This window comes from Triturus cristatus, chromosome 11 (genome assembly GCF_964204655.1).
Source record: "Triturus cristatus chromosome 11, aTriCri1.1, whole genome shotgun sequence".
Taxonomy (NCBI): Eukaryota; Metazoa; Chordata; class Amphibia; order Caudata; family Salamandridae; genus Triturus; species Triturus cristatus.
This window is the reverse complement of record NC_140594.1, coordinates 939,485,969-939,607,864: the sequence shown is the minus strand read 5'-3', so window position 1 is coordinate 939,607,864 and position 121,896 is coordinate 939,485,969. Positions and strand designations below refer to the sequence as shown.

The 121,896-nt window shown below is 44.6% G+C and overlaps 1 protein-coding gene and 1 pseudogene across 1 annotated transcript; both read right to left on the bottom strand.

Annotated features, from left to right (window-relative positions):
* Positions 1–4,655: 4,655 nt before the first annotated feature.
* Positions 4,656–85,127, bottom strand: PLPBP (pyridoxal phosphate binding protein). The gene is made up of 8 exons (XM_085634944.1): positions 84,970–85,127; positions 61,027–61,134; positions 56,791–56,826; positions 56,039–56,114; positions 51,568–51,702; positions 47,955–48,097; positions 44,398–44,496; positions 4,656–5,176 (listed from the first exon to the last, which is right to left on the bottom strand). The coding sequence occupies exons 1-8, from the start codon at positions 85,057–85,059 to the stop codon at positions 5,039–5,041; spliced, it is 825 nt and encodes a 274-aa protein (XP_085491070.1). The 5' UTR covers positions 85,060–85,127; the 3' UTR covers positions 4,656–5,038.
* Positions 85,128–88,958: 3,831 nt separating this feature from the next.
* LOC146785716 (homeobox protein Hox-B5a pseudogene) lies at positions 88,959–89,607 on the bottom strand (annotated as a pseudogene).
* Between the last annotated feature and the right edge of the window lie 32,289 nt (positions 89,608–121,896).

The following is a 121,896-nucleotide window of genomic DNA, read 5'->3' as shown; positions in this document are numbered from 1 at the left end:
TTTGATTCAGTTGATCAGGAAATACGGTGGGAAGTGTTAAATTATGGGATCCCCAATTAGCTCCATAATATACTGCAAGTGGAAGTAGACACAAAAAGGAGCATTGTCAGGAAAAATAGACATCAAAAATGGATTAAGGCAAGGTTATATATTTGATCCACTCCTATTTTTAATCTTTCTAGCGGATCTGTTTAAAGTTTTGAGAGCTGTGAATAATTTAGTCCTAAAATTAATGGTTCCCACCGCAAGTGATCCTTATATGCTGATGAACTTTTTATTAAGGATATGACAGAAATCAGCTTTCAGAGGAAGTAAGAAGCATTTGTTAAATGCTGTACAATGAAAAAATGTAGTATAAATATGTGGAAAAGGAAAACTAGGAGGCTACCTAAGGATGAGCTGCGGGCAATAATTAAAAATCATGCTAGAGAAAGGGCTATGCAATATTTGAAAGATTTGTAACAAACTACCCTATCGCATCTGGCGAAGTCAGTCACTGCACCAATTTAGAAAGGACCTCAAGACTTGGCTCTTTGAATGGCCTACAGAGCTGCTCACACCATTCCCCTCCACCGGCACCCCCAGTGCCTTGAGACCATCACAGGTGAGTGCGGCACTTTAAATCCCCTGATCGAATGATTGAAACTCCAAATTTAAATGTTACCTGGATAAAACAGAAGTTGAGGTACTTAACGGGTATAAATATCTAGGAGTGTAGTTTGAAAAGAAGTTACAATGAAAAGGCCACATTAAATCCCTACAGGTAAAGACACTCATGCCATTTACTGGACTTAGGAAATTCAATAAAGAATACGGAGGACACTCTTAAAGACCACCCTATTGGCCTACTCAGCAATGCTATACTCTTAATTTCAATAAGAGGGTAGCACTGCTTGGCCTCAGTGGTAAATTTGAATGGGATCTTGAAGAAGGCAGATGTGTAATAAAATTAAATTTAAAAAACGGGAAAAAAACCTGTTCCGTGTCGCCCTCTGCGATACTTCAAGCTGTAAGGATGGAAACCAAAATAACTCTGGAGCTAGCCTATGCAGAGGTGTTTAGATATTGGATTCGCTTGGAGCATAGCCTCACTGAAAAATGTTAATGCTCTGTCACAAAGAGCTTATGTACAGTGAATTAAGATGGGATCAAATTGATAGATTAATGGAAGTATGGAAGAGGACATCTATAAACACTGGAAAATAGTTTATCTGGGAGGAAACCCCAGGATGAGCTGCGGGCAATAATTAAAAATCAGGCTAGAGAAAGGGCTATGCAATATTTGTATAGTGATTCGTCCACTCAATATCTGTGGCAATCGCAAATGAATGGTGAAACGCTTTCTTATATGGATGCTCTGCCCAATGGATCTTTAAGGCTAGCCCTTTTAAAATTTAGAGTCGGTCTGAACCTTGCATTTAAAAACTCGGCAGCCAAGAAGATTCTCAGATAATAAGAAAAATGTACCTATGCATTGAAATTTAAATGTAATGCAGCAAATATTTTATTAGATTGTTTATGGTTTTTATCTACACGCAAAGTATTTTTAAGACCAATGTTTAGAAAATATGTCATTTCAAATCAAAGTCAAGCAGTTACATTTTTTAAATATTAATGAGGTTTTTAGATGTGAGGTGTACTTGGGAGATTTTGACACGCTGTGCAGGAAGACTTAAAAGTGTATTTATTGATTGATGTTTAGTGCTCTAATGTCAGGTTCATCTTGTAAATGGATTACTACCTCTTTTACTATTTCATCCTTTTAGATATTGTAAATCTGGTTCTGTTTTAATGTCATTTATAATCTTATTTTGTATGTGATTTCAATCTATTAAAAAGACCATGGTCTAAAAAAATATACTTTTGACTAATACTTTTGACTGAGCCTACTTTCAATACACATTTAGGCTGACCATATATCACTCGTGTGGACCTTCTTCCAGGAATGTTTTTTTTTAAATGATAAACTTTGTCTTGAGTTATGATAAGGGATTCTTTCCTTCGAGTTTGGATTTGGTTATTTACTCACATTTTCATGATTACCCTGAATCCCTTGTTCTTAATTGAAAGGTTTCCTATATTGAAATCCTCTCTTCTGGGTTTAGGTACAGGACCTGCTTAGTATACCATTTCCGCTGAGCGATAACTGAAAGGTCATTTTAAGAACTTGAGCTTTTATTGGCGTTTCTTGCACTAGCTTCTTTAGTATTATCTGCAATTACTCTATGCCCACAATCATCCTTCAAGACGGTGTGTAATGTTGACATGTGAGCTGAAGGGCCGTTTTCAAAAACTGCACTTCACTTTACTTAAGGGCTAACTCTCTACTAAGAGGCCACATATCTCTAACCCACAGGACAAGGTGTCTCACAATGTATCCTGAACGATCTCTTTCGAGGCCATCAATACGGTTCTCGACAGGTCACTCCTTTTCATTCTGTCCACAAATACCCGGGCTTGAAAGTTATGTGCTTAAGGCGTTCTTATCTTCCTTGGCTGAGTTTATAATTGGTGAACATCGAATCCACCAAGTGTGCCCCATCACAGTAGCTTGTGAGGTGTATACGGGTTGGATTCCTTCCCCTGGAACACCAAACCGAACAGAACAATTGAACCAGGCATTAGCCACGACTTCAGAATCCCTCGGTATTTTTTACCATTTACTTCGCTGAAATTACTCGTTACGAAAGCACTCACCCTGAGTAAGCCCCAGGCCGGAAGGCCTTGTAGGGGGCGAAACACGTGTTGGCTGTGCCACCTCTTTCTCTATCCTTCGTAATCACTCCTATACAGAGAGTGCGAATAAAAGATTACTCCCCTTTGGATCAAGTTGCATTGGATTGGAATTTTTTCCTCAAAAAACAAGACTAACAATCTTGCCCAGACAAACCTACAGGGTTGGATTCCTTCGCCTGTGTTGTTTGACACAGAGAGACTCTCTGATCTGTCACAGAATTGATTTTGAACATTAGAACAAAACATTGAAGGGCATCCCTTTAGTCCTCTAGCAATAATCAACTATTTTATATTGCTTGCAATGGTGGATATCAAGAGTTGCTGTCTAATGTGCATTCAGGAGGGGATGGCCTCATTTTCCTTGAAACATATTACGGGCAAGATTTTGTTATTTCTGTTGCTCATTGTATTCCACCTCAGATCTTCTGTAGATTTCACCTAAGACTGAGATCTATGGATGCAAGCACATTACAGTCCAATATCTTGCTTGGAACATTGCATGTTTTTTTTTGTTTTGTTTTTTTAAGCGACACCTTTAATTTGCCCTCTGGCTTTAGAAACAGCAGTCGGGTAAATGGCCATCCCCATGTTCATGGGGTGAATGGCCACCCCCATGTTCATGGAATAGCTGGCTTTCTCTCATGGTGCTCAAAATACAATCCAACCTTGTTACCTTACGCAGCCATCTATCACCAGCCTACATTTTATTTAAGGTGTGTTACACGGTTTTCAACACGCCATCGCATCCAACAAGTATATTTAAAAGAACTATACAACTGAATGGGCATCTAATTTTCAAACACAAAAATAGCTTTCTAGCCGGAAACCTCACTGTGAAGAGAAGCTAAAAATTCACAACCACATTTCGGAGGCAAGCTTTTTTCTGCTTCACTCAAAAAATTGGAATGGACCTAAAGGAGATCTGTGTGCTCCAGGGTTAAAAAAGGTGAGCGGAGCATCTTCAGGGGCAAACTCAGTTTGCTTGCCTGATCTCTGATTATGCATACTCGTTCACAATTCTAGCTCATATTTAAAACACATCATTTTCTGTGATCAATGTAAAGGTATACTAAACAGTAATTAAATGAATGATGTAAGGGGACAGAAGATTTGTGTGCACAAGGAGAATACACAATGTCTTGGAAATATCAGAGTTTGTCATGCCTAAAAGCAAAACATTTGATTAAAAACACAATGAATTATTCATATCAGAAGACTGGAGATTCCTCCAGAGATTTGTAGACACGGGATGTGAAATGAAATAATTTGATATGAAGGAGTCCAATTTTTAAATTTACAAAAGATGGGACGCATGGACAACTGTGAATTTACATATGGGATGCTTGAACAAGGAACATATACTTTCTGCCTCCCTGGACAAGTAGGGCTAAAAAAATAATAGATTCAACAATATATGTTAGATGAAAGTGAGTAAAGTCTTTAGTAAGCCAGACAACCCCCTTTTTTTGAGAACATAGGAATGCGATTATGACACCTGGGCAGGAGGCACTCCTGGTCTCCATTGAATATGAACAGCGCCCCGATTTTGCTGCTGCAGAAGATGGGTCCCTCAATGCTCAGCCACTGCTCACATTTCCAATTAAATGGTAAAAAAACCACAGCATGACAGCTAGCTCCGAATACCTCCTCCACTATGCTTTGCTTGGTACAGCCATTATTGCGCACCCATTCCATAAAAAGGTTTTCACCGGCAAAATATGTACCAGTCTAATTTAACCAGGCCATCCATCGACAGTAATTCCAAAACGAAATTAACACATTGTATTGACCTTCGCAGTGTGAGACTGTCTTCATAGTGAAGATACAAGGTGGCTAAGCCAGAGACATCAAGCAAAGTAAAGGCACTTGATACTCCAACCAGAACATGCGCACACGATTTCATAAATAGTTGTACAATATTTTTTTAATAACAGACATGTCACTTTATTGATTAGAAAGCTTGATTTTTTCACAATAATGATGTTCAAAAAGTACAATTGCCATCACAGAAAGGAGTAACGATCTTTGAAAGTTTTTCGAACCATAGAGACGTCAGAAATATTCTTAGGTTTCCCTACTTGCCCAAAGTTAATGATATGTGAAGGATTCTAAAACCCTTCAAGGAACTTTTTCAGGCAATAGCAAGTAGACCTGCAGCGCCTACAATGACCACAGCATTGCAGGGCAGCAGCTTTTAAAGTTCTGCAATTAGAGGGCTAAGTCTAGGCTCATAGCGTTGGCTTCTTTGTGTTAGAACGAGGTACTGATCCACACTGACTACACCATATTCTTAACACAACTTTCAGCGCTCCTCCACAGCCAGCCCAGCCATTTTGTCTTGTGCTTGCTCTACATGGCGGTCATTTTTGGGACTGTTTGGATAATCTCGTTCTCCAAAAATTGTGCTTCCAATTCGAACATTTGTGGATCCAACCTCAATCTGCAAATGTAGAGAGAAGCATTTCAGATTAAATTAAAATGGTCGATCAACAAGTGAGCAGTCACAGAAATAGATCGATGGCTACCACAAAAAGACACAAACATTAATTGACGAAACAAAAAGAGAAAAAACTATTTTAAAATATTAGAAACCTAGAGATAAGTTGAATGATCTTATTTACCTTTTGTATCCCAGTGCATGTTTAAATTATCTTTAAAATTTAGAGATGTTTGCCTGTAATCCCACTTATTTTCTGGTCTCCCTAAAACATTCTACAGTAAAAGACCTTGTCAATGTGATTATTCTCTTACTGGATCTACAGAGTTGACTTTCAAGTGTGTTTCCCTTTCCAGCATTCATAGCTGTGTGCGGTTAGCACTCATTTGTCCTCTGTATAATTCCTATTGGCAGCTACATAAACCATTGTTTGGTAACTAAAAAAGAAACAACATACTAATGGAATGCTGCGAAGGGGAATAAGTTAGATGAACACACCTGTACACGTTTTATCAATTTAAAACATCAACTTTTGAAAACAAAACAGATTAAGAAATGTAATTAACTAAGACTTAAGTATTCTGCAATTACAAAGATCAATGCAATTTCAGAGGGGTGTGATAAATGTATTTGTCCTCTGGATGACAGAACAAAATTGCATTCTATCAGACAGAAGCCTGTATTAAAGTTTATAATCTAAAAAACGTAAATGAAGCTGCCAATCTCTGCCAGATCACAAATACCTGCCATGCAGCAGGGCTACTTATGGAAATACCGCTAGCATCTGTAGCTTATGCTCAGTCCTTAATTTGTAAAAGTGCTGGTGCCTAAAGTTTAGAAGCCCGCAGCCAGCAAAATCGAGGGCTGGTGTGCCATATACAAATGCTGTATAGCCTTGATTCCACCCTATGCTTCTTAATCCACCAGGTATTCCCTCACTCTTTATCTCACTCATTCAGGTTTCTTTTCATTTCTGCTTTCTCCCTTTATCAATGTTTTTCCTTCACACTCTTCCTACTTTTTTTCTCCTTGTGTGTTTTTCTATCTCTTGCTGTCAGTGAAAGTCTGGGGAGGAAAAACAAGTGCTGGTTCCCAAAAATATGAGCCTGTGGGCCCACCTGCACTAAACAGTACACATTAAGCACTGGTTATGCTTCAATCTAAGCAAAACTACCAAACTGAGTTTCCACTGACCCTGGAATAACAAAGCCTAGTGTAGTTTTAATGACTGTCCAGGACAATCTATCGGTCCTGACACAGCAGGCAGCAAGCAAAAGGTGACACCCTAGGTGGTCACAACCCACCATATAACCCAACATGCAGAAGATCAAAAAATAGTATGCGCTAAATCGGGACCTGGGAACTTACTGGAATTTCACTCCATTAAACACTTAAGGATGATAGAGTTTGATTTTAGGTATAAAAGGAACAGCATTTCCAACTCCAGCAATATTTCTATGCTGCAGCATCAGACAATGATCACTTGAGGAGAAAGCAGCTGCACGTGCAAAGGGGCCCTGTATAATTAAAGTTTTGTCTCCTGTCAAACTCATACTGTGAGCCGATGTGGGAATTAAATACATGCTAACACCTCTGGTCTTACACCAATCCTTAAAAACCTTGCTGAGCCAACAGGGCTGGTTACATGTGGAAAACATGCCGTGCCATGAACCCTTTGTTTTCACACTCTCCCCTTTGAATGTTGCCTGTATGTGAATTACCAGTTATAAATCTGTGTGCATATACCCCCATCTTGCCCCTCTTAGTTCATCTGCTCCGCTTGTGCAGTTGTTCCTACCAAATTCTTGTCCATCCACTAGCTGAGTCAAAATCTACTTTATCCACATTTTGGAATACAAATGGAATTGTTCATGGATATGGCTACATCGAAATAGCCCATGCCTTTACAGTAGACTATTCGGACCCCGAAGCTTTCGTAACAAGACAGTTTTTGAAGGGATTAGCTACGCCAGTTGAACAAACCATTTTATTGCTTTCTTTTCAGGGTTGCTATTGAATATCAAATTCAAAAATAACTTTATTTGGTTTGAAAGACCATAAAAGATTCACACATCTACTTTCTGCAATACAATTTTCATATTGTATAGTTACAGAGGCATACAAAAAAAACAATGCAACAATCTATAATGTCAACCATAAAATTTCATGAATGAGGATGTTATTAAAAGGTTACAAAAGTTCTGTTCATCTATATTGACTCATAGATCTTTCTTATAGACATTGCAACTTTAATATAATTAGAGACTGCAGTGCAAATAGGCAAAGTAGACAAAAAATGCATAAAATTAAAACCATCTATATGGGTACATGGCCGGATTACCCTCAAAAGTGAGGCTAAGAATTTTCCCCTCAACTCTTTATGAAGGGGACAGAACAACATAAAGTGCAAAGTGCTCTGAGCTGCCAAATTGTCACACAGACAAGGCGTTAATCTATCAACCCATTCTGCTTGTTTGGGAAATTACACTAAAAAGTGCAAGGTGCTTAGACGAAATCCAGCAAAAAAAAAAAATTGTGTTTGAGAATTGGTGATAAAAGTTAGATACAATTGCTGTTCTGCGGGGAACAAACATAAGGGACCTGTCACTACCATTTGTAAGCGGTGCGTATTTGTCCCAGAATAATGTGCCTCTTCTATAACAACTTTCGCATTCGTATGGATGCGTGCAGGATTGTCAATGTAGTGCCCCAGGCCTATCTCGTGAAATTTATCCTTCACAAAGCGGAGCCAAGGGATCGAAAATGCGCTATCTAAGTTGGTATAGTCCTTAATGACTTCCCTAGAGAACAGCAAGTCCTCAAATTGCCAGATCTTTGCCCAAAGAAGCAAGGGCAATATCTATTTGATCTTCAAGATAGTCCAGCCCCAGCACATGATGACAAACACGTGTGTTGGCACTATTTGGGGTTGACACTAGCCTTTTAATAAATTCATTTTCCAAGACCTGCAAGTGTCGGCTTTTGTGGTAGCCCCAAACTCCTGCCTCATAAGATGCCACAGATAAGCATTTAGCTTTGTAAAGAGTAACCAATTAGGTCACCAGCTTGTGGCCTTACTTGCAGGCAAAGCGGAATAACCCCTCCACAACCTGTCTAGTATGTTGGACCCTTGCAGTAATAAGGGGGGTCTCAATTCATAGTGTTATCAAAAATGTTCCCTAGATATGTAAAGTTGGACACCTTATCAATAATCTTACCACTTAAAGCAAATGTTCTAGTTTTTGTTGCTTTGGGTCCACACACCATAACATATGATTTAATCAAATTAACTTTTAGATCCAGTGCTGCCATAAAATCTGTAAAAGAATTAAGTGATTTTTGGAGGCTATTGGCCGTTAAAACCATTAGTACGGCGTCATCCACATTAGATAACAGTGGGACCGGGTTGTCTCCAATTTTAGGAAAATCAAATTACTTCTCTAAACAAAATGCCTCTAAACCAATAGCATATAATAAAAAAAAAGAAACGGAGCTAAAATGCACCTCTGCCGAACACCTTCTGTGGAGACAATGGGCCCTGTCCTCCCCCACCCCGCCTCCCGCAACCGTAGTGGAAGTACGAAGCCAACGTAGAAGGGAGATGAGGGCTTCTTCAAAACCCATTTTCCCCATCAGTCCCCACAATTTCTCCCGATTAACGGTGTCAAAAGCACTGGACAAGTCCATGAAGGCCAGGTGGCTAGAACCCCTACTGGCCCTCATGTACTTGTCCATAATCGGAGACAAATTGAGGCACTGTTCTATTGCTATTGATTAAATGTATTCTGCTCTGTCCTGATATTTACCCCTCCACCATAACTCCTCTTCACTGTCGAAAGGCCAACACAATTCTTCTTTTGAGCTACTGTCTCTTGATGTGTTGTTGGAGCCATCATTTGAAAACCTATCAGCCATTTAAAGATTGTAACCATTACTGTAGCTGTTGAAATATTTTTTGTCACACTTTTACACTTTTGTGCACATAAGCACTGTGCTGTATCACCTTTTTTATAGCTCCTATAGTGGTTTATGACTAAAATTATGAAAGTACAAACAACAATTGCACCATCATTGAGGCTCGGCACTGCATGTTTGAAACTTTATTTTGCAAGTTCAGACTGTTTCAAAATTCAGTACTGCCTCTTCTAAGAGACGTACATTTTGATTTAAACAGCAACATTTCTCTTTTATTTTTCAAGAGTTAATTTCTATAGTCCAATGTCTATGTATCGTAAACCATACCTCAATTCAGTGCAAGCCACTGGTCAATCCAATCAGAATTTCCACCAGAGGCTGCACAGAGCAAATCTAACTCGATCTTGCCACTTCTCTGTACATTTTAAGTTCTTGCTTTTTATTCTCAGTCTCAACATGGCTAATGATAGAATGTAGTATAAAGGGGATTTCTGCGACAAGAAGGTCACTCAAAGCTTGGGATATATACTTTTCTGTGGATACAGATGTTAAATAGCAAGAGCAAAAAAAGAAAGAAAAAAAAAAAAAGAAGATCATGTTGTAGACTAGTTTAAGGTTCAGTTCCCACACAGAAAGTTGGAGGCAGGAGCCAGTATGTGATAGTTTTCCCTGTTGGGCTTTCAATTACAACCTAAGAGGATATAGAATGTGTAGGAAGCTGGTTCTGTATATACTATACCAAAATGAGGTATAGTGTGCACAGAGTCCAGTGGAACCCCAAAGGTAGGCAGAGGTAAAAGTAGATAGCATCTTACTGTCTATTTGTGGTAGTGTGGGCAAGAAGTAAGGCTTTATCAGAGGACAGTGTTAAGCATTTGTTGTACACACCCAATCAGCAAATGATGTCACATACTCAAAGACTGAACTCAGACCAATTTTGTTTGTATACAAATATTAAGTTATTTTATTTCTAGAACCAAACCAAGCCTGGCACAGGTAAGTGAAATACATGCTTTGCAAAATCTTATGCAGTGTTTTACAAAGGAATGCAAGTTCAAATGCAATTGATTGAAATACAGGTAAGTTTAAAATGTCAAAATTACTATCTGAAAGAGACACGTTAGTGATAGATTTCTTACCTTCGAATATCCCCAGGCGTCAGACTGGATCTGGAAAGTTTTCGTCAGCAGTACCCCTGCGCGTTGGCAGGCCTCATCGTACGGCTCCACATACGTCGCTGGTGTCGTATCCTCTGAGATGACGTCATCGGAGCCACTTGGACGCTCCCAGGCACGCTGACGTCCGTCTTTCTTTTTCCGCATAGCAGCGCAGATCCGAGAGAGAGCGGTACCCCTAGTTAAAAATGTTTTCACTTGGTTTCTGACAACTTGTTTTGTCAAGTTCTTGACTCCTGGTGCAGTAGGGATGCCCGGGTTTAAGTCCTGTAGGGCCTGCCGCCGAAACATGTTGGTAGTGGACCCGCATGACGTGTGTCTCTTCTGCTTGGGGTACACCCATGACCCGGAGGCGCGCCCCGATTGTCGGGCCATGGAGCCGAAAGCTTTGCGGGATCGTTCCCGCGAGTTGTTGGAGGTCCGGCAATCTGTTCCGTGCCGATCGAAGTCCCGATCCCGTGGGAGGTCGAGGTGACTGGTTGCGGAGCCATCAGCATCGCTAGTCGAAATCGGGGCCAGGTAAGTCTAGGCACCATAAAAAGTCGAAGAAGCGACGTCGCTCTTCCTCTACCCCTCACCGGTCGCGGGACGCGGTGGAGGGGGCGGGCGGTCACTCCCCCGCGGCTCCGTTGGAACTTCCGTTGTTGCCTGTGGCCTACCCACCCTTTCCGTGACCGCACGCAACGACCGCATGCAACTTTGGACGAGGTGCAGACCTTCATGTCGGCCTTAGCCATTTGTTTACCCCGCCGGGTCCCTCCGGAGCGCCTTCGGACCCGCGGATCTGTCGGAAGGGTTTACCTTCATGCCGCCGCCTTTGGCCTTGGCTACGCCGGCACCATACCCTGCGGCGCCGCTGGCTACCGCCTCAACGCCGGCCCTGGATCCAGCCTTGATGACGGGCCGCCGCTGACGCCGGACGGCACCGAACCGGGACTGGTATCTTACCCTCCCATTCCATTGCTTTGAGGAGAGTTTATCCCATCTTCATTGATTAAACGAAGTTTGCAGCGCCAGCGCTACACTTTTACCAGCGCTATACTCGCACTAGAATTACTACAAACAACTTATAGCATTTTATTGATCTCTTAGGATTTTAAAACATTTTCGAGCGTGATTTATTGATTGTGTGCTTTAAATGTAATACTGTGTTTTAGAAAACTTTTGCTCTGCCCATACTTGCAGTTTGCTCGCTACTCCCCGGTCCACCACAGCTTCTGTGCTGATTGTCGTGGAGGGAGCTTTGGAGCGTCATCACTTCCTGGTTCCTGGCTGTTCCATCCTGGTCAGCCATCTTGGAGAGGTCGGCGGACTAGTCTCCCCCTCGCCCTGACTATTTGAGGGCGGGAGTCTCACGCGCGCAATCATTGATTAAACGAAGTTTGCAGCGCCAGCGCTACACTTTTACCAGCGCTATACTCGCACTAGAATTACTACAAACAACTTATAGCATTTTATTGATCTCTTAGGATTTTAAAACATTTTCGAGCGTGATTTATTGATTGTGTGCTTTAAATGTAATACTGTGTTTTAGAAAACTTTTGCTCTGCCCATACTTGCAGTTTGCTCGCTACTCCCCGGTCCACCACAGCTTCTGTGCTGATTGTCGTGGAGGGAGCTTTGGAGCGTCATCACTTCCTGGTTCCTGGCTGTTCCATCCTGGTCAGCCATCTTGGAGAGGTCGGCGGACTAGTCTCCACCCTCACCTAATCTATAAGACCCCTCACAGACTAGCGCAGCGGTGACGCGCAGCGGTAGCGCCGAATACGCGCCAAAGAGTAGCCAGTCTGCGCCAGTCCGCGGCACGGAGGCGGACGGTGCCGGACGGTCTACGTATATACCCTCTATTTGTGCCAGTGGCACTATGTGTCGCTGTATACTCAGGTATTCCAGCCCCGAGCTACGCTCCTTCCGCCCCCCGTGTGGTCACTGCCATCATGTTTTCCCGGGAGGGCGGGCTTTGAAGACAGGGTGTAGTACTTGTGGCTGGCGCCTTCCTGCTCGGAATTCTTTTACACAGGTCAGCCCACCTATTCTGCATAAATGTTTACTACTGAATACTAGATCTCTACCCGGCCACGCTCTAGACATTTGGAATATGTTACAGGATTCTAAGATATCCTGTCTGTTCCTTACGGAAACTTGGCTGTCCGAATCTTCCTCACCCGATTTGGCAAATGCCGTACCTTCTGCCTATAACATTTATAGGAAAGATAGGTCATCTGGTAGAGGTGGTGGAGTGGCTATTATAGTTAATAAGAATATTGTATGCCATACTTTCTCAGTAGATAATATACAGGGCTGCGAAGCATTAGGCTTCACTCTCCAGCTCTCATCTTCCCAGGCCTGTACTGGTATCCTGGTCTATAGATCACCAGGTTCGGTGGGGCTGTTTTTGGAAGAACTACAGGCAGCCCTATCAATACCATGCCTTAGGTCCAATCATTGCTTTTTATTAGGTGACTTAAATATCCATATGGATAATAGCTCGGATCCGGACACTCTAAAACTGTTAGATATTACTTCCGTGTTTGGCCTATCTCCTTATGTGGCAGGACCGTCTCATAATAAAGGCCACACGCTCGACCAGATTTTTTCTACTTCTCCTATCTGTGTTGACCCTCCCATGCCAGTTTTGTGGTCAGATCATTTTCTCATCACTTTTTCCATCTCTGTCATGGTTCCATCACGGTCTAAACCAGTAGGGTCGCTAAAGCATCTCTCTAAATCTTTCCATCTTCTTACTACAGAGATGCTATCAAATGTTCTAACTAACTTCCCGTGTCCCACCTCTGACAATGTAGAGGAGTACAGCGATCTCTTCCATAATTGGTTCACAGACCGTCTAGAGAGCTTGGTTCCGGCCATGAAACAAAACTCTGCAGATAAGAGAACATCTGCCCCTTGGTTTACCCCTCATCTAAAAAAAGCACGACAAGATCTTAAGAAAGCAGAAAGAGCATGGAGGCGATCCTATGATCTTTCTGAGAGGCAAAAATTTAAGACGCTGACTCGAGCCTACCATAAATTAATTTGGGATGGTAAAAAATCCTATCTGGAATCTAGAATAAATGAAGCGGAGCATTCTTGCAAGGAAATTTTCAGGGTGGTTAAAGATTTCACCTCCCCCTCTGCTTATACTCCGATCCATGCTCACTCCGAAATTTGGTTGAAGGAATTAGCTGTCTATTTTGTACAGAAAATCACCTCTATTCAATCATCTCTCCAGGCCACTTTCCAGCAGCATACGACAAGTCTGGGGTGTCCCTTGCCAGATCATGGCCCCTTTCTGTCCAATTTTCCCCTATTAGATCATGAGAGCTCTCTTGCTATTCTGACAAGTCTCAAATCCGGATCTCCACAGGATCCTTGCCCTGCCAAGTGTCTAGCAAATATGGCACCTGTTCTTAATGATTTGATTAATCCCATTTTGAATCTGTCACTCTCTTCCGGGGTAGTTCCCAAAGCTTGGAAGAGTGCCATGATCTTGCCACTTATAAAAAAACCTGCGCTCGACCCTGCAGTCTATGCAAATTACAGACCCATCTCCTTACTCCCTGCTCTGGCGAAAGTGACTGAAAGGTTTGCTCACAGATCTATTTCCAATTTTATTGAGGAAAGGGGTCTGTTGCATAATACTCAATCTGGTTTCCGTGCAAATTTCAGCACGGAGACCGCGCTCCTTGAAGTCACAGATGCCATCAGGGAGGAGTTGGATGTTGGTAAAAAAGTGGTACTGATTATGCTGGACCTGTCGGCGGCGTTCGACACCGTTCCCCACGCACTTCTTCTCTCCAGACTCTGGGACTTTGGTCTGCGGGGAACGGTGTGGAATTGGCTTAAATCCTTCTTAGCCGACCGCCGGCAGACAATCTGGGCGCCACCCTTCTCTGCTGAAATGTCACCACTTGAAGTGGGGGTCCCTCAAGGTTCCATCTTGAGCCCCCTCCTGTTCAACATCTTTATGGCCCCCCTGGCGGTGACAGCGGAGGCTTTTGGCGCCCGGATTGTCAGCTATGCTGACGACACCCAGCTCCTCTTTGTAAGTAACAGGGATGGTCAGTTTGATAGTGTCCAGGTCAACGGATGTTTGAGTGCTGTCTTTGAGTGGTTTGGACGCCATGGGCTGAAGTGCAACGCAGACAAGTCGGAGCTGCTCTTCTTTGGCTGTACATCTGAACCCGATTGGAAAACCTGGTGGCCGAAAGATATGTCTCCTCCCACTAGCTCGTCTGTGAAAGCCAAAAATTTGGGAGTGGTGATTGACAACAAGCTATCTTTCGGACCACATATTTCTTCTCTTACTGGGAATTGTTTCGGCATCCTGCGGATGCTTCGCAAATTTCTCCCTCTAGTCTCTATCCAGCACAGAAAAATTATTGTCCAGGCACTGATCTGCTCCAGGCTGGATTATGCAAACATTCTGTTTCTGGGACTTCCCAAATATTTGGTCAGGCGTCTGCAAATCGCCCAGAATTCTGCAGCCCGAGCCATTTTTGGTCTTCCAAGGAAAGTCAGAGCCACGGATCTTCTTGCCACATTGCATTGGCTTCCAGTTGCAAAAAGGATTCTATTTAAAACTCTGACCACGACTTTCAAGGCCTTGCATGGCATAGGCCCCAAATATATCTCCAAACGACTGTCCTGGTATACCCCTCCCAGATCTCTTAGATCCTCGTCCTTATCAAAGATGAGTGTTCCCACTATCAAACGAGCAAGAGCAGGAGGACGATCTTTTCGTCACTTAGCCCCTCATGCCTGGAATGATCTTCCAATCTCTCTAAGACAGACTTCTAGTCTTCTGTCTTTCCGCAAGGCTCTTAAGACTTTGCTCTTCCCGTAATCTTGATGCTGTTTCTGTGTTTGTATGCCCTTTTGGTGTTATGTTTTTCCCCATCTTCGGTTGGGAGTCTTCGTTAAAGCGCCGGGATACTCCAGTGGAGTGGCCGTGCGCTATAGAAGTGTACAAATAACATAACATAACATAACATAACATAACATTTCCCAAGGCACCTCGTCCTTACCGGCCTCTTCAACAACCGGTGGACGAAGGGGAGTACACTGGGAGGGGTCTGAGGACCCTCTTGGCGCTCAGTGCCAGGATGAGTCTGAATGGGAAGGCGATGTGGACGGTCCAGTAGATCTGGAATTCTCTCCACACCCTGGCACTCTGTCCCCCTTCTTCCGCGGCCACGGAGGAGCTTGGGACTTTCAGTGGTCCTAGAGCTCCCTTCTGTACCCATCAGGACCAATCTCCTGAGTGAGGTGTTGCAGCCGCAGTCCTCCTCTGCGGAGCCGTTACTGTCCTTCAATGAAGCGCTTACTGATATCCTGTTGAGCACCTGGATCAAACCGAACACAGGAGTTCTTGTAGACAAGGGTGTGGCACGCCGCCATCGCCGGGCGATCCCAGCTTTCTCACCCAACACCCGACGCCTGAGAGGCTGGTTGGCCAGGCTTCTGCCTCGCCGAGTGCGTTCCCTTCGGCTCCTCCAGAAAAGGAATCTAGGAAACTGGAGCAATTCGGGAAACAGATGTTCACATCTGCCAGCTCTGCATTGCGGGCGGAGAATACAGCGTGCCTGCTAGGCCCTGTGGAATCAAGAGCGGTTCTTTCCCAAGCCATTACCGAAGGGAGAGATGCTGCAAAATTTACTGTTCGCTGTGAGCTGGACACGGCCGATTCTCTCGGTAGGGCACTTTCCACAACAGTGGCGCTCCGCCATTATGCTTGGCTCCGAACTACTGGCTTCTCTGGGGATGTCCAGACACCTTGTTGGACATGCCCTTTGATGGCACACGCCTCTTTGGTGATAAGGCGGATAGCACCCTGGAACTCTTTAAGGACTCTCGGGCTACGACCCAGTCCTTGGGTCTCGCCACCACGCGTACTCCCTCGGCGTCTGCTTTTCGGTGCTTTCGAGGTCAGGGTCGGGGCGCCCAGGGGCGTTCCTTTCAGACCCGCATGCCGGCGCAGCCACAGTCTCAGCGCAGCCACAGTCTCAGCGCAGCCACAGGATCCGCCGTGGTGGGTCCAGAGGACAGCGGACGGGTCAATCCACCACCTCCCCTGCCGCCACCACCTCTAAACCTTCCTAGTCCGGTGTTTCAGGCCCACCTGACGCCAGTGGGTGGCAGGATTCACCTTCCCCATTGGCGCTCCATAACCTCGGACAGGTGGATTCTGCAAATAGTCCGAAGGGGCTACTCCCTCCCCTTCGAGTCTACCTCTCCAGACAAGCCACCTCAGTACCACCGCATGTCGGGGGATCACTTGACACTTCTCCAGCAGGAAGTTGCGGCCCTCTTGCCCAAAGGGGCCGTCGAGCGCGTTCCGATGCCAGAAGTAGGTCGTGGTGGTTATTCCCACTACTTCGTGGTTCCAAAAAAGGACAAGGGCCTGCGGCCTATCTTAGACCTCCGGAATGTTAACCGCTTCCTCTGGAAGGAGAAGTTCAAGATGCTCACGCTCGCTCAGGTCTGGTCTGCCCTAGACCCGCAAGACTGGATGGCAGCGTTGGACTTGCAGGATGCTTATTTTCATATCCCCATCCTGCCGTCCCACCGGCGTTACCTTCGGTTCACAGTAGGCCACGAGCCCTTTCAGTTCACCGTGCTCCCTTTCGGCCTTACCAGCGCCCCTCGGGTGTTCACGAAAGTGATGGCGGTGGTCGCAGCTCATCTGCGCAGATCAAGGGGTTTCATTCTTCCCCTATCTCGATGACTCGCTGTTGAAGGCGGGCTCGCCCAAGGCACCACCTCCAGACTACGGCCGACCTCCTGCATTTGCGGGGGTTTTCCATCAACGTGCCGAAGTCGCACCTGATTCCCTCTCAGCAGCTCCTCTTCATCGGAGCGGTTCTGGATACGGCGCAGTTTTGGGTTTATCCTCCCGAACAGCGAGTCCGGGACATTCGGGCTATGATTTCGATCTTTCAGCCCTGGTCCTGGGTTTCGGTCAGGAAAACCCTGAGGCTGCTGGGCCTCATGGCCTCCTGTATCCTGCTAATCGATCATGCCAGATGGCATATGCGGGCTCTGCAGTGGGACCTGAAGTTCCAGTGGACGCAGCAACGGGGGAACCTGTCTGACTACGTCCAGATCTCGGAGGGCACTCTAGAGGACTTGCAGTGGTGGCTCACGAACCAGTGTTGGGTCCGCGGCAGATCCCTCTCCCTTCCCCAACCGGAGCACACAGTAGTGACGGACGCGTCCCTCCTGGGATGGGGCGACCACATGGGAGAGGCAACATCAGAGGCCTCTGGTCTTCGGCGGAGTCCAAACTCCACATCAATCATTTGGAACTCAGAGCGATCCTACTTGCACTCAAAGCATTCCTTCCCTCTGTCAAGGGGAGAGTAGTGCAGGTGTTCACAGACAACACCACCGCCATGTGGTACTGCAACAAACAGGGCGGGGTGGGGTCGTGGACAGGAGGCTCTACGTCTCTGGACGTGGCTGGAACATCAAGGCATTTCCTTGGTGGTTCAACACCTGGCAGGTACCCTGAACGCCAGGGCGGACGAACTCAGCTGCAGATGCATGTTGGATCACGAATCGCGTCTTCACTCAGAGGTGGTGCAAGGTCTCTTTCAGCAGTGGGGAGAACCTTGGTTAGATCTATTCGCCATCGAAGAGAACGCGCAATGTCAGCAGTTCTGCGCGTTGGCGTTTCCAAGGCGGTACTCGCTAGGCGACGCTTTTCGTCGCGAGTGGAGTTGCAGTCTGTTGTACGCCTTTCCGCCTATACCACTTCTGCCCAGAGTGTTGAAGAAGATCAGGCACGACCGGGCTCAAGTCATTCTTGTGGCACTGGACTGGGCTTGAAGAGTTTGGTATCCCGAGCTACTCAGTATGAGCGTGGATCCTCCGATCCGACTGCCTCTTCGGGAGGATCTCCGGTCGCAGCAACAGTGGACGGTCCTCCACTCGAACCTGTCCAGCCTCCACCTCCTTGCGTGGAGATTGAGCGGCGACAGCCGATTCCATTTGACTTGCCCCCCGAAATCTGTAATGTGATTCTGGCAGCCAGGCGTCCCTCCACTAAAACGGTTTATGCCTGTCGGTGGAAAATATTTGTGGCATGGTGCACAGCAAAATCTGTTGATCCTCTTGCTGCCCCACTTTCTGAAGTTCTATTGTTCCTTCTTTCTTTGGCCCAGCAGGGCTCTGCTCTGGGCATTATCAAGAGCTACCTTTCTGCTCTTTCGGCCTTTCTTAGGCTGCCTGATCAGCCCTCTCTTTTCAAGTCCCGAGTTGTCAATAGATTTCTCAAAGGCATTACTCACCTTTTCCCTTCAATTCCTTTAGTGATGCCTTAATTGGACTTGAACCTGGTTCTCACATACTTGTTGTGCGCTCCCTGTGAGCCTCTTCATAACTGTCCTTTGTGGTTATTAACTTTGAAAATTGTCTTCCTGGTGGCCATCACCTCCGCTCGGCGGGTGAGTGAGCTCCAGGCTCTATCCTGCAAACCTCCTTCACTGGTGATTCATCCGGACAAGGTTGTGCTTCGACCGCGTCCCTCCTTTCTACCAAAAGTAGTCTCTACCTTTCATCTCGGGCAAACTGTCACTCTGCCAACTTTCTTTCCGCCTCCGCACCCTTCAAGAGAAGATTAGAGGCTCCACCGTCTGGACCCAAAACGTGCCCTTTCGTTCTATCTCAACCGCACACAACAGTTCCAGGTGGATGACCAGCTCTTTGTTGGCTATGTGGACGCCAAGAAAGGTCAGGCTGTGCACAAGCGCATTATCTGCCGATGGGTTGTCTTGTGCATTAAAGCCTGTTACTCTCTGGCTAAAAAGGAACCTCCATTTGGGCTGCGCACCCATTCTACCAGGGCGACAGCAGCTACTACAGCATTGGGACGCGGTGTCCCCCTGCAAGACATCTGTCAGGCGGCCACTTGGGCCTCGTTGCATACTTTCACTAAGCACTGTTGCCTTGACAGTCAGGTCCGGAGAGACGGCTTCTTTGGCCATTCAGTTCTCCATGACTTTCTGTGTAATCTCACTTCGCAGACCCACCACCGGGGTTGGTATTGCTTGGGTATGTATTCTAAGGGAAGGAATCTATCACTAACATGTCTCTTTCAGATGCACAAGTTACTTACTTGTGTAACGCTATATCTGTAAGAGACATTAGTCAGTTATTATTATTATTATTATTTATTTTTTATAAAGCGCATAGTCACCCGGAGGTATCCCAGCGCTAAAAACCCTAATTCAACAAATCTGAGGCCCGGGAGCTAAGAGCAAAAGAGAGGAAGGGTGGGAAATCAAAACAGGGGGGGGGCATGTGATAGATTCCTTACCGCCCGCCCATCCTCCCCGTTCTGCGAACTGTTCTCTAGGGTTCAGGTCATCCCTTTTAGGGCCCTAGTTCTATTGCACCAGTAGTCGGTCTCTGGCATGGCTCTGCGCTTCTGGTGCAGAAAGGTTGTGTACAGAACGGACGTCAGCGCGCATGGGCATGTCTAAGTAGCTCCGATGACGTCATCTCGGCGGATACGATGCCAACGACGTACGCGGAGCCGTACGACGACGCCTGCCGACGTGCAGGTGTACTGCTGACGAAAACTTTCCGGATCCAGTCTGACGCCTGGGGATGTTCTAAGGTAAGGAATCTATCACTAATGTCTCTTACATATATATTGTTACAAAAGTAAGTAACTTGTACGTTAAGATTACTTTTCAGATGACCTTTTAAGGTACTTTTTCTACTAGTGTGATATGCCTAGATAACACAACAGGACATTTCCTAGAGGAAAGGTAAGTAAAATCAGTTTTGCACAGTTGTAGTTTTTCAGGTTTTCATGCAAATCAACTCCACACTTAGAACATTTGTCAAAGGAAAATAGTCAATGTACTCCAATGGAGAGACATGAAGTTATCGGTTAACAGGTAACTATTGTGTCTTTGGGGTTGAGTTTCTGGGGTTGGAACAAGGGTTCCCCCAGGGTCAAGGATGCACTATCAAAGTACCGTCAGCGGCACTAGGGCAGCCGAGTGCAGAGTGCTGAGGCCCAATGTTATCCAATGGGGGATAGGGGGGTCTTTGGTTGGTGGCTGTTCCCAAGCAGGCCACAGGGTTGTGGGAGCAAAGCTCCTGGTGTTACGCTCAGGACAAAGGGGGATCCGAGTTAGCACCCAAAGTACACCCGCAGCGGCGGCTGGGTGCAGTGCGCTGTTTTGGGGTCGGTTACCCTGTTGGTTTCAAAGGGGAATTCTCTGGTTTTGACAGCAGACTCGGGGATGAAGATCTTCTGGAGGTGACCACTGGTGGGAGAGGTAAGTTGGGATGCCTCAGGATGCTGGGACACTGTCGGTTGGGCCACCCAAGGCCATGGGACGTCGGGTACAGGGGTGTCTTCAGGTGTCGGGTTTTCTTACCAGCTCCCGTTGTGGTCAGGGGGGGGGGATCCTCCAGAAAGAGACTGCAGGCGTCACAGGAAGGGTCGAGGCAGGTCAGAGATCACCATATATCAGGTCAGGTTAACCAGGGAGACCTCCTCGTGATGTTGGGCCACTCACACTAGGGCTGGAGGCGTAGGGTGCAGATTTGCCCGGAGCCAAAGTCTGTGGTTGAACAAATCCGGTGTTCACAGGAGACAAAGTCTTTGGGGTGAAAGGCAAGGCAGGTACTTTGGGTTCTTGAGGCTGCTGGACACACCAGGATTTTGCTTCTGCAGGTTCAAGGTGGGGACAGGCCGGAAGGTCTGGGCCAAGTCAGTGGGCGACCTCCTCTTCATAGCTTTGACACAGCTTCTTTGGCCCATCTTCTTTTCTTCTTAGTCGGTTCTTGTCTGAGGAGGCAAAGGTCAGGGGTGCCCCTAAATACTAGATTTAGGGGCGTTATAGGTAAGTAAAGGTTGGGACCAATGGGTCCCTTCCTGGGGGTGGGGGGGGGGGGAGGGGGGTACACCCCCAATTATGAAACCTTTCAGTGGGAGGGAGGCATATGCCTCACTCTGATTGGCTGGGTCCCCCCATCTGCAAGACGGCGGGGACTGAGAGTTGTGCTTTACCTCGCCTCCCCCACCTGAGGTGTGAGGTTGGCAAAGGTGGTCACACCTTCCTTACTCAATTGGTTTTCCTGCCGATTCTCCCGCCCAAAGTGGGGGTCAGAACCGGTGGGGCCCAGGTGCTGGAAGCAGCAAAAGGTATGGGGAAGCTCACGAAGGCGCAAGCCTTTGAAGCTTCCCCTTCGAGGACCCTGCCCATCCTGGGGGAGGAGGCTTAGCACCTCATCCCAGGCTGTGCATTGTTTAAGACCCCCGAGAGCAGCAGGCTCTCAACCCATGTGTCCAGGAACAGGTCTGGTAGTGGCAGCTGGTGATCAGCCACTCAGCCTAGACACTAGTATTAGGTCGTTTTTCAGGGGGCATTTTTAAGCTGCAATCTGTGTGGATGTTTCATTAAATCACCCACTGTCATCAGTGTGGGTTTAATGTGCGGAGAAGTTTGATACCAAACTTCCAAGTTTTCAGTAAAGCGATTATGGTACTGTGGAGTTTGTAATGACAAACTCCCAGCACCATAAACTCTTAATGGCATTACTGCACTTACAATGTCTAATAATTGGCTTAAGACACTGTAGGGGTACAGGGCTCATGCACCTGTACCCTCACCACTGGTATAGTGCAACCAGCTAAAGGGGTGGCTGATCTATGCCAGGGAAGTGGGTTGTAGGCATGGCACACAGGGATGTATGCCATGTCGACTCTTCACTTTGTTCTGCACCAAAACACGGGGCCTGCGAAGGCAATGTGTGTGCGTAAAGGTACAGGGCCTCTAAGGGTGGCACAATAAGTGCTGCAGCCCTTAGAGGCCTTCGCTGGCCACAGTGCCCTTGGTACCTGTGAGAAGTTGGCCTGGTGTATGCTGTCCACTAGTTATAGTGGGCACCCTGTACCTGTCCAAACAACCCCTTATTGGTTATAGGTTAAAGACAACCTTTATTGAAAGCTATCCTAGTGGTACCATTGGAGAGCAGCCTTCAGGCTAAGTCTTGAAGAAATGTAAAGCAGCTTGTTTTACCAGTCTATAATCTCTTGAGTGCCTAAATGAAAGACAACCACACCAGGTATATATATAAAATATATGTATTTATTTCTAAACACACCCTCCTAGTCTCTTTATGAGACTAGAGGTCAAAACACATAAGTTACACTTCAAATATCACAGTAATAAGCACAACTACAAGTCAGGGCCTAGGAGTGAGCCAAACCATATACTAAAATAGTGGTATAAGAACCACGACTTAACTAGACACCAGGCCTAGAACCTGTATAATCGCTGGTACCCTAAGGAACCACCCAAGGTAGTGACACAGGGGACCCACGGGGGCCGTGTGCAGTGTGAGAACACAGCCGCGAGCTCCCGTTGGCTTATATGGGGAAAGGCGCGGTTACATTTTTAAAGATTAGGGACACTTAGAAACGAGTCAGGACCAAACCCTTTGGGACTGAGGAAGTTCTAGGGCCAACACCCATGGGAGCACCGGAGTACTTGTGTTACCTCACCCAGGGAAGCTGGGTGCATAGGTGTCAAATGGTGTCAGATCGTGTCGTGGATTTCAGGGGGAGCTGGCAAAGAAGTGCTGCTGCCGGGAAGATGCGAAGTGTCCGAAGAGATCCAAGCCTGGATCGAGGTCTAGAAGAACCTGAAAGCAGAGGGGACAGAGTCTGGGTCACTTGCCAGCGACCAGTAAGACGATAGGCGGATGCCCACCGATGTCAGGTGAAGAAGGTGAAGCTTGACTCTTCAGCCACGAGAACAAGGAGGCGTCGAGGACGACCAGGAGCTGGATTCAACCTGTCCCACGAAGGATGTCGAGTGCTGCAGCGCCGGTGCCCGGATTGGACACAACAAGCCTTGGCAACAGCAACCCATGCAGAAAGGAGAAAGATGCTTCAGTGCAGACCAGCAAGGTCTGAGGGACTCACCACTTGGTTGGGAGTCAGGGCAAGTCTGGAGCAACCAGGGAAGCCCAAGGAAAGTCAGGGACCACCAGTCGATGGACCAGGGATCGCGAAGGGACCTAGAGAAGAGACACAAAATGGCAGCCCACGGGTCACTCAGGGTGACTAGGCCGACAATCTTCGGTGGATTCGCTGCTCGAGGTGGGGGCTACAAGTGAGCCCAAGCACGACTTTAAGAGACGTCGAGAAGTCAATGCACTTGCAAAAGTGCACGGTGGCCAGGAGTTCCGGTTCCACACTAGTCATGAGAGCTGAGGGTCTCAGCTTTGCTGAGGACTCGGGTCGGCCTCTGAGATGTCTGGAAATCCTCTTCCTGGGCTGCAAATACTTCGAAGTCCGGCGGGCGCTTCGGAGGTGCAGTCCGGCAATATGCTTTGTTGGTGCCTGCCAAGCAGGGGAGTCACTCCTTTACCCCAAGGGAGATTTCTTCAATCCTCTAGTCTTTAGTAGAGCGTCGAAGTTCCAGGATTCAGCTTCAGAGTTTCGTCCAGGGATATCTAAATTTCTGGTTACAGAGGTTCCTTACTTATACCTAAGGAAGGGGTTGGACTAGCTCTAGGGACCCACCTATGGGAGGGTTTGGAAAGAGGGGTGGCTACACCCATTTGCTTTGTCCAGTTTCGCGCCAGAGCAGGGGCTGGATGCCCCTGAACCGGTTTGAGCTGGACTATGCACAGGGACACCAAATGTGCCCCCAGTGCAGGACTTCAAAGCACTCCGAGAGTGCTCCCACACAGCCCCAATATACATAAGCCTGTCTGGGAGGTGGTTACACCTCCCTGTGACAGGAAACCTCTTGTCCAGGCCTCCCCTGCCGGAGTTTCGGTCAGCAGCAGGAGGCCATACCCGTCTCTGTGGCTGCAGCATCCATTTTGAGATGCCAGGGCTCTATTAGATCTCTACCGGGTATACCAGTACTGTCATGTCTCTCCCTCTAGAAGGATGGGATCATATCCTCACATCAAGAACTGATGTGGGGGTATGATTCCAAGGGGTTTGACACCAAACACGACATGTTTCCGCGCAGCCAGTCCAAAGTTAGCATTAACAGTTTAAGATATAATGCCCTTAAGAGTATATGGTCAGGCTGCACCACTGACAACCCCGGAGAAGAGATTCCGAAGGCTGCAGAGGGGCTCAGCTCATGCATGGGCACCCTCTCACATATAACCGAGCACCCTACCTTCAGGATTGATAAGGCCTGCCATAGGGGTGACTGATAGGTTACTATGTGCAGTGATAGGTGAGGTATAGTGAACCTATACCTCAGTAAGGGGTGCATGCACCTCCTTAACCAGGCTGCAGTAGCAGACCGGTGATGTCATTTTGCAAGGCTTTCCAGTGGTAGCACAATACATGCTTCAGCCCCTGGTAGGTCTCTGGGGTACCTATGCCCTTGGTACATAGTATACCATATACTAGGGACTCACAAGGGTACCCCAGAATACAATCTGGAGTGTACTTAAAGTACATGCAATCAATTTAGAGAGGAAGCAGCTAGGCTGGGGCCCTGAATAGCAGGGTCCCAGCCTGACTAAAGTCGAAAAACAGTGAAACACCAGCAAAAAGTGGGGGTAAATATGTTAAGCAGATCCTACTCTCCTACCCCCCCCCCCCAAAAGCAGGGACATTAAACTAACCTTGACCAGTTGAATCTTCATGTTCTAAGTGGAAATATCTGGAGAGTCCATCTGCATTGGCATGGTTACTCCCAGGTCTATGTTCCCCTGTAAGGAAATGGACCACCTGAGAAGTTTGGGGTTTTCACCCTTTATCTGTTTTAGCCATAAGAGGGGATTATGGTCTGTCTGAACAATGAAGTGAGTACCAAACAAGTATGGCCTCAACTTCTTCAGAGCCCAAACTACAGCAAAGGCCTCCCTCTCAATGGCTGACCAACGTTTCTCTCTGGGGGTCAACCTTCTGCTTATGAAAGCTACTGGTTGATCCTGACCATCATTCAACTGTGACAGTACAGCCCCTACCCCCAACTCAGATGCATCTGTTTAGACAATGAATTGTTTGGAATAGTCAGGACTTAGCAGAATGGGAGCAGTGCACATGGCCTGCTTCAGGTCATCAAATGCCTTTTGACAGCTAACTGTCCACTGAACCTTTTTGGGCATTTTCTTAGAGGTTAAGTCATTCAGGGGTGTCACTATTGATCCATACCCCTTGACAAATCTTCTGTAGTACCCAGTCAGGCCTAAGAAGGCTCTCACCTGAATCTGGGTAGTGGGAGCAACCCAGTCCATTAAGGTCTGGATTTTGCTCTGCAATGGTTGAACCTGGCTTCCACCTACAAGGTGACTCATGTACACAACCTGACTCTGCCCTATCTGGATCCTCCCAGGTGGAGCTAAAGACAGCAATATCATCTAGATATGCTGTGCTATAGTCTTCCAGGCCTGTAAGGACTTGATTCACCAACCTTTGGAAAGTGGTAGGTGCATTCTTCAAACCAAAGGGCATTACCACAAATTGATAGTGCCCACTAGCGGTAGAAAATGCTGTCTTTGGCTTTGCATCATCAGCTACTCTGATCTGCCAGTAGCCAGCTGTCAGGTCAAATGTGCTTAGGAACTTGGCTGAGGCCAAAGTATCTATAAGCTCAACTGCCCTGGGGATGGGATGGACATCAGTCCTAGTGATTGCATTAAGATCCCTGTAATCCACACAAAACCTCATCTGTCTCTTGCCATCTTTGGTGTGAGGTTTAGGTACCAGGACTACTGGACTAGCCCAAGGGCTATCTGAGGGTTCAATGACTCCCAAATCCAACATCTTTTGGACTTCTGTCCTTATACAGTTCCAGACATGGTCAGGTTGCCTGTTGATCATCTTCTTCACAGGCAGACTTTCCCCGGTGTCCACTTCATGAGTGCACCAGGTGGTCTGACTTGGAGTCAGAGAAAACAGATGTCTGTACTGACTGAGAAGCTTTCTGCAGTCAGTTTGCTGCTGGACAGTGAGGCTGCCTGCCAAGGCTACAGCATCAACTGATCCATCATCAGGGTTCTGAGAAAGCAGGTCAGGGAGTGGGCCATTCTCTTCCTCCTGTCCTTCATCAGCAGCCATGAGCAAGCCCATGTCTGCCCTATCAACATATGGTTTAAGTCTGTTTACATTAAGTACCCTGTGGGGACTCCTAGGGGTTCCAAGGTCTACCAAGTAGGTGGCCTCCCCGTTCTGTTCAACAATTGTATGGGGGCCACTCCATTTGTCCTAGAGGTACAGCATTTTGGTCATGCCAGGCCTTTTGTAATTCCTGGCTAGCCTCAAGATTTTTTAGTTGCCTTTTTCATATACTCATCCATCCTGGAGCGGAGACCAAGTACATAGTCCACTATGTCCTGTTTAGGGGGTTTGAGAGGTAACTCTCATCCCTCCTTCACCAGACACAAAGGACCCCTAACAGGATGGCCAAACAAAAGTTCAAAAGGGCTGTAACCAACCGCCTTTTGTGGCACCTCCCTGTAGGCAAACAAAAAGCAGGGCAAAAGGATGTCCCATCTGCGCCTAAGTTTTTCTGGGAGACCTTTGATCATGCCCTTTAAGGTTTGGTTGAATCTTTCACCTAAACCATTGCATTGTGGGTGATAAGGTCTGGTGAATTTGTAATTCACTCCACACTCCTTCCACATAGCAGTTAAGTAACTTGACAAAGTTTGTAACTCTGTCAGATACTACCTCCTTAGGAAATTCCACTCTCGAGCATACACCCAAGAGGGCTCTTGCCACCACAGGTGCTGTAGTGGTTCTAAGAGGGAATGCCTCTGGGTACCTAGTGACATGGTCCACCAGGGTAAATCTGTACCCAGGTGCAGTTTGAGGATTGTGAGAAAGTGTCATCTTTCTGGCATGATATGCCCCTACTTTTTGTTGAATTGCTGAATGTACTTTGACTGAGTGTGCCCAGGAATCCTGCCAATCAGGTGCCCAGGGCCTAGTTTCTTCCCTAAAACCCAAATTGGCAAACCCTGGCCACATATCAGCCCCTGGTAAAAGGTACCCTAGGTACCCAGGGCATTGTGACCAAGGAAGGCCGCTAATGGCTGCAGCACTATTTGTGCCACCCTTAGAGGCCCTGTACCCTAACACACACACACTGCCCTTGCAGGCTGAGAGTCTGGGTACAAGACAAAACAAAGAGTGAACATGGCACACATCCCTGGGTGCCATGCCCACAACCTACACTGCCCTGGCATACATCGGCCACCCCTCAAGCTGGGTGCTTAATGCCAGTGGTGTGGGCACAGGAGCACGAGCCCTGTGCCCCTACAGTACCCAGGTCCATTCCTGGACACTAAGTGCAGTGCTGCTATTTAAGAGTATATGGTCCACAGCACCATAATGGCAACACTGAAGACTGAGAAGTTTGGTATCAAACTTCTCAGGACATTAAACCCGCACTGATGCTAGTGTGGGATTTAATGTACAAAGCACTGCAGAGGGCATCTTAGAGATGCCCCCTGAAACCTAACCTACAATCCACGTCTTGTCTGAGAGGATGTCTAGGCTCCCACACAGCAGACATGTTGCTGGACCCCTGGGTGGAGAGCCCCCCGCTCTCCTGGGCCTGCAACAATGCACATCCTGGGCGAGGTGCTAGGTCTCCTCCCCCAGGATGGGCAGGGGGAAGCTTCAAAGGCCTTTGTGAGCTTTTCCAGGCCACTTGCTGTACTCAGCAACTGGCCCCCACCGGTTCTGACCCCCACTCTGGCGGAAAGACTGGCCGGAAACTCCAAGTAAGGACAGGGGATGTGCCAGCCCTGCCAACCCCACCCCTCAGGTGGGGGAGACGAGGTGAAACACATCTCCGGGCTCTCGCCATCTTGAAGATGAGGAGCCCTACCCAATCAGGACTAGGCCACTGCCCCCCTCCCACAGGAGAGTGGCAGGATAGGGGGTGTACCCACCCCAGGACAGGGACCCAGTAGTTCCTGCCCTTTACCTACCTGTAACACCCCTAAATTTAGTATTTAGGGGCACCCTGAACCTTCCTTCCTCAATTTCCAGATTCTAAACTAGCAAAGAAGAACAAGAAGAAAGAAGACCTGCCATGTAGCTGCTAAGAAGAGGAAGACACCAACTGCTTTGGCCCCAGCCCTACCTGCCTGTCGACCATCGAACCTGCTCCTGCTAAAATCCCGGCACCTCCTGCAGCCAGCAACCTCACAAACCCCGGAGGACCAGGCTACCTTGTGACTGAGCACCTGGGACTCCCACGAGCGGTGGCTCTGCTCAAAACAAGTTTCTAACCCCTGGCATCAGCCAGGAACCACAAACCCTGCACCCACCAAGGCTGGCCTGTGCCGGAGTGGACAAAGACCCCGAGAACGTCCCCCCGGCGACCGGGACTACGAATCCAGCACCCAAGGACCCACCTCGATGCTCCTGACGCCTGCAGCCTCAGAACCAGGGACCCCCCCAACCGCGATCAACAGAAGGTAGGATTTCCCGACATCAAAAGGCACCCCTGCACCCGGCACCCTGCGGCCCCCTGTGCCCGACTCCTGGGTACCTACCTATCCTCCAACTACCCAACTTACCTCTCGAAGTGGTGGTGGCACCTGAAGAATCTTCGTCCCCGAGCTTGCAGCCTTTGTTCGTCCTTGAGCTTTCCCATTAAAATCCATTGAGCGCCCGAAGGCTCAAAAGCACCCTGCACCCAGCCGCCCAAGTGTCCCAGGCAGTGAACTTCTACTCCTACCTACTTCCCCATTTGCCCATAGCAAGTGACCAGGAGCCCAGCTCCCACAGCCGCGTGGCCTGCTAGTCAGCAGCCACCAACCAAGGCCCACCCCTGCCTCCCATAGGATAACATTGGGCCTAACTCACTCTGCACCCGGCTGCCCCTGTGCCGCTGAGGATGTAACAACTGTACTTAACTAACCCTGGGAGACCCCCGAGTCTGTGCCCAGGAGCTTAACTCTGCCAGTCGAGTACTTACCCAAAAGCCGATAACTCACTTTTCTTCCATAGGGTAACACTGACTGGCTTCTTCTGAAATTTCTTCAAAGTGTGGAGTTTCTAAACTTTAAAACATTCACCTAAAATCAACCGAGTAACGAAAACGGAAATACTCACCTGCTATTAGGAGAGATCCCAGTGCTGGATCTTGGTGCCCAGAACTGACCCTGAGAAGTACTTACAACCGTACTTACAACTAACTCAATTTTCTCCCATAGGAAACCATTGACTGTTTTTCTGTGAAATTTCTTGTCGATTTTTGCCAACTACAAATATTCTTTAAAAATCGTACCAACTGTGAAAACGCAATTACTTACCTGTTTTAGATAGATGCCCCAGTACCGAGCCTAGGAGCCCAGCACTGGATTACAAAAGTAACAAGAACATTATTTACCTGTAACTTGAATTTTCTCCCATAGGAATCCATTGACTGTTTTTCTATGACATTTCCAAGTGCCGATTTTGCAAACTTATAAATATTCCTTAAAAATCGCCTGTGTAACTTAAACGCAGTCTCTCAACTGCTTACAGGTGGTACACTAGTGCTGGATCTAGGATCCAACATTGACCTAGAAAAAGTAACCATAACCCCACTTACCTGCTAAGTCAATTTCCTTCCATAGGATAACATTGGTAATTTGATTAGCAAAAGTTTCTAAGTGTCAACTTTTAAAATAGCAAAATATTGCTTAAAAATCACAACAGTAACTAAAACGAATTTACTCACTTGTTTCCAAGAACTGACCCAGGACTGAATCTAGGATCCAGTCCTAGAGTTAGAAAAGTAATCAATTGCACATAACTTAAAATTCCCATTGAGCTCAATGTATTATTGTGTTTGAAATTGGGTTGCCTATTGCAACAAAACTGTAACTATTATCTGCAAAAGTCAATTGCCTATTGCAAAGTATTTAACTAAAGCATCTCATTCTGAGAAAGTATATTTTAATACCTATTGTTGGTTCTAAAATAAAACAACCATATATTTTTTATGTAAACCATTGGCCTAGAGTTCAGTTCTTGAGTGTGTGAGACCATTTTCTGACTGAGTGTGAACAACAAATGCTTTACACTGTCCTCTGATACTGCCTTACTGCTCGACCAAGCTACCACTTTAGAGAGTAAGGTTATATTTAACTTTAACCTCTTCCAAACCTCTGGGGACTGTGGACTCTGTACACACTGTACCTATTTGGGAACAGTATATACAGAGCCACTTTCTCACAAGGATCCATGGGACCAACAATGTCAATCCGAACCCTCTCAAAGGAAACCCCCGCCACAGGTAGTGGTATCAGGGGGCCCTTTGTGGTTCCCCCTGCATTGCCACTGGCTTGGCAGGTCACACAGGAGCAACAAAACTCCTTAATGTCTTCAGACATGTGGGGCCAGTGAACGTGAGGGACAATTCTGTTCCAGGGCTTGTTCTGGCCCAGGTGTCCTGCTAGAGGAATATCATGGGCTCGTGTCAATAGGAAGCCCCTAAATTTCAGAGGTATAACCAACCTCCTGGATGCACCAGGCTTAGAGTCTCTCTTCTCCGAGTAAAGGAGTTCATCATCCCAATATATGTTTCGGGTGCCACTAGCATTCCCAGCAGCCTCATCAGCAGCTTGCTTTCTGAGGGGTTCAAGAGAGGGGTAGGTTTTCTGCTCCTAGCTCAGATCTGACCTGGAAGGACCCCCTGTCCCCAAGAACTCAACCTGGTCAAGTTCAAGCTCCTCTGGGACAGTTCCTTCTTCAGGCTCAAGATCATCTCCCTCAGGAGGCTGATCTGTATTCTGAGTCAGGTGGGAAGGCACTGCCTTAACCCTACTGCTCCTCCTCTTGGGAGGCACCTGGTCCATTCTTCCAGAATCCAGGGCCTGTGACCTAGTCACAGCAAAGACATGAGCAGGGATCCCTAACATTTCTGCATGTGTCCTGAGCTCCACTTCAGCCCAAGCTGAAGTTTCCAAATCATTGCCAAGCAAGCACTGTACTGGTCGGTCTGCACTTACCACAACCTTCTTAAGGCCAGTTACCCCTCCCCAGGAGAAGTTAACAACTGCCAGAGAATGGTCTGTTCTGACATTGCTAGCATTGGTCACTTGGTACATTTCACCAAGTATAATCTGCCCAGGATCCACAAGATCTTTCGTCACCATTGTGACACTTGCTCCTGTGTCCCTGAATGCCAGAGCGTATTTTCAATTTATTAAAGGCTGTACTAGGGGGAACAGATGCCTTAGGGGCAATGGTGGCTGGAGTTGATTCTTTGGACTTGGTGCAGTCACTTGTCCAGTGAGTTTTCTGCTTACAGATTTTGCACCATGGTTTCTTATGGCCTTTTCCCTTGGTAGACTGTGAATCCCCACCTGAAGAAGACTTTTGGGGACCTTGTGAAGACTTCTGGTCTTTACCCTTCTCCCCACCGTAGTCAGAGTTTTTAAGATCTTGCTTCTTGGGTTCACCCCCTTGGTTCTATACCTTCTGCCTCACTATGGATCTGACCCACTGGTCTGCCTTCTTTCCCAATTCTTGGGGAGAGGTCAGATCTGAGCCCACCAGGTACTGGTGCAACAGCTGATTTTGACCGTTATTAAGGATCTGCTCCCTCATAATCAAATTGAAGAATCCTTGGAAGCCATACACTTTGCTGCCAAGTAACCAACCACCCAGAGCCTTAGTAGCACAATCTACAAAGTCTACCCAGTCTTGATTTTGTGCCTTTTGGGTATCCCTGAACTCCAACCTGTATTTTTCAGTGGTTAGGCCAAACCCTTTAATTAATGCACTTTTCAGACTGCTATAATCATCTGCCTCCTCCTCTCTAACAGTGAGGAGCTTATCTCTACCTTTGTCTGCAAACGAGAGCCATACGATTGCTGCTCACTGCTCCTGGCGGACCCTTTGAACTTTACAGGCCCTTTCCAGTGCAGTTATCCATTTGTGGATGTCATCACCACCCTGGTAGGGAGGGACAATCTTATTCAGGTTTCTATGGTCATGAGACCTCTCCCTACCTCTAGGGATGTTGCTGCCACCATGGGACTCTAGTCCCAACTTTTTTCTAGCGCTATAGAGCTCTAGGGCCTTCCTATCTAGGACTACCTGCTTTCTTCTGATTTCAAGCTGAGGTTCCCCATACTTAAGCAGTCTCTCCCTCCTCTCCTGAGAGGTTTCCATCCTATGAAAAGAGATAGAGGTCCCTATAGATGAACCAGAATGGTTGGACTCCACTGAGGGAGATCTAGACCTTCTAGGCCCACCACCAACTCTTCCGGGAGGGACAAAGAGGGGGCCGGTGTGGCCCTTCCCCGCATCTTCCAGGGGAGCTGGATTTTCCAGGTCAAGATCATTGTCATCTTCCTGGTCAGCATTAGAGGTCAGGACATGGGGAATTTCACCCCTAGGCCCTTCCTCATGTGCTGTCCCACCCACTCTGCCTACCCCTTCAGACTCTATAGGTCTTCTGAGATCATCCAGCCTGAGTACCTCTATGAGATTCTGGGTGGTTGGACTTTTGCCTGTCCTCAGTTTCCTAGCTGTGCATAATGCTCTCAATTCCATGAATGGGAGGTTATCATACTTGGAAACTAGAAGCCCATTGGCTTCTGACAGGGACCCACTGGTTCCTGGCCTTGAAGACATTACTAGTGAAGTGTGGTGTATTGCATTACCTACTCTAGTGTGGCCTACTAAACTCTCTTGAGTTGTAGAAAGGGTGTGCTAGCCCTTAACACACAACTCTAAGTTCAGTAGAACTTACTGTATTCTAAAGCTTGTATTATATGTACCTAGGGTACCTTTAGTGGTTTTCAGTTAGTCACTAAATTGACATTATCTGGTAAAACAATAGCAAGCTGGAATCCCACATGCTGCACACCAATGAGAGAAGTTTTCCTGGTATATGCTGTCCACTAGTTATAGTGGGCACCCTGTACCAGTCCAAACAACCCCTTATTGGTTATAGGTTAAAGATAACCTTTATTGAAAGCTATCCCAGTGGTAGCTATGGAGAGCAGCCTTCAGGCTAAGTCTTGAAGGAATGTAAAGCAGCTTGTTTTACCAGTCTATAATCTCGAGTGCATTAATGAAAGACAACCACACCAGGTGTATATATATAAAATATATGTATTTATTTCTAAACACACCCTCCTAGTCTCTTTATGAGACTAGAGGTAAAAACACATAAGTTACACTTCAAATATCACAGTAAAAAGCACAGATACATATCAGGCCCTAGGGGTGAGCAAAACAATATACTTAAATAGTGGTATAAGAACCATGACTTAACTAGACACCAGGCCTAGAACCTGTATAAATCGCTGAGACCCCAAGGAACCACCCAAGGTAGTGACACAGGGGACCCACGGGGGCCGTGTGCAGTGTGAGAACACAGCCGCAAGCTCCTGTTAGCTTCTATGGGGAAAGTCACGGTTAGATTTTTAAAGATTAGGGACACTTAGAAATGAGTCAGGACCAAACCCTTTGGGACTTAGGAGGTTCCGTGAGCATGGGAGTACTCGTGTTACCTCACCCAGGGAAGCCGGGTGCATAGGTGTCAAATGGTGTCAGGTCGCGTTGTCGATTTCAACGGGAGCTGGCAAAGAAGTGCAGCTGACGGGAAGATGCGAAGTGTACGAAGAGATCCAAGCCTGGATCGAGGTCCAGAAGAACCTCAAAGCAGAGGGGACAGAGCCTGGGTCACTTGCCAGTGACCAGGAAGGCGATAGGAGGATGCCCACCGATGTTGGGTGATTTCAGGTGAAGAAGGTGAAGCTTGACTCTTCAGCCACGAAGATCAGGAGGAGTCGAGGACGACCATGAGCTGGATTCGAGCTGTCCCACGAAGGATGTCGAGTGCTGCAGCGTCGGTGCCCGGATTGGACAAAACAAGCCTTGGCAACAGCAACCCACGCAGAAAGGAGAAAGATGCTTCAGTGCAGACCAGCAAGGTCTGAGGGACTCCCCACTTGGTTGGGAGTCAGGGCACGTCTGGAGCAACCAGGGAAGCCCAAGGAAATTCAAAGTTACCCCCTCAGGGACCCACCAGTCAACGGACCAGGGATCGCGAAAGGACCTTGAGAAGAAACACAAAATGGCAGCCCACTGGTCACTCGTGGTGACTAGGCAGACAATCTTCAGTGGATTCTCTGCTCGAGGTGGGGGCTACAAGTGAGCCCAAGCACGACTTCAAGAGACATCGAGAAGTCAATGCACTTGCAAAAGTGCGCGGTGACCAGGAGTTCCGGTTCCATGCTACTCACGAGGGCTGCGGGTCTCAGCTTTGCTGGGGACTTGGGTTGGCCTCTGAGATGTCTGGAAATCCTCTTCCTGGGCTGCAAATACTTCGGAGTCTGGCGGAAGCTTCGGAGATGCAGACTGGCAAAATGCTTCGTTTGTGCCTGCCAAGCAGGGGAGTCATTCCTTGACCCCAAGGTAGATTTCTTCAGTCCTCTAGTCTTTAGTAGAGCGTCGAAGGAGGATTCAGCTTCAGAGTTTTGTTCAGGGACATCTACAATTCTGGTTACAGAGGTTCCTTACTTATACCTAAGGAATGGGTTGGACTAGCTCTAGGGACCCACCTATGGGAGGGTTTGGAAAGAGGGATGGCTACACCCATTTCCTTTGTCCAGTTTCACGTCAGAGTAGGGGCTGGAAGCCCCTGAACCGGTTTGAGCTGGACTATGCACATGGACACCAAATGTGCCCCCAGTGCAGGACTTCATAGCACTCCGAGAGTGCTTCCACCCAGCCCCAATACACATAAGCCTGTCTGGGAGGTGGTTACACCTCCCTGTGACAGGAAACCTATTGTCCAGGCCTCCCCTGCCGGAGTTTCGGCCAGCAGCAAGAGGCCAGACCTGTGTCTGTGGCGCAGCATGCATTTTATGATGCCAGGGCTCTATTAGATTTCTACCGGGTATACCAGTACTGTCATGTCTCTCCCTCTAGAAGGGTGGGATCATATCAAGAACTGATGTGGGGGTATGATTCCAAGGTGTTTGACACCAAACACGACATGTTTCCGTGCAGCCAGTCCAAAGTTACCATTAACCGTTTAAGATATAATGCACTTTAAGAGTATATGGTCAGGCTGCACCACTGACAACCCCAGAGAAGAGATTCCGAAGGCTGCAGAGGGGCTCAGCTCATACCTGGGCACCCTCTCACATATAACCAAGCACCCTGCCTACAGGATTGATAAGACCTGCCATAGGGGTGACTGATAGGTTACTATGTGCAGTGATAGGTGAGGTATAGTGAACCTATATCTCAGTAAGGGGTGCATGCACCACCTTACCCAGGCTGCAGTAGCAGACCTGTGGTGTCATTTTGCATGGCTTTCCAGGGGTGGCACAATACATGCTTCAGCCCCTGGTAGGCCTCTGGGGTACCTATGCTCTGGGTACATAGCATACCATATTATACTAGGGACTCACAAGGTTACCTCAGAATCCAATCTGGAGTGTACCTAAAGTACATGCAATCAATTTAGAGAGGAAGCAGCTAAGCTGGGGCCCTGAATAGCAGGGTCCCAGCCAGACTAAAGACGAAAAACAGTGAAACACCAGCAAAAAGTGGGGGTAAACATGTGAAGCAGATTCTACTCTCCTACAGTACCATTTACATGGGGCTGACCTGTGACCAGAGTGCGCCAATAGGGTTTTGTTTTCAATGCAGTTTTAGGGAAATAACATAGCCCCTGGTATCTGTTTGGCAGGAGCCCAGGGCACACTCAAGTACATCAGCAGTTTAGCAAAAAGTGGGGGCAACCATGCAAAAAGAGGGCGTTTTCTTACAGAATGGATTATAGTTCTTAGAAGTGTGTCATGTACTGAAAATCAGGAAGAACCCATTTCAATAATAGGAATATCTAAAGTTCTAATGATCTGACCTTTACTTTAAAAAATAAATAAAGTGTCACAGACACTGTGCAACCTGTTCGTCCAGTATGGCTCTGTTTTAACACATGTGGGCAACAATGAATGAAGGACATATTTTGATAAGGGGTTCTGAAAGACATCAAATAAGCAATGACAGCTGAACTCAAGTTCCCTATGGTGTCACATAGAACATAGAGGTACAAAGCATCACTGTAAGTTACTCTTATCCATCCCCAATGTTATGTTCTGCACGACCAACCCAAATTACTTGCCCCCGCTTTCATCAGCTATGCAGGGTAGGAGTCAAGATGGACCCATACACATTCAATAGAACTGCATTTAGCACCCGCAAAGAGTTACTATAGCCATAAAAGTCATGGCTATTTATAAACAGGAGTACAGTATTCAATAAACGTTGTCAATCCTTGTAAAGAAACATACAAATAATGTTTTCTTTCATGAGCGAAAATAACAAAATCCAATTGTTTCTCCAAGCTTTTCACGGTTGGTTTATTCTGTACACTGACACTTCCAGCAAAGATCAGCCAACATGTGGTTGTTGTCTTTGGATGAAGGTACTGGGCCAGCACCAACTATTGGTGGAATTTTGCAGGATTTAGACATAGCCACAAATTTAAACATTTACAGCGGTCTAAGGACAAAATCTACCTTTGTACCCATGTTACCACCTGAGAATTTCATTGACTCATTCTATAAGGCTGTAAAAAAAAAATCATGTTAGAAGACAAACCGCACCACAAATATAGCAAATTTAGAGAACACCTCAATATAACTGAACGTACAGTGTTACAACAACTGCCAGGTGACACCGAGGTGACAATCAAAGAGGCGGACAAGGGGGGTAACATTGTTATAATGGAAATGGAGTACTACATTAAGGAAATTGATAATCAACTAGCAGACACCAATGCATACAATAGAGTACCACATAATTCACTTAAAGAGATAACATCACTTATTGAAAAGGAACTGAGTTATTGGCGGAACTCCTGCCAGTTTACGGAAATGGAATTTAAATATCTATTTAATCCATCACCTCGAGCCCCGTGTATCTATACTCTACCTAAGATACACAAGAATTGCACCTTTCCACCAAGTAGACCCTTCATTCATTGGATCACCTACGCATCATATATATAAGTATATTGACGTTTTTTTGCAGCCCATAGTACAAAACCTACCAGCATTCATTAAAGATACATAGGACCTATTGAACAAATTGGACGATCTAGTTTGGTCAGATGAATTTACATTTGTCACCCTTGATGTCAATGCTTTATATACTAGCATCCCGTTGGATAAGGGCATGGAGACTCTGACTTACTTTCTGTCTAAACGGGATGCCACATTATATGAGCACACTCAGATGATTTTGGATCTTACACGTCTCACTTTAGAAAACAACTGTTTTTTATACATCATGGTACTTGATTTAGGAAATCATCTGGAGTTGCTATGGGGTCCCAATTCTCACCCTCTTTTGCTAATATTTATATGGGATTTCTTTAACACCATATTTGGAGAGTCTGTCCGCCCAACACGACAGGATCAATTATTTATTGGGGGTGATTCATAGATGAAATCTTTATGATTTGGGTTGGAGATGACAAAACTCTTAATGAATTTGTATCACATCTCAATAACAATGTGTACAATTTGGGATTTACACATCAGGTCAGTAGGAAGGAGAGTGACGTTTTGAACATCACTTTGTATATAGAGGGTGAAAAGATCGCATCTAGACTTTACCGCAAACCTACTGCGTGTAACTCTGTACTACATGCATATAGTGCCCATCCTATTACACAAATCAGAGCAATCCCTTTTGGGGAGATGATGCGTTTGAGAAGGAATTGTAGCAATGACACGATCTTTGAGAAGGAATTAGATCGTCTGAGATCCGGATTTACAACTAGAGGATACGATAGAAAGACACTGGACAAGGCACAAAGCAAGATAAGGAAGAGATCACGCTCAAACCTCTTAAGAACCGGGACAAAAAGAAAGCGCCAAAGAAGTAAAGTGGCTCTCATCACGCAATACAATTCACATAGTCAGGATCTTTTTAAAATCTTACACAGGCATTGGCACCTTCTGAAATTAGACCACAGCTTAAACAAGTATATAGCTAATAAACCACAGATCACTTACAGTAGAGGTAGGACACTTAGCAATATACTATGCCAATCCTACATTCATCCAAAGAAGGCAGGACTAGCAACATTTTGGTTTCCCAATAGACCCATGGGATTCTATAGGTGCACCTCCTGCAATGTTTGCCTGTATGCAGCAGACAAAACAATGATCTTTTGCTAAAATACAGGACAGGTCTATCAAATAAGACATTTTATAAACTGCAACACCAAATATGTGGTGTACTATATGATCACAGAGTAACATCTAACTGGAATGATATGTGATGTGTTTGTTGTATTAGTTGGATTATTATGGGTATGTCAAGAATTCCTGTCAGGCGAGGGGAGGAAAACGGTAACCAGCGAAAACGGACTACATCTCCCAGGATGCTTAGCGGTTGAGAGGTTATGTAAACAGGAGAGCTGTTACATAACTCAAGGAAAACACGCCCTTATATAAACAGGAGAGCTGTTACATCACTCAAGGAAAACACGCCCTTATGTAAACAGGAGAGCTGTTACATAACTCAAGGAAAACACGCCCTTATGTAAACAGGAGAGCTGTTACATAACTCAAGGAAAACACGCCCTTATGTAAACAGGAGAGCTGTTACATAACTCAAGGAAAACACGCCCTTATGTAAACAGGAGAGCTGTTACATAACTCAAGGAAAACACGCCCTATAAAGGGAGGAACCGGGAGGTACAACGCGGTCGGATATTGTGTTTACACCGACGTACCTGCTTAGTGAAGAGCAGTGTTCCGGAGTGGTGCTCCAGTAAGGCAAGAACGGAGGTAGGTCGAGTCGATACTCCCTGGGCCGTGTCTTGCCCCATCGTCACCTGTGAAGGACCCGGAAGCTCTACCGGATATCCATTGAGCTTCGCTTTTTGACTCGGCTGAGTCAAAGCGCAGTGGCGCTTTTGCTGGTTGGAGTCGTAACTCCCAGCCCGACCAGAGATACAGGGACTGCCAGCTGTAACGCACACCAGGAGGTGTTTGCCGCGTTACAGACTCGGAAGTCCACGGGATCGATCGAGCGGCTGCTCTCGGTTCAGTCTTCTTTGCTTGTGATTGGGGTATCGGTGACACATCACCAGGAGGTGACTCCGCGTCCCGGTGCAGTCTGAGGAAGAGGTTGAGCGGCTGCTCCCTTCAGGTAGAGACCCCGGCTGGGTGTTTCCCACAGCCTACCGATTGGCATTATCGGCCATTTCATTTCTGCCCTCTATTGGCATACGCCGGGATCGGCGTATATGCAGAGGACGGTTAGGACCATCCGTGCTGTGGGCTGGTAACGTACTTAGCCTGGAGGATTCCAGTGACTATAACCTTTGTTTTTTCCTTGTATTATTTTTGCCTTCATTAAAATAACTAAACCTTCACAAGTGGTTGCGTTCTCATTATCGTGTCTGTTAAACGATCCTGAAACGTTCAGGGCGTTACAGGGTACAACAAGATAGTACCAGTATGTTAAAAAAGAGAAATAACAATGTTCGGTACCTAGTATACGATCATGCAATAGGTCTCCTGCTATGTGTAAACAAGAAATTGTAAGACCTCAGTGGAATAGCTTAATCAATCTTGAAACCTGAAACGGACATGTACCAACGAATGTTATATATGATATTTACCTTCTCCTCTATGAATTTCATCTCTTTTCTTGCTCTATTTTCCCACACAATTGGGTTAGTGGACTATACCAGGTCTCTATTTAACCAGAGACAATATAGGTCTACCACTTGACACTTGGCGTGTTTTTAGACCGTTTGTCAGAATACTGCGGTCTTGAATGGATACTTGAATATCTTTGGATTACACGAAACCGACAATGGAATGATGGTTTTGATTGCCTGCAGAATGTAGGCGGTTTTAAAATCAGATGGATATGTAGTAGCTTTGAAAAACGTTTCTTTGTCGAAATCGGTACTACTCACGTATAGTTGTAATCATGTGCACTAGGGAGAAAAAACAACTCTTTAGGACAAATTTGGATTACTCAGAGATGGGTTTAGCTTGATATTTGCGGCATTGTATACACTAAGACCACGATGTATGGGACTTTAACCTCTCCAACATGGCGGTAACTGGAATCACCTATCTCACCTATCAGTTGTTTTCAAATAGGACTGTTTTGAATCTTTACAATAGGATTTGATTTCCTGCTTTGGGGTCTTTTTGAGATATTTGGTAATTTTAATTTCCCGTACACCTTCATCAAGTAGTGGACACAAGCAGACTATGTGGATCGTTGTCGCTACGTTATGCAAGACTTAACCATTCCAATATGGCGCTGCCACTTGTTCCCCTTCATGGAGTTGTTGAGGAATTGGACTGTCTAGATACAATTGAGTCACATGACCAGGATGCTCTACATATGTAATAGAAAGATGGACGTTCAGGTTCATTTCCAGTACGTACTTGTGTTTCGGGATACTTTTGCGGTGATACCGGGTAAGTGAACTCACTTGAGGCTCGATTGAAGATTGCTAATGAGACGGAAGCTCTACACGACTTAGGGCACGAGCACTCTATACCTATCTTCATATTTTTTTGTTTGCAGCGAGGGAGCATACCATGGACTTCTGCTATACTTTTTAAATACTGTGGCTCATCGCAGCAGCGCATCCATGGTTTGAGAACCAACATTTATATTGGCTATTTATTTACTATGTATTCATTTTGAACACTGTGACGTAACGAAGTAGAGTTCACTTTATTGCCTGGCTCAACTTCGAACGCTTTGTTTTTTATATACTAACGTAGAACATTGGGGTATGCATGGTTATATTTCACGTGTTAATGTTCGCCTGATGATGGGCAACACTGCGTTACATTTCCCTTAATGATCCTGATTTTGAACAGGATCTATGGGGTGACTACGGGGCATCTGTGATCCTTCTCTGATATAAGACATAATCTGGACTTTGTAGATAACAGCCTGTTGCTTGATATACTTTTGCTTGGATTCGAACCTGGACTTGAATTTGGAATTGTGACTGATATGCTTTATTTTGAAGTAAGTGACCGCTAACATTAGCGTAATTGCGCGTTTGTACGGTTTCATCTCCAGTTTTAAAGTGGATTTCCTTTATTCTCATTGTTCCAGACACTTGGATTAGCAGAATAGTTCCAGCCGTTATACATGGGCTTTCATGGCTTTTTACTACAACACATGAAGATCACTAGGATCAGGAATACAGAACTCATGGGTGTATGGTTATACTATTAAAACTGCCACAACTGGGTGAAATCACCTTGATCACTACTTTTGGTGAAGGCTTGACTTTACAATCACTGAAACCTTTTTTAAATTTCTCTCTCAGTCTATGTATACTCTTATTTCCATGCAATTAAAGTCTATTTTCGATATATTAGAATGGCATAAATATCTAGGGAGTATCTTTATACATGTTTAGAATGTTAACATATGAACTAACAAGTATCTGCAATCTAGCCACCATTTGTGTATAAACATCAAGAAACATGTACTATATCTATATTCCAGCCTTGAAAAAGTGTTTAAAGACAAAACACGTGTTGGCTGATCTTTGCTGGAAGAGTCAGTGTACAGAATAAACTAACAGTGAAAAGCTTGGAGAAACAACTTGATTTTGTTTGTATTTTAGCTCATGAGAGAAAAACATATTTGTATGTTTCTTTACAAGGATTGACAACGTTTATTGAATACTGTACTCCTGTTTGTAAATATCCATGACTTTTATGGCTATATTAACTGTCTATGAGGGTGCTGAATGCAGTTCTATTGAATGTGTATTGGTTGGACTTTAGTTTCCTAATGTACAAGAGTCACCTTTGGTAGTAGGGTGCCAGAACTTCAATAGCACCTCTGTGTATACAATTCGTCTGTGAGTTGTTCTCACCAGCGAATTGATTCGTATAAAGTATTTTTACGAGGTGCAGTAATTCTCCAGTTAGGGTCCACTAATACCACGTATACATTTTGAAGATGGAGCCATACACAACATGGCATAACATGCTTCAGCCCCCTAGATCATGTCACATTTTGTGTTGTGCCATCCGCCCCAACCACCCTCTGGTTATCATGGTACCCTAAAAAAAAAAATGCCCGGTACCCTACCACACAGCGCTCATGAAAATGTCCAACGCCAACATTAAATAAACAATTTGCTTAGTGTCTTGCCACCCACCCTCACTGCCTTCTGCTTTTAAAACTCCCTCTTGACACAAACTTTTTAAAGAACCCAGTGTCCTTCCACCCACCCAAAACAGACTCTTGAATCTACGATTTTATATGGATTATCAAGACTAAAATTATCCAGAATAAGAATATTGAGGTACACCAAAATTGTGATACACAATATTGTGTTGGGCTTCCCTAAACAGTCTTAAACTTAACCATCCAAACTTAAGTCTGTCAAGGCTTATCTCCACCTCATCACATTACCCTCAAGTTGGCTGGGTTTCTATTATAAAGAAGGCAGTGTACAAGCTGCTGAAGCTTGTGCGCAAAGCAAATAGTTTGCTGCCCCATCATCTCGCTAACATCCTATAATGATTCACTCCATCTAGGAACCTAAGGTTTACTAGCCTTAGTTTCCCAGTCACATCAAAGCCGCCCTGCGACAGCTCTCTATCTCAGTCCCTTGCCACAGTAAAATTAGTGACTAGGAGGGGGTTGGTGCCGTCACTGTGTTAAGACCTATACCATTAGTTATGGCAGGTCCAGTCGAATGCCTTCTGCCACTGCGGCAGCTTGGTTGCCTGTCCAACAGGCTCTAAATGAGCTCTTAAGTATGACATACGTTGTAAGACTTTCATGTGCATTAGTAACGCTATATAAAATACAGTCCTGTTTTCTGCTTACATGATTATTGTTTGTGCATTTAAAAAGGAAGCAGTGTGCGGTGCAAGCATAGAGTCTAGAAACCAGGCTTAGTGCAGCTAATAAATGTATGCATGGATTACCATTTTTTACTGAATTCGTTATAACAAAACAGAGGAGGAAAATTTCCATTCACTGGTGCACACACTATTCATAAGCATGGCAGATGAAATATGGCTGCACAGAAAGAGGACCTCAAGTGTTTGGTCTCCTAAGGAGAAGGAAGAAAGGCGGCAGTGACATTTGCATACATTTTGAACAAGACTCAGGGTTCGAATATCCAGTTCAATACAGGTGCCGACTCCTAATTCCTGAAAGCACAATAAGGAGTATGGGGACATGATTTGGCATGGTCAGTAGAACTTGTACAGCTGTGCTGTTAGATTGATTCGATAGTGATGTGTAATGAAATATGACTGGGGATTACTTAGAAATTGCCTCATTTGTGCAAATACTGCCGAGCTGTTTTTAATACTTGCATTCATTCTAATAATACACGTGACTTTTAGATAAACGATGAATAACAAATAATCATTTTGTGTGAAATACTACCTATTGTGTGCACTTACTATTTCAGGGTGCAGGGCTCTGTGTATACCACCTGCAGACGAGAGATTCTGTGACCCGTTTGTCTTATGCCTAACCCACTTAACAGAGCATAACTCAGTAGGAGAGGCGTGAGCGACACCTGACAGTTCTTTCTCCTAAAAAGTTAGTTAGCTTTTGGGGCTTATGGAGTTTACCATGTGTAACCCAAATAATTTTGGGATAGTAAGAAGTTCTAGGTCAGTGGCATTTGTACCTGGACATTTTTTTAGCACCTGTTGTAGGACTGTATATAGGATTTTTCAAAGCACAAATATCACAACAGGAACGTGAATCATTTTTGACGCTTTAACCATATCAAAGTCTTGTACTAGGCACTCTGTTACACCGGATGGTGTGTCAATGTTTCATGCTCCTGGGATTTGTTGAAAATCTTTTGCCTGAGAGGTACTTTTCCCAGTTGTTGTTTTTTTAAACTATTAATTTGTAGCAAAAAATAGTGTAAAATGTCAGTGTTCATTGTAAGACTTGAACACTGTTCCTGGTGCTTAGAGGTAAACGTGGTATACCACAGAACAGGGTACAGCCTCTTGCTCAACTTGCTAAAACATAACCTGCTTTGGAAAGTGCAGTCGGTTACCTGAGGAACTATTGAAGCCAAAAGATTGTTAACTTTTGGAAACCATATGTGGAGGGAAGGCAAGAACGAAAAGCAAATGAAACGGTGTACTTACTGCATTCTCAAAATCACCGGACATGCCCATACTCAGCTCCACATTCGCTTGAGGTAGATTTAACCTTTTGCACACTTCCTCCCGCAAAGACAAGAGCATCTAAGGGGTGAAAGACAGAGCACAGAAGTTAAAGGATTGCAAGATTATCTCCACAGCCATTCTGACTGCACACACTCACACATTACACTACATTCAATGTATTCTGGATGGAGTAGACACTCTGTTTACCAAATCGAAGGAAAATGACCAAATTGCACTTTGACATAAATAAGGCGATACCTTCCATGCCTCACTCATCCCCACATGAACAAATACTCTTGGTAGCAATTACAATCTCATTTTTTGTCCTTCAAAGATCGACATGGACAGCAGTCAAGATGGATGTTGGATTTATCAGGCTGGCAAATCGGAGGATGAGCGACAGAGAACTTTGGGGATATCCAGGTCAGTCTTTTGTTACAGGTGGCATCGTACAGCGTTCGGAGACGGCGTGAGGGAGTTTTAAGCTTCACATGCAGGAGCTATAATAAATAGCCACCAATCAGCATGTTTGAGGGCTGAAATCCCAGGTCAAGTGATTTGATCTTCTGATCTGAAACCGCTTTGGTTCTAGCATCTGTTCCCTATAATCCCAAACTATTACTTAGCTTCAGCAATTTCCATGTTTACACCCGACCTGCACCAGGTCCATGCTCATAGGTTCCTTTTCAATCTGCTCTTCACTAGTCTATGATTTTCCAGAGTTCGGCAAAATTAGTATGCTGTCCCGATATTTGTTAAATATTCTTATAGTTGTCTTGTATTGAGCTCACATATCACTTGTCGGAAACTTCATTGCACTTGGTAACCGTTGGCAGATCGTCACTGGCTTAAAATCAACTGTTTTGCAACTCTGTTGCCATTTTTTAAGCCAGTCTAGGCAACAGTTAAGATTCATTCTAGATAGTATTTAGCTCATCCTACCTCATGAGGCTCTTCTAGTGGTGCTTAAAAAAGCGCGCATTGTCTGCTTTTTGTAGCAATGCTGGGTTACCTCAATAAATTGCTTGACATGTGTACTAAGGTAAAATTATTTCACGTGATAGTCATATTTAAGCCTTGCCTTAGAGACAACTAAAAAATACACAGTAGGCTTCGGGTAAGCACATTGTTCATGATTGTATGGCTTTATTATTTTTCTCCGTTACCTGCTCCTTATTTGATAGCTTTCCTTTCTTGTGTTTGTTCTTCCCAGGACATTGAAGTTTCACAGTGCTTTTACTGGTTGATTTTTATCCTTCCACAACGGATGTGGCTTGCATACAGAAAACAACGTTCATAATGTCAGAGCTCACTAGATCAGCGCAAAGAATTATTATCTCTTTGTGAAATGTCTGCCCTCCACTGTACACTTCAGCAGCATGAGTCTCAGGCATTGCAGATCCTACCGCACCAGTGCATGGTAGCCGCACATCGCTTGAAAACATGATGTCCAATCTGTGAGTAGTAGAGCCGCCCTGCATCTAACTCAATGGGAAGCTCATCTGCCATCTAAATCAATCACATGTTCGCATCACTCTACTCTACAATTGGTTGCAGACCCAATTAGTGCTCCATGTGACACTTTCACTCAGACCTGCCTTTTCGGGAAAAGTTTGCATGCAAATATTTGAGCCCATGCTTTCAATGACAGAAGCTGAACCTACAATTACCACTAACAAAATATACAATTGGTGTAACATAAATAGAATACCTGCTGGCCCACATCAATGAAGCAGGACACCCAGCCTATACACAAGACCTGGCATAGCTTAAAGATGTAGTTTTGTTTCCCAAAGTCTGAACCAGTTGGCCCTAAAAATATCACAATCGTTAGTAAAAGCAAGGCCCAGGTGTGGGCCAATGTATGCTTTCAGACATGAAGTCATCATTGCTCTGCTTTACCGCTATAATATTAACAGCAGTGAAACAAAAGACTGAGGTGACCTCTCATATTCAGACTACACAAATATTTATGCATCAGACTCATCACGTTCAGAGCTTTTACACCACTTAAACCTGCGCTAAGTGCCTGGAGTTACCATAACTGCAGATAGTGCCTTGTTGTGTGTGATGGCCTAATCAGTCCTGGATTTCAAGTAGGAATATAAGAATTCTTCTCTGTCTATGCCGCATTATTGTATTATCACCTTTCAATGATATGAACCAACTCGGTGACTGTGATCTTGTGTAACTAAGCAGACTAGACCTGTTGTTGAGTTTGGCATAGTGCATGGCCAAAACTATTCCAAGACGTCCGTCTGTGTCTCTAATGCAGAGCAGCTATCTTGAATTTATTTTTTAATAACTTTACAAAAAACATTCAAAGATGGTCACTGGGGCATGCAAATGCGTGGTCACGTACAGCTGTCATCTTGGAATTTTGTTTAATTAAAAATGAAAAAAAAAAATCTGAAATATCTGCCCATGTGTCTGTTATCCTGGAATGGCTATGGCAATACACTATGGTGAAACTAACAAGTATTGGCAAAGCCAATAGATCCTCGCCTGCATTGAAGGGGTTATACCTATTGGCTTTGCCAATGCTTGTTACACTATCTTGCAAATTTATTATAAATGCTATTAGCATTCGGAGATGTATTAGAATACTATATGGGCAGCCAGTTCATTTGGTTTAGAAATGAACGTTATCTGGTGGACTTTGAAATGCAGAAATCAGATATTTCTCATTCTTTAATACATTTTTCTTAAAACGTCTGCTAAGACATTGGTATACAAGGGCTGCTATTTAGAGACGTTTTGCTTGAACAAGATTAACACCAAGAACTGGGAGCTCTACAAAATTCAAAACATGCTTCAAAAATACAAACAACCATAAACATGGACTTCACTGATCACAAGTGTATGTAATCACACTGGCATAAACAAAAACATAATCAGTTAAGCAGCCATCTACAGGATGTAATTAGTGACTGGGGGATGCATTTAACTGAAGAAAAAAGCATGAGAGACTAGGAAGGTGGTAGAAATGTGTGGGGAAAGAATGGTTTTAGCTTACCGAAGCACAATGGATGGGATACAATGCTGCTAGGGTGTGGGCATCTGCTGGAGGGCATTGCATTGGCATTATGTTACAGAGTAGGAGTGAGCTCCACCCTATGAATATTTCATATACAACATTACCATTTTTTTGTAAGCTATGTTATGGATCCAATGGGTTAACGCACTTTTCCCTATATAGGGTGGCCCTTGGAAAGCAAAGAAGCCTACAGAACATCCACAACTGGAGAATGTATAGATGTTCAGACAGAGCCATGATCAAGCACTATTGGTGGCTTCAAGAGCGTCTACGTCAAACCAATTTTCAAGGCTTGACTTTGCAGACGTCTGCAATTTCAGTTGCATCTTCATCTCTTATGCAGGACACCCAGATAGGTTGCACTGTAAACAAAGAATCTCCAACTAGGACAAACAAGCAGGGTAACCTCTTACCCAACTGCCCAGCATAGCGCTCTGGGAAGCACTAGTAATAGGATGCTCCATAACATGCAACAAAACAATATGATACTGTATCCTACCTGAAAGTCTGGGTTTGGCCCCTGTTCCAAGTCATGTCCATAGCTCCCGATTGTCATTAACCCAACCATCTCCAGGGATGGGCACTTCTTGATGATATGATCCACTGTTGCCACTGTGTCTGCTGGCGGGAGGCCATGTTTACCTGAAAAATGAAAGGAAGGAAATACATTAATGGCATTATCTGGCACGGACAACTTTAAATAATGTCCCGTTGCTCTTCAGAAATTAAACAACATCACATAATATGTGGTATCGCTGAAATCTGTCATTTCATAATTACCAGATCAAATCAAGATCATAAAGGGAGTATGTCCAGGAGCGAATTCATATTGGTCCTTAACAACTTGAAATAATGCTTCAGTCAAAGTCCGAATAATGAGAGTTCAGAATATTCACGCATTAGATTTACAATCTTTCATTTTTGACATATAGCAGGAACATAGTAGAATAAGTTTTCTGCAACTCCAACAAGAAAAACATGAAGGAAGTCTCCTATCCTCTTCCCAACACACTCAAAATTAAACAACTCAAGTACCCAATGAAGCTCATTCTATCATGCTCCCAGAATATGCACTGCCAAAGACTGATAGCCCTGGACTGGACCGATCACTTCACCATAACTCACCATCCCCTGCACCATTTCATATACTATAAAGGATAAAGAGAGGAAGAGAAGAAGAATAACCTATTTGTCCATCAACGACATCCATCGGGTGGGGGAACTGCTAAACAATCAGCCAGAACACTTCCAGCCCACCACTGAGGTCAATACTTTCCTAAACATATGCAACTCTGCTTTAAGAACTCATGTCAATTACCATGCCCAACTGAAAACCCAAATCCACAAAGCCATAGCCATGAATACCCTGGTACACTGAAGACTTTGATGAAAATAAATGTACCAATACGAAAACAGGAAAAGAAATGGAGAAGATCAAAACTCCCGGGCGACCATAGGATCCTCAAAGCACTGTTCTAATCACTAATCCCTGACCATCACAGCTAAAGTCTCTTACTACAAGATCACCACCAGAGAACCAACCAACAGAAGTGAAACCCTCTTCAAGGCACTACAACACCCCACAAATCATCTCCCAGAACCCAGTCCCTGCTTCAGTCAATAAATGCAACACCATCAACACCTCTTCTTCACTGAGCACATTGACAAAATAAAATCCAACCACATTATTAATTGCCTTCAGCCATACCTCATCATCTCACCACCAAATGGATTGCATATTAATCTCTCTAATATCATGAACCCTCTCAAGGCAACCTGCTATTAAGACAATACCCTCCCTTCTTCAATCATCAAATTGCTCCAAGGAGAGCTCCCCAGTGACTCTCCTCCACATTGTACATTCCTCCCTAAGCAGAGATAATTTCCTGATGCCTTTAAGACAGGTCAGATACTTCACCTGCTTAAATAAAACATTCCCTAATCCAGCCGACCTTACCAACTTCTGTTGTACTACACACCTCCCCTTCATAAGGAAAACCATTGAAAAAGCAGATGCCATCTAGTTATAGAAGTACATCAGCAAGTGCTACAAATCATGCTTCAGACCACACAGCAGCACTGAGACAGATACCCCTCAAGTAGTCAAAGATGCTCTACTTCTCAATGGAAGAACAACCCTTGCTTCCTGGTCCTGCTTGACTTCTCTGCAGCCTTGAACACAGTCAACCATAAGGTTCTGATCAACAACCTGAAATCTGGATTCAAGTCAATCAGGGACCTTCAAAGATTTCCATCCTAGTAACATTCAACATTATTTTACGTTTGTAACCAGTCACCCCTTTTGTGATTGCCTTTCTTTAGTAATATTTCTTGGATGGACAAAATCGGCAAGACGTTTTTGTTATATAAAGATTTACATGTATATTTTCTTTACCCTTTTTTCCTTTGCCTAAAATGGGCAGACGTCTTAATGCTACTATTCATTTACAAGTGGTGTTTGCTATACAATCTTTAATGACAATAAATAGCTTAGTAACAGTTTTGAAAGATGCTGCATACCAACTCGGTATAGACTTGCTGCGCACACAACTAAGGAGTCGATTACGATGCCGTCCAGAAAGGCTCCGAACGGGTTTTCAGATTTGGCGAATCCGATTCGGAACCTATGTTTCCGACCGAATCGGACACCTTTCCGGACAACCGATTACAATGCAAGGAAACCGTTCAGGCTGTCCGAATGACATTCGAACACACAGAATCGTTCGGAGCCAATTCGTACAGCTCTATGGACACGGTTTCCGAACAAGCGATTAAAATGGCCGTTTCGGACAGCCGTTCTGATTCGGTCTGCCCAACACAAAACGGCTGTCGGAATCTGACTTCAGGGACCCGTAGCAGTCCCCCCTTCACCCTGAGGTCTGCGGTTGGGGCACGTGGGGGTACTCACAGGAGCCCCCTGTTAAACCATGCACAGTGTGGCAGGCACCATGGGGAGCCCGTCACAGGGTGCATGGTTTTCACTAATAACCTTTTTTTTCAACGGGAGCCTGTGTTCTCGTTCGGAAAACGGGCTCCTATTGAAGTCAATGGGAATCCGATCGAACAATGTACGGAAGCATCGTAATCAGTCAGTCGGACTCGCAGAACCCGATTCGTTCGGAAACTATTCAGAAACCGATTCGGTCAGAAGAGATTCCTAACGAGATCAGGATTTTTGTTGAAGCACTGTATTTTACGTTTCTCAAGAATAAAGCAGATTATAGATGTGCAGCTTGTGTGAGTGCAAATAAGGAACTTATATGTTGAAAGACATAATGTCCTAGCCTTAAATATTTTACCGTTCTTGCAATAGGTTTGTAAATGGTTGCTGAAGTGCCACAGTTTGCAGCTAAAATGAAATAGAACATCCAAAGGCAGGGAGAAAAAAAAACAGGGTTGTGCTGTTGGACATCACAGGGCTTGATGGGATGAAGTGAAAATACAATAGCAATCCCTCACAAGGTGAAGAAAGCAGGACAGGACCAGCACATCCCTGAGTTAAGCAAATGATCTTTGACCTTGCCCACTGGTTCAACTGTTTTAACATACGTTCCTGGGCAACTATACAGGCAACTCACCCTTGTTGGACAGTAGTCTCAAAAGAAGGGAACTAGCCGACTTGCCTGCACTGAATCCCCAAAACTGCCTCCCAGAGGTGGATGGCCTATAAGAAGATCAAGAGGTATTCTAGGCATGGCGGTGAATTGTATAGGCAGGTAGAGCTAGTTAAGAGTGCAGGTTCACAGAGTTGTGTCAAGATCCTTGCCTTGGAACAGTGGTGTCATGTAAAGAGGCATTAATAACGGCTGTGTGGTCCATACCAGATAGCAGTGATATCAGGAGGGCAGCACTAAGGGTGGATGGGCCTCTGATGTTGTGAAGCAGGGATATCCAGAGGACAGGATTAAGGGAGGATTGGCCTCTGGAGTTGGTAACGAGATGGCAGCCCCAAGTCTGCATGGCCCTCTGGGGTTGTGAAGCAGTGATTTTATGAGGGCCGCAATAGAGCTGCATGGAGCTCTGAAGTTGCGATTTCAAGCATGTCTATAGAGCAGAAGCGACAAGTGGAGCCATTTAGTGATTAGTGAAACGGTTCAGTCAGGGATACTCACTGTCTTCTCCACTTGTATTCACCTGCACCATCACCTTCAACCTTTCAGGTGAGCCTTTTTTCTGCCAGGAGGCGTTCACTTTGTCAGCCAGTTTAATGGAATCAACTGTTTCCAACAGAAAGAGGTTTGGGACACCTGGAAAACACACAACATATATAGTACATTTAAAGCAGCAAAGCCTTATTAAAAGCTCTTTCACCGCCACACATTTACAGGTTCACTTTGGGCGTGTGACATACATGATGCTCTAATTAGACATAAACAAATCAGCAGTTCCATAGCTAAAACAAACATCAAAGGATGCAGTGTAGACCTGAAAGTATATACAGAGGAGTTCAAATTAGCAGGTTTCAATTCTCATAAGTGCTGACAGAAATTGGTGGACAATTTTGCTTATACTGCATGATGTGTAATTTTACTTAGAACATACTTGCATAGGAGTTCATGATGAGTCTGAGTAAATGCTCATGTTCAACTTAAAAAAACAAAAAACTGAGCTAGACCACAACAATCAAACAAACTTTTTGGGTAAGGGAAATATACAAACGCATTCTCTGTGGGAACAGGCACTAAAAAAAGAGCAATCTCATAGTTTGATGTCTCAGTTTCATAGTTTGATAGCTCAAGGACAAAGCACACATCTAATAAAGAGTTGGAATGTTCAGATGCAAACAGAAGATAAGACTGCACAACAAACACAATCCATAAAGGGCTTCCGTTCCACAGAGTCTTGCACAACACTTGTAATAACCTTCACTGTTATGGATGGCCTGCACTGCCATCCTCTTCTAAGCCACAAAATAAATCCTTCACTAACTTTTCCCACGGTGAACTACAACAAACCAGGGTTAGTGTGGTATTGCAGTTGATTCACACAATAAAATCCTGTGCACCAACAGTTGGTTAAGTTTATGGAATTAGTTAAAAAACAATAGTCTCACAAAGATTAAAAAGTTCACAGAGCTGAATGTGGCACATTGATAAAACCGGATGACCTTCAGAATATATATGGGGCAGAGTTACAAACAATAGGGGTAGCGTCAATCACATACTTCCGGAGGCAGATCCTTCTCCCATCGCGCCGCCAGTACCTGGAACACCCTCCCCCTCTACCTGCGACAGACCGAAGACCTGCTGACCTTCAGGAGACAACTCAAGACCTGGCTCTTCGACCAGTAGCAGCAGACCCCCCCCCCCCCCCGCCTTGAAACCCTCACGGGTATGTAGTGCGCGTTTACAAATTATGTGAATGATTGATACAAGAAACAGATAACCGGGTCAATCTTCACAGTTACAGACAAAAAAGTGGACTGCTTAGCGCGTGCTAAGTAGACCATGTCTCTGCTCCAAAGCCATTAGATTAGACTTTACATATGCCCTCTGAGGTGGTTCTTATGCCACAAGGCTACTTTATGGTGTGCAGATAGTCAACAGTTCTGAATGGCTATTCCTCTTTTCATACAAAGAGTTTTGCTTCAAGCTTTTCTTGCCGCCCTATCATAACTCTTTAGATGGGACACAAGAATACAAGTAGTGCTCACCATTGTCCAGTTTGGAAATGTGCACCTTCGGGTATCAAACTAAACACTCTAATTTTTGCATACAATGATCCAAGTCATGCAATGCAGGCCTTATACAAACATGGTCCTCTGTATATTTGGGGCCAGTTGTATAAAGATTTTACATTGGCCTGGTCTTGTACACCTGCCTTTTAGGGATAGAGAAAGGTTGTCTACATGGCTCTGGCAAGCATGCGCCCCTGTCCAGAATTCAATATGGCAAGCTGTAGATTTCTGACCGCCACCTCAGCACACATGACAATCATGCCTTTGTGCTAGAGGTATATGCCTAACACTGATAGAGTCCTAAAGCATCCATCTTTGGTGTGGAGAGTAACACGATGTGAACCCTCCTTACCAAGCATGACCATTGTCAGCCCACCAAGATGTAAAGGACTGATAACGGTTGTAGTGATAATTATCGTTATAAAGCAGGCTTTTTTTTACGTGTCCTCACTAGGGAGAGTTGGTCTGTCAATCTCATGTAACAGCGTCCTTTGCCCATCTATGTACGATATGAATGCAGCTCATGTATGTCTATCTGTATGAACACAGGATGTGAGTGGAGTATGTGCGATGCATGTGGCCACTTCCATATTGTATTCCATTTTGTATTTTTCACATCCCAGTGGTACCCACTATGGAGAGTGGAAGAAAACCCAGAAAGCCTTTGTGGATTGCAGGGCTCCTCCAGAACATTTGAGGGATCGTCTGAGTGGGAAGACTTTTTGGTGCGGACAGAAGAAAGGGTGTCCCTTTGAAGGTTAGGGAGTCTCCCTGTCATTTCATGGCCCATTGTTCATGGGAAGGGATTACCTCCCACAGGTTAACATATGGTTAAGTGGGACAGGCTCCATTATTTTGTATCCTTGCTTTCCATTTCTTCTCACAAGCAGCTCCCAATTCGACACAAACTTCTTACTAGCACCTTGTAACAAAGACCCAGGCTTTTAGTCTGAGCCGAATAAGCAAAATGATGTGAACTCCTCAGAACAAGTCTCAAAACAGACTGTTGGAAAACACCACTACTGTCAGCAACTTTGGTAAAAAGACTGGACAGACACTTCCATCAGTGTGTGAAGATTGTTCGACCAGAACCGGGGGTCACATGCCAGTAGCGACATCTTTTCCGTGCACCAGGGTTAGGGAATCCGCTGCCATCTTCTCTTGCCAGATTCAGACCTAGAAGATGGGGGAAGTTAAAAAGCCTACAAGGATGAGCTGCCTCAGAGTCTGCTTTAAAGATAAAGAGATGACTGACTGCTGAGGAAGTGCCATTGTAGGAGGAAAATGCTGCCTGGAATTGGAAGATAGCAAAGAAGCTAAGGTGGGGGATAACTGTGACTGTCATTGTATCACAGTGAAGACCTGCACCCCTCACTCTGACATGTGAGGTCCAGGTGACCTGAGTGGTGCACCTGCAATGTGGGCAGTCATGTCAAAGTGACTAGGACAGAGGTGCCTTCATGAAGATCATTGATGTGCTTAGTGCTCGATTCAACTACTAGAAGCTAACAAATACATTCAAGGGCCCTCATCAACTTCTGACCACAGTCAAGGCGGGCACTTAACTGAGCTGTGTCATCGAGGAGGGCGACCCCTTTTCATGGACGAGGACATCAGCCATTGCATGACTGACTACTGTAGCTTGAGTTGGCTTCTAGCTTTGTTTGGGTAGGTGTTATACCTAGACCTCAGGAGACCCAATGGAGCAGGCTCCACCCAATTCCCAAGCAGCGTGATCACTGCACAGCTGCTCCAATGCCAGTACTGGCGTGGTCTACAATTGTTACTAAGCCTACACCGCCAAATCAAGAATAGACTGCAACCAACGTGGCTGGGCCATGGACAAAAGAAGACGAGTCCAACTTGATGAACCATTCCAAGTGCACATCACCTAGAATGGCAAGACTGCCAACTAGAAATAGACTGCAGGTCCAGCCGAGTGAGCTTCAGCCAAAGACAGGAAGGTACTCTATCATTATGACCTCAAAAGAGTGAGGAGGGAAGATCACATTTTTGGGGACGAAAATTGATAACTCTTAGGCAGAAGGGTGATGTAGGCTACAGAAGCTCCTCAGGGACAATCCTCCTGAGATTCCCCTCGGGGGGCCATGGGCCAATTACTTATCACAAAAGGCTTGTTCAGAGGAAACCATTAAGCTTGTAACTAGTAACTAAGGTAACCTAAAAGACAAACAGTATCACTTGCAAAGTCCTCTAATTATTATATGCAGCAATTTCATTGTGTTTTAGTAAAAGTACTTTTCCTTTATAAACGTAAGTATTGGCTGAAAGGTTATTATCAGATGTGTTTTTGTTAGTCTCTCTAACGCCACACCACCTCCCCAAGTGTGTGCTGATAACCTGTGTGTCAAGTGCCAAAGAGGGTACTTTGTGGTCATTCTGAGCTCAATACTAAGGTTAAGCCCTAGGACACCCGTGGTAAAAGGGTCCAGTTTTAACAATTTGAGCCCAGTAACCCCAGTTTGCCATGGTCTTCCTGAAAGCTGCCTTCCTCGCTCCTGAATTCCAGGAGTAAGCCAGGACTACCCCTGGTTTAGTCCCCTAAATCAAGAGTAAGCCAAGAGTACTACAGGAAAAAAGTCATACCTACTCACAGCAACAACTTTGTAAATCATGCATTTATGTCTGCACTCAAAATATATTCCCTTGGTTGTGCTTTACATTAATCTGTTGCCAAACAAGTAAATGGTGAACCATAGAACATTAAATGACGGGGGGGGACACTTGGAGAGGATCTCTACAGAAAGCAATCATTGCTTGATAAGCAAATCGGAAACGTATTGTGAGGAATGAAAATGTGGTACTATTACCCATGATTAACAAAACACCACACACAGCTACAACGTTAACACAAAAAAATAAGAAATGTAAAGTAGCTAAATTACCAAGCAATTTGTTGATGTTGTTTTTCTGTAGGTGACCTATAAAATGCCATTGGATCTCTGGGCACGAGGACAGAATCTGAAATAAGAGATCAATTTTCTTAAAGTCTGGTAAAATGAGCTGATGGTTGATCCGCCAGCACATATTGACTAGCTGATCCCTTTAACATACCTCTGTTCCACCCAGCTGTACAACTGCACATCCATGCACAAATGAACCAATCACTCAATGAGTTGTCTCAAATGTTTGTATGCAACAGCCCCACCATAGCGTCTGAGCACAGAATACCTTTCTTCCGAAATCTGCATCTGCGGCTAAGAATGGAACGACTCATGCACACCAACGTTGTCACAGGCCTTGAAGCCCATGAACTGTTTTTAGATATATACCTGTATTGCTTTATGAACCATGAAATATGTTCTAAAGACTTTCTAACCAGTTTCATCACCATTATCTGCTCAAAACAAGGTCTGCAGCATCTTTGCTCCAAGAGCTTTCAGTCCTTCTGCTGATTATGAAGGACTCACTCAACCTTCCTGAAACAGATAACCTTCATGCTACAGAATGGTTCCTGAACATTATCTATGCCAGCAGAAGCAAACTGTGCCACATAAGAAAGGTGCTGCTGGCAGTCAGCCCAGAGGGTAGTTCAAAATTAAACCTTGATTGGGTTTGATGTGAAATAACAGGTGCTACAGAAACTAGATTATTTACTGCACACATACATTATTAAGAAAACAGCAATCTCACTTACCTTCGAGTTTGACGCTTTCTCTAACAGTTCCTGGACCTGAACAGAATTAAATAAACAGAAAGAATTAGAAATTACTGTTAAGAAATGCATTAATTATTTAAAGACATATTTTTTTCCAAAGGAAAGAGAAGATACGTCTTCAAGGACCATGGACATTGGTGTGCCTACCATTTGTGTTAAAAGGTGGCTGCTGGGAGGATGAGGATGGCAGAGGACTATACTATACGATGGAGCCATGCTTTGGAAGTGGTAGACTTTTTCCTGTTGTGGTTTGTCCGGTGAGCAGTGTACTTTGCCAACAAAGTTTGCTTATTAGTACCAACCTGAGAGAGGCCTATTTCCCTACTGTACTGAGAATTGGGTGTGCACCAGCAATCAATGATGCCCGAGTCAGCACCGAAACATTTAGCCCTCAGACCTCCACTGTGAATGCAGGAGCGAGAAAGGATGTCTGAAGCAGAAGGACTAGTGCACTTCACACTGATCCTCGCCAACTGGGGTTGAAGAGACATGGGGCCCTGATCGTAACAACTAGTAAGAACAGAGTTTCGTAGCTATAAGTGGCAGAAGGATATCAGACCATCAAAAAACTGGGTAATTTCCCAAAAGCTGGTACTGTTGGGTTTTTGATGTAATGCCAGAACTTCGTGCAGCCAGGGTCAGGCAATAAAAAGTCTCGAGGACTTTATTATCCAGTCCAATACAAATCAACAAAGCAAATGTATTTGTGGTCAAGGGGCACGGGAAGAGACCTTAGACCAGTGACACTCAAAGTACGGCCTGAGAGCCGCATGCGGCCCTCCTGACCTTTACATGCAGCTCACTGGTCAAAAGCAGCACTTGGCTACTGTTTTCTCGACTCAGCACTAACATTAAGAAATAAGTTAAATAAACTATGTTATCCTACACAGCCTAACTTTAGAAACAATTTTATTTTAAAAGACATCTTGCAGAAAAAGTGGCAAAATATGATAATTTCATTAACATGTAGAACAGTTTCACCATAGTACACCACATTATAACATTCCATCAGTAGACTGAGAAGTATGTTTTTACAGCAATAGTTTTCAAACATGAATTTACACCACCCTGACAATAATGTACATAGTGAACTAAGATGCAAGTCAGTTGTACAGTTCACTCTTTGGGCTTGGTTCCTATTATACATGAAAAGCATTACAGTACATTAAATCAAACACAGGAGAAGGTTTGGTACAATGCACATCCAGAAGTCAGGTTATTCGATGTTCTTTTGTATATGATAATGTAGAAAAAAGAGGAAAAGTGAAATTAAACAATTGTCTAGGATCACACAGTTTGGTAGAGTGGCGAAGACAGTATTAATCCCAGGTTGTCTGGTTTCATATTGTGCAATTCAGCCACTGGATGTATATGCTTCGCTTCCTATATATCAACCTTACCGGCAGGTGTGTCAATGCGGGGTAAACATTTTTAGGAGTATATCAGATTTTCTACAGTAATCCTGGTGATTATCTTCAGGTACAAGTTTACTCGTAAGATTTTAAACTGTAGTATGACATTACAACGCATTTCGTTGCACTGCATGCCTTTACTTTGCATGTTTTACAATGCAAATGCCATTACCACGCATACATAACCTTTACCACGCACACCTTTACAACGAAATTGGTTGTAAAAGCATGAATGTCAAGGGCATATTTGTGCCCGAGTCCTAAAATGGGTTCCTTGCAACCCCCCCTCCCCTGCAGCCTCCAGTCTAAGAATAAAATAAAAACAACTCCCCTGTACTCCTGCGTGACCCCCCCGCACCCCCCGGTTCACCACCCTTCTATCAAATACCCCTCCCCTGAGCCCTAGAGACAAACCTCTGCATGACCCTCCCCCCGCCCAGCCCTTTTATAAACTACGCCTTCCCTGAGCCCTAGAAACAGACCCCTGTGCGACCTCCACCCCACGACCCCCACTCCTTCTAAAAACTACCCTGCGCAACTCCACCCAAAATAAAATTTACATTAACTTAATAAAAAACAATAATAATTAAATATTAACGACAAATTAATTTAATACCCCACTTACCTCTCCAAGATGTCATCTCTCCAGCTCTTCTGAGGTACGGCATGAGCCATAAAGAGGAAGCGGAAGGGTCTTTCCGTTTCCTCCAACGACGCAGATAGCCTCCACCACCCTTACCACACACATACCTTTACCACACATACCTTTACAATGTAATTCGTTGGAAAGGCATGCATGGTGCAGGCTATGAGTGGTAACGGTTCACACCCTTACCACACATATAGCTTTACAATACATACATTTAGTAATTCAATATAACAACATGCATGGTAACGGCGAATGCGTTGTAAAGCATGCCTGGTTAAAGATATGCATGACAACAGCTGTGTTGTAATGGCTGTGTGGATCGAGATGAGGCTAATTTCACAAAAGCATTCCCTCAGTATCTACTATATTCTACGACAACAGTTCTGAACCTGGGGTTTGCGACGCCTAGCCAAGGGATCCTTGCCGGTTTAAAAAATGAAATAATATTGGCAAATGAATAAAGTAAATATACACAAAAAAGCAAAATGGGAATTCTTTAACTGATCTGTTAATGTAAGGGGATTTGAAATGGAAGGCTAAGAATGAATTTGGTATATTTAGCTTGATTAGTGAGACCAGCACAACTACAACAAACAGGATCCAACATTGACTGGTGGCCTCAACTAAAGCATTGGTACACCCCAATAAAAAGAGACAATGCATTAAGAGCAAAGTTGTATGCTAGGGCCTTGTATATTGCTTTAGCTTTTAGAAATACAAACACATTTAGAACAACCCCAACATTCCCATCAAAATTAAAATTTTGTTTTTGATGTTTTTTGCTTGAGAATGAAATCAAATATTTTATCATTTGCTTGGTGTTTTGTGGTATATTGTTTTGAGGTTCAAATCATAGACGTTGCTTAGGCTTGGGTTCTCAGCATTCTATTGGTGAATCATTGGAGTTCCACAGAGGTCAAAAGATTAGGAATCGCTGCTTTATAGAGTAGATGTGTTTTTCAACAACCTACTGTCAATCTCCTTCTCAGTTGTCTAACCACAGCATTTACATTACCGTAATTGTGAAGAACACAAAGCCACTCTTGAAGTTCCCCAGATAATTTATTGAGTAAGCTCAGAAAGTAGGGCATACGTAGGAAGGGTCCAAGGCAACCGATTGCCTAGAATGTGTATGTGATCGCTCCCTAGAGTTCCTTATAGCATCACTGGATTCCATGAGCTACACGAAATCCTTGAGGCCACCACAAATTATTTCTTTGCAAAATTCCACGTAGGGCTCATGGCAGGTAAAACTAAACAAAAAACTAATAATAATGCATTCACGGATTTGTCTCGGTCTAAAATAGCACTGCCTTTGAACCACCAACCTGAGAAGAGGGTCTAAAAAAAACAGATTGACATCTTGTTTATGAGAACTGGGTGGACTTTGAGTGATAATATTTGGCATGAGAGAAACTTTCTAGGGTTTGCATTTGCCTTAATGCTTACTTGAATTTTAATAAATAATGGGATCCATTCTTGGCGAGTGGGATAGGGATCTATACATAAACTGAATCAAAGCCAAAATGAATTTCAGCTTTGATATGGAGGTATGTCTTGTACCTATCTGAATTCATGTTTCTCTTAATGCTAACAATGACAATTCAGTCCAAATTAAACAGATTATTGAAACGTTTAGTGAAATATTTACCCTATAAATGACCAATGGACAGATAATAAGAGTAGTTGCAACGTTTGTAAAAGGGCAACCAGGAAATGAAGAGCATGTAGTTTAGGAATCAAGTGGTGACCAACTGTCTAAAGTTTCAGTGAAAGAGAAGGGAGAGCTATTACATACACACGTCATAATATACCTTGTTAATTACTAACAGACTGAGCTTATGCAGAATCACAATACTGTGAAGGTTCTTTAGCCTCCCAACACTGATATATTTTTTGTAGAGCCTTCATCCAGACAAAGGTGCATAACCTATTCAGAGGTATAGATTCATTTAAACTGTCTTGTGAAATAAATGGCAGACCAATATTTTAGTTTCAATTAGAAAATTAAGAGCAGTCATGGTGGAAAGGAGGTAGTTTTCAAATAGTGGAAAATAAATGAGATGCATATATTTTGATTCAAAACTTAACTAGCAAGCGAAGAGTAATTATAACAACAAAATTTAAAGTGGATATGAATTTAGAAGCACTTACATAGTTTTCACCAAAGTTCCGTTGTCCATGATTGTAGACATCAATCACCATGTCAACAGGTTTAGTTTTACTGACTGCTACAAGCCGGGGTTTTATTGCAGGTAAATGCTGCCAAAAGAGAAGGCAGCAAATAGCACATGTTAAACAACATTTCCAAGCTCAACTGCCCTTAAATCATCACACTGATAAGCATATTGTCAACATAATCGATCTCTCCCTTTCTCTTTAAGCAGGACAAACAACTGAAACAGCCGCCTTCTGTGCCAAAAACCATCACATATGAACTTCCTGGTCCTCTGTAATACCGTAGCTCAGCACCCACTCACATCACTTTATGAACGCATGCAGTCTGAAGGTTGTGTGAAATCAAAATATATTAAAAATAGAGAAGAAAGTATTGAGGCAGTTCCATTGGCAGGTCAAATGTTGTTTGTAGCGAGAGGAGGGAAAGAGAGAGCCATCATTTAGGTGCAGGACCTGAAAACCTGCGGCCTCTCTTGGATAATTTCTTAGAAAGCTGCGTTTTCACTAAACACGCGAGTACTTGTGAAAGCGCTGCACTTGGATTTAGGTTCACAATCAAACTGAGGAAAGTTGTGGAGAATTTTAAGCAAAGTGACGTCAGTTTCAAATTTGATTCTTAAAATGTGCATTCAGTTGGCCGCTAATACCAAGAAAAGCTCAAATACTACTACCTTTTTTTCAGAAATACATATTAATCTCACTTTTGGTCATTCAGGAGGAATAATATGCAGAAGAGAGGCTTCTTAGGTGGCAGAAGTTGAATCATAATGCTTTCAAGTCCAGTTTAGATGAAAACCCAATAAACTGTGTAGCCTAAAAGACCCCAACACATTTTCAAAATTGCACAAGATCTATCCCACCACTGAGCTATAATGCCAAAACACCTTTCAGCAGGTAGGTTCAGCCGTGCATCATTTACCCGTTATGGAAATCAAGCAACAATGGATTATTTAATATTGATTTAAAATATAGAATCAAACGCTCTTAGCGGGCAGTTTATTGTTGGAAAGGTCAAGCTATTGTGGTAAGATTATTTTCATTGAAGTGCATGGAAACCTTTGGTCAGTTGAGAGGGTGAAAACCAGGGCCACTAGAAATAAGTGATCTAGTGCTTTATAAGTAGTTAATTATGAGAACAACTCTTAATAATAGGTCTAGTTGACGGGAAAACACAGAAAGTTCCAACACTCTTTCTTGGTGGCTGGCCTAACAGCCCCCAGTCATGAACAAATGCAATTCCAAGTCGATGCTCCTAGGTTGGTTTTCGTAATTTTTAAATCCGTGCCAAAGCTTTTTTCTTATCATTCAGAACTGTGTGACCAGACGATGAACAGGAGCTAAGCACAAAACTGACAAACAAGACGTCTAAACATTGCTCCAGAATGCTCACAAGCCGTTTACATGGTCTCTTTATTCTGGATTCGGAGTGTGGTAATATTTCCTTTGGGTGCTTCATGCTGAACAGATCAGTACTTGCTTCATTCATTCCTTTCCTTCTTCCCCTGAGCAGTGCTCTCTTCACCATTACCTACCGAGCTTCTACTTCCATACTGCACTAGTATCTGCCCTCATCTTCAGGTGTTCCACCATAGGGTAACTAACTCAAAGGCACAGTTTCATCCCAATTATTGCTGCCACAGTTCTAGAGAACAGTAGAAATCGTAGCAATAGCCCTCGTTTAATTTTTTCCATGGGGGACAAGGAAGATCTCATCAATTTGTTGGGATTCCATTCTCTGGTAGTTACCAGTGCGGGTTCCGCCTCTCCAAGCCTATACTGGTTCTTTGCCCCCAGGTCTTCCCTACCTTGGGAACGGTAGTTAAAAGTTGCAATTGCCAACAACTTAAAACTCTGCTCTTCTTATATGCACATGTGTGTCTCACTAAGGTAAGGTAGGATTTGACTGCATGGTTACCCCCACTTTTTGCCTGGTGTTTTGTTGGTTTTTGACTAGTCTGACTGGGATCCTGCTAGTCAGGACTCCAGTTTATCTGCTTTCTCCCTAAAATGTTAGGTCATGTAATTTGGCACTCTCCAGATTGGATGCTGGGGTATCCTTATAAGTCCCTAGGATATGATACACAGGTACCCAGGGCATAGGTACTCAAGAGGCCTCCCATGGGCTGAAGCATGTATTATACCACCCACGAGAGGCCATGCAAAATGGAACTACAGGCCTGCCATTGTAGCCTGTGTAAGATTGTGCATGCACCACTTACTTTAGATATAGGTTTACTATATCTATAGGTCACTACACTTAGAACCTATAAGTTACCCCTATAGCAGGCCCTGACAGTCCTGAAGGCAGGGTGCAGAGAGGGTGCCCCTGCATGAGCAGAGCCCCTGCAGCCTTCGGAGACCATTCTCTGGGGTTGTCGGTGACACAGCCAGACATATAGGTAGAGGTGCATTATACGCTCGCAGAAAATGCCAACTCGAAAATGGCTGCAACAAACCATGTCGTGTTTGGTATCATACACCTTGGAATCATACCTCCACACCGGTAACCGCTGTAGAAGGTTGGATTCCATCCCTCAGAAGCAACCTTCATGGGTCCCTGGTCTTCCTGGTACTAGCCATCTCGACCCAGACAGCACAAAATGAATGCTGCCGACCAGAGACACATTTCTGCTCTCCTGCTGCTGAGCCAAGCTCGGGCAGAGGAAGGCAGCACAATAGGCATCCTGTCACAGGGAGGTGTGACCACCTTCCAGACAGGATTTAATGTATTGGGGCTGGGTGGGTGCACTTCCAAAGTGCCTGAAAGTCTGTACGAGGGGCACATTTGGTGTTCCTGTGCATAGTCCATTTCAAACCAGTTTTGGGAGCAGTTGGCTCCTGCTCTGGCACGAAGCTGGACAATGGACATGGGAGTAACCTCCCCACTGTTCTGACCCTCCCCTGGTAGGGTCCCCTGAATCTGTCCAACCCTCTCCCTTGGGTACAAAAGGGCTTACCTAGCTGTAGGACCCTAGATTCGACGTGGACTAGATTCGGAACAAGAAACCACTGACCTTCGACTGTCTGGACACTCTGGACTTCGCCTGGGCCCGACTTCACCTTCCTCTCCATCGAAAGCATCGTCTGTGCCAGTGCACCAAACAGGCTCCGTGCAGGACCTGTGGAGCATCAAGGACAACTGAAGTATCTCCCTTGGGATGAAGGAGTCACTCCCCTGCGTTTGCAGGCACCGTAACGCAACCGACCGGTCTGCTGATCCTGAGCTCCTGCAGACTCCGAAGGCTCCAGCAACACAGGAGGTGGGTTCCTATGGTCCTGGAGGTCGAGCTACCTTCTCACCGAGTTGGTGATCTCCAACTTCATGCATTGGGCTATCGATAGCCCCAACCTCTGGGCACATTTCGTACAAAGGACTCTGGCCTCCTCGCACTCTGTGCCCTGCAAGCTGTGTCTTTGTGAAACTGCTAGAGGTCCCTTCGCGACTCCTGTGCCTTGGGTCTGTGGGTCCAAATGAGGGCCAACACTGCTTTTCCTGGGCTCCCCTGGTTGCTTTGGGCCTGCTCTGACTCCCCTTGCTGTGGTGAGTTCTCTGGTCCTTACTGGGCCAGACCGTAACCTTCTTTGACCTTCGTGGGTTGCCGCTGCCAAGGCTTGTTGGTGTTCCCGCCGCACACCGACCCTTCAGCTCACGACATCCTTCATGGGACAGCTCGTATCTGGCTCCTGGTCATCCTCAACGTCTCCTGGTCCCTGCAGCTGTAGAGTCAAGGTCTCCGTCTTCACACCTGAAGCACCAGACATCGGTGGGCATTTGTCTACAGAGCCCCTGGTCTCTCCTGAGTGACCCAGACTCTGTACCCTCTGTTTTCAGGTTCCTTCCATCAAGAATCCACCTGCAGAATCCACCGGACACAGTTTCTTTCCAGCAGTGGCATTTCTTTGAAGACACCCATTTAGAACGACAGTGGTTTCCGATGCCTTTTCAGCCCTATGCACCGGCTTCCCTGGGATAGGTAACTCTCGTACTTCGGTATCCACGGCTGGGGTGGCTCTCCAACCTTCTATGTTTAAAAGGGTTTCCTCATAATCCACTGGGAAGGGTACTTAAACATTAAAACTGCAACCACGACTCTCCCATTGAATTGTAAATAGCACACGGTCCTGTTCTCACACTGCACTTGTACTCCGTGGGGTCCCTACTTACTCACATTGAGTGGTTCCTTGGGGTCCCAGCAATTCTACATCCTCTGGACACTGTCTTGACTCGAGTTGCGGTTCTTATACCACTGTTTTAGCATGTGGTTTGGTCTCCCCCTGGAGCCCACTGTGTATTAGTGCGACTTACGATTGTTTCTGTGCTAGAGTATTGTGTGTTTTGTGTTTATCTGCGTGTAGCAGATACTGTGAGGTATTGATGTTTATCTGCGTGTAGCAGATACTGTGAGGTATTGAAGGGTGTGCTATAATAATAAATATATATTCTTATAACTACTGAGTGGTTCTCCTTTCATTTAACCAATGAAATAAGGTTGCATTCTGGTAAAATAAACAGCTTAACATTGCTTCAAGACTAAGCCTGAAGGCTGCTCTCCACAGCTACCACTTGGATAGCTTTCTAATGTTATCTTTGACCTCTTAAATCACCATAAGGGTTGTTTGGACTGGTGCAAGGTGCCCACTTTAATTTGTGGACATCATATACCAGGCCAACTTCTCACAATCTCCAATTACAAATTTTAGATAAACAATCTGATTCTGAACGTAGATTTCTTTTAGTCAAAGCAAAAATTGGTAATACAATTTTACATTTAATTAATATCTATGGACCAACAGCTGATGATCCTAATTTTTGGTCTCCTATTACCTCTGTAATTCTTCACCCTAGGAAAGTTTCCTTAATTATGCAGGGTTGACTTTAATACGATTAGTGGCCCCCTTTTAAATAGACTGTCTTTGACTAAATTTACACCTCCCAAAGCATTTCATTTCCTCAGAACTTTGTTTAAAAACATTAAGCTAGTTGACATCTGGAGACTACATTTCCCTACTCATAAAGAATTCACCTTTTCTAATTCCCATAATTTTCATTCACGCTTAGATTACTTCTTGGTGTCTAGCGACTTAGTGAATGAAGTCTATAACTCAACCTACTATTGGAAACATTGAAATTTCGGACCAAGCAGTAACTTCACTTCTTTTACAAACTGACAATTTTTTTTGTTTCTCATCCCAGTTGGCGCATGAATGTAGATGTTGTTCTTCAAGATGTTCATAAAGACACAATTTTAGAAGCTATTCAAGAATATTTCTTACATAATCCTGATGGTGTTGCCTCCCCTATCATAAAATGGGTTGCTTTTAAAGCATATTTAAGAGGGATAGTTAACTCTATAATGACCCACAATAAGAAGACATTCAACATCAAATTGTAATATTTGGAAAAACAGATTGCAAAAGTTGAACGATGGTTTATATCTTCTCAAAATATTGTTTTTAAAACCACACTGCAAAAACTTAGATATGAATATAATTCAATGTTAAGTAAAAAAGCTGGTATTCAAATTGCTTATCAAGAAACTAAATTTTCTTTTAACGCGAATAGGTCAGAAAAACCTTTAGCTAATTATCTCTGTATCAAGAAAGACAAATCAAATCCATGCTACACACAAAAATAACGGTACCGGTGCTGTGTCTACCTCAGATATTATTGATGAGTTTCTTAAATGTTATTCTTCATTATATAGTAGCCCAAATATTCTGGACCCTCAAGTTATTGACAATTGTTTAACATCTGCTAATTTACCGCAACTTTCCTAGGCTGGCAAATCCAAATTAGACAATCCTATCACTATAGAAGAACTTCTAAGTGCTATTCAATCACTCAAACTTCAAAAATCACCTGGCCCTGATAGCATTCCTGCAGAATTTTTTGATACTTTTTCTGATATTCTCACCCCTCACTTGCATCATTTATTCACTACATTCACCCAATTCGGTTTACTTAGAGGCTCTTTTACAGAAGCTTTAATGATAGTTTTACCTAAACCTAATAAAGACCACACTAAAGTTTCAAATTATTGGCCTATTTCCCTAATAAATCAGGATTTTAAAAATCTATGCAAAACTCATAGCTACCAAGTTAATTCCAACTCTGTTGTCCCTAATTCCCATAGATCAATCTGGTTTTATGTCAAAACGATTCTCTGTTAATACTCTTCTTTCATGATATTGATAAAGCCTCTACCTTTACTTCTTCTGCAGGTCTTCTTGCTTCAGATGCGGAGAAAGCATTCAATAAAGTTCAATGGCAATTTCTTTTTCAAACGCTATCTTCTTTTAATTTTGGTAATAATTTTACAAAAATGGTATCAACATTATATGGTTCCCCTTCTGCTCGACTCGATTAATGGTCAATTTTCTAATTAAATTTCCTCTCTACAGAAGAACATGACAAGGCTGTCCATTGACACCTCTTCTTTTTTTATTAGCAATCAAACCATTTCTCGCCCATTTTCGAAATGCCATTGATATTGAAGGATTAGTGTTAGCTAATGTCAACCTTAATAAGTCTGCTTATGCAGATGATGTCCTACTATACCTTAGTAACCCAGCCACATCTACACCCGCAGTTTTAAATGTTATACATTAATATTCTACTGTTTTTAGTTAACCCATTAATACTCCTAAAACAGAATTCTTTCCCCTGAATGTTCATTGCACATCTTCTGTATTGGATAATAATTAAATGGTCTGGCAAAAGGAGAAAATGAAATATTTAGGTATACTTTTTTCAATCCCTATCAAACATTCCATTACTCTCAAATGTGATACTTTGTTTACAAAAATGATAGCTAAAATTAGTCAATGGTCAACACTTCATTTATCTTGAGACCGTTAAAATGGTATTAGCCCAAATTATCTTCTATACTCTATCTATGATCCCCATACAGTTGCCTCTCTCAGCCTACAAAAAAATTGATAAACTTATATCAAAATGTGTTTGTTATCATAAGCCTCCTCGTATTGGTTATAATAAACTTAAACTTTCCAAACTTAATGGAGGATTTAGCATACCTGATTTTCTCAAATACCGTATGGCATATATTTTAAAACCAGGCTCACTCTGGTTTACATGTGCGGACCCTAACTATTCCCCCAAATGGTTAATGGTAGAACCTAACCTAGTATCACCATTTTCTCTCCAATCGCTTTTTTTCTATGTCCAATTCTAATATTTTTTTAAAATCCTATCCCAATCATAACATCCACTAAATTGTTTATTACTGATTTAGATGCTTCTTTCTCGTCACATATTTCAGATTCTACTACGATTTCTCTTTGGCACAAGCCTACATTAAAGTTTTATCGCGCAATCTCATTTTGGAAATTATGGATATCGGCTGGTATTTTATTTCTTCAGGATATTTATGAAAATGATTCTTTGATATCTTTCTCAGAACTACAATCTAGATTCATGTTACCCAATACCGAAGCTCTGAAATATGAAATTCTTCGTAATGTACGACTTTACGCCTTCCCAAATATGCCTCCCCAAATTAAAACCCCCGATTCAGTAGCATGTATTAAAGCTTTTTCTGCCTCACATCATACTGTTTCCAAATTTCATAAACAGCTCATTTGTACAAGGTCTACTAATTTAACCTTTTTATCCACGTTTTCGAATACAGAACTCTCTGGATTTTTCATTAAATGAATGGAGACAAATATGGACTCAGGATGCTTTCATGTATCATAATCTCAAACAAATGCTTTTATTTTATTTAATTGTCTATAGTCTCCTTACAAATTATATAAGGCTAAACTTATACATTTATCATTTTGTTGGAATTGCACACGTTATGGTGGTACTTTAAATCACATGCTCTTTGAATGCGCAGTAACATTTCAAATTTGGAAAAATGTTTGGGATATCATTATTAAAATACGTCTTATCTATCTAGGAGGCCCTTACCTATAAACATGCTTATTGGTAAATCTAATGTTTTATCATCCACCTTATTTGAGTCCCATTCTAAACTTTTTAATGTTATATCCATCACTAATAAATCCATTACCTCCAATTGGAAATCAGCTGATGCAATATTAATCCATGTGTGGTGGTCCAAGGCTCATTCTTATTCGATCTGGTGCCCTATTATCTTATAAGGGACCATTAAAAAATACATCGTCATTTCAACAGTTATTGAAACCAATTGATGATTATATTAATACTTATTTATAAAATATTTATTAACATTAATTTTCTTTTATTGACATTGTTGTATGACTAATATTTCTGATGAGTAGCCTCGTTTGTTCCCTATTTCACTCTTATATTTCCGCTGGTTTTATGACAATTGTGAGCTTTTGGTATATAGATATTGTTATGATGATATTTTTGAACTTCGCAATAATCTATAAATTCTGCTCTTACAGTATTCTCACATTTGGTCAGGTCACTTCTAACATATTGCTCTGCATGAGAAAATGTAGGAGGCTTCACTCTATGTTATAAAACCTGTCTTTAAGGAAAAATTCCCCTTTTCCTATTCAAGTTGTTTTGTTGTTTTTAACCTCAAATTATCGGTAAACACACCTAATTACGGCTTTCCCATACACAACCTTAGATTCAGCAGCAGTTCTGTAGTGGTGCCTCATCACTTGTGTTTCTAGACTTTCAATAACGCCACACACACAATATAGCCTTGCAAGTCTGTAGTGGCACTGTACTAGGCTCAGGAAAATCACAATAATATAGAACGCCTCCTGACCCCATTCTTATGCTTCTTTGCCTCTGGGACTTCTTTGCCCTTACTAACTCTGACCTTCAGACCCAGAGGCATTATTGCTATGCTGCTCAAAGATGATGTCCATCACCTGAATTCCGGAAAAACCCATCCCCATCACTAGTACAACTGCTCAGAATCTAAGAACCTTCTGGCTGTTTGTCCCCAGCCACTTCATTCTCATTTCCTAAACAATGTGATCGGTATATTCAACCTTCCATATAGCAAATCTGCGTCCGTCCCCCACCCCAACATAAACTATGGTCTTCCAGCATTAGTCAGGGTCCTCAAACGTTTACTCCCTCTTTACCAAAACTTAAAATAACATCCTTGGACACCACTGGCCCTTATTGGCTCCCAAGCAGACTCAACGCGATATACTGAAGCATGGATGTGGGCTAGCCGTACCAACTGGGATATGCTTGAACTGGAATGGACCATCAATGATGATGAGTACCATCAGATGTTGTGAACTTTCATCCAATTATACCTGTTAATCAAACAATTTCAGAAGGTTGAGAAAGTGATTTAATGTCCTTTGGAATATTTGCGTAGGGAATCAGAATGTTCGGCAAGAAATGAAAGAGGCCACTATTTCAATGTTAAATGGAAGTGTGCTTCCACAAATTCCAATTAATCCTCCCAATGAAATTAACTCGGTATCTGTGAGGAATGCCATTGCTCAACGTTGTTAGTTTGCCTAAGCATCAAAGGGTCCACAGAACAAATGCAAGTGGTGCGTGAACTACAGATAACCAAATACCAATACAATTAAAATTGGGAAAAAATATGAAAACTTGCTTGGGGCAATTTTGCAAAACGCCAACAAAAATCTAAATGGACAACCAAATCCATGGCCTTTTAATGTGTGAAAGAGAGCTGCTTAAATCAACTCATTATGTGTAACCACACTATTTCACCGAGCAGGAAAGTATTGGAGAACGTCCTGGACTGCCCAAATACACATCAATCAGGACTGACACTTCTACAATAAACATCAAGCAGCAGATTTGCATCTGGTGACATGATGGAAGGCTCCAAGATTCAGGGTTCAATGAGATACTGTGTAGCAATTGCCAATTGAGTGAAGGTACCTCTCGCAGCGAGTGGTCGGTTGATACTAGTTCCCTGGCATGACTTGATGCAACATAAAAGCAGGGCCCACAAGGAGCTATCTTGGTGATCTGCAAATTGAAATTGAAGGGATATGTTACAAAATCTCAGTGAAGTTTGCTGATACTTTTACAGCTAGTTCAGCTGAAGCCAGTCACGTTTTCACCCTCTCTGAGCAGGAGTTCCTTCTGATCTCGGGCTCTGCTCAGTCCCAGATAACTCAGGCTTCTCAGTACAGGAAACAGCAGGCATGTGGTCACCAGCAGATAGGAACTCTGCAAATCCACAGCAGCCCTTATTAGGAACAATTTTCTCTTTCAGGTAGGATCTTTGCTGGAGGTGTATTCCACATTCAGGAAATCTGCTCTCCCAGATCTGGAAACAAGTGCTGGTGGCAGAAATGTACATCTAAGCAGTAGACAACTCAAACCACGGGTCCTGACAGAAATACGGGACTTATATATTTTTTTATCTCTTCCGCATAGGCTTCTTTCTTCTTGGCAGTGGATCAACCATGTATTTTAAAGGGTAATGAATTTATATTGGCGGTGCTCTCTAAACCAATACTAGCAAAACTCATACACTTTCCTATATTATTTAGAGACTAGTGCGATCCATGTCCTGGTTTAGGATGATGCCACGCGGAACAAAATATTTCTTGTGATCTATATAATACATTTTGAAGAGGGTGGGAGTATACTAAATATCATGAGAGTGGGACCATGCTTTGCCCATCTGGGCCAGTCCTCTGGATCATATATACATCCATGTCCCTCCAAGTTCAGCTTCCTGAAAAAAAAATAAGAAATCCTCTCCCTAGTTGTTCCAGGACCAAGTCTCATGCACAGTAGGGGACCCAACAGTCTACCTTTTGGTAGTGAGTGAGGGTGTTACAGGTCGTGTTGTATCCACAAACACAGTGGTTTAATTCGAAAGGTACACAGTAATCCCTCCTGCTCCCCCCCCCCACCAAACACAACAGTGTGTACAATAGGTGAATGCATTAGCTTAGGAAGATATTGAATCATCTCTCATGAAAGGTAAAAGTGTACATGTTTCTGGAACCTAATGATTATTTTTTTCAGTCTGAGTAATTTGTACACTGCAAATTTGGTTCTGATCGATTGGTCATGCAAAACGTATAGGTTACATTTCTTTAACAGTGGAACATCTGGCACCTTACTGGTTGGTTCCTAAGCACACAGGTTTTAATTATAAAAGTGTATATGATATCTTTATCTTTCACATATGTGTAAAACTGGCAGCTGAGTAGGGAACCAGCACACAGCTGGTAGACTCATCAAACAGTTTTGCTAATTTAGAAAAAAATATTGTATACTCTTCAAACAACACCCATTGTGGCTTGGTCAAGTCAACAGGTTGCAATCATAGCTGAAGTAAAAACTGGCGGTCAAATTTGATATGCTGCCATAACACCTGTATTCTAGAACTAACCCTGCACCTTAACCCTTTTTCATATTTGCACTAAGTGACATGAAACAGTTGGTTGTAGAAAGGGTGTTGGATGAATCTCCTCACCTTAAGCATGCTGCACTTTGGTTTGAACTTGAAATCTTGCCATAGTATTAGTATTTCAGATAAAACCTTGCACTTTATTCCATGCTGCCATAACACCAGCAGTTTATACTGATCTTGCCCTTTATCTCTTTGCCATTTTTTCACTAAGTGAAATGGAACAGGTGGTTGTAGAAAAGGTGTTGACAAATCAATGCACCTTACGCCAACCAACAGCCACACATTTGCAAATAGTTCCCTAGAAAGTGTTGTATTCCGCTTTAGGTGTCCGTATATAGGTTTTCCTGATACATGTCCTTATGTAGGCACAATTCGCATTACCCATATATAGGCATAGGATCCCAGTCCTTAGTTAGGCATTAGACATGCTATCCAAATACAGGCATGGTCACCTACATCCGTCCACCCCAACGTCACAACGAGTTTTTAGAAAACAGACCCTTAAGCTGTTGGGAGTTTCCCTAGCCCAGGATTATTGATTTCTCCAAGAACTCATTTATTATGCATGAACCACTATACCCTAAGGGTTCATTCATGACGTCTTCCTCTGCCCGACTTTACGTCAATGCAAACATTCCTAAGCACCTTCCAAGTATAGATATACCTTCCCTTACCATGGCAAGCCAAGGCTCGGCTGCAAGACTTGATACTGCTCGCCACGGCAGCAAGCAAGGAGGAGACCTCGAATTAGAGTAGCCCGTGTCCCGGCCTGACGCACTGACAAGACGCTGTCATCCCTGCTTGCAGAGAATCCAGCTTCCAGTGTTCTGACTCCCTTCGCAGGGTGTTAGAATTCGAGAACCGGATAGAGATTCCAACCTCTCTCATTCTTAAGGTATGGAGCTGGCTAGAACCTAGAGGGATTCTTGGCATACAAACTTGGCATACAAACTTAGTATACCAGACTATAGCACACAGCACCTATTTCTTACCTTGTCATACACTTAGGTACACTGGGGTAAAATTAGTTAGAGAACGCGTCTTATGAGTACTCGCATTTTTTGCCTATGTTATTTGTGTATATGAAAATATGTGTCATAGCTAAAAGATAATGCTAGCACAGTATTATTTATTTCTTCTGTTTACGCTGTACATAATATATCTTGCATACTGTCTTATGATTGTAACAGCACATATCTCTTACACGAGAAATAAGACTGTTCAATAAATCCTTTTATTGAAACGCCTGTCTACTCTTTCTGAGTAAGCTCTGCAGAAACTAAGCATGCACGATTAGCTGAGTGAAACGGTTATCTATTGTTTCCACGATTCTGAGAGTGATCCAATTATACAGGGAAACAAAGTTGTCATGTTTATGCGGTTGCCAGAAACTACTCCCTTCTTGTTTCACAAGGAGTTTTTAGTGGCCTCGGAGTTAGCTGGCACACAAAGTAATTACGTTTTATATACTCGATAGGGGCATACTGACCTCAGTCCTATGCCAAAACTATAGTGTATATTATTCCAATGCGCAGAGCCTATTAGGGTAATAGGAACTACTCTACATGGCGCCCAACGTTTGGTAAGGCAGTAATTTAACGCTAGATAATGAAGTAACTCAGTCGTGCTTTTCTCAGAGACCCCTACTCACATACTCCAAAGACGTTTGGAGTGGGTAAAGTTAAGTATCCACCAAAACTGAAAAGGACAAAAATCCTATATTAGCTGTTTGGTTTGTTCAACGTTGAAGGATACAGTGTTCCAAAATATTGTGCACCTTAGCTTTGTTTCCTTGAAACTTGTTCTACATTTAAAAAAAAAAATACAATGTCCAATTTCGGGGATAATGCGGAGGCTGTTCCAGCCGACGACGCATTACATATCGTTGTAAATTCAACCGGTTTTAATGAAACCGATGAGAATGCGATTCCTATCCATCCGAATATAAGAAGAGCCATCACTCTAAAACGTATACAACATGGCCTAAAACCAAGAGGTGGTAGAGCAGTTTTCGTGATAGAGGCACACAAATCTTTTCAGACAGAGGTATTCTATTCATGGATAGTATTCCCAGAATCAAATCCAATAACAAAAGTATTTCACTTCTTTAAAGAAGATGATCCACCTGAGGAATATATTCCCTTCGAGGATATTGAAATTCCACTCACATACCAGGAGCATGATCTCTGGTTTAAAGGCACCCTAAAACATCACAAAAACATTACCAGGCTCGGATCACTAGGTAGACCAGGAGCAACGTGGCCAATTTTATCCGGCTACACACCTCATCCTGACATCGAAGAAATGTCAGACGAGGAATTACTCATTCAACTAAAAGAGTTAATAAAAATTTACAGACAGTTAGTCCAATATGTCATGCAGACTTTCACAGTTCAACCACCATTGACCATTGCAAATTTAACCCCTCAACAGGGTAACACACTGATTTTGGTTAGCTCAAAAAATTACTGAAATCGAAGCAGTATTTCCCAATACTAGCCCTTATGAGAAACACAGAATTCTAACAATCTGTTTACCAATTGGGATCACACAACTGGAAGACTGCACCACATGGGGCACAGTCTTTGCTTCCATTTATACTAAAACACATGGCGTTCCGTCCATTGCAGTAATGCCAGATGTCCTGAAACAGATTCAAAACGAACACGGGGCAGAGCCTGCTCTGAATTTAGGTATGAAATTACTGAAAGATTTCGACCAGGTCTCAACAATAACATTATCAAATATTAAAGGGAAGGCAGCCAACGCTTAAGGGAATTTGATGTAACGGAACATCAACATGAACAACCCAGAATAATAGAAAAATCTTATGCAGAATTAGGCAGAGACAGTTTGGGTGGAAAACCTTTGAAGCCAAAACGTTCTGAAGGTCCCGAGAAGGACTCCATTAAAACATGATCCTACATCTTCTAAAACGAAGTGGGAAACTAATAAACAAAATTCAAAAGAGAAACGCTCTCAATCCCGACGTAGGTCGCCTCAAAAGGAGCCCTCTGAAAGGAGGTATAACCTCAGGAATAGGGATAATTTGAGAAAACCGGACAGGTATCACGATACTGATACACGTTCCTCTCGTACCTTTCAGATATCATCACAGACATCCGAAAGAAGAGGACGGTCAGAACACAAGAAGAACGTGTGAAGTCCAAAGACTATCAACATGTTCAGAAAAATAAATCAAAACATCAATTCACCAAGAAAAAGGCAGCAGGTCTGAAGATCAGACATGCCGAAAATACTGAGAACACAGCTCAAGAACGGAGAATGGGATCAGACAATGCTGGAGAGTGCAGCAGAAGTAACAATAGCTCGCCAGAACCTGAAGGAACTTCTGGAGATAGTGGACTTGAACGAGTACATAACAGTAGAGACTGTAGACACCAGGGTTAGTACTCCACAAAAGTTATATGAAATAACACTCCGGATGGAGGGAGACATACCAAGCAAAGTGAAAGCCCTCTTTTGAGAGAAACTTTCAAGGGCTTATGATATACTTCTAGCAGAACAGGACTGGCCACCAGAATTTGTCAGGAAGTGCCCACATGGTGAGGACATTCATTATGCCAGCCTTCTCCAACCATATTCCAATTCACCTAAAATACACTTCGGCCAGAAAATGGGCAGTTGACCAGGCTGCAGCATTATACAAAAATCATATATGATGGGATGAGGACTCACCTCACCACAAAATACAGTAAAAAGAAAAAAAAAAACTACTGCACAAAGGCAGTACCAAATAAAGCAAGAAGCTAAAAAACAGGTCATGGAGATCTTGGATCAACTTGAATACCAAGGGGTGATTAAAACATGCACCTCCTCAATGAACAATCCTTTGTTTCCTGTATCCAAACCAGAAAATACATATAGTCTAGTTTTGGATTATAGACATTTGAACACTTGTTCTAAAACATTTGCACTACAAATTTTTGATGTCAGGCATTGTCATATGTCGATGACATCTATCTGACAAGACGATGACCTAGATAGGCACTTGAACTGGGTGAGTACCATTATACTGGGCTTCGCCTCTGAGGGCTATAAATTCAACTTTAAAAAAATCTAGAATTGCCCATCTCAATGTCATTTTCCTAGGATATGAGCTTACAAGTGAAGGCCAAAGCCTGGCAGCTAACTTTTTAGAAAAATGTGCGCTGCTCCAAACTCCAAAAACGCGGAAAAATTTACAGTCGATTATAGGTTTTCTAAATTTTGGAAGAACATACATTCTAAATTACGCAGAAAGGATTAAACCTCTCTACGAATTAATCAAACCTGGTTTTTCAATCAAAGATTGGACACAAGAACACACAGAAATATTGTGTTCACTCCAAGCTACCATGTTAGCAACAAATCACTTACAAACACGAGTAAATACACATAATTTAGTGATCCGAATAATTTCGGGTCAATGCGGATTCACCTATTTAACATTTAATGAGGGTGAAAAAGTACCTATTGCATACAAATCACATTTGTATACACAAGCAGAAATGTGCTTCACTTCAACAGAAAAAATTCTGACAGCAGTTAAAACCGCAGTAGCAAAAGAAAGAGCTCTAGCTCAAGGGAAACGCATTATTGTCGTGACTCCAGTATCAGCCTTAGAGGCGGTTACAAAAGCGAGCATTCTAAATGCAAAAGCTTTACATCCAAGATGGATACAATGGGTTAATTCTCTTGCTGCAACGGATGTTGAATATGTTTTTGATCCAGATTTAAAAACACAAGCATTCCTACAATATGAACATGAATGTCCTCTGCCCACTGAGATTCTTCCTCTTGTTCAGTACAAATGTATAATTTATACTGACGGATCAGCACAACCTGCTACAGAGAGTCAGCAAGCTTACAGTGCAGCATGCGCAATCATAAAAGGACGCATACGAGATGGTATCTTCAGACCTATGGTCACTAAAACTTAATCTCTAGGAGATTGTACAGCTCAGCGAGCTAAATTACAAGCATTGAAACTGGCACTCGAAAATACGGATCGCGAATTCCCCACACTTAGTGTGCGATTTTTTTGACTGTGTTCAGTCATATAATGAATATTTACAGAATTGGCTTCAAAAAGAATTCAAAGATGCAAAAGGTGGCACAATAAAGCATATAAAGTTGCGAAAGGGACTACAAAATAGTCACGTGATACACACTCTGAGTCATCAACGTGATGGCGTTCACGTTGCAGGGAATTCATTGGCCGATGATGTCACAAAGGGGGCTGTGCAAACGGCTTCCGTAGCTGCGATCACTCGTTTAAAAACTAAAATAGACAGTGAGATATTGCTGGCTGTCAATGCTTCAAGCAAAGGCAGTGATGCAGTGTTACCGAAAACATTTCCACTCAAGTACTCTTATGTAATTGATGCAAACAACATTCCCTTTGCTTGAATCCCTGGAGTGGGGGATGGGGTAATTCCAAACAAGGAACTGATCCTAGCAGCGCATGAAGGGATAGCCTCTTCCCATGCAGGTGTTTCTGCAACAGTATCTTTACTAAAACAAAGATACTGGTGGCCTGGCATTCGGAAACAGACCAAAAACTATGTTTCGGAATGTGAAATATGCCAACCAATGAAAGTCTCCACAGACCCCTGTTAATTTGGGATAAACCATTAGCTTGTGTTTACCTGGATCACTGCGGTCCCTTGCAAAGGGATGGTAACTATAAAGATATTATGGTCGCAGTGGATTCGTGCCTAAGATTCCTATGGATGTGGCCTCAGCGCTCGGCTGACGCTCGAACTGTTATAAAAGATTCGCGAGTCTTTATCAGGACTTACGCAATTGGCACACTACATTCTGACCAGGGCCCTGCGTTTAGCTCTCGGGCTTACAAAGAAGCCATGGCCAGTTTGGGCGTAGCATTGCGGTACTCCTCTCTGTTTCATCCTGAGGAAAATTCTGTTGTGGAAAGGAAAAACCGGGACATAAAGCAGTCTATAACAGCTAGAGCATTAGGTTCGGGTGATGGGTGGGTGAAACATCTTTATGGGGTCCAACGCTCATTAAACAATTTGCCAAGATGTTCTCGGGGGGGGGGGGGAAATCACTCAATATGAGGTCCTATTTAGGACAACAATGTGGATTCCTGATCGCGAATGTAAAGGCACAGCGGTGGAAAATAAGGCCTTTGATATCAAAGATCGTTTGGCTGTTTTACAGGATCTACATGAACTAAGACCGAAACAAAGCAACGTGTTCCTGAAGCCAACCACCACTGGGGAAAAAACAGCCGTCCCAGCATGGCCTGTCTGGATCCCAAAACTTGGGGATCTAGTCAAGAGAGAAGATTGCGGACAAGAAGGACATACTCCTCTCGCTACTATCCAAGAGGTTCAGACTGAAAGGCTCATCACCATCGAGAATTTAGCAGTAACAGATGAAGGACTATGCAACCATGCTATGGAACTCATTCCTCTTGAAACTCAAATAACAGTTCGCCAAGACACACCTGTCTACACCAATGTAACAAGTGATCAACTGGTTCCAGCGATTTCAACGAATCCTGTTGCCATTTCAACAATCGACTGAACTGCTTCTGGCTACTTCATTAACTTTGATACGTTTTCTGAGGATCCAAGTGAGCCCAAAATGACGGCAGCCCAAAAAACTTCCAAAGTACAAGACTTTTTTCATTTTCTGAAAGAGACATATCTGGTTTCACCATGGATTGAACTATGGATTATTTCTGGAATATTTTTCTTTCTGCTTTGGCTAGCTTTAGTAATGACTATTAGCGTGCTCATGAATGGCAGATATATTCATTTGAACACAAAGTAAACATGTGAACTTACTTTTAAAGCCACATAAGTCATCCCATCGTGAAGCAAGAGACTTGTCAGCAGTGAACATCACAGCCGTTCCTATACAAGATGGTATAGTTTGGGACAAAACCAATTATGATATATTCGGACCGTCAGAACTTTTGAAGATTCCACACTTATTTAAAAATTTCATTAAGTGACTTTAATACCTCTAGTACCTATTCTGATGATTGGGACATTGAGACTGTTAATAACATGATGTCTGCTCTAGAAAGGTCTGTTGCATTTTCTAACAAAGAAAACTTGGAGGGTTCATCACACTACGAACAGCTTTATAGTTATAACCACTATGGTCATCAATTCTTGCATAAATCTGTAACACCTAGAAATGTGTTTATGTTTAACCAATGGGAACATTGGGTAGTTCGAAAACATTTACAAATAAGTTTCCATATTTTTCAGGATACAATACATCTGATTCAGAAACATTTTTCTATAGAAATGTAAACGAAAAAGGACAGAAAAGTATGTTAAATACAAAACAGATTTATTCTGAATCCTTTTGTTGCCCAACTGTCTAGACAAGGGTTTGACTTTTGGAAAGACACAATTGACACAAAATCTGTCTGGGATTCTAAAGACTGGCAAGTGCATTTGTTTAGAGTCTGTATCATCCCACAGCAAATAATGTTTTTGAATGACACTGTGCAACACACATCTTGCCTTGGATTAGCCAAGATCAAGGACATGAACACACTTTCTGTGCCAACACCTGCAAGTAATAGCACTTTACAGGAAGCGGTCACAGTAGACACCATACTACAACACAACAGATCAGATCCTAAATGGGAAAAATGGTTGCTCTGGCCCACAGACACAAACATCTGTCAATAAAGATTACTGAATAGAATACAGGGTTTTACTATCAATAGGCCAGACCCACATTATGTTCAAAGACAGCATGCAGGGGTAGTAATAACATACAGTGTAGGAAAATTGTGCCTTGACTGGTTACAGAAATCTACACTCGAGGATGTGAAACAACACTTATCTTTACTTAAAGAAGGCGCAGACCTTAGGGGTTCTTGCTAGGACCAAGAAGACCGCGTCAAAAATGTTTCATATATGCCGGCATCTATGCTGCTTATAATGAAATATAGAAGGTTACACAAGCAGAAGCCGCAGAAAGAACACGAGAAATTGATCTATTAATTTAGAGAAATATCTTGCTGTGGTTGACAACGGGTTAACGACTGTCATCCAGGATATATTCACTGAGCAACATTGTATCCTCTGCTATTGACATACTGGAACAAGATTTAGCCATGCTGCAACAAGGCCAATCTCAATTACTTTCTATTATGTTATTAGGCTGGACGCTACAAAACTTGCGTGCAGGCGATGTGCCTTGGCGTTTCATCAACACGTCATCTCTGTTTACGGAATACAATCTCACTGATAAACAGACCGAACTGGCACAAAGGGTAGCAAAGTATACTATCAATATGAGAGCACTGAAAAACTGGAAAAATCGCCGTTTACGGTAGCAGAAAAACCAGCTATAGAATGGATCATTCATGGCAAAATAACTCTGCCTGTTACAACTTTCCATTTTCAGTATTGCCTCAAACAAATGCACGCAGGCAAAAATGGTAGGTTGGGTAAAGAATACATTAAGACATCCCGGGATTTACCTTACCCACACAGATGTTGGAGTGGGGGTCGTGAAGTGTTTCTCAGTGGTACACAATGTGAAAATGCACTGCGTGGATCACTCATTTGTCGGGATATTAGTTTACACGGGTCTTGTAACGGTTCTGTGGCAAACCTGTCCTGCCACATGCAGGGTACACCAGCTGCTACGATTAATGCAATGTTTGGCCAACTTTCAAATGGGAGTTACCTCATGTTTAATGATGCCAGGATTCCCATATCTGGTAACGGTTAGTGCCAGGGTCACTTGCTGTATGCAAGTATTTTTCCCCCAAATAGACACAGTCAGGGAGTCGCCTTTATGGCCTTCATTGAATGTTTCTTCTACACGATTTGATACTTTAAGCAGAATGAAAGCCATGCTTTTACAACAAACCATGGCTTTGACCTCGGTCAAAGAAACCTATGATCTTCAAATGCAAGGACTTCGGATGAGATACAGGTTTTAATAAGTACAAACTGCCCTATACATTTTGTAGAAACGATGGAACGTATCTTCAACATGTCTGATACGAGTGGCATTGTACATGTATTTAAGAGCATATGTTCCAAACTTCATCCACTCGGTGTTTGGTGGTCTGCCACTAATTCTAGCACTCGTTGCAGGAATCCTATTTTTATTCATACTACTATGCTATGGCAAGCCAATCCACCGGTGTCCCTCCCAGCAACTTGGAGAAAGCTCTCCTAGAACAGAAGTGTTGTGAGCGCATAGTACAACTTTTGGGCTGACCTCGTCTACGAGAATTAAAAACAACATGGTTTCTGTCGATCAAACCAATCTGGCAAGATTGCATCTTACCTGTTCTATGCTGCCTGCTTTGCGGTGAAGAAGGCGTGTTAGACATCTAACACTCCCATCAGTCATGCCAACGGATATCAATACTCTGCCGGACCCGATAACGGCCCATGCTCTGTGTTGTCCCCAGAGGCTACCAATCCTGATGACGGCATTAGAAAAGATCTCACAGACGCAACATGCAACTGCTGATGTACGAGATGGATCAACAGGCACACAGGTAACATCGGAAACAAACATTGCTACTGGCGATGCTTCACATCTATGTGCAGTTAATCTTCTAAACGAGGTATTCCAACTGTCACCGACATCGGTAGACGATCTTTTGTCTACAGGAGTAGAGGATTTCATGTTTTCATCAGACCCTTGCACTGACTTTGATTCGGCTCACAATGTACCAGGGATGCTATGAATTTGGCCTCAATATTTTCAAAACAGAACATAAAACTTGGAACGCTTCCTAGAATTATTTTTCTTTTTCTAAATTTGTAAATACATGGTAATTCGATTCAGTCTGCTTACAGTAGAACTATTCATAGAGAACAGACTTCTTTGAACAATTCCAGGGACACATTGTCACCTTTATTCACCACAATTTCATTTATGTACCATGACATGAAATGGAGTTTGAAAATGTTCTTATATAATATAAACCATATCATATATATATATTCATGTTCGTTCATCTAGCATCTTTTGTAAACATATGCTTAAAATGAACAACTGCTTTTTATGTACAGCACCTTTGCGTTTCATGTCTAGCTAAAGTTTATTTATAACAAAGACTTATTTTAGTATGCTTTTACAAATGTTTTTTGCAAAATGTGGTACTCAATTTTAGCATTTTATTGTTTAGCATTTAGTACAATCGTTCATTCGAAAATGGAGTGGGTGTTGTATTCCGCTTTAGGTGTCCGTATATAGGTTTTCCCGATACATGTCCTTATATAGGCACAATTCGCATTGCCCTTATACATAGGATCCCAGTCCTTATTTAGGCATTAGCCATGCTATCCAAATACAGGCATGGTCACCTACATCCGTCCACCCCAACGTCACAACGAGCTCTTAGAATACAGACCCTTAAGCTGTTGGGAGTTTCCCTAGCCCAGAATTATTTATTTCTCCAAGAACTCATTTATTATGCATGAACCGCTATACCCTAAGGGTTCATTCATGACGTCTTCCTCTGCCCGACTATGTCAATGCAAACATCCCTAAGCACCTTTGAGGTATAAATATACCTTCCCTTACCATGGCAAGCCACGGCTCAGCTGCAAGACTTGATACTGCTCGCCACGGCGGCAAGAAAAGAGGAGACAGTGTCCCGGCCTGACGCACTAACAAGACGCTGTCATCCCTGCTCGCAGAGAATCCAGCTTCCAGAGTTGTGACTCCCGTCGCGGGGTGTTAGAATTCGAGAACCGGATAGAGATTCCAACCTCTCTCATTCTTAAGGTATGGAGCCGACTAGAACCGAGAGGGACTTTTGGCATACAAAAATAGAAAGATTCAAGATAAATTAAAAATGGTTCTTCTCCCTTTCAGTACTGAACTTTGATAATTAATGTGACCGTGGGATTAGTGAGTGAATATATTAGGAAGTTTTTTTCTAAAACTACTCAAAGGAGTGGCCTAATGGAGTTTGTCTACAGGTTACCAAATAAGAATACTGGAAATGTAAAAGAAACAGCATGTAATAGATGATACTTGTGTATAACCTTACAGATATGTTTAGCATGAAAGGAACAAGAAGAAAGGGTGGAAATATTATGGTTTTGAAAAAATTGCAAGATAAATACAGTACATGCACCACCATCTGTGAATATGTTCTTATCCCCTATGTAATACAAAACGGGTGGAGACATATGTACGATAAAAATATTTTTGGAAGTGATGGAATAACCTTGGAAAAATTATTTTGTAGTAGACCAAGCAAAGGAATGCAACTATAATACTGCCAGTTTTTAATACAGTGTTTATATTCTGTTAAGATGTTTTGAAACTCTTGAAATTGTTGTCCTGAAGAAGGTGACGATCATTTTTGAACACCGAAACGCCGCGTCGACAGTCTTTTTCAAAAAATGTTAATCATACTATGGAGAGTGTATCTTTTTAAATAAAATTGATGATGAATTGTTTTTAATGTATTGGTTAATCATGATGATCTACTGACAAATAAAATAGGCAAATAGCACATTCCTTTGAACGTGTTTTGTTTTCTAACTTAGGGGCACTGTATAGAAATGGCTATGTTAATTTGGTAACCTGGCAAGACGATATCCTGTACCAGTTCTTTCATGAGATAATGGTTGTTGTATAGGCCAGTGGTTCGGAAGATATCGATCTTTCCCACGTATAAGAAGGAAAATAGAAGTTTGTTTGTTGTGTTCTATTGTCATGCACCTCACTTCACATCTTTTTGTTTATGTATCACCAGTCAGGACCTGTTCGCTTACTATACACAGAAGAACTAGCTGCTGAAATGCTATTGCTCGCTCATCATTCACAACATAATATTTTACTAAACGCTGCCTTAAGAATACAATACACATTACAAATATTATACTTTTTACTTGCACCAGAGCTGCCAGATAGATGATCGTATGTGAAATGCGACCCCCTAAGTATTCACTATTTCATCGTACAGTATGTTGCATTTTCAACTTGTCAACATTTTAAAAGAAAAAAGTAGACGGTTTAAAAAAAGAATCAGGAGAATGTATTTGTTCATTTGAATTATATTGGAGTAGAGTCAATGTCAGCTGGGAGACATCCAAAATAAAGCCACTTTTATTTCAAAATCGGGAGTCTCCCGTCTGAATGGGGTTTATTGGCATGTGTGCATTTTTTCGCTGCTGTCAAATATCCCAGCATGCAAAGTGCTATTAGCTAATAAAAAGACAGAACTAGCTGAAGGTGCCATACTAGGCCTGATCCCACTTGTCAGTTTGGAAGCACCCATCACCCCGCCTTCCTCACCGGAATATCCTCGGCTCCTGGCAGGAAGGTGGCGGGTATGCCAAAGTACAAAACATGCTGGCTACGCCTCAATGTCTCTAAAGCTTTTCGACAGCCATACCTTAGGTCTTTATTAATCCTCCAGTACCTTAAGTCATTTAACACTTTACTAACGTTCTCCTTGGTCTCACCGCGGCCGCTGCTTATAACTCTCGGATCTCACTGCCCCCGCTACTCCTGAACTCTTACTACGTATAACGCCTGATATCTCAAATCACCATTTTACCCATATCTCCGGTCCTCGGTCACCTCAATATCTTACCCGCGGTCTTCGGGCCTCCGCCGCTTGTACCCTGCTCCTTACGGCTCTAAGCGCCGCTGCTGCCTCTTCGGACATGACGGTTCTCAACATCCCCCAAACAGCCAAATCCACACCGGCAGCAGGGTGGCCGAATCCCCTGCTCCACCAATAGCAGTGGCAGACTTGACGACTTAACCAATCAATATAGAGGAAGGAAGAAGAGGGGTGGACGCTGGAGGAAGCCATCTTTGGAAGGTCGGTGGCAAGAGCTTGTCACATGTAGACCTGTTGCACGGTTACATTATCGGTGTGCTGTTTGTCACATGCTCCTAGAAGGGCGTGGGCTGACAGTTATAGGGGGAACTGTGCGTGACAGGATTGTAACATCTGAATCAATGACGATAGGGTTTCATTCGGAGTGCTACTCACACGCGTAAGCAGCTATACTTCTTAGGTGTTCAGTGACAGTGTTTACGGGGGGGATACTTTAGGTTGTAATCAGCTGTGAAGGCTATGGATGGTGACACGGACTGTGTAAGTGTAATGGGTGGGTAAGTGGGTCCTTAGTGAGTATGTATGGACTCACTGCCATGGCTGTGGTGACAGTCGTAATTAGTAATAACTGCTTCAGTTTGAATACACTTGGCTAAGACCATACTCTCCCAATGAGGGTGGTTATGGGAAGGGCGGGATTTGGGACGAAGTGGGTGTTGGAGAAAGAAGTGAATAAGCATTGTAAAGTCGGTATGTCAGAACATGGGTGTCAGTTGACGAAAATGCCAGTTTAAGCAGATGCGTAAATGACATCACATAACTTCCATTTGAACCAATGACATCGCAGGGGAGAGGATGTGGTCCGTCGGCTAAACTGCCGACTTTGGTGCTGAAAACCAGGGTTCGAGTCTCAAGGTCGCGTCCACATCCCGTGATTCTGGGCAAATAACTTAATCCGTCCGTGCCTGAATGTGTAATATAAGTACGGTGCTCATTGAAAGCGTTCCAATACCTTCGGGTCGAGTTCGCGCTGTATAAAGATGCAACTAAAACAAAAAAGTGACATAATGTAATCTTACCCTATTACCAGGAAGCGGTCACATGCCCTTAATCTCTATGTCATCACAATAACTGACATTGGTGAAGTTAAGACACTCATACATGCACAATATATGATAAATAAGTTAGAACCAATAAATGTCAATTTTAAAAACACCCTACATTTTAAACACTGTACTCACATGACAGAAAAATTACACATTTCTATTCTTCTATTGCACAAAAATGTATGTGTTTATTGGAGGAAGAAAATATAGTGCCGTATTATTTATACCTCATACTCATGATTAATAGTTTCCCTATATATTCCTTAAACATAAATGTAATGGAAAATTACAGAAAAACGTACACAAAGATAAAACATTTTTTTACTAGTTTTGTTCACCTGTATTTCTTTATGTAGACCAATGTGTACAATGTAATTGACGTAAGTTCATTCTTAGTATTGTTAATACATTTTGATTAACATCATTTGTAAGGAACTATAACTCACTACAGCATATTGGTGAGATTTTTATTCAAAAAAAAAAATGTACTATATGTTCGCAATAATACAAATGAGAAAGTGTTTTTTTTTTGTGTGTGCATTTTATTCAGCAGAGTATACTTTGCACTGCTGTAGACTTTTGTTTTACCCACCTAAGAGTTGAATGCCTCAAATCACAGCTGGAGCTGCAGAAAGTAAACGGTGCACATCACAGTGCAGTTCACCTTCTTTTCTGTTCTTGGCATTGCCTTTGCCTTCTCTGTGGCCAGGGGTCATACATGCAGTATCTGTGACCGCAAGGGGCAAGCCAGGGGTACCACATGTGCCCATGCATCAGAATATGTTTGCTTCTTTGAATGTTTAAAGACATGAATAAATGAATGACTGGCTACTGATTGATTACCCAGTGAAGAGAATAACCCATCACAGTCAGAACAAACAGTGGATAGGCCCCTGTTTGTCAAAAACAAGACGGGGAGCGTAACGAGGGAGGGAATACCTACAAAGAGTATAAAAAATAACCTGTCCATATTAAGTTGGACTATTGCAGGGATACGCACTATATGTGCAGATAATCAAGGGATAAATTATTGCAAAACCTTTGGGATAGTATGTCTTCAAGAAACCTGGGATGCAGATGGGAACCTATTTATGGATGGGTTTGCTGCTTTCCAGGTTAAGGCAGAGCCGTCCCTATTTGGTAGAGCTGAGGGGGGCTTGGCAACGTTTATAAGCCTGAGAATAGAGTGTACTGCTGAATAGGTACAATTTGAGTCTAGCAATATTTTGGGAGTTTTACTTTCGTTCGCCCATTATAATAAAATCCTGATAATTAATGTTTACAATTCTCCCTCTTCTAAGACACCCCTGGAGACAGAGCTTAGCGGTTTTTATGAAAAGACCATGTTAGAGTGGTCCTACTCGCCAATATTTCTGTTAGTGGGAGATTTTAAGCTCCATCTTTGCGACATCTGTGCTGAGGCAAGGGCCCGGCCAGAGAAAATAGAGCAGACTCAATTCAAGCATACTAGCCAAGGTGATAATTTTAACCTTTTAATCTCAGAATTAAACCTTATTAATCAGTTACTTAGAGAAGAGTATCTGTCAGCCACGGCGGACCCGACCTTTAAGGGAAGACATAAAAGCTCAACTAAAGATTATATTTTGGTCTCAGCTTGCTTGCTTCAGTATTTGGTAGATTTTAGAATAGCATGGAATACTTTTAGTGATCACAACCCAATAACTGCAAAGTTTAGTTGGAATGATCTTGAAGCAAAGATGCCCAATATCGATAAACATCTGTTAATTACTAAAACTCAAGGGAGGAGTATTAGCTGAGGGAAAGTACTCCCAGAGAACTTTTTAAGGAATCAGGTCCAGAAGTGCAGTTGTGAATTTGAGGTCTGTCTGAAGAAAGACACATATGATCTGGCCATTTTAGACTCCTTTTTTAGGTCTCGCCTAGCGACGCAGCGCATGCGCTGCTCGCCTTGGCGAGATCTATTGTCGTTGGTTTCTATTTGGAAGGGAGACAGGAGATGTGCACGCGCCTGGAGAACAGGCGATGTGCACGCCTACGGCTTGCGGCGTTAGCACAACTCCTGCTCGCTCGCTCCCTCCCTGTCTCTATGAGGCCCCTTCTGCTTTTATTAAACGCCGCTGTTATTTGCATTTCGTCTTGGCACTTAGGCAGTGCTCTGGGCAGGGGCAGAGAGCGTGCAGACGAAGCCTCTGGACAGGGGCAGAAAGTGTGCAGCAACTGCAGGGCTCTGGGCAGAGAGCTCGCTGCACCTCTGGGCACTTAGACAGGGTTCTGTGAGACGGGCAGAGGGGTGCAGCACCTGGGGGCACTTAGGCAGAGCTCTAGGCATGGGCAGAGAGCTCGCTGCACCTCCGGGCAATAAGACAGGGTTCTGGGAGACGGGCAGAAAGGGTGCAGCACCTGAAGGGCACCCAGACAGGGCTCTTGGCATGGGCAGAGAGCTTGCTGCACCTCGGGGCACTTCGATAGGGCTCTGGAAGAAGGGCAGACAGCAGGCAGCACCTGCAGGGCACCCAGAGAGGGTTCTGGGCAGGGACAGAGAGCTCGCAGCACCTTCAGGGAACTCAAACGGGGCTCACAGCATCTGCGGGGCACATATCGCTGCCTTCACAGTTTAAATAATTTCCAGAGCTGCAGATTTATTTCTTAAACCTAGCAAGAAATGCCAAACCACCCCTTACAGTGGATTTTGTTTAGCTGGCCCATTCATATTGTGCATATCAGTGTCCCCTACTTTAAATAAAGGTTTACGCGCAATAAAGAAAGTGTAACGCTGCACCTTTGCTGTAGTTAGACTGCATAAAAATAAAAATATGAACTAACACTGTTGTTAAAAATAATACATTCCAGCATCCTTTGAATTAGCCGTGGCTGGCCGTCATTTCAACATAGCAACAAACCACAAACATTTAAAGCATCTTCCAGCGCTCACCCAGGGGATACATGCGGGGCTGGTCCCCCACTGGGCGAATTCAGCGGGACGCAGGGAAGAAAACAAGACATTTTCTTCACGGTTACTAGAAATGAAAGAGCAGTACCGTGGCTGATGTGAAGTTTTGCATCCAGGGGAAGATCTGCAGTGTTTGTTTGTCCCGGGAGGCGGCCGAGGGGTTGCTGGGGGGCTCAGCCGGCAGGGGGTGCCCCCCTTCGCCTCCGAGGAGGCACTCGTTTCCTCGAGTTCCGTGAAGTGGCTGGAGCTGCCGGGGGTCGCCTTCTCAGACGGGGGGGGGGGGGAACGTGGAGGAGGAGGACGGCTGCTTGCTGTTGGAGCAGGGCAAGGGCTCTGGCGAGGACAGGGAGCAGCTGGGCGCCTGCCTGAACCTGCCCTCCTGGGCAGCTGGGGGGGCCGAGGCGAAGCCACAGGAGCTGTCTCCCAACGCCCGAAGTGGCCGGAAGAGGCTTGCCTGTTCACTGTGAGGTCCATGCCATTGTAGTTATAGCCATACGAGCTGGAGTGCATGCTGCCAGAGTCCCTGTAAGAGCCATTCATGGCGCTGCCAGTCCCATAATTTAGCAACTGATATTCAGGGCCATTCGCATAGCGCCCTGAGAGCGAGTTCACAAAATAAGAGCTCATTTGGGTTATTTTGGAGGCCTTGAATTGTGGATCGTTATCGTTATTACCCTATTCATGAATTATAGCCCAAGCACTGTACTTCGTTTTGTAATGTATGAGGCCAGATATGGGGGGTGGGGGTGCGCACCGCCGAGTTACGTGCCCTTGTTGACCAGTCGTAAATTCTCACTGATCACACTTCGAATATGATTGCCTAATATTGTCTATTGACCTGAAACACTTCATTTGTTATGTTATGTTATAGGAATTCATAGAGCGCCTGTTACCCGTAGGTGTCCTGGCGCTATAGTAGGAAGTCCCTCCTTAAATTGAGTTGGATATGAATAGGACCATTAGAGCGCGAATAGCCAAGTTTTTAGTGCTTTCCTAAAACTCAGGTGATTTGTAGTGTCTCTAAGGTATCGTGGGAGAGTATTCCATGCCTTAGTTGCTCCAACTAAAAAGCTTCGTCCTCCCCAATTTGCATTTTTTTACCAAAGGGATTGAAGCCAATTTTGCCTCGGAAGAACGTAACATTCTTCTGGGTGCATACCATCGAATGTGCTTTGTCAAGTGGGATGGCCCCTTGCCTTGAAGGGACCTGTGCACAACACACATAGCTTTAAACAGTATTTGTTTTTTCACTGGAAGCCAGTGAAGTTTTTTGATTTCAGACGAGATTGCGGCATATTTTGGAATCCCTGAGATAAGTCGAGCAGCTGCATTTTGCAGTAGTTGAAGTTTTTTTAATAGCCCTTCCCGAATATTTAAATAAAGGCTATTGCAATAGTCCAATTTTGATAGGGCCAGGGCTGAGACCACTATTCTTTGACTCTCTTTGGGTAGCAGGGGCAGGATCTTTTTGCATGACCTCAAAGTATATGAGGTAGCAGAAACTACCGCATGTGTGACTGGCCGCCTCGTCGCCACCAGAGCCAAACAAGCATTTGCAATGCAATAGGTCTCGCATTTATGCGAGTTTGAGCTATTGACTTTGCAAATAACAATGCCTTTTATTTTTGTTTTCGTTTTAAAAACATAAATAAAAGGCATTGTCATTTACAATGCCATTAGCTTAAACTCGGGTAACTGCGAGACCTATTGCATTGCAAATGCTTGTTATTATCTGCAAAGAGATTCACCGAGACCTGACCAGAGATAATGTTAAGGTTATTAGCTCAGGACCTAAATGGTTCGATAAGAATTGCTCAAAGGCCCATAAAGATTTGATGATCGCATTAAAATCTATAACAAGGCATAGATGAACAGTTAAGGTGGCCAGGCAGGCATATGTGTTAGCCCATAAGGTAAGACTAGATGCCCTGAAGAGAGAAGCTTGTAATAAGCTTAAAGAGGGCTGCGACACAAGGAATAGTGCAGACTTCTGGAGGGTAGTAAATCGGCCGTTATTTAATGAAGGCACAGCAGTAGACTTATGTGTTACTATACCTGCGCAGAAACGGGAGGAGCATTTCTGTTGCATATATGCTGGAGATGGCGAATACACATCAACTACCTGCCCTACTACAGAAAATACTGTTCACTTTGAACTAGCAGAGGTGAGGAAAACTATAATGGAATTGTCTGCAGGGAAGGCCCCAGGCCCTGATGGGGTTCCTTGTCATCTTTTTAAATCATTTATAGATCTTTGGGCACCCCTGGTTACACACAACATTTGAATGCAGCAACCCGTGATCACGTTCCAGTTTCGTGGAAGCACCCGATCGTAATACCCGTTTTTAAAAAGGAGAACCTTGAACGCCCAGCGTGCTTCTGTCCGATTTCTCTGATAGACACGGAAGTAAAGGTGTTGGGTAGGGCCTTATTGAAGCTTTTATTAGATTGGGCTAATGATAATAACATTCTATCTGATATACAGTATGGATTCAGGCCGGGACGTAGCACAATTGAACAGAACTTGAATCTACATCTGATAGTTAACAAGTTTACAGTGGCTAAAAAATAAAGTATACATGTAGCCTTCATGGACCTCAGCACAGCATTTGACACAATGGTAAGATCTAAGCTATGGGCTGTGCTGAGGGACATGGGGATGAATGAAGCTATAGTTGCACTTTTGCACAACCTACACATGGGGCTCGAGGTAAGGGTAAGATTTGTCCCATTAGGAGAATGCACCAACCACTTTAGGCTGGGAAGAGGGGTGTGTCAGGGTTGTATTTTAGCTCCTTTGTAATTTTTTTTTATATGTAAATCATTTAGATCGTTTTTTTAAGGGATAATTCCAAAGACGTCCCAAGGATGGGACGCAGAACGGTACCCACTTTGCTGTACGCGAATGACACTGTCCTTATTTCCCAGACAGCTAATGGTTTGCAATCTTTACTGAACCAATTTTATGAATTTATGGAAAGTTTGGGTCTAAAAATTAATTTGACCAAATCGTATACTATGACTTTAGGACCTAGAGGTACCAAGACTAGAAAATATATGATGAAGGATAATAATATAGGTAAGGTGGACAGGTTTAGCTACCTAGGCATATTGCTGGATGATAGATTGTCCTGGGCGCCTTATTGAAATCATACACTCAATCTTTTACCAGGGCGACATATGGCATTGATACTTTCTCTAGGTGTTTAAGTCAGTCACATAAAGTCCATATTACACCTTTACAAAGCTAAGTGTGTCCCGGCTGTAACCTGCGGGGCAGAAATCTGGGGTTATAAATCTCCTACACTAACACAAACGGCAGAAAATAAATACCTAAGGAAACTGTTACGCATCCCACAGAATGTCCCATCAGAAATAGTTCATGAGGAGATAGGGGCAGGTCACATAGCTGACTATATATGCTTGCGCCCGATACTACTATGGTGTTCTATATGGACTAAAAAAGAATTGGATTTTAATAGACTAATATTAAGAGATTGTTTGTTTGAACCTGAATCTTAGTTATCGTATTCCATGTTTGAACCTGAATCTTAGTTATCGTATTCCATGGCTGAGCTACTTAAAAACTACTGTGTCTAATTTGGGCATAATGCATGTTTTTAAGTCACCTGAGAAAATAATCAAATCAGTTACTGCAGAAGTCAAGAAAGTATTTTTAGAGCATGCTCAAGAATTTAGACTGCAAGACTCGCAGCGTAAAAGCAGCTGTATACATCATACCATGGTTAAAAGTAGTGAAAGAATAGAACTTTATCTAACACTGGATATGCCGGTGAACCATAGAAGACTTTTAACATACTTTCGATTGAATATGTTCCCGCAGCTTGTAGCAGGAAGGCATAGGCAACAACACCTTCCTGTTTGTTCTTGTGATGAGTCTTCTGCACTAGACACTTTACACATTGCATTAATTTGCCCTAAATGGGCCAATTTACGTCAAAAGTATATACGTCCTTTATTTGCACATTTGTATTTTAAACAAGCGAGACCTGTCCTTTTATATTTACAATTTTTAGAAAATTCTACTGTCTGTTGGTATATGGCGAGATTTTTATAAAGCAGTGTATTATGCTTATGTTTGAGATTGAATTGAAGTGTATTTACCTAACAACATTATTTGCTGCTCTTACTATTTTCTGTATGATTGTTTTATTGTACTTTTAAGATTGCTAAATACAAACGAATAAAGTAATTATTGATTGATTGATTGATTGATTGATTGATTGATTGATTGACTGGATACTGTGCTCCAAGTGGGCGAATGCTTCCCGGGAAGGGTCCTAGGAAAGCAAGATGGACAGTAAACCAGGGCCTTATGGGGCTTTCTATTTCTGTGACTGAAGTGAAAAAAAGCTCACTACCTTCCTGCTTTCACATGCTGGCGCTGCAACACAATTGCACCATAACTCCCTTTTTTGAGTCAGGAATTAAGTGAAAGGTGGATACTGTTGCTTACCATTTTTATTTTCAGGGCCTAGAGCATTATTTCATTTCAACAGAATAAACTAATGTGTTGCCACTTTCTTTTAAACTTACTTTGACAAGTTATTTATTGTCTTTGGCCCTGGATAGAGGTACTATATAAAATTTTAAATAAAATGCCTTACTGATTTTGATTGTGCTTTGTGCGTGCTCTACTAATGGATTCTTCAAATACAGGATGCTATTTCACCTTAATTGATTACACAGGCCACGCCTCGTCTACAGGCCCCTTCAAGCCACACTAGTTTTAGGGCCTGACACTTTTTCATTCCACTTAAAGCAGTGGGTGGATAAGGGCATGAATGGGTAAGTGAGTGATAGGGCATGGATGCATGAGGAACTACATGGATGGCTAAATGAATTGATGAGCGTATAGATGAATGGATGAGTGAGCAAAGAGATGAGTGAACAATTAATGTGTGCTTGAATATATGGATGGGTAAGTGGACAAATGGATGGATAGATTGTGATTCCAAAAGATCTGTTGGCGAACTGTAAAGCTGCTATTCAGTGGCTAGCAGAAGAGTCCCAAAGAGTTGCTCCAAATATTACTGTGGTTGCTCTTGTCATGAAAAAATATAAAGGGGTAATTGAATATTTGAAGCAAAAGGTCCAGGAGAAGATGGTGAATTGGTCCAAAATCATGAGAGCTACTCAAGAGTAACGTCATCCATATTATGAAAAGCTTATGCCGATCTACAAAAAGTACAGTGCAGTCAAAGAACCCACGGAAGAGAGCAGTGGTTTTGTATCAGTTTTCAGTTTGAGTTTGTGTCTGGAGCTTTGTACCCATCTTCAGCAGAGAGTGATGTTTTTGCAGGCTGACGGTATAGATGAGATCCTCAATAAGGCAAAATATTGCAGACACTGCTTTGATGCTACGCATCAAAAGATGAAGGAAAAACTGATGATAGCTCTGAAAAAGCATTTCCAGAGGACTGAGAGACAGCAGGTGGATTTAGGTGATTCTCAGATTGTTGATAATATGGGTTCTGGTGCATAAGTTTGAGATGCAGGCTGAGGGCATGCAGGCCAATTGTGTTCAGAATATGCAAGTTTTTCAGGGTGAATAATCCAAAAGGAAATGCAAATTTTGACATGTTGAAATAAGTATTCTGTGGGCATATTGGTCTCTGGAAGCAGGAATGCAGACAAAAATCCAAATCCAGTACAAAATGATTTTGTTCCCAAAATGTAGCAGCATTCAAATCAGTCAGCACAGAGTGGATCACAGCAGTTATAGTCAATAGTCCTAGCCAAACTGGCCCCTGGGCAAAATGTGCAGATTATGGGCAGTTAAATAAGAATATACCTGTAGCTCCAGTCATGCAGCAGAATATAAAAAACCACAGAATTTATAATAATAATATATAATAGTTTATTAGTCAATTAAAACCATAAACACAACTCAATCATACAGTACAGAGCAATTAAAAAAAAAGAATACAAAACAATCTAAAACATTTGTCATATATCTACTTCAGCCACTGGACATCTTGTTAATGGTTCTTCACATTTTTTAACTTCCCTTCCTAAGTATATAGATAAAAATGCCAAATACAGATGATAAATTGCTCAGGGTGACTGATCCAGCACTGATATTTTCCCTAATTGGTTAAAGTGCAAGTTTGCGAAGCTGCCAATTGTAATTCTCATAAATAAACTGGTATAAGTAGTTAAAGTGCTTGTGTGCAGGTCCAGAGAGCCTGTACATGTGCTATACTAATTGGACAGTGGGTTTTCAACCACAAAAGTGCAGATATACTAAACTATGCATTATTAAAGTGCCATTGTGAAGACAAAAGTGCTGGGTTAAGCACGTTTTTGCCTTAGCATGACGGGATGTCCCTAGCAGCCCTGCTCATGTGAGTTTACCTAAACCGAAGGTGTTGTCACAGCCTAATATCAAGTTCGAGCCCCCCCCCCCCCCCGGGTTCACTCAAAACTCAAACTACGTGCTAATCAATTTTTTTAAAATGGCCAAAAACTGGACTAATCTATTATTTAACATTGTGTTACTTGGGTACATTGACTCCATGAGTGCAGTCCTACAAGACCTAATTCTCCGGTCAAGAAACTATCGGCTTAATAGACTTCTTCGTTGGTCGGTCAGCTCTGGGTACATAAATACAATGTGAAGCAAAGACTCGATCTCCTGATGGCATAAACGACAAGTCCAGTCTTCACTTAGGCCGCCCGTCCTCCATTTTGACATGAGGTCTAATGTGAGTATCTCACCAAGTCTTGGGGCCAAAAATGACCATTTAACATTCTGGTGATAAGGTGCTTCAAGCAGGAGTTATTCTCTTAGATTTGAAAAGGATTTCAGCCCCAGCCACCTGTGACAACATATGGCCAACCTTTCCTTGTCTGCAGTCCAGCTTTGCAATCTGGTCCACCTATTTACCAATTTCTTAAAGGTTTGCTCAGTGATTTTAGAGTTCCATAGGTTGCCCAGTACCAGCATCCTGATACTATTCTCAAGATGTTTCTTTTGGGTGCCATTTCCCTGTTGTAGATTGATCTCGGACCAGACTAGATTTGCCAAGGTGTTATCGGCCACTGCACGCAGTTTGTGACAGAGCTTTAGAAACGCTACCGACCTGGCTAGTAACTGTTTTGTAAGTAGAAATTCTAACCAGAGATGTGCAGGAGAGGCCGACCTGGGTAGCCTAAAAGTTTGTTTATAGGCTCTTATCAACAGTTTATCAAGCAGAACAGCCTCGTCACCTAGCATTATCTACGATCCGTACACAAGGGTTGGCATCAATTTGGCTATCATAACTGTTAGACCTGGCGATTTCTGGTTGGCTAAGGCTTGCGCCAAAGCCAGGCAGAAACCACCACTCTAGTCAGGGCAAGGAAGTTACACGCCAAAGATAACCCCTGCTCACCCCCTTGGTAGCTTGGCACGAGCAGTCAGGCTTATCTCTGAGGCGATGTGTAAAGCGTTTGCGCGCGCACCCAGCAACAACACCCAAGGCCCACCACAAAGGAAACTCCACACAAGGTATTCTATAAAATAACCTTTGTATTATACACAACACATTAGATAAAAACACACACTTTACAATTTGCCAACAGGCACGGGCAGAATTTACAAGGGATTATGTACAAGACAGGGCCACCTGGACCACTGTCAGGAATTAGCACTTTTAGATATTTAGCACATAAAATATATAAAATCACTGTAGCACAAAAATAATATGTATAGCACACAACCAGTACTTACTGGTATCGGGGAAGTACCACCTGCGTAACCCTAACTACCTTAGGAGACTGTCACGCAGGGATCTAGAACCTCACTAGCACCACCTGTACTAGGAGAAAGCAACAACCACCTAAGTATCACAATACCTGTAGGGGTAATAGAACGTTACACATGATGCCTCACATTCAGAGGTGTAGGGAAGGAAAACACATGATGCCTAAAAACATTCAGAGGTGTAAAGCAGTGGCACATGATGCATCAACACACATTCAGAGGTGCAAGTAGGAACAATTGCGCAAGAACTCCTATGCCACCACCTGTGGCAGTCCCTGGGCCAACTGGCCTTGTCCAAGCTAGGACACTCTGTCTTAGTCAAGCTGCGCCAGCTGCGCAAGCTGAAAAGAAAATGGTCCCCCACCTAAACGTGGCAGCTGCCCACTAAGTGCTGGGCAGCTGGAAAACGAACTTCAGGCACTCTGCGTGCCTCTGGAGCCCTCTCTGGGCTCTGACCATTCAAATATGCCCTCTAGAGCCTTCGTGGCTCTGCACAACGTTGGAGCCTCACTGGGCTCGAGAAGCCCTACTTTGCCCCTCCGGTGGAGCCTCACGGGGCTCGTAGACACCGCACCGACTGCCTTCTAGAGCCTCACTGGGCTCTCTCGAAGTACCCCCGGTCGTTGGAGCGCCTCGCGCTCTGGACACGCATGCCCCCTTTCGTTGGAGCCTCACGGGCTCGTGAGCACGGCTCCCCGCACCCCCAGCACATGCGCGGAGTCCCCCAGCCCTCTAGACACTCACCGGCTGTTCGGGGGACTCCCGCGTCGTCTCCGCTCTGGTGGGAAGGCTCCGAGGCTTCTTGACACCGCGGAAGGGGCAGGCACCGACAACGTGCCTCGCGCCCCCTCCGCACAAGCTCCGGCCGTGCTCCTCTCACGGTCCAGCGCGGGGTGGGCTCCCGCCTGGACCTTCACTCTTCCCGGGCACTTCTCCTCACTGCACAGGAGCGCGGGGTAGGCTCCCGTCCGCTTCCTGTTTCAAAGTCCCGCCCCCGTCCTCACGAAGGCTGCCTGACTTCCGGTTATGAACCGGGCTGCAGCGGTGATCTCGGTGATTAGAGGGGTGGGCTCCCTCCGTAAATGTAATCTTCGGCGGGGTAGGCACCCGCCGCCACAACAAGCAAATAAGCGGGGTGGGCACCCGCCGACAAGCACCCAAACACGGGGTAGGCTCCCGTCACCAGCAGCACACGGGGTGGGCACCCGTTGTCACAATCCCAGCGCGCCTAGCGCTATAAAGCAAAACAGCGCTCCCAGCGCTATAAAGATGGCAAAGTCCAGGAAAACAGCGCGCACAGCGCTACAAAGTCCAGGAAGCGCTCCCAGGCGCTATAAGCAATGTCCAGCAACCAAAAGTTCCTTCAGAGAGCAGGGGGGCAAAGGCTGGGCCCAGAGCCAGCTCACAGGGCCCTCCAGCAGGGAGGCAGTCCCCAGTGGCGGTCTCTCCTGGCGCCCAGCAGCAGCAGGCCCCCCCTCAAGTGGATCCTGCAAGAGAACAACATGTAAGGGGACACAGCCCCTTTTTATACAGTACAAGGCTTTGTCTAAGGTGCAGGGAAGGGGCGAACCAGTTCCAACAGGTTCCTGAGCACTTTGTTTTGCTCAGCCCCTCTCCCTATTCACTGGCAGGGCTAGGGCCATTAGACGCACCACAGGGGCCGGCGCCAGCATTGTGTGGGGGAAGCCCTGTCCTATTCAGGACCCAGGTATACTCCTCCCCAGCCATCAGCATGCTAACTCCCTATCCACCACTGGGTGACTCCTCCTGTCCCTGGGGAATCCCTAGCCCGTCACATGACCTCCACCAGCCAATCGCCAGACAAGCCACACATTTCATACTGCACACTGAAGTGCCCACTTCTAGAAGTGGCACTTCCACACTAGGTACATGCACGCCGCACACATCAACGCGCAGCATTCACTCACACGAGTCCGCACATACCAAACACGGGCCTGCACACCCCACGCATCAGGAACTACCAGGACACATACATTCCCCCATGCATTCCTATGGGAGGGCAGGCCAACCTCACAACACGCACGCACTTTACCCTGGGACACAGCGGTAAAGTGCGCAGAAGTCCATAAAATCACTAAACCAAGTCACAATATTAAGCAAAAAGTTTCGGGGTGAACCGGCCAGAAGGGCCAAGTCCAACACAACCCCCTTCCAGCCAAAACGCAGGGTAGACCAATCACCACCGTGATGGACTTCCCTGCTTGGGGCGATAGAACACGGACGCGGGCCCGCAACTGCCGGGACACCCTCCTGTTCTACGCCACGGTGAACCCATGGGGTTTCTTCTCAAACCACTCTCCGGACCAACTGGGCTACCCCACTGGTACTCCCAAGCTGTCCGCGGCCAAGACCAGGCCCTAGGCCACCCAGGTGCCACTGGTCTTTGCCTAACCACAGAGTGGGGGGTAGTAACCCCTGGCACATAGCAGCCATTCTCCACTCTACCCCTCATCAGGGCGGTTCTAAACTGCCACTGATCTTCCAGCCTAGGGTCTGTACCCTCAAGCTGACCAAACGTCACGGGTGAGGCTCTCCTCCCCCTACCTCTCCTTCTAGGGTTCCGTCCTCTCCTCCTCTGAGAGGCACCCTCGTAACATAACTCACCAACCAGCTCAGGACCCTTCCCTGAGAACTGGTCTACCAACCTAGGGTTTAACCCCTCAGGTTGCACCGGGGTCAGAGGTGGGCTCTGCCACCCTCTGCACCCCCTTCCAGAGTCCTGCTCCCTACCAACTGGGGCAGTCCCTCTGGAAGAAGACCCGGTCAGGACACTGGTTACAGTAGTCAGACCGTTCAGGTCAGGCTGCTCCTGAACCTGGCCTCCCAACCTCTGGTCTAAAACCTTCGGTGGAATACTTGCCTGGCACTCCAGGACTTCTGGGGACTTACACGCCATCCCCCTGAGGCTGACACATGACCCATGTGTCGTGTGACTGTCTGTCTGGTGCAGATCTCCCGTCCCCTGTCCACCTGACAGTGCGCGAAGATCCCCCAGAACAGAAGTGGCGCCACCCGGGTCCCCCCAAGAAGATCTATCCCAACTGGCTAGTCCCTGGTCCACTGGTGCATCCACTGGGAAACTCATCCCCCAACCACTCCTCACGCTGGACTCCTGTACCCTCCCTACCGGAGCGGTACTGCCAGACTCTAGAACCCCAGGAGCCCTGCTTACAGGCGCTCCAGGTCCTCTACTCACTAGGTGATCCTCCTCAAATGGGCTAACAGGACAGCCTAGGTCCCCAACTTGGTGTTCCCTCATGAAACCACCCAAGTCCTGAGGCAGGGTTTCGTACGTCTGGGGACCCTCGGTCACCCACTTACTCCCGCTCCACTGAGCCAGGCCGTAAGGCCCTACACCCTCCTCTCTATCCTGGGACCTAGCTGGGCTACACGGAGCCTCTTCCACCACGCTGGGCTGGAAGATACCTGAACCACTACTTGAGTCACTCCCTAATGACTCCAGAGAACCTTTAGCGCTTTCCCAGCGCTCCGCTTCCTCTGCCAGCGCCCAAGGACAAAAGTAGTCATACCTCAACAGGTGCCGGCGCAACCCTGGAGAACAACTACTGAGCATCTGCTCTTTGACAATCATTTTGAGCACTATATCCAAATCCTCTTCCGTGTTGACCTCCAGCCAGTCCCACAGTGCATCATGACAGTCATCCACAAACAACCCCCACGACTGGTGAGACGGTTTTCTACTGCCCCTGAACTTCAACCTATACTCCTCCTCTTGGGAAACAGGTACCAGACTGGGGAAACTGGGAGTGGGACTTGTCGCACGAGACTCTATTTCGCTGCCACCACTGGACTCAACCCTCCCTGGGGAGCCCAGAAAACTACGACTGCGCGCAGGCGATAATCTACTCTCCAGCACTGATTTCTCCCTGGCGAAGGCCCTCTCAGCCTCCGCCATCCTCTCCTGCGCTAAGACCCTCTCGGTCTCCAGCTTTTTCTCTTCTATAGTCAGCTGCGCCATCCCCCAGGCATGCTCTAACCTGAGCTTCTCCATGGCCAGCTGATGCTCCCTCTCTTCCCTCCTATCTACCCACTCCTCTGGGGACAGGGAAAGGGATGGGGTGCTGCTCCTGACACTGGACCCAGCAAGGGACTCCCTATCTATGGGGTCTTCACTCTCTACTGGCGTCCCTGTCAGGTAACCTTCCTCCTCTTCAGATTCCTCAGGGCTCCCCTCAGACCCACCACCCTCTCGGCGTGCGGCCCGGGCCCTATCTTCCTCGCTGCGCTCTCGCTCCCACTCCTCCTTTTGCCAAAGGATCAGGTTGTCCCTCAGTTTGGACTGGGTATCTGACTCACCCACCTCTATGTCCCTCTCCTCACAGAACCCTACCAGCTCCAACCTACTGTACCTAAACAGACTACAGAAGTTAAAAGCAGGCTCCATTTTGGCGGACGTTCCTGAGAAGAGTTTAACACAAGGAACCTGGTGGTCGGAGCTACACAGGAGTACACAATTCACAAAAGGTTTCAGTGAGCTCTCTATCCTGGAGAACTCACACTCACTGTCTAGTGCCACACACACCATCCACACACAACCCTCCCCTCGGACTGGTAAGGCAGTTTCTACCACCCCTGATCCCTCAACCTGACCACCACGTGACACAGGTACCAACTCTGGGCGCAGGGCGGGGGACAAATGTACTGGACACAATTACACAATGATACCTTCAGGAGAAGAAATAAAGGAACTTCAAAAACAATAATCCCTAAAATGTGGTTATCTAATGCAGAGTTTTGCAGTGTGGCCAGTCGCTGCTGCGGTACAGCGCAAACGCAAGTCCAAATCCCACCGCTGATCACCAATGTTAGACCTGGCGATTTCTGGTTGGCTAAGGCTTGCGCCAAAGCCAGGCAGAAACCACCACTCTAGTCAGGGCAAGGAAGTTACACGCCAAAGATAACCCCTGCTCACCCCCTTGGTAGCTTGGCACGAGCAGTCAGGCTTATCTCTGAGGCGATGTGTAAAGCGTTTGCGCGCGCACCCAGCAACAACACCCAAGGCCCACCACAAAAGAAACTCCACACAAGGTATTCTATAAAAATAACCTTTGTATTATACACAACACATTAGATAAAAACACACACTTTACAATGTGCCAACAGGCACGGGCAGAATTTACAAGGGATTATGTACAAGACAGGGCCACCTGGACCACTGTCAGGAATTAGCACTTTTAGATATTTAGCACATAAAATATATAAAATCACTGTAGCACAAAAATAATATGTATAGCACACAACCAGTACTTACTGGTATCGGGGAAGTACCACCTGCGTAACCCTAACTACCTTAGGAGACTGTCACGCAGGGATCTAGAACCTCACTAGCACCACCTGTACTAGGAGAAAGCAACAACCACCTAAGTATCACAATACCTGTAGGGGTAATAGAACGTTACACATGATGCCTCACATTCAGAGGTGTAGGGAAGGAAAACACATGATGCCTAAAAACATTCAGAGGTGTAAAGCAGTGGCACATGATGCATCAACACACATTCAGAGGTGCAAGTAGGAACAATTGCGCAAGAACTCCTATGCCACCACCTGTGGCAGTCCCTGGGCCAACTGGCCTTTTCCAAGCTAGGACACTCTGTCTTAGTCAAGCTGCGCCAGCTGCGCAAGCTGAAAAGAAAATGGTCCCCCACCTAAACGTGGCAGCTGCCCACTAAGTGCTGGGCAGCTGGAAAACGAACTTCAGGCACTCTGCGTGCCTCTGGAGCCCTCTCTGGGCTCTGACCATTCAAATATGCCCTCTAGAGCCTTCGTGGCTCTGCACAACGTTGGAGCCTCACTGGGCTCGAGAAGCCCTACTTTGCCCCTCCGGTGGAGCCTCACGGGGCTCGTAGACACCGCACCGACTGCCTTCTAGAGCCTCACTGGGCTCTCTCGAAGTACCCCCGGTCGTTGGAGCGCCTCGCGCTCTGGACACGCATGCCCCCTTTCGTTGGAGCCTCACGGGCTCGTGAGCACGGCTCCCCGCACCCCCAGCACATGCGCGGAGTCCCCCAGCCCTCTAGACACTCACCGGCTGTTCGGGGGACTCCCGCGTCGTCTCCGCTCTGGTGGGAAGGCTCCGAGGCTTCTTGACACCACGGAAGGGGCAGGCACCGACAACGTGCCTCGCGCCCCCTCCGCACAAGCTCCGGCCGTGCTCCTCTCACGGTCCAGCGCGGGGTGGGCTCCCGCCTGGACCTTCACTCTTCCCGGGCACTTCTCCTCACTGCACAGGAGCGCGGGGTAGGCTCCCGTCCGCTTCCTGTTTCAAAGTCCCGCCCCCGTCCTCACGAAGGCTGCCTGACTTCCGGTTACGAACCGGGCTGCAGCGGTGATCTCGGTGATTAGAGGGGTGGGCTCCCTCCGTAAATGTAATCTTCGGCGGGGTAGGCACCCGCCGCCACAACAAGCAAATAAGCGGGGTGGGCACCCGCCGACAAGCACCCAAACACGGGGTAGGCTCCCGTCACCAGCAGCACACGGGGTGGGCACCCATTGTCACAATCCCAGCGCGCCTAGCGCTATAAAGCAAAACAGCGCTCCCAGCGCTATAAAGATGGCAAAGTCCAGGAAAACAGCGCGCACAGCGCTACAAAGTCCAGGAAGCGCTCCCAGGCGCTATAAGCAATGTCCAGCAACCAAAAGTTCCTTCAGAGAGCAGGGGGGCAAAGGCTGGGCCCAGAGCCAGCTCAGAGGGCCCTCCAGCAGGGAGGCAGTCCCCAGTGGCGGTCTCTCCTGGCGCCCAGCAGCAGCAGGCCCCCCCTCAAGTGGATCCTGCAAGAGAACAACATGTAAGGGGACACAGCCCCTTTTTATACAGTACAAGGCTTTGTCTAAGGTGCAGGGAAGGGGCGAACCAGTTCCAACAGGTTCCTGAGCACTTTGTTTTGCTCAGCCCCTCTCCCTATTCACTGGCAGGGCTAGGGCCATTAGACGCACCACAGGGGCCGGCGCCAGCATTGTGTGGGGGAAGCCCTGTCCTATTCAGGACCCAGGTATACTCCTCCCCAGCCATCAGCATGCTAACTCCCTATCCACCACTGGGTGACTCCTCCTGTCCCTGGGGAATCCCTAGCCCGTCACATGACCTCCACCAGCCAATCGCCAGACAAGCCACACATTTCATACTGCACACTGAAGTGCCCACTTCTAGAAGTGGCACTTCCACACTAGGTACATGCACGCCGCACACATCAACGCGCAGCATTCACTCACACGAGTCCGCACATACCAAACACGGGCCTGCACACCCCACGCATCAGGAACTACCAGGACACATACATTCCCCCATGCATTCCTATGGGAGGGCAGGCCAACCTCACAACACGCACGCACTTTACCCTGGGACACAGCGGTAAAGTGCGCAGAAGTCCATAAAATCACTAAACCAAGTCACAATATTAAGCAAAAAGTTTCGGGGTGAACCGGCCAGAAGGGCCAAGTCCAACAATAACTGTTCCCATGGATTTCAGGTCATGACCTTGGATGGATCTAGCCAGGGATGAGAATCCATAATTGATAGCCTGTTCTTTCGCTCTAATCACCTTCTTCTGAGATGCAAAAGGGCCATTTGCGTCTATTTTGACCCCCAAATATACGTAGGTGGCAACCTCATCAATTTTGTTTTTATTAAGATGTAATTTGCGACTTTTATTGGGGCCCCGATTGCAAGCCATCACACTTGTTCTTTAATAGTTTACTTCCAGGCCATTCTCTTCTGTATAAGTACCAAGGGAATTAAGCAGCCTTTGAAGACCTATTCGAGTGTTACTAAACAGCAGTAAATCATCAGCATATAGAATGTGTGACATTTGTTGTCCTCCAACGCTCGATGCGTGAACTATCTGCCCATCTAGCTCTGTTGAGAGATCCGCCAAATACAAATTAAAAAGAAGGGGGGCTAGCACACAGCCCAGTTTTACGCCAGTTGTTGTTTGCACTTTCTTTGATACGTGAGTGCCATCTCCAATTTTTATCTTGACCCATGTATCCAAATATACCAGCCTAATTGCTCGTAGGATATTGTGTGGGATGCCCCATCACTGGAGTTTGGCCCAAAGCTTGTTCTGTGGCACACAATCAAAGGCTTCCTTGAAGTCAACAAAGCACATATAGGGAGATGTTCCTGTTCTCTTTGCTCTATTTGTAATTAGGCTCTGGGTCATGAGATTGGTTAAAGTGCCTTGACCCCTTTGGAAGCCAGTCTGAGGTAAGGGGAGTCTTCTATTTTCGTGTGACCAAGATTCCAAATCATGTAATAATGTGGAAAAGTATTTCTACTCAACAGCCATTAGCGCAATTAGCCAGTAGTTGCTAGCTGAACATGCCAAACACTTGTTAAAAATGGGGTGAAGTATTGAGCCCCTCCAGCTATCAGGGATAACGCCATTGTCCCGAATGTGATTTAACATTGAGGCCAGAAAGCCTGCCCACTGTGATGTAAAGTCCTTGAACAGTGCCTGGGGAAGCCCATTAGTCCCGGGGGCTAAGTCTGCCTGAGACTTTTTGACGACTTTCTCTACCTCCGCTGATGTAATTATCTGTGGTGCCACATTGTCTTTATTGGGACAATGAGGGCTAGGTGTAACCATCAAACCTCCCTTAATATTTGAATTCAGGTATTGAACTCATTCCATCTCCCTAATGTTAGCGTTGTTTGCTGCTGCTGGGCCTTTCTCGCTGTAATTCATTATCCACCAGAATCTTTTCCAGTCATTTGTTTTAGAGGCGTTAAGCAGTTGGGCCCATAATGTTCCTTGTTTAGCTTGTTTATACACCCAGATCTCTTTTTTAGGCGCCGTCTCTCGTTGCAGAATTGTTGTAACATTTCTGGGTCTCCTGGGTTTTGACGTGATTGTCGTAAGAGTTTGCCTGTTTTCTTTTTTCTTTTTCGGATGTGGGGAGGCATAGTTATCGATTTACAGTGGACAAGTCAAGTTCCCTTATTATGGCTATTCTCACTGTGGCTTTTGGTCATTGCAAGAAAGTGGCTCTGTATATATTGCACCAAAGTAAGGTTCAGTGTGCACAGAGTCCACAGTCCCCAGAGGTTTGGCAGAGGCTAAAGTTAGATATAACCTTACTCTCTAAAGTGGTAGCTTGGTCGAGCAGTAAGGCAGTATCAGAGGATAGTGTAAAGCATTTGTTGTGCACACTCAGTCAGCAAATGGTCTCACACACTCAAGAACTGAACTCTAGGCCAATTGTTTGGTATATAAAAATATATAGTTGTTTTATTTTAGAACCACAAGTATGTATCAAAATACTTTCACAGAATGAGATGCTTTAGTTAAATACTTTCAATAAGCAATAGACTTTTAAATGCAATAGTTACAGTTGTTGCAAGAGGCAACACAAGTTAAACACAATTATAACATTGAGCTCAATGGGAATTTTAAAGTAAACACAATAAAAATTACTTTGCATAGGTTTTTCTAACTCAGGGCTGGGTCCTGGATTCAGCCCTGGTGCATCTCCTGTAAACAGTTGAAAGAAATCGTTTTTGTTACACAGGCGATTTTTAAGGAATATTTGTATGTTTCAAAAATCGCCACTTAGAAAAATTTATGGCAAAAGCCAGGCAATGTTATCCTATGGAGGAAAGTTTGGTTATCGGTAAATCACAGTTGTAATTGCTTTGTAGGGTCAGTGCTGGGCACAAAGATCCAGCACTGGGATCTCTCTTGATAACAGGTGAGTAATTTCGTTTACGTCAATCGGGTGTTTTTTAATGAATATTTCAATGTTTCAAAACTCAACACTTTAGAAGAATTCCAAGTGAAAACCAGTCGATGTTACCCTATGGAGAAAAAGTGAGTAATCGGCTATCGGGTAAGTACTCTACTGGCAGAGTTAAGGTTCTGGGCATAGACTCCGGGGTCTCCCAGGGTCAGGTAGGTACAGTTGCTACACCCTCAGCGGCACAGGGGCAGCCGGGTGTAGAGAGAGTAGGCCCAATGTTAGCCTATGGCGGACAGGGGGCCGTTGGTTGGTGGCTGCTTGCAGGCAGGCCACGCGGCTGTGGGAGCTGAGCTCCTGGTCTCTTACACAGGGCAAGTGCGGAAGTAGAATAGAACAGATGCTGCACTTCCAGAAGCACTCGGGAGGCTGGGTGCAGGGTGCTTTTGAGCTGTCGGGTGCTCAATGTATTTCAATGGGAAAGCTTCAAGACGAACAAAGGCTGCAAGCTCAGGGACGGAGATTCTTCAGGTGCGACCACCCCTTCGAGAGGTAATTTGGGGAGCTGTAGATTAGGTAGGCACCCAGGAGTTGGGCAAAGGGGGCCGCAGGGCGCCGGGTGCAGGGGTGTCTTTTGGCATCGGGAAATCTTACCCTCAGCTGGTCGCGGTTGGGGGGGGGGTCCCTGGTTGTGAGGCTGCAGGCGTCGTCAGGAGCGTCAAGGTGGATCCTTGGGTGCTGGATTCTTGGTCACAGTCGCCGGGGGGACGTCCTCGTAGTCTTTTTTCACTCAGGCACTGGCCGGGCTCGGTGGGTACAGAGTGTGCTGGATTTGCGGTTCCTGGGTTGGCACCAGGGGTTGTTGCTTGTTTGAGTAGAACCACTGCTCGTGGGAGTCCCAGTCTTTTAGAGGAGCAAGGCAGTCAGGTCCTCCGGGGTTTTCGAGGTTGCTGCCACTGGAGACACCGGGATTTAGCAAGAGCAGGTTCGAGGGTCGACAGGCCGGTAGGGCTGGGGCCAAGTCAGTTGGTGTCGTCCTCTTGTTAGCAGCTGCACGGCAGGTCTTCTTTCTACTTGTTCTTCTTCTTGTTTCGGAATCGGGATCTGAGGAATGAAGGTTCAGGGAGCCCCTAAATATTAAATTTAGGGGCGTTACAGGGAAGTGAAGGTCAGGGACCAATGGGTCCCTTCCCTGGGATGGGTACACCCCCTATCCTGCCACTCTCCAGCTGGAGGGGGGCAGGAGCCTAGTCCTGATTGGGTAGGGCTCCCCATCCTCTAAGATGCCCTTTGTCGTGCATTTTACATTAAATCCCACACTGGCATCAGTGTGGGTTTAATGTGCTGAGAAGTTTGATACCAAACTTCTCAGTCTTCAGTGCAGCCATCATGGTGATGTGGAGTTCGTGATGACCATCTCCCAGCACAATTTACTCTTAATGGCAGCACTGCACTTACAGTGCCCAGGAATGCACCTGTGTACTGTAGGGGTACAGTGCTCATGCACCTGTACCCACACCACTGGCATAGGGCACCCAGCTAGAGGGGTGACTGAGGTATGCCAGGGCAGTGTGTTTGTGGGCATGGCACACAGGGATGTGTGCCATGTTGACTCTGTTTTGTTCTGCACAAAGACACTCAGTCTGCAAAGGCGGTGTGTGTGTGTGTCAGGGTACAGGGCCTCTAAGGGTGGCACAATACGTGCTGCAGCCCTTAGGGACCTTCTCTGGTCACAGGGCCCTGGGTACCTAGGGTACCATTTACCAGGGGCTGACATGTGGCCAGAGATGCCAATTGGGTTTAGGCTTCAATGCAGTTTTCGGGAAGGAACACAGGACCTGGGCACCTGATTGGCAGGAGCCCAGGGCACACTCAAAGTACATCAGCAATTCAGCAAAAAGTGGGGGCATACCATGAAAGAAAGATGGCACTTTCTCACAGTCATGTTATCGGAGAGTATTTCCAATGCCACTATTGGATTAGGACCCGTAAGAGCTATGCCCTGCACACTTGTAACTGCCTCCTCTGCTATGGAGTTAACGGTGCATGAGGTCCACTTCAGAAGTTTCAGGTTTTCTGTGCAAGTTTCCCCCTGTAACATATGAACTGCCTTGTGTTTACACATGGTTGCGTTCACCATAATAATCTGAGGGTTGTGGTCACTCTCTACATGATGGACTATGCTATAATTGCAAACCTGATTGTACAGGGACATTGAAACGAGTGTATAATCTAAGATTGAGCCCGTGTTGCCCCAGACTCTTGTTCAGGCGGGTGGAGTATCAGCTGGCTTCCGACCATTCAATGCCAGCAGGCCTGGTAGTTTGCAGGCCTTTATAAGCACTTCTCCAAGTTTATCCCTCTGAATCTTCAATGGCATTGCATGCTCAGGGAGGGAACCAACTGCATCAGTATGCTCCTCCAAGGGCTGGTAGAATAAGTTGAGATTAAAGTCTCCTGTAACTAGCCAGTGGGATTTGTAATGACTATCTTCCAATTGGGATAGATGGGCTACCATTCTTCTAGACTATACCACTCTTTTCTGTGGATTCATGTATATGTTTATAAGAATGATCGATTCTTTAGAATTATTAGTCCAACCCTCCATTTTCAATACCAACATGTTTGGGTCATTGACGTACACTTCTGCTTTTTTACCCACTAGATTAGTGTGGATGTAAATTGCCTGGCCGCCTTTGGCCCTTCCATAGGCGCTCCTTCTTTCTGCCGGTTTTACGTATTCATTATAGCTGATGAGAGGGATGCTATTTTGAGCCCAGGTTTCCTGAAACATTAGAACGTCGAACGATCCCAGATATCCTGTGAACACTGGATTCATGAATTTTGTCTGCAAGCCATTGATGTTCCAAGAGCAGACTGCCAGGCCACGACTCCACTCAATCCCGATTGCTCCCAGTTCGAGACAAGACTATCGGTAGCCAATCCCAGGTGTTTATTTTTGTGATAAGCCATGAGGGAGGGCCCACCATTTGCTCCTCTTAATACTGAGAATTTGGACGCCACTTGCTCGTCTAATGGTGGCCCTACTAGGGGCACATGGGGGTATATACCCCCCTGGTAGGTGATTACTTCAATACCCCAGTCTTTTAAATGCTTTCTCTTTTCCAGGATCTGGGCCGGAAGGACCGGAGATGAGCCGGTGACCAGTGTGGGATCCGTATGCTGTCTCCCTCTTGCCAGCATGAACTTGATTGATGAAATGTAATTGGACTTAACATACTCTATGCCCGGTTGGGCTTTGAACTAGTTTAGGATACTTGTACGGTTTGAAACATCTTGGGAGCCTCTCTATTTGAATTCCGGGACCCATAACAGCTTCTGCCCAGTGTTGATCAGACCACCGGAATGATCGCCAATGCCGAGATGATTTCTTTATGTCAATAGTTTATGACCGGTGATAGCTCCATTTACTGTCAACACTTGAGGTTCCGGGAGGCCCTGCTCCTCTATAGGCTGGGTTTGGGTTTCTCCCTCCTTACGCTCTTTGACTTGCGATTTGTCAGGCCACAATGTGGGGACCTGTCGAGTAATTTCTTGCGCACCAGATATTCCCCCAATCAGTGAACTACCTGTCCCCAGGGGCACGCTGCATGTGGCAAGAATTGCCCTCAATTTTACAGAAGATGCTAGTTTGTTGTGTGCAATATCATGTGCTGGAGCTGAGGCAGTGCTGGATGCATTCAGGTCCGCAGGGACCTTCCCAGGACGGTCCAGGTCTTCCTGTTGAACTATTAAAGAGAGGTGAGTGATCTCTATGTGATTAGGGTAGGTTTTTTCCTTCTTTTTCTTGCTCATTTCCTTTCCCTTTTAGTTTGTTGAGGTAACACGAGGGAATTGTTCTTCGTTCTTCCACCAACAGGAGACTCATATTGAGGCCTAAGTTGGGTTTTAGAGTTTTGCTCCTCTATTTCCACGCATTCTTGATCTGCCAGGCTTTTATTGGGATCTACTTGACCCCAAAGGGTTGCCATCTTCAAACTGCATATTTTCTCTTTTAATGTTGTCCCAGGCCGAGTTTCAGGACTGAGGCTATTTTTATCTTCTGTTTCACAGGAACATTTTGAAAGAGGGTCCTAGGGAAAAGTTTAAAGACCTGCACAGGATTGCATCCCTATTAAATTACTTAAATACACCGTAGAAAATCCTTGGGTCTCTTGTGAAAGAAAAAGGTAATCAAAGACAATGACAAAATCACACAGACCTAACTGTTGGATGACCCCTTTCAGGACGTAATCCCTCACCCACCAGAGGTGGCATGCTTCATCATATGGGATTCTCCTCTTGGTGGAAACACCTAGTCCCACCAAGGGCTACAACCCGCTCTCTGATAGGGAGGAGCTCAGGGATGTTTTGGTACCTACTTTGGGAGGATATTCTAAATCTCCCATCTCAGAGATAATAGGTTTAGGTGAGGGCGCAGGGCAACAAAAATGTTTCCAAACGTGTAAGGAGTGATATAAAATTAACTAGAGAGAACAGTGATATGTTTTATGTTTTAGGCTGATCCACTGATTTTTTTTATCTTTATAGATCTCTGTATGCTGGCATGTCCTCAGGCTGCCACTACAGGCAAGACTAGCTAACACCTCGGGACTGGCCTTTAGCTCCGGCTCCGAGTCATATATGGCACTGCTATTCCTCAGGGCAGAGGGGTGACAAATATCTGCCCAGCTTGCTTTTTTTGTGGTCTCCTTTTTGCAGTTAGGTGTGGTCTGTGAGAAGTTGGCCTGGTATATGCACCAGTCCAAACAACCCTTATTGATGATTAGGTTAAAGACAACCTTTATTGAAAGCTATCCTAGTGGTAGCTATGGAGAGCAGCCTTGAGGCGAAGTCTCGAAGGATTGTAAAGCAGCTTGGTTTACCAGATTATAACCTCCTCAATGACTAAATGAAAGGAGAACCACACAAGAAATATATAAAATATATGTATTTATTACTAAACACTCTCTACTAACCTCTTTATGGGATTAGAGGACAAGATACACAATATTAAAGCACTAGAATGACAGTAAATAGCACAATACACAGTGGGCCCCAGGGGGAGACCAAACCTTATATTAAGAAAGTGGTATAACAACCACGACTTGACTAGACACAGTGCCTAGCGCACGTAGAATCGCTGGGACCCCAAGGAACCACCCAAGGTAGTGACACAGGGGACCCACGGGGGACGCGTGCAGTGTGAGAACACAGCCGCGTGCTCCATACAATCCTATGGGAAAGTCGCGGTTGGAATTTTAAAGATTAAGGATACTTAGGAGAGGACTTTGAGCAAACCCTTTTAAACATAGAAGGTTCTAAGGCCAGCACCCATGTGAGCACCGGAGTACTCGTGTTACCTAACCCAGGAAAGCTGGGTGCATAGGTGTCAAATGGTGTCGGGAATCTTCATCGTTTTCAATGGCGTGATGCTGCAAAGTGCTGCTGCCGGGAAAATGAGAAGTGTCCAGTGTGATCCAAGCCTGGATCGGAACTGAGAAGAACCTGAAAGCAGAGGGGACAGAGTCTGGGTCACTTCAGCGTGACCAGGGGCTCGGTAGACGAATGCCCACCGATGTCGGGTGTTTCAGGTGCGAAGATGTGAAGCTTGAGTCTGCAGCCACGGGCACCAGGAGACATCGACGATGACCAAAGTCCGCAGGTGAGCTGTCCCGCGAAGGATGTCGAGTGCTGGGTGGTCAATGTCCAAATTGAAGGCCAACAAGTCTTGGCAACTGCAACCCATGTGGTCAGAGAAAAGATGCTTCGGTGAGGACCAGCAAGGTCCTGGGGACTCCCCAAGCGATGGAGAGTCAGGGCATGTCTGGCGCAAACAGGAAAGCCCACTGAAAGTTAAAGTTCCATTCTCAGGGACCCACAGGTCAACGGACCAGGGATCGCGAAGGGACCTCGAGAGAAATCACAAAATACCAGCCCACGGAACACTCGTGGAGTGTAGGCCGGTAATCTTCGGTGGTATCACTGCTCGGGGTCTGGACTAGAATTATCCCAAAGCACAGCCTCGGGGATTGCCAAAAAGCATATGCTGCTGCAAATGTGCACGGTGTCCAGGAGCTCGGGTTGCACGGTCCTCACAAGGGCTGCGGGTCTCAGGTTTGCTGAGAGCACTAGTTGACCTCAGGGAAGCTTGGGAACCCACCCCTGTGTTGAAAAATCGTCGGAGTCCTTCAGGAGCTGTGTAGATGTAAACCGGTCAGATGCATTTCAGGTGCCTGCCTTGCAGGGGAGTAACTCCTTTACTCCAAGGGAGATTCTTCGGTCATCCAACGTAGTATAGATAGTTGAAGTACTTGGTTTCTGTAGCAGAGTTTTGTCCAAGTAAATCTAAAGTCCTGTAGCCAGAGGTGTCTACTTTATACCCAAGGAAAGGGTGGGACAAACTCTGGGGACCCACCTATGGGAGGGTCAGGACAGAGGGGTGGCTACACTCATGTCCTTTGTCCAGTTTCTCGCCAGAGCAGGGGCTGATAGCCCCTGCAACCGGTTAGAGCTGGACTATGCACAGGAACACCAAATGTGCCCCCAGTGCAGACATCAAAGTACTCTTGGAGTGCACCCACCCAGCCCCAATGCACTAAAGCCTGTCTGGGAGGTGTTCACACCTCCCTGTGACAGGAAACCTATTGTCTAGCCGTCCCCTGCCGGAGTTTCAACCAGCAGCAGGAGGGCAGACTCGTGTCTGTGGCTGGCAGCATCCGTCTTGTGATGCCAGGGTCGAGAAAGCTGGAACCGGGTGTACTGGTGTTGTCATATTTCTCCCTTCAGTAGGGTGGAATCATACCTCCCACACCAGTTACTGGTGTGGAGGTTTTGATTCCAAGATGTTTGTCACCAAACACGACATGTTTCCATGCAGCCGTTTTAAAGTTAGCATTTACTGCGAGGTCATAATGCACTTAAGAGTATATGGTAGGCTGCATCACATGGAATACACCGCCAGTAACCGGACATTATCCATGTGGATCCTGTGTAGCCTGTGAATTCACCAGACACAGTAAAACTCTAGAACTTGGCCTACGCACCCCATGGGAACAAAGATCACATACAAACTGCAACTCAGAAGCAGTTATCTACCTTATCAAGTGTCCATGTGATTTGACGTACATAGGCATGACCAGCCGCAAAATAAAAATCCGGATAAGTGAACATAGAAGCACGATCAGACGTATGATCACAGCTACCAGACTCACAGCACATTTCATGGAAAAACAACATAAAGACACAGACATACGGTGGACAATCATTGAGAAGATCAATGGTACCAGAAATCTACAGAAAAGACTCCTGGAGAGGGAACAACGCTGGGTTTATCGTCTAAAAACGCATGAAAAGGGACTCAATGACTCTATACCATGGAGCCAGCTGAACAAATGACATCCTCGCTTCTCCAATGCCAAAACCTATGGGCTCCTATAGATATCCTTATGATCTATCATTCCATCACTGAGATACTGAATTGATAACGATGAACTACCTGTGTGGCAACACGTCTTATATATCACTACGGTGGTATCCTAATACTTAGGACAGACGGGTTCCACAATATCACTTACATACGCAGATAATTGAATATTCCTATCAAATATGTAATACTAAGTATTCTTATTCCAATTTTGTCTTTCCCCGTTTTTGGAAGGATTCTAATAACCAGTATTTTGGAGACTGAGCAGCGTCTCCTGTCAACTGAATAATATTTTATTGACCTCTATCTAGTGTTGTTTAAATTATGTACTACGCACCATGACACAGAAGGCAATCTATATTCAACTACGATTGCACATTAATTAACCCAGGTTGATTATACCTCCCTCAGCATAAAATTGTTTTTTTAATATCGCCGTCTTTACATACACACGAGCACTTATCACGATCCGCTCGTAAACTTCTATATTTCCTGCAGACCCATTACGAGTCCGCGACGCAAAAACTACATTGCCAAACTTAAAAACTACAAATCCCTTCACACAAGTCCCGCCCGCCGTAATGCACGTCGTGACGTCATTTCCTGTACCCGGGAGGCGTGGTCTCAATTAGCCCGTTGTCTCAGCGCGCGCTTTTTTGATACTTAAGCGCAACACCAATGCTACGAACTTGCGAAAGCCGAGGACCAGAACCAAATAGGCAGCAGGCAGGGCGACCGATCTTAAATAAGTAAGTACTCCGCAACAGCGCGACTCCTGACCTCACATTTGCGTGATTAGCACTCGCCTTTACCGACCCCACCTATTCGGATCCACACAATGGCAGATCTACTATTTCTGCTCGTTGACACACCTTCTCTTCACGGTTCCCCCCAGGACCGCCCGCTCTGACTTTTTGGTCCTGTGAGATACAGTCAACCTCCCCGAATTGGGTAATGTATAACTGGAAACTGAATATGAGTGAATGTGTTGTATGCCTGTGTATTTATTTATATTTCACATATGTGTTTTTTAAACAAACTCGTAGATAGGTTTTTGGAATCACCTGGACCATTCTGTTTACGTTTTGTGCACTAGAGACTGGAGACACTTTGTGCACGCTATTTTCAAGTACAGACATCACGCTGATATCGCTAGGATGCGAATAAAATCGCCACTCGCACAGAATGCCTGTCACATATACAATGATATGTTACAGTGATCTTGAGTGGCACAAGAAGAGGACACACCTCTTAATAGAAGCATGCGCACGAACCCACGCATGTCCACTTGCGGTTATCACTATACCGCGAAAGGGGAAATGAACACGGCGGAAATCATACCGCTGATATCTTTATATGTTGTTTGTCTCTACCTTCCTTTTCAGATGGAGCCTGGCAGTTGACACACACCCACTCTTACGTAATATCACGTGGAGCAGCTACTCTGCCCCCACCATACTGACAGGATAGGGACACCCCATCCCAGTAATTTCACTCACATAGGGGAGTTACATCCTTGCCCTGAAGAAAGTCCTGGACCATTTTTTGGCCCCTTTTTTGGACTGAAACATGTCGGCACTAGGGTCCTAGGACCATAACACTCCTATAAGACCCACTTTTATCTATTTTAATTACCCAGACAGACCCAAAAATAAAGGGAAACTGGGGATCTGTCTGAGGTATTTTATTTAGTTAACCCCCTCTGTCTTTAACATATTAAAAGCACTCCCAACACTGTGGTCGAGCCCACCCGGACTTCTAGGGGTCTGGGTGACCCGATGATGAAGCATGACACCACTAGGGTGTGTGAGGGTAACCTAAAGAAATACTTATTTCCCCCACGACCACGGTTGTATTAGACACAACCTTTATTTCAGGAGTTTTCAATTTCCTCCTTTCTTTAGTTTTTTTTGGATCCCTCTCTAGGTCCGTTAGAGTATTTTTCGTGAATATAGGCTGCATCACAAACAACCCCGGAATAGAGGTTCCGAAGGCTGCAGAGGGGCTCTGCTCATGCAGGTGCACCCTCTCACATAAAACCCAGCACCCTGCCTTCAGGATTGATAAGGCCTGCCATAGGAGTGAGTGATATGTTTATATGTGCAGTGATATGGATAAATATAGTGAACCTATATCTAAGTACGGGGTGTATGCACCACCTTACACAGGCTGCGGTAGCGGACCTGCCCTGTCATTTTGAATGGTCTCCCAGGGGTGGCATAATACATTCTGCAGCCCCTGAGAGGCCTCTGGGGTACCTATGCCCTTGGTACATAGTATACCATATACTAGGGACTTATAAGGGTATCCCAGAATCCAATCTGGTGTGTACCTAAAGTACATGCAATCAATTTAGAGGAGAAAGCAGCTAGGCTGGGGTCCTGGATAGCAGGATCCCAGTCAGACTAAGTCGAAAACAGTAAACCATCAGCAAAAAGTGGGGGTAACTATAAGAAGCAGATCATACTCTCCTACATGGTCTGTCTAAACTGCTTCCTTTTGGTGGAGGCTTGTGCCTTGCCTCGTACTTTACCAGATCCTCATCCTTGTTATTGTTATCTTTTACTAGTTCGTTTTAAAAAGAATAGTGGTAGTCACCTTGTTATAGTAACTCCCCAGCATGGATTCTCTAGGAGTTTTACTCCGCTGCCCTTTTTGGTGGATTGGCTACAGGGGGATCATTTTCCTGTCTCTCACCTCGTAAATTGCTGTATCTCAAAAAGTGATACAGCTATTTCAGGGCAGTTATGAGGTGGTCCCTCTGACCTGCTCTGTCCTCCATTTAGCTTTGAAGAATTTCTCCTACTGTCCTGATTACCTGGAGTTGGTGGGTTGAGATAGTGGGTGGCAGGCTGAATTGACTGGAGAGTGACACAGTGTGATCCTATGGTATTATAGTCAAGGATATCCTGTGGTTTTCCCCCAAGGAGCATAACAATGCTACAAGCGGCTGTATGATGGACTGTATAACGGGCCCTGTGACTTTGACTTTGGCTTGGACTTGGGATTAAACTTGGACTGCGACAGAGCAGTGGCTGCGGTATGATGAGGTCTATTAATACAGCTCTGGTGGCAATCAGAAAACGCTAGGTGCGCCAACCAACACCTAGCACGTCACTGGAAGCTGGGGGTCAACTAGGTATTCGGGGGTAACTAGAGGGAGAAGGCACCACCAAGATGCTGCCTTTCTACCACCGCCAGCCGCCACGGTCACCGCTGACACTTGTTTTTCCCTGAGACCAGGGTCCAAACTCTGGGGGCGGGGGAGAGGGCTCGAAGTATGAAGTGGTGAAGATGTGGTGTGAAGGTGTTGTGCAGAGCAGCTACCCGAGCGGGAGCTCACCAGAGCCCCTGCAAGCTGCACCCAGACCTAGCTGGGCCGCTTCCGCAGGGACCTGGGCTCACACTCAGCTGAAGACTGCTAAGGCTGCTGTGCTCGGGATGCGCTCTTGTTCACTCACCCCCTGCCTGGCTGCAACCGACCTCTGGTCGCTCACTCGCTCCTCCACAAGCAATGAAGGGGGTGAAGGCGGGGGTGAGAGCCTTTCAGGAGGGCTTCCGGCATCTTCCACGGTGTCCCCCACTCCTCATTATTTGCTCCACAACATCCCTATCGCTCAACTCGGCTGAACTCCACCGATGATGATCACAAATCGGTGAGTCTGGGACGTTAGACCGGGTTGGTGGTTGTAGCAGCTGTATTTCTCGGGCTCCCGGACAGCGTCTGCATGCTGCTCCTCGCAGGGAGTGTGACATCATGCGTTTCAGGCTCGATCATTTGAATTCAGAATTTTCAGTAAATGTTTTTTCAGCAAAATCCTTTAACTGTTAGTGGTGACTTTCTTGAGAATACAGTGACTTTTGAGTTTTCTACTGGAACAAATCAGTCACAATGACGGTGCCTGAGGGGTTGGAGGATTGCATGCTTGGTGCGGTCCTATTGGTGTACCACACGGTTCCTTTTGTATATGGTGACGTTAATGGCCACACACCAAGGTATCATTTTTGATTGATACAGATTGATACAGGTGATACCCGCTCTACTCTTTGTCCAATGGAGGTCCCAAACCTACCCCTCTCGGGAAAAGAAGTCCAAGTTGTAGGAATTAGCAATAAGCAGATTCCGAACCAGGTTTAGGCAGATTTCCCAGTTTAAATTGGCCTAATTGAAGGGGATCATCAGTTCACAATTCGTGACACAAGTCTTGTTAACCTATTAGGTAGGATCTTCTTTCCAAACTCAATTGTGTGATTTATTGTGCATTGGATGGTGTTTCAATTCAAACTCAAGATGATGACTCACTATTTAAAATTAAATCAGAAAAGTCTAACATTTCTTTGTTTACAGTGCTTTCAAAAGAGGGTTCACCTCCTGATTTAAGGCATACTGTGAAATAGAAAGGCATGGTATTTCACTTGTCTGATTAAATGTGCGAAGCCATTGAGGATTACATAAAAACCAGATGAAGTTTGCCCTCAAACTCCTCAATAAAAGCTTAATCGCAAAGCTAAGAATGGGATGAAGCCGGTGATCAAGAAAATTGTAGAGCGAGGCATCCTTAAAGAGGTGCTCAGGAGTCCGTGCAACTCGCCTCTAATTGGAAATGTAAAAAAACAAGTGGCAAATGAATAGTAGTCCTAGATTTTAGAAAGATAAATAAAATTGTTGTCCCATGTTGTTCCATGAGCCACGATACAACAGTAATATTGTTCCAAATTCCTGTGGCTGCAGAATGATACATAGTTATCATCCAGATTGTAAGCGTGAACTGGGCCATATAATCTGCTATTTTCTCTCACTTTTATAATATTCCTATTAACCCACGCTAAATCATTCTTCTTTCTCTTGACGGACGTTGGAATGTTTTATTAGGAGTCAAGGAGCATAATTAGACATCACAAACTTAAATAGTATCAACAATTTTAAGTTCAGTCAATGATGAGAGTTTAGATACATTTTTCCAATATCTTTAATCTCATTAAGGGATTAGTAAAGTTTTTCTCTTTATTTTAGTCTTTATTTCAGTTAGTCCATAAATCAAAAACTTTTACAGAAATCTTATCAAAAGAATGGTTAGAACAAGCATCAAAAATACAATGCGCCAAGCGCCTTCCATGAAGGAATAGATTCCCTATTGTAAAGAACTGAATCAAAGTTTTAGAGTTCAAGAACCCATGAAGTGTTTGAATTTCGAGGAAAAAAGAGAGATCAGAAAAGCATAAAGCTTCCCAGACAAATTAGAGTAGCAGAACTTCCCATAAAGAGTAGTTCATAAGACTCAGCCGAGTCTTAATAAATCTAAACAAATCAGCATACAGTTGCAGAAGCAATCTTTTGAAAAGTGAAATAGCGAAAAGGCAAGGGAAGCAGATGCAGCAGTAGCCACAGCCATCAGGAAGCTGGGGCAATCCTCTTCAGAGCTCAGCAATAAGTGAGTGGCTTGCTTCTAACTAGGAACATGCACTAATATTAAAGTAAAGAAAACATGTTGAAAAACATTGTATCTGACTCTTCCCTCCACGAGCTAAATGAAAGGAAATCCTCTTTTGTAAGCTAGTTCAGCACCTCCATGTCTATGGAAATACATACAGCTTGTACACTTTTATTGCTTTTATTGCTACAGACAGATTGACCTTCCACATATAAGTTTGTTTCACTGCATGAACAATGAACTATTAACTAAAAGGCAAAATCACTATTAGCTAATGCATTCTTTTTACTATGAATCAAGCATCTTTGTTTAAAATGCACAAATTATTCTATTTAAACGTTATGTGGAACATGAGAAACTAGGAAGTTCACGACATTTAAATACTAAAGTGTTTCATATAAGATAATACATTTGTTAAACCAGATCATTCTACAGTTATACCAACATGTCTAAAAATGTCAGTTTAAGGTCACGCTTCATATTCACGTTGTGCTCCTTTCAGCAATATTAGGTTCTGCTTCCAGTTAAAGGAAAATTACTTCATAGCTTTCCTATAGCCTTCTTGGGTAACTATGACTGCCTATTGTTACTCAGCACATTTTCAAATGCATGGCTTTTTATGCATCATATTTTATTTTTCTTGTTGCACATTAAACTACTAGATTAATTATTTTCATGTTAGTTAGTTAACTCTTCCAAATCCCCCATCTGATGGATAGCTTAACCATCACGTTATCAAGGTGTCACATATGAGTTCAATTCAAAGGCGCTTCCATCATCTGGTGAATCCCTTCTCTTTCTTCAAAACTCTGAAATTTCAATGGCTTTCTATAATCATCATTCATAATATGATTTAATGTTAAATCCTTATCAAATCTTTTGTTTATTTCTTCTTCCTTTTGTGTAAGTAATATCCACAACCTTTAAATAAAGCAAGCAGACATAACAAACAAAGCCCTATTACTAGTACTGGTATAAGTATAGCATGCAAAATACCTCCTCCTGCTGTCAAAATTCACTTTCCAATTGTGTGAATTACTTTCCTAAAATTTTCTGAGACACTAAGGGCACGATCACGAGTCTGGCAGACCACCAGACTCGTTCTGGCGTGGCAAATCCATTACCAGTTGGTTGGTCTGACCGCACTGGGACCGCCGGCTCCGCCAGGGGTTGGAACTGTGGTCAGAGTGTGCAATATGATTGGTGGGACCACGGCGGTTTCCTCTCCTCCAGGGTTTACATGGAGGTTCTTCCTCGATGTAAACCTTGGAGGAGAGGAAACCCTGTGTCTCAATCGCATGTGGATGCCCACAGGTTCCTGCACAGCATGGACTTTCAAGTCCATGCCGTGCAGGAACCTTGTAGTTGGATCCCATTGCAGTGCCTTTTTCAACGGCACCGCCACCTTTAAAAGAGACACTGCCATGGGGCCACCAGGGCCTAAGTGTTTCCAATTCTTCTAATTCAGGTTTCAAGTCTAATATGTTTTTTGCAAATTTCTCTATTTTCTTACTTTCATCAGGTATGTATGAACAACAATGGGTTAATTTAAGCATCTTGCTGACTGCAGAGTTTTCTGTGAGACAAATGTCTAATGCTAAGCGATCTTGCAAAACCATTGAACATATAGTGTTCAGCTTAGTGTTTACTACTAGCAAAGCTCCAGAAGTAGTTGCCAGCTTGTCAACAACAGTTGACAGTTTTCTATTTTTTTTGTCATCTAGTATGACTTCTACAGGTGGAATGATTGCTCCAAATATACCTCCTGCTAATTAAACTCCCTTTTTGGAAACTCTTTCGACCGAATCGGTTTCGGAATCGTTTCCAACCGAATCAGGTTCTGCGAGTCCGACCGACTGATTATGATGCTTCCGAATATCGTTTGGTCGGACTCGCATTGACTTCAATGGGAGCCTGTGTTGCAAACAAGAACATAGGCTCCCATACATAAAAGGGGTGGTTGGGGAAATCCTTGCACCCTGTGACGGGCACCCTATGGTCCCTGTCACACTGTGCATGGTTGTAAAGAGGTTTTCGGTCGGTGGATTATGTAGGGTAATGGCGCTCCTGGGAAATATGCAGTGGGTGTACACTAGTGTGTAATTAGGAATACGGTGCATAAGGGTGGGGAAAGCCACCCTCCTCCCAAATGTGTGGATAACCACTGATAAACTAAGACAACAATCCCTTGCACACACCAACAGTGTATATTATATATCATTAGCAGTAACAAAAAACACTCTTGTTCCTCCGTTGAAACAGTCACTTCAGTTTAATCTTGAAATTCTTAGGCAACATGTTTCGTTGCGCTTAATGGTTGCACGCAGCGACTTCTTCAGGGCTATAATCTCTTTGTATGGACTCTTAAATCCGGTTCTATTTCCCATCTGGAATAGATTCTTGAGCTCCAGTGATAATTACACAGTAAAAAGGTATCGGAGTACACTGTTCCAACCCAGATGTCGCTACGGCAATCCCGCCTGATTATAACATCTTCAGGAAGGATAGAGCTAAGGGAAGGGGTGGTGGAGTGGCATTGGTGGTCAAGAAAGGCACGCCCTGTGCGATCCTGC

Coding starts and splice junctions, on each gene's coding strand:
- PLPBP (XM_085634944.1), bottom strand. CDS start 85,059: ATGTTGAGAACCGTCATGTCCGAAGAGGCAGCAGCGGCGCTTAGAGCC. Junction 56,827..61,026: donor GGAACTTTGGTGAAAACTAT/GTAAGTGCTTCT, acceptor AATTCTGTTCAG/GTCCAGGAACTGTTAGAGAA. Junction 56,115..56,790: donor AGAAAGCGTCAAACTCGAAG/GTAAGTGAGATT, acceptor CTCTTATTTCAG/ATTCTGTCCTCGTGCCCAGA.